Genomic DNA, 144,179 nt, shown 5'->3' on the forward strand with positions numbered 1-144,179 from the left:
CAAAATAGACTTCTGGATACTATGATTTAGGGGTGAAAACTCACCCCTAAAAGGTAGCAGATATTCTGTAATGCCGTTTTTTCGACGGCGACACACTGATTTGGTCGAGTTCACCTCCGCGCTTAAGGCACCGATGGCCGCGAGCACCGTCTTGTTTGAGGGTTCATCCTCACTTCTGTCATCATGGTCTCCGGAGGTTTCTGAGCCTGGCATGTCCGAGGCTTCTGGGCCTGATTCAGACATCTCGTTCTTTTTCCCCCTTTGTTTTTCCATTATGAAAATCAAGCTAAATCAGATGCCCCTGGGATTGCTGCTATGTTTAGATTCTTCAGGAAGTGGGTAGAGTGAAATTATTTCTAACCGAATTAGTGGCGAAGCTATCTGGAGGTGCCTCCTACTCTTCCATCGCTCCCTTAGTCGGGGGTTGTTTTCAAAACGTAGAAAATCATTTTACAGACTGTTACCGACTCCACATTTCTCAGAATGACTGCATATCGACGGTTGCTTTTGTGTTGTTGCATTAAAATGATAAACACAGAACAGCACTTTGCTCCGTTCTGAACCCATTTGGATCAGGGATGTGGGTCAGATAATAATGAAAGAACTAAGGAAAACGGGTTGGTTTTCTGAATATAAAGTCGTATTTGACTGTTTCTACCACAAGCTGGTTGTTTTTCTTAATTGCATGCCTGCACCTATTGGTCTTCTGTTGAAAATATTCTGCTGTGTGTGTGTGTGTGTGTGTGTGTGTGTGTGTGTGTGTGTGTGTGTGTGTGTGTGTGTGTGTGTGTGTGTGTGTGTGTGTGTGTGTGTGTGTGTGTGTGTGTGTGTGTGTGTGTGTGTGTGTGTGTGTGTGTGTGTGTGTGTGTGTGTGTATGCGTGTGTATGTGTGTGTGTGTGTATATGTTTGTGTGTGTGTGTGTGTGTGTGTGTGTGTGTGTGTGTGTGTGTGTGTATATGTTTGTGTGTGTGTGTGTATGTATGTGGTTAAGTAGTGTTAAGTTATGTGAGTGCAGTGGAAAGAGGTTCCCTTTGAGGGGGAAGCACTGATGAGAAAGAGGGGTGGAGGAGAGAAAGAGCCAGAGAGTGAGCGAATGAAAAGTGTGGGGAGGGAAGGGGAGGGGGGGGGGGTGTTCTGACCCATTTCACACCATGAGAGGCAGCCCAGAAGGGTTATTCACTGTCCATTCACCCTCAGGCCTTCTGCCAAACCCTCCTCCCCCTCGTGTCCGGGGGGTGTCTCGCCCCGCCCCTCGCCCCCCGTGGGCACCCCCAACGTCCCGTCCGACCCCGCCTCGTCCTCCTCTTCCTCCTGCTCCATGCCTTCACCCTCCGCGCCTTCCCCTGCGCCGGCCTCCGGTCCCGGGCTGCCCCCGCCCCCCAGCAGAGGGTGAGTCCTGACCGCGGACAGCCTCTGCTCCAGGGCCTTGAAGTCAGCCTCGAAGGGGTGAGCCACGCCGGGCTGGGGGGCCCCCAGGGCCAGGCCCATGGCGGCTCCCACGCCCATCCCCGCGCGGTACACGTCCATGCCGTCGGGCAGCATGGACTTGATCTTGGGCAGCCAGCGCTTGCGGACGCGCCTGGCGTTGGTGCACATGTCTGCCGCGATGACGTTCATCTCACTCTCCTTGAAGCTGGGGTTGAAGTTCTGACAGTACACTGGAGAAGAGGTACAAGGGAGAGAGAGAGAGAGAGAGAGAGAGAGAGAGAGAGAGAGAGAGAGAGAGAGAGAGACAGAGAGAGAGAGAGAGAGAGAGAGAGAGAGAGAGAGAGAGAGAGAGAGAGAGAGAGAGAGAGAGAGACATTTGAATGATGTTCCTCCCTCCGGTATAATATGTCAACGACAGACAGTATGAGCATACAATAAAGTAAAACTATGCAAAAAAACGTACAGTAAGTTATTAAAACAAGAACGGCTTCTGGAACTGATATGACATCCACATAACATTCTATTTTATTTCTCATTATGATTTTCATTCTCTATTCTATAGAGACGGGAGACTTTCCATCTTTAACCCTTTCACTACCACACTACAGAAGGTTAACATTTCACCACCACACTACAGACTTGTGAAAGGGTTAACACTGTGTCGTGTGTGGCAGTGAATGGGTTAACCTTCTGCATTGTCGCAGTGAAAGGGTTAACCCCTTTAGTTTTTTTTTTTCCCCCTATTGTTAGGTTTTAGTGAGTTTTTCCTTACCTTCGCGTGGGGTATGTCTGTGAGTGCTTGCATTCTTTCATTTATTTGCATTCATCTAAAAAATGTTTGGACCCTATGGTGTTCTTGTTCTGTTCTTGACTTATTGTTATGTTGTCTTCTTGACTTGTTTAAAGAAGACCTGTACGGCCCATGGGGACATTAACGTGTGTTGTCGGGCCCTATAAATAAATTTGATTTGATTTGATTTGATTTAGTACACTGTAAAAACTGGGATTGGGGTTAATTAATATTTATTAAATAATTATTAGTAACCTATACATAATAAAAAAGACTATGTGCCGTTTCAAATCGAATTGAGCTGAATTCAATTCATTTTAACCATTTATGAATTGCATTTTACACAGTTTTGGTTGAATAAAATGAGCTGATAGTAAAAAAATGACCAGATGACGCTCAGTTTTTACAGTGTAGTCGTGAAAGGGTTAATGCAGGCGGCAAACTCACGCTTGACGGCGTTGAGGACTCTGCTGTCCAGCGGCTTCCTGCTCGGGTCGCTGGTGGAGGAGCGGATGCCCGTCCCACAGCTGTTGGCCAAGGTGTTCCTGCAGGGACACAGAGTCGCCACCAGGGGGCAGAGTCAATGGCAGGCACACACACGGAATAACATGGGAAACACATACACATCATTAGACTGCATTGCACAACAACGTCCATGGATAGGGGTGTGAACGTTGGATGGAAGCTGGCAGCAGTGGTGTTGTTGCACCAACTGCAGGCCAGTGTGGCAGACACCGTGTCGTGATTGCACTGTAGAAAGGTACTGTGGATTAAATCACTCTTTTCACCTTTTGCGACACGTCCAAATACATTATGTGTACTTTATTCAGATGGGGTTGTCCATATCAAATTATATTAAAGTTAGTAAAAACTAGGTATGCTCGATATTGGCTTTTTTACCGATACCGATATATACCGTTATTGTCCAACTCTTAACACATCCACCGCCGTTCACGCTGTACAGCGTTATTGCCCGCCATGCCTTGTCTGCCACACCACGCTGTACAGCGATATTGAGATCAATATTTCACTTTTTTCGCCATGGCATTCATAATTCATATATACACCTCCGGCGCTGCAGCTGGACCCTACGGATCAATACAACGACGGCTCAATACCACCACCTGGTGGATGGTCGGGCGAGTTACACTCAAACAACAGGAAGTGAAAGGTGTGCGTCGATTAAATTCATCCGGCCATCAGACATTGTTGCATGACTCCCGACAGACACTATGTACATAATGGATCGCTTTATAAACTTAATAATCTATATGATTTCGGTGTTTATTGCGACATACAAACCGGAAATGGACCTAGGCGATCGGCGTCGTATACTTGGGACCTTTCACCGCCAGTCTCATTGACGCACGGTAAGAGGATGCTAACGTCATTTTTAGCCCAATTGTTCATTCATTTCACTGCAAACCGATCTGATCAATATATCACCCATACTACATAAAGCATTTACTGACGATCACGGAATTATAAACGACCCCCCCCCCCCCCTTATACAGTTGAATTTTTTAATATAGCGTGTATCGGGAATAAACGCCAATCGATCATCTATATATGCGTTTATGCCTATAACTCACGTTCTATGAATTACTGCAGAAAACGTTAAAAAAATACTTATATTCTAGAAGGTATTTTTGTATGAATGTTTGAATGAAAAAGTATAACGTTCCTACATCCTAAACGATAGATAATCGATGTTGAATGGGCCATAGTAATGTCAATTTAGCAATACAATTAAAAAAGTTATAGCCCTGCAAAGAAGGTGAACATCTCCATAGGCTTAGAGTGGTGGCAGACTGGCTATATTGATGGATATCATATAACCAATGGCAGGGAATGTGTTAATTTCCTATACCGATATCAACCGATACCCCCCAAAACGGAATAATTTCAGGTAATTAACATTACATATCTCTTGTTGTGGAATTAACACAACATTATGCATACTTTTTACACTAAATAAAATTCTTACTTGCTTGCCTGGGTAAATAAAGGTTATAGAAATGAAGAAAATAAGATTTTTTTTTTTTTTGTAAACCGATACCGATATTTTCCGATATCACATTTTAATGCCAATATCGGACATCCCTAGTAAAAACCAATCCGATGTTTGGCTATTGAATAGCTCTGCATTATGAAAGAAATCGCCCGCATCACAACATTCCCTAATAAAAACAACAAAAAACATGATTGGCCAAAAACAACAGCTCCCTGCATCAATAACCAATCAGCTGTTTTTGGCCTGCCGATCAGGGTTTGGGAAATACTTTTTATTATTCTTTTTTGAACAATTCAGCTTAAAGCTGCTGGTGCCTCTGGGAGTCTGTGGGAGACACCCTCAAGACCCCTACGCTCTGCATCTTCTGGCCACCTCAGACCCACTCCTATCTGAGCTCCTGGGGGGTCATCTAGAGCAGGGGTTCCCAAACTTTTCAGGCCGGGACCCAGAAAATAAGGCGTCAGAGAGCCGCGGCCCAATGCACATCGTCAGGCTTTTTTTTTTTATTTTTTTGTCAGGCGACCGATTTTTTAAGCCAAATATCACTTCAATCCTATTAAGTTAGTTCAAGTTAGTTATTCATTTATATGTGCTATTTATGAGAGGGCTAACTTGTTGCAAAATAATAATGATAATAATAATAGCCTCATTAAAATACTATTGTTGCTTCGGTTGTTTTCAGCGTTTTATGTGCATAATCTGTTATTTAGTTTGAAATGTTTGTTGAAATAAGTAGATTTTTCGTTTTTGTTTATTTATTAAGTTAATATAAAACCATATAGTCACATTTTAGAATACAATAGAATAGAATTTTAGAATACAACTAGAAACACTGTCCTGGCCTGCTTCTAAGTTCAGTGGCCTGACAAAAAAAAAAAAAAAAAAATCTTTTTATTTCTTTTTTTTGGAAATCATCTCGCGGCCCTCCCGTGGCTGCTCACGGCCCACCTTTGGGTCGCAACCCCGACTTTGGGAACCACTGATCTAGAGTAGACGAAGCAGGCTATTCTCAGTCCTCGCTCCACAATTGTGGAACGAACTCCCCACCACAGTCAGGACAGCTGAAACCCAGCCAACTTTCCGCCGTTTCTAAAAACCTCTTCAAACAATATCTGAAATAATATTTTTTTCTTTTTAAATGAATACTAACCCTCTAACCTTTTTATTATTATGTACCCTAATACTATGCCACTATTCTTATACTACTACCTATCTTGATAATATGTCTATACTACTATGCAAAATTATGGATTGCGCCCGCTAATAGCACCCTTAACTGCGTGTGATTTGCGCCCGCTATTTGCTCCGTCTTAACACATTCAGTGCCAACGACGAGATTAGTCGGCTTAACTCGCCATGCGTTGAGTGCCAAGGCCAGAGAAAAAACGAGAAAACTTGTTTTTTAATCGTTATTTATTTTATTAGCAATATCCATTCATTTTTCATCCATCCATCCAGCCTGACGTTATCATTGGGAATGGGTCTGAGCTTGAAAAGGGCAAATACCGCCGCCTATCGTCTCCCGGATGGTATTGCACATCATTGGATTGGATTGGGTGGGCATGTGCATCAGAAAAAAAGTCCGGTCCGGGGTTTTCCCTTCTCTGGCAAGCAGTATCTGTTACCACATTCACTGGGGAGGCTGGGAGCAGCTTTCGATTATGTGTTTTGGACTATAACGTTGGATCAATAAACGCGATCAATATTTGGAATGGCGATCAGGAATTGGATTAATCTTTTTGCAGAACATCTGATGTGAGGTAAGGACTCTATTTTACCAGTTTTGGGTTAATCAGATGTTTTTTTCACAGCGATCACAACATGTGTGTGTGTGTGTGCGCGTAACGTTAGCGCTAAGCACGGCATAGATAATAGATTTTTCAGCCCGCTTCTCTAGCGTGTATAAGTACACATATACTATCGATAATCTAGCGTTTATTTGAAAACTATTCATAAATCAGCCGGAAAATGACAACGTGTTGTGTGTATTCCAGTAAATGGCTATTACTGCAGAATCTTTTTTTCTTTCTAGAAATTTCCAAAACTATACTCGTATTCAAAACGGTATACAACGGAAATGTACTGATGAAAAAACAATCAGTTTCGTACATGTTGACTGCAAGCAAGTCATTGATAAGCGACGGGTGTATTAGAACCATAGCCATAGTTTAAGCGTTTGCAAATGTGCTCGTCCTCTCATTGATTAGAGTGGTGGCAACCAAGCGATAATTCGTCATTCATCGTTGGCAACCAATGTGTTGCCAAGACCTGTTGGGGAGGATTTCTTTGGTACCGGTATTATAGTGGACACCGTGAAGCAGGCAGGGACCACGGACTCAGCCAGGGATAGATTAAATATGGTGGTGAACACTGGGGCTAGCTGGTTAGCACAGGACTTAAGTAACCGCCGTCGGTGTGTGAATGAATGTGAGGCACTAGTGGATAAAAGCGCCATTTATTATTACAGTCCATTTATAAGATTGGAATTTGGGGGGGGGGGGGGGGGACTACAAAAAAAATCACATTTGAGAGGACATTTGTCACTCCATTTTAGAGACAATATTTTTTTAATAGGACTCCATTCTTACCTGTCAAAGAACGTGGCCAGCAGACGGCGCAGCAATACTTTGTGCTTGATACCAGCACACAGGTGGCAGTTCATCAGCTGCCCTCGAGTCATGAACACCTGGGTACCTGTGGGGGTGATGACGCACGACACACAACTAAAATTGTATCCACAGTATAAAAGGAAAATAGGGCACAGTACTACTGACTAAGTGCCTAGGAACTAATGAGGAACTAAACCATCGATTAACCATCAGCTACCTACGTCTCAGACCTGTTGTCTCAGTGTTAACATTGTAGGGGGAAACCTTCCAGAATGGCTTCTACGTACGTCGCTTCTCAAAGACACATTCAGACACATTGACTGGCAACATCACCTCCTGGTTTGGGAATAGCACTGCACAAGACCGTAGCAGACTACAAAGAGTGACACGTTCAGCCGAACGCACAATTGGAGGGGGGCTTCCCACCCTCCAGAACATTTACAACAAGCGGTGCAAGGGGAAGGCTAAGAGAATTATTAAGGACTCGAGCCACCCGAACAACTGCCTCTTTGAACTGCTGCGGTCAGGCAAGCGATACCGGAGTCTTAAGGCGAGCACAGAAAGACTCAGAAGAAGCTTCTATCCCCAGGCCATCAGGCTGCTAAACGAACAATAAACACTATGCAACAACCATCAAATGCACACAGCACACACACCCACACGCACACACTCACTTAAACAAACAACACACTGCAGCACCCACTCTCCACACTTCAGATCACACAAACACACTTTATATTTATTGATAAAGGATTTGCACTACAACTCGTACACCTACTGTAAATTGTACCTAAATTGCACCTCATCCTATTTCTGCCTTGCACTATATAGTATTGTATATTAGTACACTACACAGTATTGTATATTATATGGTAACTCAGTTACGTCTATTCTGCATCGAACATTGTACATATGTCTATACTGAACACTGTGACCTAATTTTTTTTTTACTTCTAATTTACATGCTATACTATGTTATTTTATTTCATACTTATCTTGTCTTGCACAGTCTCTGGAGCGTAACAGTAAGAAGCATTTTGTATAAAAGTATTCTGTACTTCTGTATGACAACTATTAAAGAAACTTGAACTTGAAACTTAAATAACTATCCATTTGACTCTCAAATCCCACCTCTTAGCAAGCGGGGGCCCTCTTGAGGACAATTTGCCCACCGGCACTTTGGCCTGACCTCTAGTGGCTCGGCTGTGCATATTTTTTAATACAATATATATATATATCGAATTAAAGGCCCATTTGTTGCCTGTCGATAGCCCTTCCAGGTGACAAAATCCGCTCAGCGGTTCTCGAGTACATGGAAGTACACGCAAAGTACACGGTATTGCGCAAATACTACTCCCAACTCTTGGGGCTCTAGTTCCGTTAATCATTTGGCGATCTCGAAAGTTATTGGACAGGGTTGTAGCCAATGAGTGTGGCTTTCCAATGATACCCCACCTGGGGATGTACGAATCAGGGATCTAGGTGAAAAGTCAGGAGCGAAAACAGGAAGAGAAAGACCGCTGAATGAGTCTATGAGAAAACTGAGCTTTTCTTGTGTACACAGTTTACCAAAATCACAACTAATCACTCATTTCTGAACGGATCTTTATGAAATTTGGACATCTACTACATAAGGATCTCTGGAGTGTTTTAAGCCATATGAATTTCTGGGGAAATACTACTTCTGGACTACTAACTACTACAGAAAAACGTGAGTAACAAGTTTTTCTACAACTCAAGTTCAGACATATTAGTACTAAAGGTGAGTTTTCCTTATTGTATCAGAACCTTCAGAATGTCATCTTTCAAAAGAGACCAGGCTCACGCATATGGTATAAGTATAAAGTATAGTATTTTGGTTTGCAAAAAAAGTATGCAGTCCTCAAAAACGAAAACTAAAATGGCCAATTTTGGGCGGCATCTGCATGCTTACCTCTAATCCAAAGAGTTATGGGGATAGTTTGGACTTTTGGACATTAAGTTGTATGAAATACCTGCCAGGATAGTGTAGTACATCCAAAGCTATTAGCTAACTTAACGAGTCCCGTGGGCAGAGTTCTGGACGGGTTCCGAGTGAACCGGGAAGCTTTAGACCGCCAGCCAAAATGTCAGAAACCAAAAAAGGTTTTACTACACGCCAAAACATGCAGGTAAAGGGTAACTTACCCATTTCCAATACAAATGCCTCCAGCCTTTTGAAACAGCTGATAAGCGTGAACTGGTTCCAGCATGTAATAAAACACTGGCTTTTTTTTTTCTCCAGGAACACAATAGTGCCAAGTGATAGCAGAATCTGGAATGCTGGAGGACCATAGTTTTTAGTTTTCATAGGAATTTAGCTGCATGTTGTGGTTTTGATACCCCGTTTGCTTTCCGGTTCATTTGGAACCCAGCCATAACTCCCACCACGGGACACTACACTACCATACTGTCTTTATACCTGTATCACTGTAAATATTACAACTCTGTCCATACATCTGATTAGCACTACACTCAGTAGTACTCATTTATATATTTTACACCCAGTTTAATCACCTGTACATTGTATACTATTGCACTTTACTGTTACATTTGCACTTTGGTTGGATGCCAAACTTATTTCCGTTGTATTGTACTTGTGCTTGTCAAATCTAATCTAATCTAATCTAATCTAATCTAATCTAATCTAATCTAATCTACTGGCAAGTATTTCATACAACTTCATGTCCAAAAATCTGAACTATCCCTTTAAAAGTTAAATACAGTAACATACTGTTCTTCATGATTTCCTTGCTACTTAATCATTATTACTGGAAAATGGAACCCGTCACAACAACCCATTTTAACATTCTAAATATCTTGTGTCAAACCCCAAGTCCCTGAGCTGTAGGTGATTTATTGCTGCACCAGTGCCCTTTGCCCTGATAATAACTTAATCATGTATCCTGCGACTAGACTGAGATTTACCTCCAAGTACAACATTACCCCGTACACACACACACACACACACACACACACACACACACACACACACACACACACACACACACACACACACACACACCTACACACACACACACACACACACACCTACACACACACACACACACACACACACACACACACACACACACACACACACACACACACACACACACACACACACACACACACACACACACACACACACACACACACACACACACACACACACGTCCAATCTCAAATCTTTCATGTCTTCCACTTTATCCATTCCCTTTTCCCACGCCACGGAGGAGACTGCCGCCAGGGGGCTTCACGTTACTTCAGCTAACCCTAATGTAACGGGATCTGAACCTGGCTGGGACCATAGGATCCACAGGCGGCTGAGCTATAAAGGTCAGACCCGTTAGCAGCTCGTAGTTTACACTAATAACAAGTTGGCGTTTCGCTTAATTTATTGACCTGGATGCTCTCCTGCACGCATGAGTAGGAGCTAAGGACACACGGCTACAACCACCGATACAGAGCAGCCGTCTGGCCACACGAAGGACAACAAAATATCCCTCTTACAACACGGCCATGGCCACTTTGCTTGAAAAAGAGCATCTGACCAGCAATGGCCACATGTATTTTTATATACGTTTTGCATTCAAAACTACAAAACTACTATATTGTGGCAGATCTCACCCCCCCCTCTCATGGATATGTGAAGGATGGGAGATATTATTGCCACGGAAGGAGTAGAGACAATTAGGTAGCTGATTAGTACTGATAGAACACACCTGCGCATCATTAGTCCACCCACATCTCACGTGCACACGCCCAAACCCACACACTACAAAGCCACTAGGTTAGTCAGGAGTAAGTTGAGCGGAGGTGAGGTTGGAGTTGTTGTTATTGAGAGAAAGAGATTGTGTTATTCGGAGTTGTGAAGGTGAGAGGTAGTGAGAGGAGAGGTGAAGGCGAGTAGGTGTTCATTGTGTACTGGACCCTGGACTGGCTGAGAAACCCGCTTGTGTACTGACCCTGGACCAGACGACTACCCTGAGTATTGAACAATCCCTTTTTCTGTCGGCAAGCCTGTTTTATGTTTTTGACCCTCGGACTGTATCACAACCATTCTTTTGCCTTTCCAACTGGATTCAGCCTTAATTCAATAAATACTCGTATTGATTGATATTGCTCTTGTGTGGACATTCTAATTTGTTTGTATTTGAACCGTGGCGAGTCTGAACCCCACCAGGCTCGTTACAATATGCTATTTGTACAATTTATACATTTGGGCTTTAACATAATATACATCTATATATATACAATATAAAAGAACATAAAAGCTAGCAAGAGAGTAAAAAGAACACTAAAACTAGTAAAAGAGTAAAGAACATAAAATAAGAAGGGCTAAAACTAGTAAAAGAACATAAAATGTGTGGAGCTAAAACTAGAATGTTACAATGGGTTAAAACGCAGATGACAATTACTGGGCATAGAGCCTTCCAACTCAAGGCCTACAGTATGTGGCATAGAAAGTATTTTTGTAACTCCCCCGTATGTCTGGGCAATTTCACGCTTGTTTAACCTCATTCAATCCCATTCAAGTCCATCACAACTTTGAGGAATGTAAAGTGACACGGTTTGGGGTTCGGTGACTGACCCCAGATCTGTGTGTGTGTGTGTGTGTGCATGCCTACCCGCCACCAGCTCCAGCTTCTCTCCGGGGTCACCCTCGGTGTAGAGTTTGGGGTGGCAGCGGTAGCCAATCTGGCTGATGAGGCTGGAGGGCAGCGCCACCAGGTCCCGTCGGATCAGCACACAGTTCCGGTTCTCCAGGGCCAGCGGCACGGCCGCCATCTCGGGCTTGTCCTGGACTGAACGGGGCGCGAAGCAGAGGGGGGAAGGTGAGAAGAGAAGAAGAGATGAAGAGGAGTACGTAACGGGAGTTCAAACACGTGTCCGTTTTTATGGACCCAGACGTGTTTTCTCAACGCTCAGCGTCAATGAAAGGGGCACTTCACAAAAAAAACAAAAACAATGCTGATTTATTTTGCACATAATCTCACACACATCCAAAAACTCGAAACCGTTTTGCACACATTCATTTAGTTTGACAAGTTATTGACAGTAAATGAGTTACTGTCTTTGAATATGGCCGCCAGTGATGTCACCGGGGACATGATGAATTGAAAATGGGGGACCCTGATGTAAACAAGACGAAAGTCTTTCTCTGGTCTGCATCCCCTTAACAATTGTGTGTATTGAGCTGTACTGTACCCGTTCTGCAATCTGTTAATAAAGTTTTCAATCAATCAATCAATCAATCAATTGAATCCTTGTGTTAAATACAGCTCAATGAAATGATAAGGTTGCAGGCCCTATGACATAAGGTATTACTATTTCTCCATCTATATCATTTAATTGAGCTGTAATTAACACAACACAATGATTTAATGTCCCCGATGACATCACCGGTGGCCACATTCAAAGTGATTTACTCTCAATAACGGTCAAACTAAATGAATGTGTGCAAAGCTGTTTGGAGTTTTTGGATGTGTGAGAGATTATGCGCAAAATAAATCAGCATAGTTTTTTCCTGATGTGCCCCATTTAACCCTGTGAGGCCCTTGGTTGCAAAATTACAACATCACTTTTAGCTTTTAGCTATTTAAAAAAAGACTGTAATTTGATATATTTTTTGCACATTTACATAGTCAATGGGTCCTGTTGTTCAGCCTCACAATGCTATTGGATGGTAAATGTGTTTATAGGTCTCACATTCTGGCCTCTGAAGTTGCTAATGTCAATTTTATTTGGACTTCACAGGGCCCAACACATTCATTTTGCCCTTAGTTGTACAGGCTAATAGTAGTTTTAACTCAAATCTTTCTTCCGTGGTTTAAATCAGCGGTCTCCTGGTTACAACAAGCATAAAGAGCTTGAGAAGAAATATATGCAAAAATCAATTTTTGCAAACTGCAACAATAGTTTGTGCCAACTGGAGGGGGTCGGCACGCTTGAGCTCAATCCCAGCACTGTGTGGGGGACACACGGCGTCTCCAAGAATTTCAGCCAATGGGAGTCATGCCAGAGAGTGACATCTCGGGACATAATGAGCAGCAGTAACCCGATTGTTCCTGTTATCTGTGTTAGAATAACGATATATGATAAGATAAGATAAAATGTTAGTTTAATAATCCCCTTTACTAAGGGAAAGAATGGGGGTCGTAGCAGCACAGGGGAGGGGGAAGGGAGGTACAGGCAAAAAACCCTGCCCACTTTGACAACCTAGGATGGCTTAGAGTAGACGACAGAGTACAGCAACTTGCAATGGGCTTGGTCTACAAGATACACTACACGACCAAGGTACCCATGTACATGTCAAAATACTTCCCAAAGGTCAGTGAATACCACGATCACAACACCAGAGGGAACTGAGAGGAAGTATAGAAAGTCACGCCTCACTGCTGACATCGACACATATCACAACCTCTTGTGAACATTCTCCAAAACCATTACTAATGCCAAAGCTACCTTCTTTCACCATAGGATCGAGGCCTCTGCCAAGAATCTTCGCAAACTGCATGCTACCATGTCCTCCCTTCTCACTCCCCCCCCCACCCCCTCCCCCCTCATCTTTCTCTGCCGAAGACTTCACGATCTTCTTTGAGGAAAAAGTGGAGAACATCCGCAGCTCCTTCTCCCAACCCCCACCCATTCCAAATGCTGAATCGAGAACCTCATCCTTCACTCTGTCATCTTTCTCTCCCATTACAGAAGCGGAGATCCCACTACATGCCAGCTGGACCGGCTACCCTCCCCACTCCTCCAGACCATAGCACCAGACATCCTCCCATTCCTAACTGCAACCATCAACTCCTCACTCAACTCAGGGGTGGTCCCCACCTCCCTAAAACAAGCCAGAGTCACGCCGCTCATAAAAAAACCAACCCTGAACCCCACCGTCATAGGGTGCTGCAACACTATCGTCCTGTCTCTCTTCTCTCCTTCCTTTCTAAAACACTTGAACGTGCTGTATCCAACCAACTTACTGCTTATCTCTTACAGAATGACCTCCGGACCTAGACCCTAATCAGTCTGGCTTCCGGACTGGCCAATCCACAGAAACGGCCCTCATTGCGGTCACAGAGGCACTGTGTCTGTTCTTATTCTCCTAGATCTATCTGCAGCCTTCGACAGTCAACCATCAGATCCTCCTCGCAGCCCTCGCAGGAATGGGAGTGGCTGGCTCTGCGCTGACATGGCTGACATCATACCTCAATGACCGCTCCTACCAAGTGTCATGGAGAGGGACCCTGTTGGCCACCCGCCCCCTGCGAACAGGTGTCCCCCAGGGCTCGGTCCTAGGACCCCTTCTCTTCTCCCTCTACACTAAATCACTGGGTAACATTATCACATCTCATGGCTTCTCGTATCATTGTTATGCCGACAATACTCAACTCTTCCTCTCCTTCCCTCCCTCAGATATCCACATCTCTGAGCGGATCTTGGCCTGTCTCTCTGACATCTCCGCCTGGATGACGACCAACCACCTCAAACTGAACCTAAGCAAAACAGAATTGCTCCACCTACCGGCCAAATCCTCCCCCCTGACCGACCTTTCCATCACAGTCAAGAATGCAGCAGTGACCACGTCCCCGACCGCCAAGAACCTTGGTGTAGTCCTCGACGACCAGCTGAACTTCTCTGCTCACATCGCAGCGACAACGAGAACCTGCAGATTCCTCCTGAGCAACGTGAGAAGGATCCGCCCCTTCCTGACAAAAGAAGCCACCCAACTCCTCGTCCAATCAACAGTCATCTCCCACCTCGACTACTGCAACGCACTGCTCGCTGGCCTCCCGGCCACTGCCACCAAGCATCGTCAACTCATTCAGAACGCAGCGGCCCGCCTGATCTCAAACCTACCGAAGTCGGCCCATGTCACCCCACTTCTTTTTTTTATCTACTTTTTCTCCCATTTTCTATTTTTCTCCCATCCCAATTTCGTATCGTCCAATTCTACCCTCCCCTGTCTCGAACGCTGTTAGGCCATGCCTCCCACAAGCCGGCTGCAATGTGGACTAAGCCTTACATCACGTGTCCCCTCCGGTACTCGAGGAAGCAGCAGTCGCATCTTTTCACCTGCACAGCGCGATCTCTCAGCGTCGGGGGTCTGCGTTTGGAGGGCACGCCGCCCCCGTCGCTTCCTGATTCTGCTGCGCAGGCGCACCAACCGACTTGTAGGAGTCGCTGTCCACAACGTCCGATCCCCACCCATCAGCTTTCCACCCCCTAATACTGCCAATTGTATTAGTATGAACGACCAGCCAAGCTGATAGCAATGCGGATAGCTGGGCTCGAATGTCACCCCACTTCTTAGGGACCTGCACTGGCTCCCCATTGATGCATGAATCCGCTTCAAGGCCCTAGACCTAGCATACCGTGCAGCAAAGGGAACCGCTCCCGCCTACCTCCGGTCAATGGTCTCCAACTACACACCCTCAAGACCCCTATGCTCTGCATCTTCTGGCCGCCTCATACCTACTCCTATCCAAGCTCCGGGAGGGTCATCAAAGAGAAGCCGCCTATTCTCAGTCCTTGCCTCACAATGGTGGAATGAACTACCCACTCCAGTTAGAACAGCCGAAAAAAAATTATAATAAAAAAAATAAGATATCTAACCCTAACTAACCTTACTGTCATGCACTTGTCCTAATAAACTAACCTACACTGTAGCACCCAACACTTTGATGAACATTGTTACTCAGCTGATAGAGTTGTGCCCTTCCTGATGACTTGTCGTACAGAACTTGTAAATCGCCTTGGATAAAAGCGTCAGCTAAATGACTAAATGTAAATGTAAACTCCACAAATCATGTTAAACCCAGATTCGGCTCAAACAAGGGACTAAACATGTTTCGAAATTACGCCACATCAATGTGGAACGCCCTACCCAAAGCTGTAAAGGAATGTGAATCACTACCCACTTTCAAAACCACTCTCAAAGAACACCTACGGGAAACTGCAATTCGAAACTGGACGCTGTAAATGTCCTAACCCAACCCCCTCCAATGTACAGTAAATTACCAAGTATGGTTTTGTCAATATTCCAATGTACAGTTTTGCTTGTACAGTTGTACAGTGTCCCCCACCCACCCACCCCTCCTACCCAATTCCCCCCCCCACCCCACCCACCCAACCACCTCCAATGTACAGTCCCCCCCCACCCCCCCAACCCCACTCCACCTACCCAACCTCCTCCAATGTACAGTTTCTACATCAAATGTATATACTCTCTTTTCTAGACTCTTTTTGTACCACAAACAGTACTGTATTTGCAAATCTGGAATGTCATAAATGTATAGATGTAGCAGTACTGTCTCTATCTGTATGTCGTGTATGTCATATATGTTATGATGAATTGAAAATGGGGGACCCTGATGTAAACAAGACGAAAGTCTTTCTCTGGTCTGCATCCCTTTAACAATTGTATGTATTGAGCTGTACTGTACTGTACCCATTCTGCAATCTGTTAATAAAGTTTTCAATCAATCAATCATAGAAATGACAATAAAAATATAGGAGTAACAGAGCATGAGGTGAGACGGATCTTTAAAAAAGTGAATATCAGGAAGGCAGCAGGACCGGACGGCATCCCCGGCCGCGTCCTAAAAGTCTGTGCCGACCAACTGGCCCCGGTATTCACTGACATCTTCAACCTGTCCTTGGAACAGGCTGTCATCCCCACCTGTCTGAAGAAGTCCACCATCATCCCTGTACCCAAAAAATCTACGCCCGCTTGCCTCAACGACTACCGCCCTGTAGCCCTCACCTCCATAGCCATGAAGTGCTTTGAGAAGCTAGTGAAGGGCTACATCTGTTCCTCCCTCCCCATCAACCTGGACCCTCTGCAATTTGCATATCGCCCCAACAGGTCCACGGAGGACGCCATAGCCCATGTGCTGCACACAGCAGCATCACACCTGGACAAGAGGCAGGGGAACTATGTGAGAATGCTGTTCATCGACTACAGCTCAGCATTCAATACCATAGTCCCCTCCAAACTCATAGCCAAGCTCAGGGACCTGGGCTTGAACTATGACCTCTGCCAGTGGGTCTTGGACTTCCTGACGGGCAGACCCCAGGTGGTAAGAGCAGGCAACTGCACCTCCTCATCCATCACGCTCAACATAGGGGCCCCCCAGGGCTGTGTTCTGAGCCCCCTCCTCTACTCCCTGTACACACATGACTGCGTAGCACAGCGGAACAACAACACCATCATCAAATTTGCTGATGACACAGTAGTGGTGGGCCTGATCTCTGCCAACGACGAAAGGGCCTACCTGGAAGAGGTAGAGAACCTGTCACAGTGGTGTCAGGAGAACTGCCTCTCCCTGAACGTCAGCAAAACAAAAGAGATGATTGTGGACTTCAGGACGTCGGGGGTCAAGGACTACAGCCCCCTCAGCATCGACGGGGCACCGGTTGAGAGAGTGAACAGTTTCAAGTACCTCGGAGCCCACATATCCGAGGATTTGACATGGACCACACACATTGACAGTGTTGTGAAGAAGGCACGACAACGCCTCTACTTCCTCAGGCGCCTAAGGAAGTTCCAAGTCAGTCAGAAGATCCTTAGGAACTTCTACTCATGTACAATAGAGAGCATCCTGACTGGCAACATCACCTCCTGGTTTGGGAATAGCACTGCACAAGACCGTAGCAGACTACAAAGAGTGACACGTTCAGCCGAACGCACAATTGGAGGGGGGCTTCCCACCCTCCAGAACATTTACAACAAGCGGTGCAAGGGGAAGGCTAAGAGAATTATTAAGGACCCGAGCCACCCGAACAACTGCCTCTTTGAACTGCTGCGGTCAGGCAAGCGATACCGGAGTCTTAAGGCGAGCACAGAAAGACTCAGAAGAAGCTTCTATCCCCAGGCCATCAGGCTGCTAAACGAACAATAAACACTATGCAACAACCATCAAATGCACACAGCACACACACCCACACGCACACACTCACTTAAACAAACAACACACTGCAGCACCCACTCTCCACACTTTAGATCACACAAACACACTTTATATTTATTGATAAAGGATTTGCACTACAACTCGTACACCTACTGTAAATTGTACCTAAATTGCACCTCATCCTATTTCTGCCTTGCACTATATAGTATTGTATATTAGTACACTACACAGTATTGTATATTATATGGTAACTCAGTTACGTCTACTCTGCATCGAACATTGTACATATGTCTATACTGAACACTGTGACCTCATTTTTTATTTTTTTTTATATACTTCTAATTTACATGCTATACTATGTTATTTTATTTCATACTTATCTTGTCTTGCACAGTCTCTGGAGCGTAACAGTAAGAAGCATTTTGTATAAAAGTATTCTGTACTTCTGTATGACAACTATTAAAGAAACTTGAAACTTGAACTTGAGAATAAAAAATATGTCAGGTCAGCCGGGCAGGTGAGACATATAAGCTCTGCGAAGCAAGCAAGTGCGCCTGGTTGTTCACACCAGCAGTAATTCCCCCACACACCACCAGTCTGCTCTGCTGTCACAGGTAGAGCTGATATCATGGGTTAAATTAAAAGATCAAGAGCTTTGATATAGTGCTTACCGTAATTCCTCTAATAGTAACCCCGGCTTGTATTTGTTTCAACTGTAGCGGGTACCAGGCTTGTATTAGGAGGAGGCCTGTATAAGAGGGAGGCCTATATTTCAAATTTTCAAACGGATCATAATGAATAAATCAACATTTTGTGTCAGTTTGAACCCAGTAAAATGTACTGGGTTCATTTATTGAAACCAAGTACTGTATGAAATAGTAAACAGTGCAATTACAGGTGGTCACTGGTCATTTCAACGTTTTCAAAGTGAAATCAAGTAACTAGCTCAGTATGCAGCTCAGTATATTAGTAACCCGGCTTGTATTCGGAGGCCGGCTTATAATTGCTTAGCTCAAGAGCGCACCCGGCCATTAATAGAGACCCGGCTTGTATTTGAGACCCGGTTACTATTAGAGGAATTACGGTATATCCTCAGATAAGGTGCATAGTGCTTTTATCCTTGATAACTCTTGAACATTTTAAATCCATGATTTTAAACCATTCCATCTCTGTACCTCTCTTGGACCCGAGAGAGAAAGTGTCCCTCTCCGTTGTATCTCTCTCTCTATCACCTGTGCTGTTCTTTCTCTACTCGCTGTCCCATTACTCCTTCCCTCTGTGTGTGTGTGTGTGTCTTTCTCTGCTTTCACATCTCCTCTCACCCATATTAACTGCATTTATATCATTGACAAAGCACATCTTCATCTGTACATTCACTGATATAGAGGTATACAATTAACATATTAAAACCGTAATAACATGTTTGTTTTTCTAATCTAGTATATGTCCAATTCGTTTGTGGCTCACACTGAAAATACTGTAGACCAGACACCGAAAACCATCACTGCAATTAGTGTGTCCAGTGTAATCGCTTAACAAGGGCGCCGAAAGGAAACTGGCTGGCAATCTCGACGCTTGATGGCGCATCGGGCCGTTCGTGGCACCTCCGCGCCCAGTGTGCCAGCCTTGTAAGTCAACCCCATGTGCAAACATATATACGGTAGCTAACTATATAATATATACGTCTACTCTGTACAATGTGAAATACTCCATACTGAGTCTTGGTCTACCCTGGTATAAATAAACAGATTAAGGGGATTATTATCATATAAATGTTTCATAGCGCTGCAGATGGATCCTAGAGTAGTATGTTGTTTCATAAATGTTTCAGAGCGCTGCAGATGGATCCTAGATTAGTGGTGCTGCTGCCTCAGCATCTTGAGATTTGGAGTGGTACTGGTTTTCAAACTGGGTATTAGGTTCTTACACCCTTCCCCTACGACCTCTAAGATGACTTGCACCAAACCGCATGCACATGCACACGCACACACACACGCACGCAAGATGAGACCACTTTTCCAGACACACAAATGCACACTTATGCTGAAGTGTGATTGCACACACACTCACACACCTGCATGCAAGCGAGTGTGCACGCATGTATGTACACACACACACACACACGCACGCACGCACGCACGCACGCACACACACACACACACACACACACACACACACACACACACACACACACACACACGCACACGCACACGCACACACACACACACACACACACAATCCCACAATGTCACCCTGGGGTATTCTGACTGATTGCAGATAGAATGGGTTTCATAAATATCCAAAACTCGAGACTCTGACAAAACCTGTCTGGTGCCTTTGGGCTGCAGGGATTTGAAATCACTGCAGTATAGATCATGTGCATGTGTGTATGTGTGTGTATGTGTGTGTATGTGTTTATGTATGTGTATGTGTTTGTGTACTGTATGTGTGTGTATGTTTATGTGTATGTGTATGTGTATGTGTTTGTGTATGTGTATGTGTATCATGTGTATGTGTATGTGTTTGTGTATGTGTATGTACATGTGTTTGTGTATGTTGTGTATGTGTTTGTGTATGTGTTTGTGTATGTGTATCATGTGTATGTGTTTGTGTATGTGTATGTACATGTGTTTGTGTATGTGTTTGTGTATGTGTTTTTGTATGTGTATGTGTATGTGTATCATGTGTATGTGTAAGTGTTTGTGTATGTGTATCATGTGTATGTGTAAGTGTTTGTGTATGTGTATGTGTATTTGTATGTGTATGTGTATGTGTATGTGTATTTGTATGTGTATGTGTATGTGTATGTGTTTGTGTAAGTGTTTGTGTATGTGTATGTGTATTTGTATGTGTATGTGTATGTGTATGTGTATGTGTTTGTGTATTGTATGTATGTGTATGTGTATGTGCATGGCCGCCTAGTTATAGTTGAAAGTGGGGGTGCAAGTATTTTTTTTATTCTTTTTTTTTAATTTTTTTTAAAAAAAATTTTTTTGCAAGGGGTGGTTTGGAGGGGGTCCGGCACGACCCCCTCCACGGCAGATTTTTTTACATCTAATGAACACCTGTATGTGCAATTTCCTGCAATATAGAGCCTTCAATCTTGACCAAAATAAAGCTGCTCTTTTCACTATAAAACTCAGTTTATATTGCAGTATGATAGCTATAATAACTTCACTGCGAGGGCTCTTTTAGCTAACGCTAGCTAGGCACGTATGATAGCCAATTACTATTATAATAATAATAATAATAATAACTTTCCCATCCTCCCAAAGCCCCTCCAGCCCCGTTCACATCCGCCGCACCAACAACAAGTAACAACAACAACTAATTGACGCTATCAATAGCCCCAGTGAGCGCGGCGGCTGAATGAATGAAAACTTTATTTAACAGATTGCAGAATGGGTAAAATACAGTACGGCTCAATACACACAATTGTTAAGGGGATGCAGACCAGAGAAAGACGTTTGTCTTGTTTACATCAGGGTCTGTGCTGCACCGAGTGAATCCACAGTCACTTGCTCCTCAATGGGAAACCAACCTAGATTTACCATGAAGGACTGGTTCTGGCCGAACCGTTCGTTATACAAGTATCACAGAGACATTACAAAGGTGCTCACAGTTGCACGAGGGGTTCGCACAGAGATACGGGATGGTTTGAAAGCTCGGCGTTGCTAATAAATATTTTTTATATTTTTTTTATAAACTGCTCAAAGCGGCATTATTTCCGTCGTTGGGTGATCACAGCGCCTGCGCAGTGCGCACCATCCCGTATCTCTGGATTCACTCGGTTCAGCGCAGAGGCTCACCATACGAGAAATATTCAGTTTCAATCTGTTTGCGCATTTAGTATACAGTCACAGTGTTCGACTTACGTGATGATTTGCTCCATTTTAATGTAAACGCCGAAGAATAATCCTCACGAGTCACAATGTTATCCAATATCCAGCCTGAATTTCGAAAAAGGTTCGAAAAAGCCGCCTCCCCCAACATGTCGTATACGTCATGCCGACAAACGCCCGTGGGCACTGGATCAAACCATTAAAGTGGGGGGTCACACAATCTTTGGAAACTTAAAAACTTGCTATTAAGTGTCATTGCGTATTATTAATTTGATTGAAATTACGTAGTTATGGTTCGATAAGATTTATAAATTGGGGGGGGATATTTATATCATATGATATGATCAAAAAGTGAGGGAGCAAAAAGACAAGCTTGCTCCCCCAAGTTCAATAGTCCTAGAGCACCCGCATCTTCTGCTCCATTAAGTGGGCGCCTATGTGTATGTGTATGTGTTTGTGTATGTGCACACATGTGCTTGCACATAATATATGCGCCCGTGTTTGTATATCTTTATCTTCGTGTGTGCAGGAGAGGGAGCAAATGCGCACGGCTTGCGCGTACACATTCGTATGTGCACGTGCCTGTGTGCACAAATGAGAGAACACGGCAGAGACAGAGCCATGATAAAGAGGCAGTACAGGCCAACTGGTGTAGCTGTGATAAGGAGTCTGTTGTTGGTCACAATGTGCTCCAATCATAACCTCATGAAGCCGTCCTTATGCTTACGATGAGCACACACACACACGCACACACACACACGCACACACACACACACACACACACACACACACACACACACACACACACACACACACACACACACACACACACACACACACACACACACACACACACACACACACACACACACACACACACACACACACACACACACACACACACACACACACACACACACACACACACACACACACACTATAGAGAAACGCAACATCCTGCTTTACCAACATGTGCACCATCCACGATTCATAACATAATTGATCATATAAACGGAATGAAATCGATAATGGATCCATTTCATCAACATCTGCGCTGGGAGAAGAGACTTTTGCAACGTTGCCCATGGTTACGGTGGTATCTTTTTGCAAGTCACGGAAAAGTGTGACTTTACAAGCCTGTTTGGACATCAAAGACCCTCCTTCCATGACAAGGGCGACGGATGAAATGTTGAACAGCACACAGGTTGTATAGTCCTGGGCAACAGGACTGCGTGCAGGATTGGCAGTATGATTTCATGGTTAAAGTGTTCCTGTTTTCATTCAGCAAGATTTGATTCACTGGAGTCCTTGACTCGGGGCAAACGCTAAGCATTGATGTCAGCTCATTGTCAGCCTGATAATTAAATCAAATAATACAATACAGTACCAAGAATTCCACAGATGCCTGCAATTGTTCAGCTAAAAAGCGTAACCAAGACATTACAAAGGAATCAGTGCTCACTGAATACACATGTAATACTCACTCCCGTAGGGGTTCGCTGTGCGTCCGTACAGTTGGCTGTAGGCCTCCTCTGTGAGCCCGTCGTAGGGCTCTTCCTCAAACTCCTCGTCCTCATTCTGGTAGGACGTGGGGCTATCGGTGGTGGGCAGACTCGAGGCACCGGGACTAGACCTCTCTGCACCCCCTCCTCCAGCGCCTGGGAGGTGATAGGGGGGTAATCCAGGAAAGATGGTGGTCCCTCCAGCCGTTGTGTAGAACAACGAGCTGACCCTGGACAGACGATTTCCTATCTCTGCCGACAACATACCCGCTTTCTTGTTCTGCGTCGCCGTGGGTACCGGCAGGGGTGTCGGTTCGCCCCCCTCCAGTTTGATCTTGCGTTGTGGCATGACTAGCGACGGCGACCAACCCGGAGGACCCAAAATGGCCGCGGCTAAGCTGTTTCCATTATTACTGGGGCTCTGAGGCTCAGACCCCGTCTCCTCCAATGAGCCGGCTGTCTGCGAGTCACAGTGGGGCGAGTTTGCCTTAAACATTAGGTCCATGCCTCTCTCAACTATATGCTGAATCTGGAGGTAGCCAGCCGTGTACATGACCACTAGCTGTTCGCTAGCCGCCATGGTTAGCTTCCCGGTGTAGCAGAAAGTGAGGATCTGCTCGAAGCAGGCGGGGGTGACTGAGGAAGGCAGCTCAAACTGGGTTTTAGAAGAGCTGCTGAAGAGGTCGCGGAAGTAGAGGCTGCTTGCCGCCAGGACCGCCCGGTGGGCCTTGAAGGCCTGGCCTGAAAGACAGAGATAAGACAGGAAAGTGGATATCAACAGTTTGAGCTTCAAGAGTCCACTCTAAGTGACTTTGCTGTTTTCCATTAACACATTGGTCGCCAAAAACTACTTATGCCGTTTTTGCCCGCCATGCGTTGAACGCCAACAACGGCGTAAATCGTTTTTTGGGATCAATATTTCATTTTTTTCACCATGGTATTCATAATTCATCCAGTCTCCCTCCGGACTGCAGCGGCACCCTGTATGAGATTGCAACGCCTCAATACCGCCGCCTGGTGGATGGTCGGGCGAGTTACACTCTCGCCAAAACCGGAAGTGGCGCTGGTGCATCGAGGAAATCCCTCCGGCAGTCATATCTTGTTACGTGGATCCAGACAAACACTATAGTGCATTTGGATCGCTTTCTAAACTCAATAATCGATATGATTTCAGCGTTTATTGCGCCATACAAACCGGAAATGGATCTAGGAGATCGGCGTCAAATAATTGGGATCTTTTTCTTCCAGTCTCATCGGCGAACGGTAAGAGGACACTAACGTTATTTTCAGCCCGATTGTTTATTCATTTCACTGCAAACCATCTGCTCAACATATCAACCCATACTAAATAAAGCCGTTACTGACGATCAAGGAATTATAAATGACCCCCCCCCCCTTTCCTTCACGCATGATGAAGCATAATGTATACCGATCATATACATTTGAATTTTGTGATATAGCGTGTATAGGAAAGAAACGCCAATCGATAATCTATCATATGCGTCAGGGCCTATAACTCTCGTTTTTGGAATTACATCAGAAAACCTTAAAAACATTATATTCTAGACGGTATTAACACAACAATGTATGAATGAAAAAATATAACGTTCCCACATCCTGAATGATAGATAATCAATGTTGAATACTGGTTTACTGGTCTTCCAAAAAAATCAATAGACAAGCTACAGCAGTACAGCTAATTCAGAACTCTGCTGCTAGACTTTTAACGAAAACAAGGAAGAGAGAGCATATTACTCCAGTTTTAGCAGCGTTGCATTGGCTCCCTGTATCTTTTAGAATTGATTTTAAAGTCCTTCTACTTGTTTTTAAAGCTCTTAACAATTTAGCACCATCGTACATTTCCGATCTCCTGTCCTTTTATGTCCCCTCACGAGCCCTAAGGTCCTCCACAGCTGATCTTTTAATTGTTCCTGGGGTGCCCCAAAGGAAAATTGGGACATCTGCTTTTAAATTCTATGCACCACAGCTGTGGAACACAATCCCAAAAAATATTAGAGAGGCTGGCTCAGTAGACATTTTTAAACGACAGTTGAAAACATACCTTTTTAACACTTTGACTGCCGGGAGCCGTCTTTAGACGTCTTTGCTGGCCATGCTAAAGTTGCCGGGGGACGCTGTACGTCGTCTTTATATCAATATTTCAAAAATCTGCGATCGGATTCATAATGTCCCTCCGCTGGCCTGAGATACACCAGCAGGACCCACTGAGCTCTCTGGCGGTTCAGGAGCGCCATCTGGTGGCCGATCGCGCAACCGCTTAACAGGAAGCGCAGTAGAGGTTGTGCTAGATGTCCGTATTGCTTCCGGCCACTCGGGATAGGTTCCGGCACTCTAGCTCGTCACACTACATAGCGATCGATTGCCAATAACTCGATAAACAACATGATTTGGACGTATATACCATTATACAAGCTGGAGATGGACCGGGTAATAATATATCCCATAATGATAAAAATTTCTACTCGACGATGATCGCCCAACGGCGCGCGGAGACTGGGGTGAGTTTCAGCGTGTAACGTTACCGTCTTCGATAATAACTGATATTATCAACATTTGACCCACATTAGATGATTGGTATAACGCTGCCCACGGAATTATAAACGCCCCCTCGCCCATCCGGTCAACATCAGATGACGTGTAGTAACTTCTAGAAGTACGTCTAGTTGGAATTTTTTATATCGCGCTGATTGCCATCAAACTGTATTTCATCATCAATATAATGCATTTGGGGCTATATATCACGTTCTGGAGAAAGCTGCAGAAAGAGATGAAAACATACTTATACATTAGACCATACTTTACTATGAATATGTGAATGAAAAAGTTTAACGTTGCTACACAATGAACAATACATATAGGACTTTGAATGGGCCCTAATAATGGCAATGTAGCAATAGAATTTAAAAAGTTATAGCCCTGCAAAGAAGGGGACTTTCTCCATAGACAAATAGCGCTGGCAATCTATGGTATATCATTAATTTAACCTTAGGCAACCAAAGTGTTAATATTGCTTTTAATTAGCAACTATTTTTTATAATTTTTCTTTAAATACTCGATTTTAACCATTTTCTTTACTTGTGATTTTGACTGTGTGGTTTACTTTATGTTCTTTTGTTATTATTCATTGTTTTATCCTTCTTTTATCATATAATGTGAAGCACTTTGGGCTACATCTTGCATGAAAAGTGCTATATAAATAAAGTTATTATTATTATTATTATTATTATTATTATTATTATTATTATTATTATTATTATTATTATTATTATTATTATTATTATTATTATTATTATAGTAATGTCAATATAGCAATACAATTTTAAAAGTTATAGCCCTGCAAAGAAGGTAAACATCTCCATAGGCTTTCAACGGTGGCAGACGGTGGCAGATGGGCACAACCCCCGGCGCCAAATGTGTTAAGGGAAATGAAGGACATTAATTTGTTCGGAAATTAACAACAACAAAATCTTGTCTTCTGTCTTTTTGAGAAAGAATAACTCTGACCGTGTCCAATTTCCAAGTCCTCCCTCCCTGCGCCTACTGAACTGCCACCACAACCCTTTGATCCCCCCCCCCCCCCCCCCCGCACCAACGACTTCCTGTAATACTGACCTTTCACTAAAATAGAGACATCACAGTAGTGTCCCAGCAGGCGCTGCTCATTGAGGGAGCCCAGGACTGTGGCGCCGAAGTTGGGGATCTCCACGTGGAGCAGCTGGGACATGGCGGAGGAAGGAGTAGGAGGGGGATGTTGAGGTGGAGGAACAAGGACAGGGCTTCAGACGCTCACCGCAGACTCTGCCCGAGACAAATACATCTGTGGAGGAAGGAGAAGGAGAGAGTGTGAGAGAGAGAGAGAGAGAGAGAGAGAGTTAGGTGGAAAACAGGAAGGAAGGAGAGAAAGTGAGAAAATAGGGGACGGGGAGAATAGGAAATGCGCGAAAGAAAGAAAGAGATGTCGGAGGGAGGGAAAGGGAGAGAGAGCGAGAGAGAGAGAGGTGGGAAAGAATGGAGAGGATCATCATAAAGGAAGCGTAGAGAGAACATGAAAATAGAGTTGAGACGAGGTGAGAAATAATTAACAAGAGGAGGGGAAAGTGAGAGGTGAGAGAAAGAAAGAGAGAGGGAGAGAGAGAGAGGAGATGGATATGCAGAAATAGTGGGTGAGAGAGAGAACAGAGAGAGAGAGAGGGGGAGGAGGGAGAAGGGAGAGTTAGTCAAAGTCACTGCACACAAAAGATTTTCTGTACCTACTGTAAATGAGAACATTGTGAAATCTCTGACATTGCTTTAACACACAACTCAAATTCCAAGAACTTCCCCCAAGCCTTCCTTATAAGGCTCCATAGAAAGCACATGAACATCATTAAAGCAGAAAAGCGTGAGCTTTTCCAAATGGCACACGTAAATAAAGGGATCGGATCAAATCTAAAAAAAAATATTTTTAATGTATTTATTTAATTTATTTTCTTCTCAAGCATTTGGAGCGGCTTGGCCAGAGATGACAGAACACTCCTCTGAACCAGTCCCTCGTGGCACATTAAAAACCTTGACACCTTGAGCTTCCAGTGCGGTATACCTTCTGTCATCATCAACACAGTGCTCTCTCTCTCTCTCTCTCTCTCTCTCTCTCTCTCTCTCTCTCTCTCTCTCTCTAACCAGGAAACAGCAAAGACAAACTAAACAGGATAACTCATTTTTCAAACTCACAATGTAATGTAATGTTAAGGTTGATGGCTCACTTTTACAATGGCACTACATCAGAGTGATGTTGGCTCCTAGAGCATAATTGCATACGTTACTTCCTTCCTTCCCTGAAGCTTATCTTCTTTGTTATTCATCCCCCCTTACTCCCAACACACATACACATACGCACAGAGAGAGACACACACTCATTTCATTATTGAGCAATGCTGCAGAAGAGTTTCCAGGAATACAAACTGCCTAAAGAAAAGTGTCTCTCCTACATTATGCACACACACAAACACACGCACTCATACATAAAAGTGCATGGCATGCATACAGATTGCAATACAGAGTTGCAGACAAGCAGAAATAGATTATACTGTAGTGCACACATGCTCAAACTAACACACACTACACTTTGAAATTGCTCTTCGTTATTTGACACACACACACGCACGCACGCACGCACACACACACCTACACCTACACACACCTACACCTACCTACACCTACACACACACACACACACACACACACACACACACACACACACACACACACACACACACACACACACACACACACACACACACACACACACACACACACACACACACACACACACACACACACACACACACACACACACACACACACACACACACACACACACACACACACACACACACACACACACACACACACACACACACACACACACACACACACACACACACACACAGCGATATCCCAGACAGTTCTGACCTGTGCTAGCCAATCTTCTGGTGGTTAGGGGAGCCGGCAGGGAGGACACAACACACACACACACACACACACACGCGCGCTCGTGCTTTTCTTTATCCTCTCTTCTCTCACTCTCTTATATCTTTTTTCTCTCTCCCTCTCTCTGTGATCGCGTCTCTATCTCTTTAAGTGTCAGTCCCTCTTACTGTAAAGCCTCCACTGCTCTCTCTCTTCTCTCACTCTCTTCTATCTTTTCTCTCTTTCTCGTCTCTCTCTGTGGTCACGTCTCTCTATCTCTTAAAGTGTCATTCTCTCTCCTCCACTGCTCTCTCTTGTCTTATAAAAAATACTCTCTGCTCTCTGTCCCCCTCCCTCCATCCCTCTCTATCTCTCTCCCTTTCTCTTTCTCTCAGCCTATCAAGCTACGTATGCCCCAAAGTTCCATTCTCTCTACTCTCTGTCTATTTCATCTCTCTGTGGTTCAAAAGCTCCCTCTGTCTCTCTGTCATTGTCTCTCTCTCTCACTTTTTCTATCATTCTATATCTTTCTTTCCCCTCTCTCTATTTTCCAAGGGTTGTATGCAACAAGTGCAAGGAACAAGGAAAGAGGGAGAGAGAAAGAGAGGAAGAGAGAGCAGATCGAATCAATGAAGAAAGGAGTAGGAGGCTCAGTGTGTGTGTGTTTGTGTGTGCAGATGTGTGCCCTTGTGTGTGTGTGTGTGTGTGTGTGTGTGTGTGTGTGTGTGTGTGTGTGTGTGTGTGTCTATGCAGATGTGTGCCCTTGTGTGTGTGTGTGTGTGTGTGTGTGTGTGTGTGTGTGTGTGTGTGTGTGTGTGTGTGTGTGTGTGTGTGTGTCTGATCAATGCAGCATCTATACGTCGCAGGGCGAGAGAGGGAGGGAGGGTGAGGGAGAGAGAGAAAAACACACGGCTACAGTTACAGACAGAAACAGAGGAGAGAGAAAGAGAGAGGGAGGGAGGGAGGGAGAGGAGAGACAGAGAAAGTCATCTGAGGACAGTAGAGAAAGATGGCAACTTCAGCCGCTCTCGCCTCCAGACACAGAGGCCTATAGGGTGTTGAACAACCATATTAAATCCATATGATATCACACAAAGGGGTCGTGTCTTCAACGTGACTTGTTTTTCCTAATGTCTAAGGGTTAAGAGCAACATGTGTGGCCAAATATCGTTCTGCTAAAAGGGGCACGCCACCCAAAAACAATGCAGATTTACTAAAGCTCTAAACAGTGTTGCACACATTAATTTAATTGAATGTCGAATGAGTTTGAATAAGTCCTCCAATGATGTCATCGGAGGACACTGCAGAGACCAAAGTCTTCCACGGATCGGTCAGTTTGTGAGATCAATGTAAATCCTAATTTCAACCGTGGAGGCGGACAGTTGATTCAAAACACTGTAACTTAAATCGATCAAAAGGACAGCTGTTGGAAAGCTAAAGAAATGAACAACAATGTGAAAAATGTATTCCACCGGAAATGGATGCCTTTGAAAAAGAATCGCTCTGAGGTCCAGATATCAACAACAACACCCCTGAGCCTGCCCTGTGGAAGAAAGCCGACTGAGTAACGTAACGTAACGTTAACTAGCTAAGTGTTGTGTGACGTTAACGTTAGCTTTCCTAGATACTTTGTCACCACTCAGTGCTCCTAGTCTACTCTTCGGTGCAACGCAGCTCACGTTTGGCTAATGCTCGGTAGAATGCGGTGTTTGTTTAGCTGTAATGTTAACATCAGTGTTTTGTAGCCGGGGACTTAACAGTCCGATTACACTTTGCACTGTGGGGTCACATGAGATTAGGAGGACTGAATGGGATCTTTAGCAGGAGGGGCTGCTGTTGCATCGGTCAGCTGAGCTGAATTGTAGGCTCATGGCAGGTGTCTGAGAAAAAAGGAGAGCGTACTAAAATGACTGGAGAATAGAGAAATACTGTATGTCAGCAGAGCAAAGATGAAGATGCTTATCAGTCAATCAGACCGGAAGGCTAAACCCATTCTATCAGTCAGTGCCCACCCCCTTCACTCTCTGAGTTTCAGATCCTACCTTCTGGCTCCAGGTTCAGATTTATCCATGTAACCAATAGATACAGGCACTCAGTCAGTCCCACTGTCATTTCCATTCTGACCACAGGCCAGGAGGGTAGATAGATAGTAGCGATGCTATTGTTCTTTGATTATGTTGATGATAATGGTGACAATCATGGTGATAATGATGAGGGTTGTGACAATGTTTCACAATGCTGCCGACCTAGGCTAACTATGTCCATTTTGTTTATGACATTGTCGGCTATGTTGTTTACATAAGGTTGTTGAATTGTACTTGCATATCCATGTTGTATTTATATTGGTGATTTATGTTGGTTTTGTAATTGATGTCCCAGAAATTCAGCACTTTATTCTTGTATGTAATTGGGAAGGTCAACGAGTCTGCAACATTTACAAAATCTTCTATATTGAATCACAATTTGTATAAATATGGTGTTTCCACTCAATTGTTCAATAAACTACTCAAAATGGTTTAGCAGCAATGGGCTGAACGATTAATCGATTTTAATTATAATTTTTCTTTTTCTTTTTAGATATATATTTTTTAATTTATTTAACCAGGAAGTCCCATTGAGATACAAGAGATCTCCTTTGCAAGTTGTTGTTATTGTTGTAGGAACGGTTTGGGAGAGGGAGGTAAGGGGTTTTAGATTGTGTGTTGTGAAGTTTAGACTTCAGAGAGGGAGAGTAAAGTACAGAAAAAAAGGTACCGTTGGGTACCGGTATCGATTCCCAGGTAAAAAGAAACATTTTCAGGCTCGGTGTCCCGAACAGACCCATCGCGTAGGCCAGATGCAAGCCGCATTTTGCAATAAACCTCTGTGGGACTGGTTAAAAAAAAATATTATAATCACGCAATATCTGTCAGAAGAATCGCAATTAGATTATTTCCCAAAATCGTGTAGCCCTAAGCAGCATCTCTACACCTTTACCCTCATTGAGAAGGCAAGGATCTATGATTCTATGGATATGTAAGGTCGCAACAATCACCCATTGATATTTACCAGGAAGTTGTTCGCTTATATTCTTTCAAAACAGTGTCCATACCTACTCAGCTTTCTGTGTTTGCTGAAGCTAAAGGTGTGAAGTTACCATATTGGATCATGAGAGGTTCAACCTATTAGTGACATACAACTCAGATTTCAGGGAAGTACAGAGAATATCTCCCTCTCGATGGGAAGGATGTGAAAAAAGAGCTCTGGTGACAAGTTCTGCACAAATAACAATCAGTATTGTAAGTATGTCATGATATCTTATTATATCATTATAAGTATGTAATGCCTTCAAGAGGACTTAACCACAAAGAAAACATGTTTTTGAGTGGAGGGGGATCTTTTTTTGCCCTTTTCATACATTTACTCCCATCCCCCAATTATGGTGTTATGCCAATTCCCTCCTGGTCTTTGCGCTACCCTACTGTTGGTCTGGGAAGGGTGTAGACTACCACACCACATGCTACCCTACTGTTGGTCTGCGGAGGGTGTATACTACCACATGCTACCCTATTGTTGGTCTGGGGAGGGTATAGACTACCACATGCTACCCTATTGTTGGTCTGGGGAGGGTGTAGACTACCACATGCTACCCTATTGTTGGTCTGGGGAGGGTGTGGGGCACAATGGTTTTTCAACACAAGTTCCCTTTTATACGTTTCAGCTGGGACAACGGCACTGTGGCTTGCTTGGCGCTGCCCACAGTGCTGAACTAAACAGCAGAGAGGCAATTGAAAAATCTAATTTCTCTCTATCTTAAGAACATTCACTTTTACAAAAACAGACTGAACGGATATATATAACAGACCTGCTGGGGCAGTGGACTGAGAGCAGGGGACATAAACAGGCTGGATAAGATGGTCAGGAAGGCCAGTAGCGTGGTTGGGGTGGAGCTGGACTCTAGCGAGGGTGGCGGAGAGGAGGAACCTTGCTAAGCTCCAGGCCATCAGGGAAAACCCCTCCCACCCACTATACACAGACTTGGCTGACAGGAGGAGCATGTTATAGGCTCACACTACCTAAATGCAGCACTGAACGGCACAGGAAGTCCTTCATTCCGACAGCCATCAGACTATACAATGCATCACTGTGCCTCACTGCATCACTGAGCACAGAGTGACAGTTACCATCTCCCTGGACTCTTACTGTTTTTTTTTACACTGTGCAATATTACACCTACTGTAGACTTCAGTATATTTTTACTGTATTTATTTACTGTATCTTTTATTCTATTTTTATTCTATTTAATTTTATTCTATTCTTAGGCCATTTGTTTTGTTATTCTTATTCGTGACTTGTTCTGTCTAAATGTTTAATGTTGAGTGATTTGCAGTGTAAAATTTCCCTCAGGATAATACATTTCTATTCTATTCTATTCTATATCTTTGAAAAGTCTCCATTTATTCAACACTTCTGAATTCACTGACAAACTGAACTGACAAAAATAAGGTGCATAAAAAAGCAAACAAAATTCCTCCACAGGCTACTCACCATCATTAGTAGAGCGGCAAGCGGCGTTTGGGGACAGAGTGAAATCTTCTTAAAACACTGTCCCTCCACTCATTCCTGAACTTTTTTGTTAAGTCCTTCTCAAATGCCAACTGAATTAAATTGGCCTTGCGTCGATGAAGCATACTAAGGCGATGTTCTGTAAAGACGTTCTTGAGGGTAATTCTCACAGAGTGCCGTGCTAGCTTCAGTAGTGTTGTTCTTGACATCAGTGCCCACTAGGGCTGTCCCCGACTAAGGATTTGGATAGTCGACTTTGATTGAAAAAAAAAAAAAAAAAAAAAAAGATTACCAGGTTTTTTTTACACCCTAATGCCCGCCCATGGCGCCGGGTCTGGTGTAGACTACCACATGCTACCCTATTGTTGGTCTGGGGAGGGTGTGTAGTCTACCACATGCTACCCTACTGTTGGTCTGGGGAGGGTGTAGTGTAGTCTACCACATGCTACCCTACTGTTGGTCGGCCACATGCCTTTTCCGATACATATTCTTTACACCTGACAGCTAGGAGTTTCACTGGGAGAGTGTAACGCTCGCGGAGGTTCGCGCTATCTCCCCCTGATCCCCTCCCTGCTGAACAGGCAAACCGACCAACGAGTAGGAGTCGCTATTGCAGCGGCCAGGATGCATACCCCACCGGCTTCCCACCCACAAACACTGCCAATTGTGTTACACTATCCAGCCGCACCGAGTGGAGCAGAGCTTTAAAAGCTATTGAACAGCAACAAAAGTTTTCATTCTTACAATAAGAACTCATTTAGCTTATGGGCATTTTTATCTTATTAGTGAGTGAGGTCTGGTTCTGTTTAGAAAAGCAGATGGTATACTGTATAAATGTAAAAAAATATGTACTTTTTTTGCATTATGAAATGTGTTTTTGTTCAACAAAGAAAGGAATTGAAGTAAGTATTGATTTATAACTGGTATTGATTCTGAAGTATCAAAACCCAGTATTGATTCGGAAGTATCGGAACCGGTATTGGTGTCAAAATAATTTCAACAATACCCAAACTTTTGAAAGTAGGGATGCAGATACTGGTATTGGATAGTTATCGGATATCAGGATGATATCAAATGCACCAATACCACTGTTTCACTGCCGTATGGCCACCTGCTATCAGAAGGTCTCTTTAGCTCTGCTTATTTTATAAACATATGCATTTAAAATGACAATCAATATTGTGCTGTCAGAACAGTATTATGTTTGTAGCTGAAGTATTTCATGCTCTCTGTTGTTAATTTCCACCTTGTTTAACAACCAGGAGATGTCCAAGAGAAAGAATGTATTGTATGACATCCATGCTAGGTTTCCTTCCATTGCCCTTGACCTAGGTTCTGGCATTACAACTGGAGTTGGTCCCCGGGGGGCGCCGCACTATGTGAGACTGCCCACTGCTCCTAAATAGTTAGGATGGGTCAAATGCAGAGGGCGAATTTCCCCAAGGGGATTAATAAAAGTTCAACTTAACTTAAGTTAATCAGTTTGGTTTCCTTCATTACAGAGTTCTAACATGCTTTGGTGTCAGATATGCAGCAAATCAAGTCCCTTTCCTTTGATGTCTGGCATTTTATACATTCTTGGTACTGGATTTTTATTATTGGGGAAATTACAAGATACCGATGATACCCTATTTTAGCCTGGTATCGGACCAATATCCAATACCAGTATCGATATCGGTGCATCCCCCATGCCAGGAGCCATGTGTGAAATGTCAGGAATCAAAGCAAAGTAGTCAGAGTGTACACAGGCACATCCTCAGAGTACACACACTCAACTCGACTAGAAAATCAAGTTAACGTACTAAAAATAGAGATCAATGCCATATACAGACAACAATCGGAAATACAAATACGCAGCACAAGACAACAGCAGTAAGTGGTAAGGCTCCTGGAAGAGACGGTTTCCCATCAGAAATGTACCTTTCTTGTTGGGACATAATTGGCCCCTTATTACTAAATATGATCTTATACTCAGTCAAGGAGGGGAACTTCCATAAGAATGACAATATTGCACTCATAACAGTCCTCCTTAAAAAAGACAAAGACCCCAACGAGTGCGGTAGTTATAGACCTTTAAGCCTCCTCGGAACAGATATCAAACTGTACTCTAAGGTATTAGCCATCAGATTACAAAAGCATATGACGTCTTTAGTTCACCCGGACCAAACTGGCTTCATAGGAGGCCGCCTGATCACTGAGAACATAAGACGAATACTGCACGTACTCGATGCCGACAAGGAGGACACCATACCTAAGGCGATGCTGTCCCTGGATGCTATGAAGGCCTTTGACAGGCTGGAATGGTCGTATCTGTGGGCAGTGCTAGAAAGGATGGGGATAGGAAAAGGATTCATCGATATGATTAAAGTATTATACAAAGACCCATCGGCCATGATTACAACAGGCACAATCATCTCCCAAATATTTCCGGTATCACGCTCTGCCAGACAGGGTTGTCCTCTTAGTCCCGGACTGTTCAATCTATCATTAGAGCCTTTAGCACAATATATAAGACAATCCCAATCCATAGAACCAATCGTAATCAAGGGCACACAACAAAAAATGTGTTTATATGCGGACGATGTAATATTGTTCATGCAAAACCCCAACACCACATTGCCTCATCTGCTCAAGTTGATTGAGGACTTTGGTGATTTATCGGGATTTAAGATAAATTGGCAGAAGTCGGCTTTCCTTCCACTTAACACCCCTGCAAAAAAAGACACAACCCTCCCAGGACAGATACCGATGGTAAAACATTTCAGATGCTTGGGAGTGGAAATATTCCCTACCATAAGACAAACGGTGAAGCACAACTACACAAAAATCCAAAACAAAATCAAAGACGACCTTGATAGATGGGCAAAACTTAAAAACACAGTACAAGCACGGATATCAATAGTTAAGATGGATGTACTACCTAAAATCAACTTCTTCAGTTCAATGCTACCGTTACCCCCTCCAGAGGGTTACTGGAAAAGATTACACTCCTCCACATACAAATTTATTTGGAATAACAAACCACCACGTATAAAAAGATCCACCGCACAGAGAAATAAAGCAGATGGTGGCATGGCATTTCCAGATTTTTTCCTATATTTTAAGGCGTACACATTAAGTCCATTGACAACATGGTTTGACTCCCAAGCATTAGCATCCTGGAGAAAAATAGAAGAAAACATAGTAGCCCCACATAGACTGAAGGACATAGCATACACTAAACTACCAATCAAGCACTGTGAACGAAAATTTGGCCCCATAATAACTCATGCGATCCGGATATGGCGTGAATCACAAAAAAAAAATCCTAACCCACAAAAATGGCACAATCATACTCCCTTATTCAATAACAATGCACTCTTAATTGGAAAACGACCTATAAGATTCCCTATATGGGAAGAGCAAGGCATACACTCATTAGGGGATGTTTTTAACAAACAGGGTTTTTGTAGTGATAAAGAAATACGCAAATTTTTTTATCTCACCAAGTCCACATGGCTTTTTCACAAACAGTTAGAGCTTTGTTTGAAATCTCACAGTGTTCCATTAGACAGACCAATTGAACACCACAGATACCACAAATTCTTCTACGCAAGAGAGACATCGAGAGGTTTTGTTTCAGAATTTTATCATCAATTACTAACGTCCTCGTATGAAACCCTCCAACTTGACTCTGTCTGGAGGAGGGATATACCAGACCTGGAAAATGACTTTGATTGGCAAGGAGCCTGGGCAAATGTCCGACTTACATCAAGGAACCCGGATCATCAACAAATCAATCTTAACTATATTCACAGGACATACTTGACTCCTATAAGACTGTGCCGAATGGGGCTTAAACAAGATTCGAAATGCACCCAATGTGCAAATGGGGACGAAGGGACATTTATGCACATGTATTGGGACTGCTCACCAGTTAAGGCATTCTGGAAAGATGTGACCCAACAAATATCAAAACTTGTATCTTGGAATATACCTGTACACCCCTCGGTATTACTATTGAATGATGTTTTTGAGTTTGCAGTGAATCCACAGCTAAAGAGATTGGTTTTATCGGGTATCACAGTAGCCAAAAAGCTGATCGCATCATGCTGGTTTCAACCGGAAAAAATGTGCCGTAAAGTTTGGTTTCTTACATATCTCGATGTAATTTACCATGAAATATCTACAGCAAGAATTCTGGGTCTCAATGAATCCAAAATGTCAATGTGGTTAGAAGTGGTGGAGAGAATAAAAGCTAGCTTATAATGGTAGTGTCTGGTTAGGTGCGAGGGATAGTGGAGGTACTTCTCAAGGTGGGGTCCGGGAGGGGGGGGTTCGAGCTGAGCATATGTGTAGGGTTTTTTAGATAACAGGTATTAGGGGTATATCTTATATAAGACAACTAACTAAAATGTGATCTCATTGGATGTGCCCTGACAATTAATGCTTGTATATCTTATCGTGTGTTGTCATGTTTGTTTATATGTTTGTTTAAAAAATAATAAAAAAATAAAATACAAAAAAAGAGTACACACACACACATCCTCAGAGTACACACACATCCTCAGAGTACACACACACATCCTCAGAGTGTACACACACATCCTCAGAGTACACACACACATCCTCAGAGTACACACACACATCCTCAGAGTACACACACACATCCTCAGAGTACACACACATCCTCAGAGTATACACACACACATCCTCAGAGTGTACACACACACATCCTCAGAGTATACACACACACATCCTCAGAGTGTACACACACATCCTCAGAGTGTACACACACATCCTCAGAGTGTACACACACACATCCTCAGAGTATACACACACACATCCTCAGTGTACACACACATCCTCAGAGTATACACACATCCTCAGAGTACACACACATCCTCAGAGTACACACACATCCTCAGAGTGTACACACATCCTCAGAGTATACACACACATCCTCAGAGTACACACACATCCTCAGAGTGTACACACATCCTCAGAGTACACACACACATCCTCAGAGTACACACACATCCTCAGAGTACACACACATCATCAGAGTACACACACACATCCTCAGAGTGTACACACACATCATCAGAGTACACACACACATCCTCAGAGTACACACACATCCTCAGAGTACACACACACACATCCTCAGAGTACACACACACATCCTCAGAGTACACACACATCATCAGAGTACACACACACATCCTCAGAGTACACACTAGGGGTGGGAATCACCAGTTTCATCATGATACGATACGATATCGATTCTTTGGACAACGATACGATATTTGCCGATATCACAAAGTCTCTCACGATACAATACGATACGATTAGATTCAGGTGCCTGCGATCGATATGAGATGATATCATATGCCCATTTAACACAATCAGTAACATTTAGATCAACAAAAAAAAGGTAATGAAAATATCATTTGACATTTGTATTTTTGAGCTCTTCCAGACATTTAAAGGAAAATCAATCTATTGTTTTTAATACAAATAGACCTCCTGTTCACTGTAAAGTGCCACGTTTTTATATATTGAGCTTTAAACTTTAAGCTACATTTTTTGGAACTCAAAACTCACAACCTCCCTCTCCCAAACCGTTCCTACAACAATTTGTTGATGTTGCATGATCATGTATAGGCCTACATTTATTATGTATTATATTGTTTATGTTTAAATAACATTTAAACATCAAACTCCTCTGACCTCATCTGGTCTTTCCAAAGACGCGCGCACACACACACACAGAAAGGGAGAATGCTATGCTGTAACGTCTACACACACGGAGCTACTGCTGTTGTTCTTGGGCGGATATGAGACTCGCCACAGGATTTTCAAAATAAGAGTATCGATATGAATCGATCTTATTATATCGCATCGATCCGATTCGATTGTTGATAATTACATCGATGTATCGATCTGGATCGATGTATCGTCCCACCCCTAGTACACACACACATCCTCAGAGTACACACACACATCCTCAGAGTACACACACATCATCAGAGTACACACACACATCCTCAGAGTACACACACACATCCTCAGAGTACACACACACATCCTCAGAGTACACACACACATCCTCAGAGTACACACACACATCCTCAGAGTACACACACACATCCTCAGAGTACACACACACATCCTCAGAGTGTACACACACATCCTCAGAGTATACACACACACATCCTCAGAGTACACACACACATCCTCAGAGTACACACACATCCTCAGAGTACACACACACATCCTCAGAGTATATACACACATCCTCAGAGTATATACACACATCCTCAGAGTACACACACACATCCTCAGAGTACACACACACATCCTCAGAGTACACACACATCCTCAGAGTACACACACACATCCTCAGAGTATACACACACATCCTCAGAGTACACACACACATCCTCAGAGTACACACACACATCCTCAGAGTATATACACACATCCTCAGAGTATATACACACATCCTCAGAGTACACACACACATCCTCAGAGTATACACACATCCTCAGAGTACACACACACATCCTCAGAGTATACACACACACATCCTCAGAGTATACACACATCCTCAGAGTACACACACACATCCTCAGAGTATACACACACACATCCTCAGAGTATACACAAACATTCCTGCATGTTTGACACATTAAAAGCAAGTAAGATGTCTCTTTAGTGACTGGTGACAAAGTCTATACCGACCAGTAGGGCTGACCCCTATTAGTCGATTAGTCGACTAATCGGTCGAAAGGAGCCGTAGTCGACTAACCAAAAAAAAATTATAATCTTTTTTTTTTGTATCATTCTTTCCAAAAGAAAAGAGGCCTAGAAGCGTGGCTAACGCTAATGGCACGCATACCAGCGGCTAACTGCCTACGAAAACAGGCACAGAGGCACTGAAAGAGGATTTCACCCATCTAATGAACACACTAGACTAGACAAATATCAAGATGTATCCATCAGTGGACCAATTGCATGCTTTTGCAGAGGACAAGAAGCCTTCAGTCGACTCCTTCAGACATTAAGCACCCCCCACAGCCCAAATGGAATGATTTCTTTTGTCTACCAATAGTCGACTAACGGCAAATTTTGGCCAATCATAGTCGACCATCCAAATCCTTAGTCGGGGACAGCCCTACCGACCAATAAAAGCAATAGATCGTCATAACTCTGTATCTAGCTACAACTATAGCACTCACACTACTGGTAGTAAGAAAAGAAAGAGGCGCCATATAGGGTTGGCTACCGTTCACATTTGAACCAATACCGGTACCAGTACCAGTTCCTGGAATCCGTTATCGGTACCCAGCGGTACCTTTTTCCGGTACTTAACTCTCTCTGTAATAACAAACATTTTTATTTCAGTTGTAAAAAAATAAGTCCAAGTCTCAATTTCAACATTGTTATTGTTATTTAGTACATTTTGTTATTTATTGTTGTAACAAGCTAAATCGCATGATCATTATGTTTTTAAATGTTTAATTATCAACGTTATCGTCCTCAGTAAATGTGATCAAACTCCTCTGACCTCGTCTGGTCTTTCCAAAGACCCAAGAGACGGGACAGTAATATATATTTGTGGAGAAGGCTCCCTCTCTTACACTCTTATACTAAACATGTAAAGGTACCCAAATTTGGTACCGATTGATCTAGTGTGAATCAGTACTCGGTAGTACCGATGTAATTCGGTCTGTACCCTTAAAAGTATATACAGAGTTCGGTACCCAACCCTAGTGCCATGTGAATAGTGCATCCCTGTCTAAAAGAAAGAGAGAAAGGGGAGTGAATGGGGAAAAAAGAGGAAGGAGGGGACTGTGATCTCATGCAGCCGAGCAGAACTATTCTCGAAGTCAACTTCCTGTCTGTAGTTGCTACGCAACTACGGCGTGGGTGAAACATGCCGTCCGGGTACATTGTGAACGCTTCATTTAGTGCAGAAACGGATCGGAAAAGCGGCAAATTAAACACAATCAAGGGTCATTTTCTTTAGTGCATCACAGTGCCAAAGAGCTGCTGTGTTACGTTGTGTACTAATAACAAAAACAAAAATCCAAATCGCAAGTTTTATATAATACCAGAGTCAAGGCATCACGGAGGAAAAAGTGGCTGGCGGCTATCAAGAGGGCACACGTATATGCAGACGGGAGAGTCGACCAAAGCAGACCCTGGTCCCCCAAGTCAAGTCATACGTATGTCTGCTCTACCCATTTCATAACAGGTGAGAATAAGGAACAAATATTTATATAGTAAATTAAGTTGTATTGGCTGTGAGGCTGTAAACAGCAGATACATGTTATTGTTAGCTGCTAGCTACTTTGCCATATAGTCCATTCTCAGTGTATGTGGCTGTGCACTGGAGGCTTCAAGTAGCCTACATGCCTTTTTCATTTTTATATGTTACTAGTATACTATTTATTATTCGAGAGATGGCCATGTGAAAGACCCCAGGCGGTCAGGGTGGGGGGTCAGACCTCCAACACCATCACCCTGAGCATCGGGTCCCCCCAGGGCTGTGTTCTAAGCCCCCTGCTGTACTCACTCTACACACACGACTGTGTGGCCAAGTTCAGCTCCAACTCCATTGTGAAGTTCGCCGACGACACGGTGGTGGTGGGGCTGATCTCGGACAACGACGAGAAGGCCTACCGGGAGGAGGTTGAGGTACTGGAACGTTGGTGCCAGGACAACAGCCTGCTCCTGAACATTGGTAAAACCAAGGAGCTGATCGTGGATTATAGGAGAGGACAGCGGGAGACACACACACCACTGAGGATTAACGGGGCTACCGTGGACAGGGTGAGCAGCTTCAAGTACCTGGGGGTCCACATCTCAGAGGACCTGACATGGTCAACACACATAGGCACAGTAGTAAAGAAAGCGAAGCAGCGCCTCTACCACCTGAGACAGTTAAGGAAGTTCAGAGTATCGGGGAAGATACTTCAGTCCTTCTACTCAGGAGCTGTAGAGAGCATCTTGACCGGAAACATCACTGCCTGGTATGGGAACAGCACGGCACAGGACAAGAAGGCCCTACAGAGTGTGGTGCGCTCAGCCGAGCGTACCACGGGTATTGCGCTACCTCCCCTGCAGGCTCTATACAACAAGAGGTGCAAATCCAGAGCCTGCAGGATAATGAAAGACCCCCACCACCCCAATAACAGCCTGTTCCAGCTGCTGAGGTCAGGCAGACGCCTGCGAATTCTAGAGACTAAGACGGAGAGGCTTAGGCTAAGCTTCTTCCCCCAGGCCATCAGAGCCTTGAACAATGAACATCGAGAGACACAGAAACTGAACTATCCACACACAAGTACATACACGACACGCACGCTGAGCACGCTCACACACTAGCAGCCACTTTAACACTCATGCCGCACACACGCACACTTATGGCCAGAGGAAAGGCCACTTAAAATAGTATAACATCAGGAACAGTGTATTGCACTACTAAAGCTAACTAGCATGTCCTATATGCTCTGTAAATACTAATGTACAGATACCGAGATGGCACACCATGTACCTGTTTATTGCACTGTTTTATTGGATTCTATTAATATGTTGTACCACTGTATTTTATTGGATTCTATTATATGTTGTACCACTGTATTGCACATCGTCGCGGGCAAGACCAGCCGCATTTCATTGTATACCTGTATGCCGTGACAATTAAAACTCTTGAATCTTGAATCTTGAATCATGTCTTTGGGTTGTTCTCCCAATGGTCTGCAGGTGTCTTGTATGGACATGATTTCAAGTCAATCAGGGTGAGCTTTGACTCATATCTCGCCTTAGAATCACCAGAAAGGTTTTCGAAATAGTGAAATGCCATGTTTCCCCAATACCAAGATGGCGGCGGTCTCGTGACGTCAGCATGTCTTCGAGAATACGTCAAACTCTGAAACTTGTGAAATCCCCATGTGATGCAAGTCAGCGCTGAATGAGTCACACACCGGTAACAACAACACAAACCATCCAAGTAATTGGATGCTAAAGCCGGCCGACTGTAGAGTGACAGGACCCCCTGCTTCGACCCACGTATTCGTCCCGTATTCTGAAGTTCCCATTGTCAGAAGTGCTCTTGAACAGTACACCAGACCAGACACAAAAGAAAAAGAGAAACGGGAAGGAAAAAAACAAGACATGTCGAGTGTGTTATGGAAAGTGTTACATTTCCTTTCAACAACCTTTCTGGCGACAGCACCCAAACTCTTTTGAATTTCAACGCTGAATAAATAAATAAATAAATGCTGTTCCAATGGGGGGGAAAAGGTACAGCCCCATTTCTATTGGACAGGTGCGGCGCAGGGCGGGGCATCCCTGAATGTTGTTGGGTGTGGGTGGGTACAGCGTGGAGCCGGCTGTCCTACTAGCTGTGTGGCGTGAGAAATCCCAGGGAAACAGCAGGGACCCTGCAGTGACAGCGAGGACCACGATGGAAATCCGTCCTGGACTTCATCATGTGATCCTTGACACATGAGCGCAAGTTGTTTTTTTGAATGACTCATGCTTTTGTCAAACAAACTAAACTAAAGAAAGGTTAGTCGACTCGACAGTCACCAGAGAGAGAGAGAGGCTTCCAGAAGGAAGTGCGAGGGAGGCGCTTAACGCAAAATCACCGTGACGCAGAGCGCTTACCCATGTGTGAGTTTCAGTTGATTATTGCATTCTTTCTTCGTTTTTTTCTTTTGCTCGAATAAAGAACTGAAAAGTCACACTGAATAGAAATGACCCTGCCTGCCACAACATCTTCCCTCACCAATAATCGTCATGGCAACACACACACACACACACACACACACATACACACACACACATACACACATGCGCACACACAAACACACACACAGACACTTTCCAACCTCCTTCAACTTACACAACCATGCCAGTGCTGTGATGCCTGCAAAGCATAGTATACAGTAGACACACACATACAAATGAGCATGTATGCACAAAAACCAACACGCAAACACACACACAAGTACTGACACGCAAATACTCAGACAGACTACACACACTCAGGTGATCATCTCACACACTCAGTGTCGTGTGTGTCATATATGTTATGATGAATTGAAAATGGGGGACCCTGATGTAAACAAGACGAAAGTCTTTCTCTGGTCTGAATCCCCTTAACAATTGTATGTATTGAGCTGTACTGTACTGTACCCATTCTGCAATCTGTTAATAAAGTTTTCAATCAATCAATCAATCAATCAATAGACATCCTCGTCCGCCTGTGTTTGTCTGTCAGCATGCCAGACGGTGTCCGTCAGTTGGCTCCACGTATCCTCATTCTACCTCTCTCCCTCCACCCTCCTCTCTCCCTCCACCCCTCCCCTCTCTTCATCTACATCTCTCCCTCCACCCTCCCCTCTCTTCATCTCCCTCTCTCCCTCCACCCTCCCCTCTCTTCATCTACCTCTCTCCCTCCACCCTCCCCTCTCTTCATCTCCCTCTCTCCCTCCACCCTCCCCTCCACCCTCCCCTCTCTTCATCTCCCTCTCTCCCTCCACCCTCCCCTCTCTTCATCTACCTCTCTCCCTCCACCCCTCCCCTCTCTTCATCTACCTCTCTCCCTCCACCCTCCCCTCCACCCTCCCCTCTCTTCATCTACCTCTCTCCCTCCACCCTCCCCTCTCTTCATCTACCTCTCTCCCTCCACCCCTCCCATCTCTTCATCTCCCTCTCTCCCTCCACCCTCCCCTCCACCCTCCCCTCTCTCCCTCCTAGGGCTGGGCGATATGGCCAAAAATGATATCGCGATAACGATATCGATAACAATATCATATCACTCGATATTCGATATTATCGATATTGTTATAAGTATAATTTTTTTTGTTTTGTTTTTTAAACAACAGATGTATGTTTATTTTGCAGCAATTCTTTGTCGTTGCCGCCACACTCCAGTTCTCAGGCTGCAGCTGGTTTGAAAGCGAAAGTAAACCGGCTTCTCTGCTGGCTGTGGCTCCAGGGGAGTTGAACAGTTCTGGCTCTGCTCGTTTCTTTTCTATCTTTTGGCGCTTTTTTTGGTGGACAAACCACTGCACATGTGCACCGTGACTCGTGACTGGAGACGAGCTCTGCTAGCACACATAGCCTACTGTGTACAGACGGTTTCAAACTGTATTTTAAATTAGAAAGCAAACAAAATAAATGGACAAGAGAAAAATAAATCTCAATTCGGTCAGTATTGTCATTTGGACAAGCAAAGCCATTACTTTAAGTTGCAGGCAAGAAAGACAAGTCTGTCCACTGTCTCTGGTTTTAAAACTGCCCTGTTGCAGGTAAAAAAATAAATAAAAAAATTGATATATCGTGATAATTATCGTTATCGTTATATCGCCCAGCCCTACACCCTCCCCTCTCTTCATCTACCATCCCCTCTCTCCCTCCACCCCTCCCCTCTCTTCATCTACCTCTCTCCCTCCACCCCTCCCCTCTCTTCATCTACCTCTCTCTCCCTCCACCCCTCCCCTCTCTTCATCTACCTCTCTCCCTCCACCCTCCCCTCTCTTCATCTCCCTCTCTCCCTCCACCCTCCCCTCTCTTCATCTCCCTCCACCCCTCCCCTCTCTTCATCTCCCTCTCTCCCTCCACCCCTCCCCTCTCTTCATCTACCTCTCTCTCCCTCCACCCCTCCCCTCTCTTCATCTACCTCTCTCCCTCCACCCTCCCCTCTCTTCATCTCCCTCTCTCCCTCCACCCTCCCCTCTCTTCATCTCCCTCCACCCCTCCCCTCTCTTCATCTCCCTCTCTCCCTCCACCCCTCCCCTCTCTTCATCTCCCTCTCTCCCTCCACCCCTCCCCTCTCTTCATCTACCTCTCTCCCTCCACCCCTCCCCTCTCTTCATCTACCTCTCTCCCTCCACCCCTCCCCTCTCTTCATCTACCTCTCTCCCTCCACCCTCCCCTCTCTTCATCTCCCTCCACCCCTCCCCTCTCTTCATCTCCCTCTCTCCCTCCACCCCTCCCCTCTCTTCATCTCCCTCTCTCCCTCCACCCCTCCCCTCTCTTCATCTACCTCTCTCCCTCCACCCCTCCCCTCTCTTCATCTCCCTCTCTCCCTCCACCCTCCCCTCTCTTCATCTACCTCTCTCCCTCCACCCCTCCCCTCTTCATCTACCTCTCTCCCTCCACCCTCCCCTCTCTTCATCTACCCTCCCCTCCACCCTCCCCTCTCTTCATCTACCTCTCTCTCCCTCCACCCCTCCCCTCTCTTCATCTACCTCTCTCTCCCTCCACCCCTCCCCTCTCTTCATCTACCTCTCTCTCCCTCCACCCTCCCCTCTCTTCATCTACCTCTCTCCCTCCACCCTCCCCTCTCTTCATCTACCTCTCTCTCCCTCTACCCCTCCCCTCTCTTCATCTACCTCTCTCCCTCTACCCCTCCCCTCTCTTCATCTACCTCTCTCTCCCTCTACCCCTCCCCTCTCTTTATATCACGTACCCACTGTCTCTCTGCCAATTAATGCACACAGGGCTGCATTGCAGTGAGTCTGGCGCTCGTCACGACAGGCAGGCAGGGGCAGAGACTCCTGACATGCATGTACGTGCCAGCCGGGGTGGAGAGAGAGAGGGAGAGAGAGAGAGAGAGAGAGAGAGAGAGAGAGAGAGAGAGAGAGAGAGAGAGAGAGAGAGAGAGAGAGAGAGAGAAGGAGAGAGAGAGAGAGAGAGAGAGAGAGAGAGAGAGAGAGAGAGAGAGAGAGAGAGAGAGAGAGAGAGAGAGAAGGAGAGAGCGAGCTGAGAATAATGTTGAGTCAGGCGGATGGGACAGTGGTGCCTCAGACACAGATCAGGTGACCGGAGATTCGACTGATTCAAATGGACCGACGTGTTCTTCCCACCAGCTAGACATCAACCCTGACAGCATTCATATATCCTATCTCACCTCGTAAACCACACACACGCACGCACGCACGCACACACACACACACACACACACACACACGCACACACACACACACACACACACACACACACACACACACACACACACACACACACACATACACACGTGTAAGTCTGAGCACACACACTCCTCTCCTTCCTGCCCTAAATATAGACTTTGCACATCTCTGATAACAAATCAAATCCATGAACTCTATCAACTATGGTAGTTTGCCAAGTGAGTAACTGACTGCGTGTGCGTGTGTGTGTGTGTGTGTGTGTGTGTGTGTGTGCGTGCGTGTGTGTGTGTTTGTGTGTGTGTGTGTGTGTGTGTGCACACGGGGCAAGTAGCATTGTATATGCATGTGTGGGTGTGTGTCTCGTACTCCTGTGTACAGTATGTTCTCCAGCTGTGTGTGTGTGTGTGTTTATATTTCAGAGAGAGGGAGAAAGAGAGAGAGAGAGAGAGAGAGAGAGAGAGAGAGAGAGAGAGAGAGAGACAGACAGGATGTGTGTACATGTGTGTGTGTGTGTCTGCTCATGAGAATTAGTTTTGTTTATCATAACATGCTGCTGATGATCCGTGGAATATGGAGGGAATGCATACACTGTATGTTGTTAAGTGGGCATCTATGACAATGTGTGTGTGTGTGTGTGCCTTACTCCTGTGTACAGTATGTTCTCCAGCTGTGTGTGTTTATATGAGAGAGAGAGAGAGAGAGAGAGAGAGAGAGAGAGAGAGAGGAGAGAGAGAGAGAGAGAGAGAGAGAGAGAGAGAGAGAGGATGTGTGTGTACGTGTGCATACATTGTGTCTGCTCATGAGAACGAGTTTTGTTTATCGTAGCACGCTAGTGATGATCCATGGAATATGCGTGTGTGTGTGTGTGTACATGCGGTTATTCCACATCACTACAATAGGCAGCGTGACCTCTGCGTCATTCCTGACCATGATTTGGGGAATCAGTCCCTGCAGTTGTGGCTGTGACGTCAGAACACAACTGTCTTGTTGTGACTCATCTTTTTCATCATTTACAGGCATTAAACACAACACTGCTAAAATGTGACCCTTCTTCTTTTTGTGTGTGTTTTTAGTGTTTTTTAGCAAGTGTTAGTTAGTTTTTGGTAACTGTAATCAAGTTATTATGGTCACAATCATTATCTTGTGTGTATGTTTGTGTGTGTAGTAGTGTTGTCAAAAATATCGAAGTATCGATACATATCGATACTGAATATTTAAAACGGCTTCAATACTCATTTCCCGAAGTACCGATACTTTCTGCAGTATCTGTACCAGCTGGCTTGCTCTCGCAAGTTGTTGACAGACAGACGCGCTGCCAGAGCCTTGTCCTTCCGCCTCCTCCTCCTCCTCGCTCAGAGCAACAGACACAAGCTGCTGCAGCCTCCTCGTTGGAAACGGGGTAGTTGTGTCGAGTTCATGCGTGTACTGGTGTAGTGGGCTCGGCTTGACGTTACTCCGTTTCCATGAAGTAATAGGTGGCCAGCTAGCTAGCATTAAGCTAACGGAGGAACGACAGCTAACTAATAATAGCGTTGTTTACAAACTGAAGACAGGGCTGCGCTGCCCGGCTGTGAGGGGGAGGAGGAAGAGAGAGAGAGAGAGAGAGAGATTTCTCCGGAGCTATGCTATGCTATGTAACGTTAATAAATGCTCCGAGCATAGCTCCGGAGAAATCTCTCTCTCTCTCTCTCTCTCTCTTCCTCCTCCCCCTCACAGCCGGGCAGGCAGCCGTGTTTTCAGTTTGTAAACAACGCTATTATTAGCTAACGTTAGCTGTCGTTCCTCCGTTAGCTTAATGCTAGCTAGCTGGCCACCTATTACTTCATGGAAACGGAGTAACGTCAAGCCGAGCCCACTACACCAGTACACGCATGAACTCGACACAACTACCCCGTTGCCAACGTTCGGTCGAGCGGAGCCGGAGCCCATCCTACACCAGTACACGCGTAACGTTAATAAATGCTCCGAGCATAGCTCCGGAGAACTCTCTCTCTCTCTCTCTCTCTCTCTCTCTCTCTCTCTCTCTCGTCATAACTAGGAAGGTGCGCTCAGTAGACCTAAAATCTCCAGCAGCCTCTTTCTCTCTCTCTCTCTGATCTAAAGATAAACAAAGGGTTTTAAAAGTGTATTTATCTTCTCGTATAGTACCAGAGAGAAGCTGAGGAGAATCAACCAGCAACAAAAGCAAAATTTGTTAAAAAAAAAAAAAAAAAAAAATTATAATAAAAAAAAATTATTATATATTTTTTTTTTTTTGGTATTGAAAGTATCGAAAGTATCGATACTTTTCAAGGTATCGTATCGAAGTCGAAATTCCAGTATCGTGACAACACTAGTGTGTATGTACTGTATGTGTGTATGTGTGTAAAGTCCTTGTTAGGGTTATTCTGTTGTTCATTTGGCACTTGGCACTAAAACAACACACTGTAAGTAAAATAACAAGACTAGGCAAGCCTAGCTGGACCCGGATACATACCAGTGGGAATATATGTTTGTTATTATGATACATGTAAACAACTGTGTGTTGCAAGAGTTTATTTCGTGCCGGATCCTGTGGAACACGATCATCGCTAATATTCTGTCACTGTAATATAATAATATTGTGTCAATATATGTTGTGTAAGATTTCATGTTATCTGGTCAGTCATTATTTGATCGTAGGCGTATATATTCCCATAAAAAGATAGTCGTAAATCGCTTGTTGTCGCCTAGCTGTTGGCCAAAAACGCCTCTCCCGGAGATTTAAGTTAGGCTAGTGGTCCTTATCCGCTTCCATTCATTTTGTGCTAAGCTAGGCCAACTTGCAGCCGGATAGCTTTTTACTGAATGCACAGAGAGGAAATTGATATCTATCTTCTGGTCCGACTCTGGAGAAGACGGTAAGTGCATTTTCCATAATGTTGGCATGATCCTTTAAGTAGGCGTTGAAGAAAATGTTGGGTACATTTGGCGTATATAATTCAGATGAAAAAAACAAAACGTCAATGAAGCCAGGCAAGAAGACAATTTTATTTGTTGAGCTTTGTCAAACCAGTGTAAGCAGGACAAAGTCATTTCAGAGAATCCAGGCTGGTCATGGATTATCAAAGGACATACAGCAGGACTGCCAAAAATAGACCAGACCCTTGGAGTATGGTCGTTGTTACGAAGTAGGGAGAAGGAGGCAGACGACTACATTGCATACTTTTTTCTCCCATCCCCAAATTTAGTCATTATGCCAATTCCCCCACCTGGTCGTTGCGCTGCCCTACTGTCGGTCTGTAGTGAGGATAGAAGCCAGGGTGTAGACTACCACACGCTGCCCTACTGTCGGTCTGGGGAGGGTGTAGACTACCACACGCTGCCCTACTGTCGGTCTGGGGAGGGTGTAGACTACCACACGCTGCCCTACTGTCGGTCTGGGGAGGGTGTAGACTACCACACGCTGCCCTACTGTCGGTCTGGGGAGGGTGTAGACTACCACACGCTGCCCTACTGTCGGTCTGGGGAGGGTGTAGACTACCACACGCTGCCCTACTGTCGGTCTGGGGAGGGTGTAGACTACCACATGCTGCCCTACTGTCGGTCTGGGGAGGGTGACTGTAGACTACCACACGCTGCCCTACTGTCGGTCTGGGGAGGGTGTAGACCACCACATGCTGCCCTACTGTCGGTCTGGGGAGGGTGTAGACTAACACATGCTGCCCTACTGTCGGTCTGGGGAGGGTGTAGACCACCACATGCTGCCCTACTGTCGGTCTGGGGAGGGTGTAGACTACCACACGCTGCCCTACTGCCGGTCTGGGGAGGGTGTAGACCACCACATGCTGCCCTACTGTCGGTCTGGGGAGGGTGTAGACCACCACATGCTGCCCTACTGTCGGTCTGGGGAGGGTGTAGACTACCACACGCTGCCCTACTGTCGGTCTGGGGAGGGTGTAGACTACCACACGCTGCCCTACTGCCGGTCTGGGGAGGGTGTAGACTAACACATGCTGCCCTACTGTCGGTCTGGGGAGGGTGTAGACCACCACATGCTGCCCTACTGTCGGTCTGGGGAGGGTGTAGACTACCACACGCTGCCCTACTGTCGGTCTGGGGAGGGTGTAGACCACCACATGCTGCCCTACTGTCGGTCTGGGGAGGGTGTAGACTACCACATACTGCCCTACTGTCGGTCTGGGGAGGGTGTAGACTACCACACGCTGCCCTACTGTCGGTCTGGGGAGGGTGTAGACTACCACATACTGCCCTACTGTCGGTCTGGGGAGGGTGTAGACTACCACATACTGCCCTACTGTCGGTCTGGGGAGGGTGTAGACTACCACACGCTGCCCTACTGTCGGTCTGGGGAGGGTGTAGACTACCACACGCTGCCCTACTGTCGGTCTGGGGAGGGTGTAGACTACCACACGCTGCCCTACTGTCGGTCTGGGGAGGGTGTAGACTACCACACGCTGCCCTACTGTCGGTCTGGGGAGGGTGTAGACTACCACACGCTGCCCTACTGTCGGTCTGGGGAGGGTGTAGACTACCACATGCTGCCCTACTGTCGGTCTGGGGAGGGTGACTGTAGACTACCACACGCTGCCCTACTGTCGGTCTGGGGAGGGTGTAGACCACCACATGCTGCCCTACTGTCGGTCTGGGGAGGGTGTAGACTAACACATGCTGCCCTACTGTCGGTCTGGGGAGGGTGTAGACCACCACATGCTGCCCTACTGTCGGTCTGGGGAGGGTGTAGACTACCACACGCTGCCCTACTGCCGGTCTGGGGAGGGTGTAGACCACCACATGCTGCCCTACTGTCGGTCTGGGGAGGGTGTAGACCACCACATGCTGCCCTACTGTCGGTCTGGGGAGGGTGTAGACTACCACACGCTGCCCTACTGTCGGTCTGGGGAGGGTGTAGACCACCACATGCTGCCCTACTGTCGGTCTGGGGAGGGTATAGACTAACACATGCTGCCCTACTGCCAGTCTGGGGAGGGTGTAGACCACCACATGCTGCCCTACTGTCGGTCTGGGGAGGGTATAGACTACCACATACTGCCCTACTGTCGGTCTGGGGAGGGTGTAGACTACCACATACTGCCCTACTGTCGGTCTGGGGAGGGTGTAGACTACCACACGCTGCCCGTACTGTCGGTCTGGGGAGGGTGTAGACTACCACACGCTGCCCTACTGTCGGTCTGGGGAGGGTGTAGACTACCACACGCTGCCCTACTGTCGGTCTGGGGAGGGTGTAGACTACCACACGCTGCCCTACTGTCGGTCTGGGGAGGGTGTAGACCACCACATGCTGCCCTACTGTCGGTCTGGGGAGGGTGTAGACTACCACATACTGCCCTACTGTCGGTCTGGGGAGGGTGTAGACTACCACACGCTGCCCTACTGTCGGTCTGGGGAGGGTGTAGACTACCACATACTGCCCTACTGTCGGTCTGGGGAGGGTGTAGACTACCACATACTGCCCTACTGTCGGTCTGGGGAGGGTGTAGACTACCACACGCTGCCCTACTGTCGGTCTGGGGAGGGTGTAGACTACCACAATACCACACGCTGCCCTACTGTCGGTCTGGGGAGGGTGTAGACTACCACACGCTGCCCTACTGTCGGTCTGGGGAGGGTGTAGACTACCACACGCTGCCCGTACTGTCGGTCTGGGGAGGGTGTAGACTACCACTCGCTGCCCTACTGTCGGTCTGGGGAGGGTGTAGACTACCACATGCTGCCCTACTGTCGGTCTGGGGAGGGTGTAGACTACCACACGCTGCCCTACTGTCGGTCTGGGGAGGGTGTAGACTACCACACGCTGCCCTACTGTCGGTCTGGGGAGGGTGTAGACTACCACACGCTGCCCTACTGTCGGTCTGGGGAGGGTGTAGACTACCACACGCTGCCCTACTGTCGGTCTGGGGAGGGTGTAGACTACCACACGCTGCCCTACTGTCGGTCTGGGGAGGGTGTAGACTACCACACGCTGCCCTACTGTCGGTCTGGGGAGGGTGTAGACTACCACATGCTGCCCTACTGTCGGTCTGGGGAGGGTGACTGTAGACTACCACACGCTGCCCTACTGTCGGTCTGGGGAGGGTGTAGACCACCACATGCTGCCCTACTGTCGGTCTGGGGAGGGTGTAGACTAACACATGCTGCCCTACTGTCGGTCTGGGGAGGGTGTAGACCACCACATGCTGCCCTACTGTCGGTCTGGGGAGGGTGTAGACTACCACACGCTGCCCTACTGCCGGTCTGGGGAGGGTGTAGACCACCACATGCTGCCCTACTGTCGGTCTGGGGAGGGTGTAGACCACCACATGCTGCCCTACTGTCGGTCTGGGGAGGGTGTAGACTACCACACGCTGCCCTACTGTCGGTCTGGGGAGGGTGTAGACCACCACATGCTGCCCTACTGTCGGTCTGGGGAGGGTATAGACTAACACATGCTGCCCTACTGCCAGTCTGGGGAGGGTGTAGACCACCACATGCTGCCCTACTGTCGGTCTGGGGAGGGTATAGACTACCACATACTGCCCTACTGTCGGTCTGGGGAGGGTGTAGACTACCACATACTGCCCTACTGTCGGTCTGGGGAGGGTGTAGACTACCACACGCTGCCCGTACTGTCGGTCTGGGGAGGGTGTAGACTACCACACGCTGCCCTACTGTCGGTCTGGGGAGGGTGTAGACTACCACACGCTGCCCTACTGTCGGTCTGGGGAGGGTGTAGACCACCACACGCTGCCCTACTGTCGGTCTGGGGAGGGTGTAGACTACCACACGCTGCCCTACTGTCGGTCTGGGGAGGGTGTAGACTACCACACGCTGCCCTACTGTCGGTCTGGGGAGGGTGTAGACTACCACACGCTGCCCTACTGTCGGTCTGGGGAGGGTGTAGACTACCACACGCTGCCCTACTGTCGGTCTGGGGAGGGTGTAGACTACCACACGCTGCTCTACTGTCGGTCTGGGGAGGCACACGCCTCCTCTAATATGTGGAGTCGCCAGCCGCGACAGCTTCATCTTTTCACTGGGAGAGCGTAACTTGTATTTTGAAGAGCAGACTCACTCTCACACGCTAGAAATAATCATATTGACATACTTAATATACGGCCGAGGATAACAGTGAGCAAATTGTTTTTACAAGAATATATTGCTATATTCCTAACCACCACACACAGCTGGAGACCATCATGACAGACTGTATCTACGTTGCACAGCGCCTATGGATTAATAATTGGTGATGGGCCAGGGACTGAAAACCTGTAACGTTAAGTCCCATCGTTGTGGGCATGATGTGCAGCCTCCTAGCTAGGCTCCATTGACATATCAGAAGATGCTACAGTATTGTATGTACATCAGTATGCAGAACATATCAGAAGATGCTACAGTATTGTATGTACATCAGTATGCAGAACAGGCTGGTTTAGTTTCAGCAGGAGGTCTGTGCTCCCGGCACGACCTGCCGGATCAGCGGCCTCATAAGGGAGAGCAAACAGTGTTAAACACACAAGTTAACTAAGCAAAGATGCAAAAGAAAACAAAGCACTGAAATCAACAAGGAATTGATAGATACCTAATGCAAGCAAGTGAGTAAGTTACTCCCTCCGGGTCCTTGAGCTTCCAGTGCTGTATACCTTCTGTCATCATCAACAGCTCTCTCTCTCTCTCTCTCTCTCTCTCTCTCTCTCTCTCTCTCTCTCTCTCTCTCTCTCTCTCTCTCTCTCTAAACTCCAACCAGGAAACAGCTACGTAAAACAAACTAAACAGGATAACTCATTTTACAAACATGTTACAGTAAGTTTGATGGCTCACTTTTACAATGGCACTACATCAGAGTGATGTTGGTTCCTAGGGCATACCGGTATTTGCATACGTCCCTTCCTTCCCTGAAGCTTATCTTCTTTGTTATTCATCCCCCCTTACTCCAAACACACATACACATACGCACACACACACACACACACACACACGCACGCACGCACAGACAGACAGACAGACAGACAGACAGACAGACAGACAGACAGACAGACAGACAGACAGACAGACAGACAGACAGACAGACAGACAGACAGACAGACAGACAGACACACACAGACACACACACAGTCATACATACTTAAATGTATGCATACAGATTGCAATACAGAGTAGCAGACAAGCAGAAATTGACTATACTGTAGCGCACACATGCTCAAACTAACACAACACAACACTTTCCAATTGCTCCTCTTTCTTTGACACATGCCCATCACACAAACTAGGGATGCACGATAATTATCGGGCCGATATCAGCAATTATGACGTCATCCCGATAAACTCGATAACGTTATTAATAGCTCTGATAATTTTATATATTTTTTGGTAAAAAAAAATGCCGTGTGGGTGAATTGGAATGAAGTGCGTTTGTTTTGACTAAAGGCTCCTCCCGTTTTGTCAGTACTGTGCTACGACTGACAGCGTGTGGTTTAGGAACAGGGCGTTTTACACAAATCCAGCGATCCCTTACTTGGCTGTGACGTAGCCACGCAAGTTAACAACAAAGATGGCCGCGTCGGTACTCGGAGTTTCAGAGTAAAAAGATCGCTTGCTATTTGTAATAAATGCAATGCAGATGTTCCAGAAGGAGGGAAAAGGGCAACAACTTGCAATACATCCAGCCCGACGGGTCATCTGCGGCATCACCACCGCCACGACGGACAGACAGACCGGCGCATGCAGTTCAGCGTCGCGGAGATCCAGCAGCTTGTCGATGTGCTAATAGCCTCAGCAAGCTAACGTTAGCTGGCTCCAGCAGCTTGTCGATCTGCTGGAGCCAGCTAACGTTAGGTTGCTGAGGCTATTAGCACATCGACAAGCTGCTGGATCTCCCGAATGCTAACGTTAGCTTGACTGGTTGCTGGCTAACTAATGAAGCTACTCGTCCCGGGAGATAACGGCGTTGCCTGGCTGGTTGTTGGCTAACTAATGTAGCTACTCGTCCCGTGAGATAACGGCGCTGCCTGGCTGGTTGCCCTTCTGTCAAACTTCTTTAATTTAGCAAACTATGCTAATGATGGTGATGCCGCAGGTGACCCGTTGTTGTGGTGGTGATGTGTCCACTCAAAGCCTCTTTATCAAGGCTCCGCTTTGAAAAAAGAAGAACAAAAAGCTTCGAGCGTCTTAGGTTGGATGCACCACAAGCTGTTGACGGATTGTGAATTTTCATTTGGAAAAATAAATATGGTCACTTTATTAGTCAAAACTGTTGTCTTGGCTTTTGTTTCTGTTGTCTGGTTAGGTCACATTTAAGTTGGTGTTAAGTTATTGTCCTGGGAAGTCTTTTTATGTATTATTATTGTATTGTGATATGTTTTGTTTCATGTTAAATAATTTTTTTTTGATCAAAAAAAATATATACATTAAAAATGTTTTATAATACAATAAATATCGGTTATCGATATCGGTTATCGGCTTGAGGAGCATAAATTTATCGGTATCGGTATCGGTGTCAAAAAAGCAATATCGTGCATCCCTAACACAAACACACACACACACACACACACACACACACACACACACATACACACACGCACACACACACACACACACACACACACACACACACACACACACACACAGCGATATCCCAGACAGTTCTGACATGTGCTAGCCAATCTTCTGGGAGCCGACAGGAAGGACACAACACACAGACATACACACAGACATACACACAGACACACACGCACGCACGCACGCACGCACGCACGCACGCACGCACGCACGCACGCACACACACACACACACACACACACACACACACACACACACACACACACACACGCACACACGCACACACGCACACACACGCACACACACACACACACACACGCATAGACACCAGCCAGCACCAGGACAGAGGAGAGGAGAGAAAACACTGATGAACTCTCTCTCTTCTCTCACTCTCTCCTCTCTCTCTCTCTCTCTCTCTCTCTCTCTGTGGTCACGTCTCTATCTCTTAAAGTATAACTCCCTCTCAAAGTCCCCACTGCTCTCTCTCTTCTATCTTTTTCTCTCTCTTTCTCGTCTCTCACCGTCTTCTATCTTCTCTCTCTTTCTCGTCTCTCTCTTTCTCTGTGGTCGCGTCTCTCTATCTCTTAAAGTGTCATTCTCTCTCCTCCACTGCTCTCTCTCCCTTCCTCCCTCTCTCTCTATCTCTCTCCCTTTCTCTTTCGCTCAGTCTATCAAGCTACGTATGCCCCAAAGTTCCATTCTCTCTACTCTCTGTCTATTCCATCTGTTTGTGGTTCAAAGGCTCCCTCTGCCTCTCTGTCATTGTCTCTCTCTCTCTCTCTCTCTCTCTCTCTCTCTCTCTCTCTCTCTCTCTCTCTCTCTCTCTCTCTCTCTCTCTCTCTCTCTCTCTCTCTCTATTTTTCTATCCTTCTATCTCTTTCTCTCCCCTCCCTCTATTCTCCAAGGGTTGTATGCAACAAGTGCGGCTGCAGAGAGAGCGAGAGACAGAGAGAGGAGGAAAGGGGGAGAGAGGGAGAGAGAAAGAGAGGAAGAGAGGAAGAGAGAGCAAGGCGAATCAATGAAGAAAGGAGTAGGAGGCACAGTGTGTGTGTGTGTGTGTGTGTGTGTGTGTGTGTGTGTGTGTGTGTGTGTGTGTGTGTGTGTGCAGATGTGTGCCCTTGTGTGTGTATGTGTGTGTGTCTGTGTGTGCAGATGTGTTCCCTTGTGTGTGTGTGTGTGTGTGTGTGTGTGTGTGTGTGTGTGTGTGTGTGTGTGTGTGTGTGTGTGTGTGTGTGTGTGTGTGTGTGTGTGTGTGTGTGTGTGTGTGCAGATGTGTGCCTTGTGTGTGTGTGTGTGTGTGTGTGTGTGTGTCTGATCAATGCAGCATCTATACGTCGCAGGGCGAGAGAGGGAGGGAGGGAGAGGGAGAGAGAGAAAAACACACGGCTACAGTTACAGACAGAAACGGAGAGGAGAGAGAAAGAGAGAGGGAGGGAGGGAGGGAGAGGAGAGACAGAGAAAGTCATCTGAGGACAGTAGAGAAAGATGGCAACTTCAGCCGCTCTCGCCTCCAGACACAGAGGCCTATAGGGTCTAGTGCTGGGTGTTGAACAACCATATTAAGTCCATATGTCTTCAACGTGACTTGTTTGTCCTAATGTCTAAGGGTTAAGAGCAACATGTGTGGCCAAATATCGTTCTGCTAAAGGGGCACAGCACCCAAAAACAATGCAGATTTATTTTGCACATAATCTCACACATATCCCGAAGCTCTAAACAGTGTTGCACACATTCATTTAGTTTGACAGCTAGTGACAGCTGAATGAGTTTGAGAATATGTCCTCCAGTGATGACAATGACACACAATGACACACAATGACATCACTGGAGTATAGCACTGTTTAGAGCTTTAGGGACACATTTGAAATGATGGGCAATATATATATATATATTATTTATTATTATTATTATTTAAAAAATAATAATAATTAAAAAAGAAAAGCATCAATTTACAATACAGGTGTAGTGTGTGCAAATCAGTCGTGTGATTTCACTGATCACTTTGGTATTGAGAAACTTAGCACTGTGCTGCATCCTCTCACCAGGCTCCAATACACTCCAATGGGGCAAGTGTTTTAGCCTTCAAAAGCCATGATATAATATAGTATGTCCTTTTCCAAAATAGGAAAAGGACAGTATAATCAGATGTGTCTTCATAGTATGTTCTATTGAGGAAATCGTTGTAAACTGTACATCATCTCATTGTTTCACAGGTCAGGTTTAAGATAGCACCAAGCCTATAATAAAAAATTATAATATTTGATATAATGTATCGTTTGCAAGAATTTCCATTTCCCCATGTTTAAATTATGTTTAAATTCAACATACATTAAAAGATCCCCTCTAGATGCAATTAAAAAAATCTTACAAAATCTTCTATATTGAATAATAATTTGTATTAATATGGTTTTTCCACTAAATTATACTCAAACTTGTTTAGCAGCATCTCTACACCTTTACCCTCATTGAGAATGCACATCTATGAATGTGAATTGGCAACTGATATTTACCAAGAATTCCAAGTCTGCAGCTTATTATTCTTTCAAGACAGTGTCCATACCTACTCAGCTCTCTGTGTTTGCTGAAGCTAAAGGTGTGAAGTTACCACAATATTGGATCATGAGAGGTTCAAGCTATTAGTGACATCACATATGCAAATTCCAAAAAGATTTAAGTACAGAGAAGCTCTCCCGCTCCAGGAGAAGAATGCGAAGAGGAGCTCTCGTGACAAATTCTGCACAAATAACAATCTGTATAGTCAAAGTCATGCCTCCGTGAGGAGTTAACCATTAAAAAAAAGCACATAGACATGACAAGTTTGAGCTAAAAACATTTGAAGGAGACACATGATATTTTTTAGAAATAGATGAGAAAATATTAGCATAAATAGAATGCTTTTACAACTTGGATAACTTGGATTACACTACAGGGCTTTTTTCCACCCCTGTAGTGGGGCTGAAGGCCCCCCTTCTTTTTTGTTTTGTTTTAATGGAATATATTAAAGATACATGTGTTTACCTATGTATACCCACTATGCACATACTGTATGTACCCCCCTCCCTTTACACTTATTTAATCTTGAACCTTAAAATCAACATTAATCAAACAATTATTTTCCTTTTAGTGTGAATGTGCATATGAATATGAATATGTTGGAAGTGATTATATCATGCAAAGCAAACAGCCCTTCATTACGGATGAATCACTGATACAAATAATAATAATAATAATAACTTTCATACTGACTTTTACTATTATGTACTATGCTACTATGTCTTTACTACTATCTACGATGTAAGTCAAGTCAAGTGTTCCTTAATTAATCCCCTTGGGGAATTTCAGGTGTCATAGCAGCATGGAGGGGGTACAGGTAGAATAGATAATAATAATAATAATAATAATAATAATAATAATAATAATAATAATAATAATAATAATAATAATAATAATAATAATAATAATAATAATAATAATAATAGAGCATAGAACATACTGTAGAACATAGAACAAATATCAAAGTAATAATGGTGATAGTGACAATAGTGATAACAGTAGTGAACAGTAGTGAATGGCAGGATTCAATCAGACAGTGGTAATAGTGATGATAGTATACATGATCCAAACCGTAGTAACACACTGAACGCAGTGTTTATAATTAAGATTCAGATAGTCCTAACAGTTCTCAAGTTCACCAGCCGTTAGCTCTCCAGCAATTGGCAGCAGTCCATGCCCACAGTTGTGGAGCCTGATGGCTACCGGCACGAAGGACTGGCCTGAGGCCGTTGGTGGTACTATGCTACTATGCCTGCCTATACTACTACTTACTATGCTAATATGTCTATATTACTATGTAACACTCAAGTTCTGCCCTGCTACATGTATGTAGATGAAGAACACCACTTACCCTTAGCCTCCTGCTGACTTGTTGTACACAATGTTAAAAAAAACTCTGAAAAAGTTCAAATTATGGACATTTTAAAGAATGAGATGGGAGAATGTCGATGCTTCACTGTATGATGTGGTGTTATATTTATATTCCTAAACTCGATCTTCTCTCCCCAGCAACCTCCTGCAAAGCCTCACCTTCCCTCCTCTTTCTACCCTACCTTTTTTACCCTACCCTCCAATATCCCCCCAATCCCATTCAATATTGTTTGCTGCAGCTCAAATGTATCCCCTTCCCCCACTTTGCCTTTTATGGTTTTGTCTGTGTTTGTGTCTTGTATGTTTGTTTTAGTTTTGCTGCCATTTTGGCCAGGTCTTGCTCGAAAAAGAGATCATTGATCTCAAGTGACTACCTGGTAAAATAAAGGTTAAAAAAATAAATAAAGTGTAAGTCGCATTCGATAAAAGCATCAGCTAAATGTAAATGCGATAAAGTTATACGAAAAAAATACAATTACATACAACATCACAACAGAGCAATTATGAATCGAACTGAACACGCAAAATGTGCTCATAATTTGCCCAACCCCCCTTTTTTTAATCATCATCGATGAAGTTGATGAATATTACACCAATTAGCACATATGAATTACAGCAATCTACTGTACAGTCTGGAGTGCAAATTCAAGAGAAGTTTTGGAAACTAGCTGAATTCATACAGGGCTCCTTCCTCTCTCTCCCTGCCGGCCCGCTCTGCCTCTTGCTATACAATCTAATTTTTGAACAATCCCCTTTATAAATATTCAGATCTTGCAGTTGTTCTCATGTCTAAAGTGTACCAGACAACAGATTCTATCCACGTTGAGACGGCAACGCTCCCTGGCAACAGCTCTGCCAATCGGGACGGAGCGGGCGTCTGCCTGACTCTGTCTGAGGCATCATTATGGGATGTTGAGAGAGAGAGAGAGGGAGAAGAAGGGAGGGAGAGAGAGAGAGAAAGAGAGAGAGAACAGAGAGGGTGCTTATCACGGATTCTCTGTCTAGACCCCGCTGGGAGAGGTTATCTGCACGAACTCAGGATCAGAATCTCTTATTTTTTTGTTCCTCTTCTCATTATCCTCATGTCTGTCTCTCTGCGTGAATCATGCCGTTATGTAACAGTCAGACAACTACCGTTACTAAATTATCTGTTGTAGGCAGAACATCATCTGGATTCTTTCCAACTGTTTTCGCACAATATGCACTCGTATAATGCAACTCGGGCCATTGATGGAGAGGGAGAGAAAAGTGCCCAAAACTCAAGGCTACAGGCTTTTCTCTCTCTCTCTCTCCGACGGCACAATGGGGGGGGGGGAGAGGTGAGGAGGAAGACAGGAAGGAAGACAAGAGGAGAGAAAAAGAGGGGGTAAAGTGATATAGACACAAGAAACAGTATAGGAAAAGAACAGGAAACAGGAGGAAAAGAAGAAGAGAGACACAGGGAAACAAGGGAGAGGAGAAGAGAGAGCTGATGGAGGGTATGTTGAGTGACAGACAAAAGATAAGACCCAGAGAAGAAAACAAGACTATATGATGAAAGACAGATAGAGAGAGAGAGAGAGAGAGAGAGATAGCGAGAGATGGAGATAGAGAAAGAAAGCAGGAAGGTACAGTGTAAAAAAAGAAAATGGAGACATTGACAAAGCGAAGAAGAGAAATTGGGGAAGATGGATGGGGAGCCGAATAAAGAAAAAAGAAATGTAGAAAGAAAGCAAACTAGAATGGCACCTCCTCCCCCAGCAGCCAGTGGCCCACCACTAAGCTCAGATAACCACAGACAGTCACTTTGAAAAACACATTGGCCCTTTTTCAACTGAACAGCATAGCCTCTGGCATGCATCCTGTTTGTTACTGTGAGTCATGTGTACTATACCAGAAAACAACCAAAATCTATGTTTTTCTCTCTCTCTATTTCAATGCACTGTCCGAGGATGGACTTGTATATACGTCAGTGATGATGGAACACTCACGCAAATCAATTCTTATAGTCTGGCGGTAGCGCTCTCCCGCCTGTCTGCCTGTGGAGTGAGTAGGATTGTCAGGGTTTCTGTTGTAATGTATTTATAATTTTTTTTACCAGCCAATGGCCGTCTGCAATTTCAATTGAACAGCAAATACCGTAATTCCTCTAATAGTAACCGGTATTCAATTAAAAACCGGGTCTCTATTAATGACCGGGTGCGCTGTTGAGCTAAGCAATTATAAGCCGGCCTCCTAATACAAGCCGGGTTTCATGTATATGCTGTCCTGGCTGTGCAGTAAATACCATATAATGGTATGGTGTTAATGTTTACCAAGAGAGTAAGCCTACCTCAGAATTGTATAAAACGAAGTTATTATTATTATTATTATACTAGTATTGTGATTGCACTATTTTCCTATTTTACTTTTTTTTACCACCTGTAATTGCACTGTTTACTACCGTATTTCATACAGTACTTGGTTTCAATAAATGAACCCAGTACATTTTACTGGGTTCAAACTGACACAAAATGTTGATTTATTCATTATGATCTGTTTGAAAATTTTAAATATAGGCCTCTCTCTTATACCTGTACATGCCTCCTCCTAATACAAGCCTGGTATCCGCTACAGTTGAAACAAATACAAGCCGGGGTTACTATTAGAGGAATTACGGTATTAATTTTGACGCCCATCGCGGCAGGTTAAATATGACATTACAACAACACCATTGACTGTGGTGAGTGAATGTATACGTTAGTGTGTGGCAGCTGTGGCTTACTGAATGCATAGTAGACTGCTGCCCTGCCCTGCGACGAGAGAGAGCATTTTCTGGCAGTGATATCACCTTCTGGCGACACGCAACACACACATTTACAAAATCAACAAACTGACGTCCCGTTATATGAAATTCCCCCACTGCTAACGTTCACAATGAAGAGGAACAGGCAGAAAAGGTTGAGGCAGTACCAGTGAAAATATATAAAACAAAGCGCCCTTTCAACAAACAAGGCAACAAGTATGAAGTACACTGGACGAGCTACACTATGCTTGCTAATTATGTTAACATTAGCTAATGTAACGGTAGCAGTATTAACGTGCGATTGGCCGAAGCCAAGGAGTCATTTGCCAACAAAGTTACATCAGAGAACTAATGTATTCACAAAATGGATCACCATTCCACGTTATTGAAGACGCCTGTGACTGTTAAGTATTTATGATTAGCTACTAGCGGAATTGCTAGCGGAAACCCTGCTTTCTGCCCAGATCAGTCCTGTGATGGCCAAATAGCAAACATTGTAAGTACTATAATAGCACCTATAAACACAACACTGCTTAAGTTACACAATCCTGTTGTAAGTCATCTCTAAGTAAAGCAAGTAAAATTAAGTAAAACATTTCTTGCATAGATAACTAGATTTGTATGTGGTGTTTGGGTCAAATTGACCGGTTTAAAATATTTACTAAAAGAGAAATGATACAAGGGTAAAAAAAAATGTCAACCTGAAACTCCATGGCCATTAGGGGAGTTCTAGCATCAAGAATGTAAGTAGCCTACTTTTCAGTTTTTAGCAGTTTATTGTAAATCATCCCTCGGGGTAAAACTTTATTGAATAGAGAAAGAAGCGTCATGCAGGTCCCTAATGGTTTAATTACTATTTCCTGTTTCTTGCCAAGGAAATGGGATATCGCTTCATGTTTATCACACCTTGTTCGGAGGCGCGTTGCTGTGTATGAATGTCCGGTCTATATGCCGTTCTATAAACTATCATTAATTTGATCTGCGAGAGACAGCCCCTTCTCAATCTAACACCATTTCCTGCTCACGCACTGAGAGAGAGAGAGGGTGCCACTGAGAGAGAGAGGGTGCCACTGAGAGAGAGAGGGTGCCACTGAGAGAGAGAGGGTGCCACTGAGAGAGAGAGGGTGCGCGTGAGTGTGGGGGTAGGTCTTCTAGCTCTGGCTTGTCGTTTGCGTTCGACCATAGCTGTCAACATTGGCATGTGAAAAAACGTGACATTTCGCCCCGCCCCCTGCCCCGCCCCGTCGGCCCCGCCCCCTCCCACCCGGCCCCGCCCCCTCCCAATGGAGCTGCCTCGTCGCTGCCATCTGCTGGTCAAAACATGTATGTACCCAGCCATTCTACAATCTGTTAAAGTTTTCAAGGGTACAGTCAGTGAATCCTAAATCTCCACTAGGCAACCACTTATCAGTCCTACAAGGACTGGGTGAACTACTAGTTGCTACATTAAATTAAAAAAAAAGTGAAAGTGAAATGCTGTGAACATCCCTGCATTAAATGAATGGAAATGTAAGACAAATTCAGTATAAATTCACTTTATGTAGTAGTAGTATAGCATTAACATGTTCATATTTATTGAAATCTTACAATTCATACATAAATTAATTGAAAATGGGGGAAGAAGTCCTTCTCTGGTCTGCATCCCCATAACAATTGTGTATTGCGCCATACTGTATTGTACCCATTCTGCAATCTGTTAAAGTTAGCAATCATCAATGTATTACCATAGTGTCTTTATACCTTCATCACTGTAGGCTACATATTAATACTACAACTCAAGAAGAATCAAGATGTTTATTTGTCACATACATAGTGAAATGCAGGTGGTCACGCCCGCATTGATTGTGCAAAATACAAAAAAAATCGGCATAGAAAAAATAGGTAACACAAGATATGTGTTGGCTTTTGCAAGAAGCATGGACATTTTAACTTCAGCTTTGGTGACTTGATCAGCCTCTGATGTGTTTCTCGTCACGAACGTAGTCATAACACGGGCATTTTTCATAGCCTCTACTATGAGACTATGCTAAATTACAGGTAATCTCTCAGTGGTGTGCGTGGGCTGAACGAACAACACCCGGCCCTTTGCGCAAGTAATATTTTGGGAAGGGGTAAACTTGAAGTTTTGAATTTAGTTCCGTTAGTGGTTAAAATAACGTTGTTCGTGTATTCGTTTGGTACACAGCGCGCACTGAACCGAAGGTCCCGACCCGTACAGAAACGCTTCAGTACGAATACGTGTACCGTTACACCGCTAATGTGGCCATGGGTTATTAATAATGTGAAAAAGAAAGAAAGGCTATTGAGTACACATGCTACAATGTCCACCAGGCCATGTCCTTCATGTCCCGCATACACAGACACACAGACACACACACAACTCACTCACTTACTGTACACATACACACACACACACACACACACACACACACACACACACACACACACACACACACACACAACTCACTCACTTACTGTGCACACACACACACAACTCACTCACTTACTGTGCACACACACACACACACACACACACACACACACACACACACACACACACACACACACACACACACACACACACACACACACGCACACACACACACTCACTCACTTACTTACTCCCTCACACTCACAAACACACAGATAGAGAGAGACACATACAACTGCCACATTGTTACAATCCAAGCACAGAGAAGCCATCTGCTCTGGATTCCCTGCTGCACTCCTTACCCTCTGTAGTTTGGGAACCTGCCCAAAACATTATTTTTTTTTATCCACTTTTTCTCCCATTTTTCTATATTTTCTCCCATCCCAATTTCGTATCATCCAATTCAACCCTCCCCTGTCACGAACGCTGTTTCTTGCCTCCCACAAGCCGGCTGCAATGTGGACTAAGTCATACATAGCACAAGTCCCCTCCGGTACTTGAGGTAACAGCAGTCGCATCTTTTCACCTGCGCAGCTCGATCTCTCAGTGGCGAGGAGTAACGCGTGGGAGGCTCACGCTGCCCCCGACACTTCCTGATTCTACTGCGCAGGCGCACCAACCGACCTGTAGGAGTCGCTGTCCACAACGCCCGATCCCCACCCATCAGTTTCCCACCCCCTAATACGGCCAATGTGTATTAGTACGGACGACCAGCTAAACTGAAAGCAAATGTGGAGCGCTGGGCTCGAACAGGCGAGCCCAGCGTCTCCAGATTTCGTGGCGAGCGCCTTGCCCACTACGCCACGTAGCCGCCCCCTGCCCAAAACATTCTAAACATTTAACATGTTCCCGCACTGTACCCCTCACACCTGCACAGATCAATAACTCCCTCACACCTGCACAGATCAATAACTCTAGATCACAGTGTATAGGTCACTTCAACTACAATCCTCCACCAGCAATAAGAGACCAATAACTCTAGATCAGAGTGTATAGCTCACAATCCTCCACCAGCAATAAGAGATCAATAACTCTAGATCACAGTGTATAGCTCACTTCAACTACAATCCTCCACCAGCAATAAGAGACCAATAACTCTAGATCAGAGTGTATAGGAGGAGCCCCACTACCAGCCCCTGGAGGAGCCCCACTACCAGCCCCTGGAGGAGCCCCACTACCAGCCCCTGGAGGAGCCCCACTACCAGCCCCTGGAGGAGCCCCACTACCTGCCCCTGGAGGAGCCCCACTACCAGCCCCTGGAGGAGCCCCACTACCAGCCCCTGGAGGAGCCCCACTACCTGCCCCTGGAAGAGCCCCACTACCAGCCCCTGGAGGAGCCCCACTACCAGCCCCTGGAAGAGCCCCACTACCTGCCCCTGGAGGAGCCCCACTACCAGCCCCTGGAGGAGCCCCACTACCTGCCCCTGGAGCCTGGAGGAGCCCCACTACCAGCCCCTGGAGGAGCCCCACTACCTGCCCCTGGAGCCTGGAGGAGCCCCACTACCTGCCCCTGGAGGAGCCCCACTACCAGCCCCTGGAGGAGCCCCACTACCTGCCCCTGGAGGAGCCCCACTACCTGCCCCTGGAGCCTGGAGGAGCCCCACTACCAGCCCCTGGAGGAGCCCCACTACCAGCCCCTGGAGGAGCCCCACTACCAGCCCCTGGAGGAGCCCCACTACCACTATAATAAACTACCAGCCTTTATTATAGTGGATTTTCTAAATAAATAATACATTTGTATGTAAAAATAAAAAGAATTTAAGTACATTTTCATTTCTGAATTGCTTTTAAAACTTCAATCATGTCTTGGGTCAGTTTGACCCAAACAGTATCAAAGGGTCCAAAGAGTGAACATAAAGGGTTACATGAACGACATACTGTATGACCCCCCTTTAGTGTTTATTTTTCAGTTGACATAGTGCCTAAAAAACATTTTGTGTTAAAACGCAGACTTGAGCAGTTTTTTTTAATTTTATTTCTGCCAATTTCATTAGCGCTATATTTCACACAAAGGGCGTTTAATCGCCGCCCACCAACTGGTGACGGCTCTGAAAGTCATTGCTCATCTGAACAACCCTAGTGGGAGGTGACACACCCTAAAACAAAATCAACAAGAATGACAGCCGGCTGCTGAAGCCATATGCTCCAGTCAGAGAAAAAACATCTTCATATCACTGACTAAAGCCAAATGTATGGTCTAGTACTAGTGCATGCACGTGTGTCTGTTGTGTGCGCCACCTCGCATGTGCCTGAATCATTCATAGTAGTGCGCTGGGCTCACTGATTAATCGCCTTGTTTCTAGTTAACAAGGAAGCTAGCTTGCCGATTTAAAAAATAGCCTTCATAGTTTGTAGATTTTGAAGGAAAAACCCCTTGTTCAATTTCTTTGTTACAAGGATAATGACCTAGCTAAGCAGTCTTTTGCATATAGGTGCATGGCGATCTTTTAAAAAAAAAAAATAAGTGTGGGAGAGAGCCACTCGTCTCACCACTTGGCAGTCAGCTAATTGGTCAAGTTAAGTGGCTGCCAATACAGAGAGTAATGAGGTGTCTCTGTGTGCTCTATTGTGTCATTGACCAGGCCATGAATAAAATGTAACCGAAACCAAACTCTTTTTAAGGATGAACAATAGAGCACACCTAGGACACGTCCTCTTCGACAAGGTGACCCAGGTGTGGCCGATTTACTTTGGGCATTGGCACCCTCTTGACTCAACAATTAGCCAATCGACGAGACACGTGGCTCTCTCCCACATAAAGAATGACATTCCTCCCCTTAGAATCTTTCAAGAGTGGCTAATACGAGTGGTGGTTAAGTTAAATTGCCTTGGCAGCCTCCACCAAAACAGATTCCCCTTTGTTATGGTTGATTCTAGGTTGTGTGATTACACAGGAAATCCCGCCTCATTGTTCTCAAGCCTGATCATTACCTCCTCATTAACTACCTCCGTAAAGTTAAGCGAGTGAGTCAAAGTCACTCCTAAAGAGTGAGTAGACATACAAAGTAGGGAGAGTAGTAAGTAGGAATCTAAACGAAGTCCAGTTTATTTTGGAGAATGATGTCAATATTGAATACACCAACACGGTCACTGCATTCTCGACTGTGATGGAAATGTCGGTCAGGGGGGAGGATTTGGCCAGCAGGTGAAGCAATTCTGTTTTGCTTAGGTTCAGTTTGAGGTGGTTGGTCGTCATCCAGGCGGAGATGTCGGACAGACAGGCCGAGATCCGCTCAGAGACGTGGATATCCGAGGGAGGGAAGGAGAGGAAGAGTTGAGTATCATCGGCATAGCAATGATACGAGAAGGCATGAGACGTGATAATGTTACCCAGAGATTTAGTGTAGAGGGAGAAGGGAAGGGGTTGGGTGTCCCCCAGGGTCCCTCTCCATGACACTTGGTAGGAGCGGTCCTTGAGGTATGATGTCAGCCATGTCAGCGCAGAGTCAGCCACTCCCATTTCTGCGAGGGACGCGAGGAGGATCTGATGGTTGACTGTGTCGAAGGCTGCAGACAGGTCTAGGAGAATCAGGACAGAGGAGAGGCCTTTCGCTTTTGCTAAGTGAAGTGCCTCTGTGACCGCAATGAGGGCCGTCTCTGTGGAGTGACCAGTCCTGAAGCCTGACTGATTAGGGTCTAGGAGGTCATTCTGTAAGAGATAAGCAGTAAGTTGTTTGGATACAGCACGTTCAAGTGTTTTAGACAGGAAGGAGAGAAGAGAGACCGGACAATAGTTATCTATGATGGTGGGGTTCATAGTTTTTTTTTTATGAGCGGTGTGACTCTGGCTTGTTTTAGGGAGGTGGGGACCACCCCCGAGTTGAGGGAGGAGTTGATGGTTGCAGTTAGAAATGGGAGAATGTCTGGTGCTATGGTCTGGAGGAGTGGGGAGGGTAACTGGTCTAGCTGGCATGTAGTGGGACGGTTCGACGGTACGGGACGCCTAAATATTAAAGGCAACCAACTTGTGTCTAACCACGCCCAACTTGCGTCTAGCCACGCCCCCGCGGCGACGCGGCAGCAGCAGAGCCGCGGAGCGTAGCGGCAGAGCGGAGCTCATTATATGCCAGTAACCGCCCCTTATTCAGTATCCAGAAATAGCTCAATTGGCAAAGCTGCATGGCTGTGGATCCTACGGCTCGTTGCTGGCTAGTTCGATTCCCTTCATTTTTTTTTTTTTTTTTTTTTTTAACGTGCATTCGCATTCTTTCGCCGTTAAGTTTAGGCATAACTTTAAGCATTGTTTCGGAGTTGGTTAAGGTTAGGCATTGTTTCGGAGTTGCTTAAGGTTAGAAGGGTTAAGTTTAGGCGCTGTTAAGGAGCTGGTTAAGGTTAGAGTTTGACTTAGAGAATGGCAATATTTTTTAACGTGCATTCATTTCGCCGGTTAAGTTTAGGCATTGTTTCGGAGTTGGTTAAGGTTAGGCATTGTTTCGGAGTTGCTTAAGGTTAGAAGGGTTAAGTTTAGGCGCTGTTAAGGAGCTGGTTAAGGTTAGAGTTTGACTTAGAGAATGGCAATAGACAGCCTATTTCCGCGCTGCAGCGCGAGGCAATAGACAGCCTATTTCCGCGCTGCCGCTCTCTCACGCTGCCGTGGTCACATGGGCGTATTGGCCAATCAGAGAAACGCTAAACACAAAATATTCACGCGTACGGGACGGTAATAACAATGAAAATAAAGGTTATATTACACAGAGTTGTCATACTACATGTCTCTTGCGGGTCACAAACTTATAATGTTATTATCGGCACGTCAGGACTAGAAGCATAGATTGAAGCCAAGTGGCAGTCTAGCTAGCCACTAGCATGCTTGACTGTTGTTAGCAAGCACACTACATTAACTGTGTTAGCTGGACAATGCTAAGCTGATTTAATTTTATGTTCCATTTGAACAGAGCGACATCAGATTATTATTATTTAATTTAACAAAATACATTATTAGACAATTAAATGAGAAGATAATTGCTACATTTTGGGGTAATATTTAGCACATTTCCTGGTAAGCTAGCATGACTTGGTTGTTATCTACAGATTCGTTGTGGTCTCTGGTGGTTTCATATAATACCATATTTTCAGCAAGCAGTTCAAATATCAACCAAATATCACACCAATCGGCCTGCGAGTGGTGCTATAATCCAATGTCAAACACCTTTGAAAAACCATAACTCTTGGACACCAAAAGTCCAATTTGACACAAGATTCTTCATACTGTATTACTATCCTTGTTATACAACTTTGCCACCTGCCAAGCCCTCATACCCCTCTCTCCTTCTCTCTGCTCTCACTGTCTCAGCCTCTCTCTTGCTAGCTCCCACTTGCCCTCGTTATCTCTCTCTCTCTGATCTCACTGTCTCAGTTTCTCTCTCACTCTAGCTTTCTCTCTCTCTACTATTGCTCTCTTCACTCATGCCAAGCCCTCAGAGCCCTCAGTCGCCCCTCTCTCTCCTTCTCTCTGCTGTCTCAGCCTCTTTCTCTCTAACTCCCTCTCTTGCCCTCATTCTCTCTATCTGCTCTCACTGTCTCAGTCTCTCTCTCTAACGTTCTCTCTCTACTCTGGCACTCTCACTCATTGTCTCAGTCTTTCTCTAGCTTTCTCTCTCTCTCTGTTCTCCCTCTCTCTCTGATGGCAGGAGCAGAGTCACATGTGCAATCAGCTGCCACTCGTTGTCTCATCATCAGCCTTGCCATAAAGACCCAGTCCTGACTCCAGCTGGTCGCCAGATCCTAGACTCAGTTTGTAAGTCACGTTTCCAGCCTTTACTCTAGTTACTGTTCCGTCGGTTTCTGAATATTCTTGCAGCTGTTCCGTCTGCGCTTTTGCATCGTCTTATTCCTGTGGTTTTCTCCTGTGCCTCCAGAATATTCTGCCCCGCCTCCTGCCATCTCTCTGGATACCTGCCCCGGTCTGCTCAGCCCCCCACTCTCACCCTGGAGCCCACTCTGCTCACCTCGCCCCAAAGCCCCCTCAGCCCTGCTACAATAGATATTGTAAATATTACCAATAAATGGGTTTTTACCTGCCTCCTGTCTCTCTGGTGTTCTGCACGTGAGTTCACTAGCCAGTTAGCCGTGACAGTATGCTCTGGCCAAAAAAGGTATGGCAGACACAGAGATGTTCCGTCAAGCCCTGGTTGAGTAGGGATGTCCAGATCAAGATTTTATGCGCCCAGATTTTATGTAATTTAATATTGGGTATCTGCCGATAGAGAGCCCTGATCTGATGTAGGTATTTTCTTAATACAGCTGCACAGTGCACACGTATACTGTATTAAAGTGAGTAAAAACCAATCCAATGTGCAGTAAGATATGTTTGGGAATTGAATAGCTCCATCAAGAAGGAAGCATCACAGCTTTCCCTTAATGGTTGTCATTTATTTCTTTAACAAAAAGGGATTGGAATTTGACCAGGCTTAATAATAGCCGATACCAGTCAATCCAACGCCTCTTCAGCCTCTACTCCTCCACCTGTCTTCCAGCGTCGCCCACAGCAGTCTGCGGTGCTACAGTAGCCCCGGGGGTGGCAAGTGGAAACCACTGCAGCTGTTATATCCCTTGTGCTCCACTATCTCTCCTCGAAAAGCTTGCTGTCCATCGCCCCTTCGGTTGGCTCCTTCTGCCGCAGTCGGCCAGAAAGATCCATCCCTGACTATAGCCCAGAGGTTCATTGTCCCTCCCTCCCTGTCTGTCTGTCTGTCTGCTGGACTGTCCCCGCCCTGTCCTGACTCCTGACTGGCTCAGGTTTTTTGGGGGTGTCAGGAGGAGCCAGAACTCCACCTCGTCACTTTCCCTCCCTTCTGTGGCTCTAGTTACCGTACTTTCCTTGTTCCTAAGTCTGGCAGTCCTATGTGTCTTATTTCACCATCTAAGTGTAGTAGTGTAGTTGTTCAACGGTAGTTTGCTTCTCACCAGCGGTCCGTCGTCAGTAAGCACCCCGGCTGTTTTCTGTTAGCCATTACTCCCCTGTGTATTTCATTTCCCTTCCCTTTGTAGTCATTGTTTCTGTTGTATGGTACCCTCGTGTTTAGTGCTCTGTTGTTACCAGCTGAGTTAGTTCATCTTCCTTGTTTTCTGTCATTGCCTATCCTGCCGACGTTCATCATCAAATACACTTTTTGGTTTTACTTCGTCATCTGCCTCCTGCCTCATCGTTGTCCTGCACATGGGTTCTTGACTACAACCCTTCACAGCCAATAGGACCACCCATGTCTGCCATATTGCATTTTCAACCATTTATTTATTTTCAAATAACTTCTTTCCCCTAGCAACTCCTAGGTTGTCCACCTGATTGTCAACGAAACCTGCTGTGTGGCAGCTGGACAAATGTCTTCCACCGTGTGGCTCTGAAGGTTTCTAGGCTAAAACCATGTGACCACCACATCCAATCAAATTTGAGAAACATTGTAAACAGGAAGTGTAGTGTTACTCATGAACGCTTTGTCTGATTTGCACTAAACATCTCACATGTGTTTCCACTAGAGATGGGAATCACGTTACGATATTATCACAATACTTAAGTCATAGCATTGCGATATATAGCAATATATTGTGATTTATTACCTTTTTTCAACTGCAAAACTGCAATGTATGTCCCCAATAGAAAACACCTGCAATAAATATATTGTGACGAGCCTTGTGGTGTTCAGGCTCGACACGGACCAAAACAAACAATTCCAATGTCCACACAAGCACAATTTCAATAAACAAATGATATTTATTGATCAACAGTACAATCCGATGGGCAATAGAGTAGTCAAATACACTCCAGGGCCAAAACACGTTCCAGGCTCTCGTACAAAAGGGAATGTTCAATACTCAGGGTTTGTCGTCCGGTCCAGGGTCAGTTTCACAAGGGGGTATCTTAGCCAGTCCAGGGTCCAGTAACACGAACACCTTCTCGCTCTAACCTCTCCTTCAAACTACCTCTCACCTCACAAACTCTGTGTCTCACACTCTCTCCACGATCTCTGCTCCTTCCTCACCTCCACTCAACTCTTCTCTGTCTCTCCTAGGGCTTCATGCTGTGTGTGTCTGTGTGTGTGTGTGTGTGTGTGTGTGTGTGTGTGTGTGTGTGTGTGTGTGTGTGTGTGTGTGTGTGTGTGTGTGTGTGTGTGTGTGTGTGTGTGCGTGTGTGTGTGTGTGTGTGGGATGTGGGCGATCACGTGGTTGCACAGGTGTATTCCATCAGTCCCAATCAACTCCTCAATTAACCCTAGCTCTGCCCGTGACAATAGTATCTCCCTTCCTCCACGTAACCAAGTGACGAGGGATGATATCTGCCACAATATATATACACAAGAATTATCAATGTATCTAATAAGACGAAGTTAAACCTGCTCTATAAGTGAAACTTAAAAAGCATACTCTGAACACAGAGTAACACTGGTATCACAGACTACCACGGCAAACCTAGGTGGAACTAAGTATAACTTGTACTACTGTCTGTTCAAAGTAAATGAAAATAAACCGTATACATTTGGGATTTGTATTGCTTTTTGTTGTTGTACCTAACCATGTCTTCTGTGTACCATTACACCCCTACTTTGTACACATATCCAGCTATCCTTTGTCTACAACAGTGGTCTTTGCCATTAGATAATTGTATCAAATAAACTGACACACTGTTTAAACCACATATGTGCACACATTAAGAAGCAGTATGAATAAGGGGGTTCCTGCAGCCACATGTGTTGTAGCTCATCACAAATGTCACACTTGTTAATAAAAAGATATCAACCCAGTATGTCGGCCTTCCCCTAACATATGCTTGTACTGTAGCGTTCTCCATTTTGCCCCTCATATTGGCCAACTCAAATAACCTAAGTCTTAATTTCCATGGTTTGTATTGTGACCTTGGGGGGTGGGGGGGCTAGTGGATGGCCTGGTGAGTGAGATATCTATGTCCATGTGTCTGCGTGAAGGAGTGGGGGGCTGGAACGGGCTGGACTTGATTTCATCTTCAGTTTACTGTAAGACGAGTCCTCTGAGGAAATTAGGTGAATCAGTGCATATAAGTGTGCATGCCTGCACTTGCATGTGCACCAAACAGAGTGTGTTATTATGTGTGTGTGTGTGTGTGTGTGTGTGTGTGTGTGTGTGTGTGTGTGTGTGTGTGTGTGTGTGTGTGTGTGTGTGTGTGTGTGTGTGTGTGTGTGTGTGTGTGTGTGTGTGTGTGATTGTATGGATAATGCATCTCTTCATATGTATGGCGGGTGAAGGACAACAGGCACATGTCCCTCTGTTTGTGTGTGTGTATGTGTGTGCCTGCATCTTTGTGTGTGTGTGTGTTGGTATGTGTGTGGAGGACACAATGGAGTACACCATGCCATCCTCTGCAGGGTAAGAGAGAGAGAGAGAGAGAGAGAGAGAGAGAGAGAGAGAGAGAGAGAGAGAGAGAGAGAGAGAGAGAGAGGACTCAATAACTCAGCCCACTGAAAAACTCTGCAGTGTTCCAGTGTGCTACTGTCTGAGTCACCTGGTTTTAAGGACGGCCCGCCCTGATTCTATATGACTCAGCAAAAGGGTGGTGGTGGTGGTGGTTGGGGGGCGGGCTTGTGTGGAGCAGATTTGGGAAAAAAGCGAGAGAGAGAGAGAGAGAGAGAGAGAGAGAGAGATTAAAGCAGATAGATATAGAACAGAACAAGATAAAGAGTCTGTCCACTGTGTGTGTGTGTGTGTGTGTGTGTATGTCTGTGTGTCAGAGAGAGAGAGAGAGAGAGAGAGAGAGAGAGAGAGAGAGAGAGAGAGAGAGAGAGAGAGAGAGATAAGATGACAGCAATCCGAGAATAGATATAAAAAAAGGAAAGATGGAGAGGATGGAAAGTGTGAAACATCACGATGAAAGGTGAGAGATGTCAGTGAGAAAGAGAGAGAGAGAAGTTAAGAGTCAGCAAAGGAGTAGTGGCCCTTCTGAAAGAGGGAGGGAGAGAGGGAGGGAGGTAAGAGAGAGAGATATGAGTGATGACCCGAATACTTTAAAGCTTCAGTTGCTACTTGATGCCAACATCAAGATTCAAATGCTTTGTTTGCACCACTCCAAAGAATATCCTACGTCAACATAAGAAATAGCTTAGAATAGCGATAGAAATAGCAATCTAATGTTCATTTTGAAAACCTGAACGTTCTTCTCAGATGATGACATTAGAACTTTCAGAAAGCCTATAGCTGGCATTTACACACCGCCTGAAACGTTTGCGTGTGGATAGATAGATAGATAGATAGATAGATAGATAGATAGATAGATAGATAGATAGATAGATAGATAGATAGATAGATAGATAGATAGATAGATAGATAGATAGATAGATAGATAGATAGATAGATAGATAGATAGATAGATAGATAGATAGATAGATAGATAGATAGATAGGAAGGAGAGAGAGACAGATAGGGGGGTAACAATAAAAACATGCTAGCTGGTTCTCTCTCTCTCTCAGCTTAACATTCAAACATGCGACGCATGCGTGACATCAGACTGGTCCAACATGGCCACCGGAGGAGCCCAGCATGGGGAAAAAAAGAGAGAAAAAAAGAAGAAAGGAGGACACATCATTCAGCATCAGTGCCCCACTGTCTCTAGCTAGCGACAAACACACACACACACACACAGACATACACATGCACTCACACACAGGATTGACTGAGCAGCCCCTGTATATTTCTGAACTGGAGCAGACAGAATGGTTTAATTCATCTGATTGCTTGGAAACTTTTGGGGGAGGGAACAAAACACAGTAAAAAAAAAAAAAAAAAAAAAAAACACAGTTGTTTGTCGCATAACATGCAGCAAATGTCTGTCCGCGATAAAGACGATGTGTCGTTATTGTGGGGGGTTAGGGTTTACTGAGAAAATACTTCTTGCTCCCAATTACACACGAACGTGCTCACAATCACTACAAGGGGCATAGGCATATAGACACACACACAGACACACACACACACACACACACACACACACACACACACACACTGTGACCCGAGGATCTCCCCGGTTGGCACCGGATTCGTCCGGCTCTTAGCACTGCGGCAGCGACACCATCCCCCACACATGTACTGTATGTGTACTCAAATAACATGTCACCCCAGATAACCCCCCCCCCCCTCAGCACACACACAAACACACACAGTCTGTCGGGCGGCGGGCGGGCGGAAAAAAAGTATCTTGCGCCGCGCCTAAGTGAAGCCAGAGTCTGTTTGTTTTGTTTTCCTCTGTCCCTGGTCAGAGTTGAGTAAACAGTATGGAAATGGGAGCCGTGCAGACTAGTACAGATGATGGGTCAGGAGGAGAACTCTGCCATAGATGATGCAAATAAGCTTTGTGAAGCGAGTTCAGGCGGTCGTGGACTCGAGCGGAGGCGTGGCGGCCCCCCGGGTGGCGATGTGTCACGTGGTCGTCCGCACGTGCGACGTCCTCCAATAGGGCGGGTCTTGTTTAGACCGCGAGCTCCACATGTGTCAATTCTCTGCCGCGTTGCTTACCTGCTGCTGCTGTCTGTCCACCCTGCTGCTGCTACTTGCTCATGTCTTTCTTTGCTCCCACCACCACCACCCCCAGCATCCACCTGTGGGCTCTGTTTCTCTGTGGTCCACGCACATGGCTTTATATGGCTCCCCCTGAGGGGGGCGAGGGGGGGGGGGTGTAAATGATCACTCCCTGCTCTTAATGTTTGCCTGGCTTTAGACTATGCTTAGCAGGTCTGACTGAAATGTACATTTATATATATATATATATACACACATGTATATATGGCTATATATAGGTCGGTTGACCTCAAAAGAACTCCATGAAAGAGAGAATTGTGATCCACATGATGAGATTTTTCTTATCTGAGAGTTACATTTGAGTTGATAGCATGTGTGGATTAGATATGGCAAGAATAGCCTACATTGAGAAATCTATGGGGGGGGGGAAGCTGTTGAAAGTTGAGTTTTGAGCATTTGTCACAGTGAATCTTTAGCCTGTGTAGTAATGAGGGGGCTTGGCCTGAATAATGTAGGAAGAAGTAAGTCCAGAAATACCAAGTAAACTATTGGATTGTGAAATGAATTACTGCCATGTGTTCACAATAACCACAAAACATGTGAGCCTTTCACCAATGAGAGACGTGCCACCTCGTAACCGAACTTGGTATTTTTACCACTGATCATTTATGTGTCCACTGACCTATTGATTCCCCAACTGGTCTGATCAACGGACACTCTCCTGTAACTTTTTTATAAAAATTATTCTTGCAGGGCAGTTAAGATTTGAATTGCCCCTAAACTGAATTGAACTGAACCTGACTGAAATTAATTGAATTGAACTGACAGGAACCTTCCATGGGACAGGAAAAACAACTTCAGAGAGACCGTCGGGTACAGTAGTAGTAACATGCTAATCGCTGATGCATGTTAGCTGTGGAAGTAGAGAGATGTCAGCCTCAGATTCCTGTTTTTTTCCACTGGCCTTCTGCTGGCATCCTGCCAGGCCCTCTGGCACAGAAGATGCAGAGTTCATACAGGACAGGTCAGTGCCTCCCTTAGGCTATAGCCTGTATAACTACAGCTAATACTGTACACCTACTAGAGCTGTCATTTTTCAACAGAAGTTTGAACCTCTGATAAATTGGAGCACTGCAGATAAAGCTAGCAATTTAGTCATCTGCTTTCTAGGGTTCCAGAATCACATTTTAACTTGTGTTCCAACAGATGGTGTTCTTACGATTCCTGGCTGCTACTCTCTCTCTCTGCTATGTGAGAGAGATGGATGAAACTAAGCCAAGCATTTTGGATTTGAAGATAAAATAAGGCTGTTCGCCAACTTTGTAAGAAGTCGATCTGTCGATCCCCATTGCTCTTTCGAACGACAACTAGTGGCCATAAACCACTTTTGGAGTAACTACAGAAGCAGGCCGCAGACAAAGCCTTTGACTTTCCTGACCCAACTAACACTATCCAGCGATTGGGAGATGCAGACAATAATTAACCCTCATGACCACACTCTGAGGGTTTTTTTTGGCTCATGGAGGAAGCTCATGCCATATTCCCCTCCAAAATGAGAAAGAAGTGAATAATTTGTTAAACAAAGAAATGAGTGCAAGACTGTAAAAACAAGAGTGTTCCTAATTCCTAAGTGGCTAACATTAGCGCTCTCTCTTTCTCTCCATCTCTCGGGTGCCTGTCCAGAGGCAATATGCAACTAGAAAGGTGTGCTCTACTTATTAGCATCAGCATACTAACGCTAACAAACACATTGACCGACAGACACACTGACCGCTCTCCAATTATAGTTATTAGTAGGGATGCTCGATATTGGCTTTTTTACCGATACCGATATTCCGATATTGTCCAACTCTTAATTTCCGATACCGATATCAACCGATATCAACCGATACCGATATATGCAGGGTTCCCCCCCCCCCCCCCCCCCAAAAAACTGAATAATTTCAGGTAACTAATAATTTCACTGGATATATATATAACAAATATTGTTATTGTTTTTTTCTTTTTTTAAACCGATACCGATATTTTACGATATCACATTTTACTGCCGATATCGGCCGATAATATCGGTCGGCCGATAATATCGGACATCCCTAGTTATTAGCATTAGTATTAGCATTAGCATTCTAACAATAAAATGTGGTAATGGAGAGCATAGGAAGTGTGGTATGAAGCATAGAAAGTATGTTAGGAAGCATAGGAGGGATGTTAAGAAGCTTAGGAAGACTGATAGAAAGCATAGGAAGCATGTTAGGAAGCATAATAAGGATGTTAGAAAGCATAGGAAGGGTTATGATAATAGTAATACTAAAAATAGAGGATTCTGATTACATAAAAGTTTTATATAATTAGAAAAAATTCCATTGCATCTTGAATATGTTCAAACTTCATTTTGTGAAAAAGTGAGAGCCCTAATACCTACTTCACAAATAGACAAGTTTCTACTCAGACTTGTCTACTCTTGCCTACGTCAGATTCAGTGTGCGTCCTGTGGTCAGAACAATGGAGCAGACTACATACAATATTTGCATTTGTTAGCCATGCTAGCGATCTAAACAATCAATCCATGCCAAAGCTAGCCATGCCTATTGTACTTTTGAACTTTTTTAGCTGGGCTGTGTCCTAACTATTCCCAAGCAAGTTTAGCTCAAAACCGCGTTTACTGCTGTGGCCTCCGATATCACGCTGTGATTGGCTGAGACTCCATGCTGGCCTCCCTCACTCTACTGATTATTAGGCTCCTCAAATATCGTCATTCATAAAACAAACATTATATTTTACAACATTGAGTAATAACCAACCCCAACAGGGGATGCTGCTGCATATTTATGCTCTGTCATCTTTGAGTTCCAAGCAAGCTAATCTCTAGGTTTCTCTCATCCACCAGGCAGTGCAGAGAGAAAAAATCCCCCTCTCCCTCCATTCTCTCCTTGCTCTTAATTATAAATAGTTGGACAATGATGAAAGTGGCACATGAACTCAAGCGCCTACTTACTGGTGAACCAAACTTAGTTTAGTACCCTGACAAAAAAAAGCGAGTTTAGTACCCTGATACATAAACAGTAGTATTATTACACTGAATTGTCTTTAATGGACATGCATGAATTACGATGTCATTCTGAGTAAATAGGACAAGGAGATTAATATGTAATAATAAACACACATACACACGTCTCACACACACTTGAAAGATTTCTGTCCATATACACTACAAAAAGGCAAGCAATACAGAAATAAATTCAGCCAGATATTTAGAGACATTTTCATTACACATGCACTCAATTTAGATTCAAGCTTGTACATCAAGCTTGATTTCCAATCATAGAAGTCTTTAGAGACAATAATGGATAAATGGATCGACTGCATTCATACAGCGCTCTTATCCAAAGTGCTTTACAATTCATGCCTCACATTCACACATTCACTCACACATTCACACACCGATGGCAGAGGCAACCATGCAAGGTACCATCCTGCTCATCAGGAGCAGTTAGGGCTTAAGTGTCTTAAGTGTAAGGAGTCGGACGCTTCGACACACTGCCGGGAGGAGCTGGAATTGAACCGAGAACCTTCCGATTACCAGACGGCCGCTTTACCTCCTGAGCCACTATCGTATGCTAGCTAGGTGTCATGCCGAAGAGAAAGTCTGTCTTTTCTAAAGAGCACCAGGAGGCCGATAGTTATCCAGCACTTCAAACTAACCGAGGGGGTGAGCGTCAAGATCCTCAACGTCACATCAATCCCAGGTGAGCGCATATACAAGTGTAACGGATGGTATCGTGAAGCGCAGTCAAGAAGGGCTGGGGTGAGTAGCGGTGCTATGGGTTAAACTCACTCTCACATCCTCAAAGACAGATAGACACGGTACAAAGAAGTGAATTCACCTCTTGGTATAGCGGTCTGTGTTGCTGCCCACGGTGTGGGAGACCGGGGTTCAACTCCCACTCGGGGCATCGAAGTCTGAGGTGACGTTGTCACAACCGTTACACATGTGCACGTGCATGAACCTTCTATTTTATTGTGTCCCAGGTTTTTTTGTATGGTCACCCTAGAGTAGACAATAAGGCTGGCATGTTTGACCAGAGTGACCAGAGTAGAGAGCGTCTCAGCTAATCACAGCACAACATCGGAGGCCATGGCACTTCGTCACGACAGATCAAATTAGTACAGGACGTAGTGAAGGCAAAACATTCCGTCGCCATCCTAGGGGGGGGGGGGGGGGGGGGGGAGCTGCGGGGACAGGCGACTACATGCCCTACTGGGGCCTGCATACCCAGTGTGCCTTGCGGTCCGATGGCGACGAGCACCCCGTTGGGGATGCTTTTAACAAATGCTATAAGACCACATGGGGGAGCTCATAGCACAAGGCCTAAGAGAAGCATTTGAATGTTGGTGACTGAAAGAGGAGAACATGACCTGCATGACCACAGTGACAGCTCAACAGCTGGACCCGTCTGCAGGCAGTGCTTTGGGCACAGACTTCGCCTAGCCATCGGTGAGTGAAACTAAAGTAAAATAATAACAATACTGATTTATTAAAATAAATAATAATAAATAAGATTGTATGTAATTAATAATGATAATACAATTATGAGATTAGTCTACAATACAATTTACATTCAAATGGTTTGTATAATGAGAAGATCCACTTCAATAAAAAAAAAATATATATATATATATATATATATATATTATAACAGTTGTGAATAAAAATGTACAATGTGATTTGGGTTAAATCTGGTTGTTAAATCGGACGAATGCATCGTATTCTTATTTCTATTAAGAAAAAAGTGCCAAGGACCCTCGTGTTGATTACGTGGTCAGTGGTCAAGTGCATTCTCCTTCAGTTCAGCTGGAAGGAAAAGAGGGACTTGAGAGTGAGGCTCAAACAGAAATAAAACCACCTCAGCAGCAGAAACGCATCACTGAGTCACCAACACAACAGGGTTCCAGACTTGACATGATTGAGGGGGTGTTGGACCGGGAAAAGACCATTTCTCATGTCCGGAAGGCAGACGAGGAGACGAGGAATTTGGTGCCATCGTGTGACAGGAGATTTATGGGATGGAGTCTGTGAAGAAGCCAGTGCTTCACCTGTTGAAAGTCAACATCTTGATCCTGAATGACGACGACGCTGAACTAACAGAAACAATGAAGACAAACGTTCTCGATTACCTCGCTGCCAAATATCAGGATCCCACCACTGATGACCTGCGCTTGTTGATCCATCGTTCAAATCCCAATGCATTGACAGTGACAAGACGGAGGGAATACAAGCCAGACAGAGCTTGTGTCTGAGCTGGAGTCCCTGCTTGACTGTACAAGCAGCGTCGGCTCAGCCTACGTCATTTTACAATTGTTTTTAGTCTGTTCACATCTACCTCCACATCACATCTACCTCCACATCACATCTACCTGCACATCACATCTACCTCCACATCACATCTACCTGCACATCACATCTACCTCCACATCACATCTACCTCCACATCACATCTACCTCCACATCAGAGCCCTGAGGCAGAACAAACATCACATCTACCTCCACATCACATCTACCTCCACATCACATCTACCTCCACATCACATCTACCTCCACATCACATCTACCTGCACATCACATCTACCTCCACATCACTTCTACCTCCACATCACATCTACCTCCACATCACATCTACCTGCACATCACATCTACCTCCACATCACATCTACCTCCACATCACATCTACCTCCACATCACATCTATCTGCACATCACATCTACCTGCACATCACATCTACCTCCACATCAGAGCCCTGAGGCAGAACAAACATCACATCTACCTCCACATCTCATCTACCTCCACATCTCATCTACCTCCACATCTCATCTACCTCCACATCTCATCTACCTCCACATCACATCTACCTCCACATCACATCTACCTCCACATCACAGAGCCCTGAGGCAGAACAAACATCACATCAAGAAAGTGAAGCAAACACTTGGACAGCTTTTTTAAAACCCCAGGTGCTGTAACCGCAGCCGCCACATCTCTAAAAGAGGCCTACCTGTCCACACTACATGCAGACAGTCTACCTGTACACACTACATGCAGACAGTCTACCTGTCCACACTACATGCAGACAGTCTACCTGTACACACCACATGCAGACAGTCTACCTGTACACACTACATGCAGACAGTCTACCTGTACACACCACATGCAGACAGTCTACCTATCAACACCACATGCAGACAGTCTACCTGTACCCACCACTTGCAGACAGTATACCTGTACACACCACATGCAGACAGTGAGATGTATCCTCTGAAATGGTGTCCAAAAGGTCAACTTTCCCAGGGTTAGCCAACTAGCTAGAAAGTATTTGTTTTTATTCCAGCAACAAGTGCTCCCTCAGAAAGAGTCTTCAGAACTGGTGGCAATATTGTCACATGCCAAAAGGGCAACCCTCAAGCCAGATAAAGCTGATGAACTGGTTTTCCTGGCAAAAAAATCTGTGACTGTGATCCGTCATTGTTTGTCTTCTTTTAGAAGGATATTATAAGTTGACAAAGTTGACAGGATCCACATTGACAACACATAAGTCTCACCATCAGCTTAGTTTACTCAGTTTATTTGATTAGGGACAGTGCATATCAATCAACAGTTATACATTTGATTTGATTTGATTTGACATTTAAAAGAATACAAGATTCCAGAAAAATGTCAAGGATGCTACACAGAAAAGTCAAGACTTATTTCCATTGTGGTCCTTGGTCTCAGACAGACAAGCAATACAAAACATGACATGATGACCACAAATAACAATTTGACAAACTACATAGACATGAACATTTTAAATGCAGTACAAACGTAGCCACAGACAACAATGTATCAGACAACATTTTCATGCATTTTAAAAATCTAGTTTTTGACATTGTCGAGGAGCCATGATTTGATTTATAAATTAATACAAATTTAAAAACTGGAAAAATGCCAACATTAGTTTTCAGTTGTAGCCCAGTCCCTGTGCTAGATGTTTAAGCCAGAAAAGAAACAGAAAAATAGACGGACATTAAAGATAATATAAAAACTGTTTAAAACATATTCTGTACATTCACTCACTATGCATTCGTGCATCTATAAAAAACAGTGTACAGGGACAAATCAAAGCCCAAGTTCACAGCTTTAGACCATCTCTCCCCCGGGCTATGATGTCCCTAAGCAAGCTAAGTTTTGCTCAAGAAAATAACTACAGAAAATAAAAGTATGCAGTCAATTGTGAAAGCCTGAGCTTCATATCCTGTTATTATGATAGTGTCACATCCACGCACACCCCTACTCCCCTCACAGTGTATACTCACATAAAATACTCCAGAGAGCAAAATATCAGGTGGTGAAAGTAGCAATTGGAGCCTAAAGTGCACCAATCCAATACACTGTATATTCAGCCCTATTAAATGCTAATGGTAATGTTACCTTGTCGGCTCCACACTCTGTGCACTGGATGTCAGGCTAGTTCTGTTTTTACAGTCGTTCTGTTTCAGCTTGAAATGATCCCAAACTTTAGGCTCTTTCAGTCGGTTCTCTTTGCCCCTCGATAGTAACATTATCACTGTCTTCCTCCGTTCTGCAAGCCACGCCATCAAATCACGTCTTTTTCGCGTATCCTACAGTAGGACCAAACGACGAAAATCTGATGATTGTCGCAACACAACCACTCCACAACCGACAACGCAACGAGATTGAAAAACAGGATGTTCCTTGTACTGGTCCTTTAAGTGGGGTCAAAAAGCTATACATCATAGCTTTTTCCAGTGAAAACTATAGTGTTAGTTAGTGTCACACTAATAAAATGTTCCGTACGGTTGGCGAGTGCGATCTCATGAGACCATAAAGCGATGGGCACGTGCTCTTGTTCATGTTGAAATACTTGAAACAATCAAATGTTACAGTACATGCTCGGCATACCTTTGCTCCCCACACTCTTTCCTTTTTCACACACGCAGAGAGGAGCACACAAACAGTGTATACACCAAACACACACACACACACACACACACACACACACACACACACACACACACACACACACACACACACACACACACACACACACACTGGCATGACATCCATGCCATGTGATCTTGCCAGGCATTATGCCAAAGACCAACCATGTCACTTTCTGAGCAACATGCCATGTTTACTGTTCATTGTCTCTCTTCTTGGAAAACTTCCTGAAAAAGACACACACATCCCCAAATCAGTTACACTTAAGAAGACTCGTAGTAGCTCTTCCCTCTCTCTCTCTCTCTCTCTCTCTCTCTCTCTCTCTCTCTCTCTCTCTCTCTCACTCTTTCCATATTTCTTTGTACATGAACGACGTGTAGACGTGTACTGTATCCGTGCAATGCGCCTATGTACAGTATGTCAGGAAAGGCAACAGCGTGAATACTTCAGAAAAGGCGTTTCTTTTTAATCCTATACTGTCCTCTCTCAACCTTCCTCAGCCAACCAACCAACCAACGGAATGGCTTCTGACTGTTCTGAGGGGAAAGGAAAGAGGGGGGGGGGAAGAAAAGAGGAGAGAGAAAGAGAGAAAGAGAGAGGAGGAGAGAGAGAGAAAGAAAGAGACAGAGAGAAGGAGAGAAAGAGAGAAGGCGAGAAAGAGAGAGAGGGGGGGAGAGAGAGATGGGGGGGAGAGCTAGAGGGTGAGAGAAAGAGAGGGAGAGAGAGGGAGATAAAGGGAGAAAGAGAGAGACAGAAGGAGAGAAAGAGAGAAGGAGAGAAAGAGAGAAAGAGAGAGGGGGGGGGAGAGAGAGAGAGATAGAGGGTGAGAGAAAGAGAGGGAGAGAGGGAGATAAAGGGAGAAAGAGAGAGAGAGAGAGAGAGATAGAGATAGAGAGAGAGAAAAGCCCCAAGAGGAAAGACTATAATGACAAACAATTCCTGTGTTGACCAAAAAAAGCGAGAGCCAACATATTATTGAAGTACAGACGGTTTGACGTTGTCTGCCAGTCAAATGCCATACACATCACCACGCAAAAGCCTATGGTTACCGCTCTAGACTACTGTAGACCACTCTGCAGCACCTACCCATCTATTTGGCAAGAATGGGGCACAGAGGAATTACCCCTCAAGATTGATTGATTGATTGATTGATTGATTGAAAACTTTAATTAACAGATTGCAGAATGGGTACAGTCAGGGGAGGAAACAAACTTTTTGGCTTACCAGCCAACTGGCGAGTATATGATTTTTTTTACCAGCCAAACAGATTTTTTACCAGCCATAAATAAATAGCTAATTGTGATAATTACTTCTTTGTATGTCTTCGTCTAAATTGATTTTCAATCATAGTAATAATCACACCGTGACCGTGTCTCTACTCTTTAAAATATGTATTACCATAAAACATTAATAAGTGTCTCTACTCTTCACAATATTAGCATAAAACATATATTAATCAAACCGTCTCTACTCTTCAAAATATTAGGATATCACATATTAACATGAAAGAGGGGACTATTCTGGACTGGGTTGGGCTGAACTGGGCAGTGAAAGATGCTGGGCTGGACTGGGTTGGGCAGGGAAAGTTGGGCTGGTCTAGGTTGGACTGGGTTGGGCTGGACTGGGCTGGGCAGTGAAAGAACCAAGCATTTCACTGTAATGTAATAGCTAAATAAAACAAAACTTGAACTTGACTTGTTACATTTGCACTCTGGTTGGATGCCAAACGTATTCTGGTTGTACTGTATGATGACAATACATTGGAATCGAATCTCATGTCAACGCTAGGGGTTCAGCAGGTGTATTCTGAATGACAAGTATGACAACATCACCGTTGTGAAGGGCATATGGGCGAGTGGTGATATGGGGGGAAACCTGGTAATAATTCCGTAATAATAAAATGTCACTCGGCTGCATTTAAGCAAAGCCGCTCAGTATAGTCGTCCACTATCAGGGTTTCCCATTAATTACCTAGACTGTGGTGGCCCGCCACAGTCTAATTAGTCCCGCCACAGTTGTATAATGAACCAATTTTTTATTTGTTTTGAAATACAAAATTACATTATTATTATTATATTTTTTTTTTACAATTTCTTTAAATATAAAGTTTTCCAATAGGGATGTATCAGTAGTATTGGCAGTGGTAGTAGACGTAATAGTAATCCACTATATTTTTTTATTTTCTAAAAAATAAACCAGTTCAACACAGGTAACCACTTTTGCTTAATTTCTTTGATGGCTCAAATGTATGCTCTAGTCCAGTGGTTCCCAAACCTCTCCTCGAGACACCCCAGCCGTTCCATGTATTTGTTAAATTCCACCACCAGCACACCTTGATTCAACTAATAAAGGGCTAGTTAAGTTGAATCAGGTGTGCTGGTGGTGGAGTTTAACAAATACATTGAACGGCTGGGGTGCTTCGAGGAGAGGATTGGGAAGCACTAGTCTAGTCGATTTTGTGTTTTGAACACAAAGTTCATCATAGATCTAGCCTCTTTATTTTGCTCTCAAAGTGCACCAGATTGATGCATTTAACTTTAAAATGTACAAAAAAAATGCCCCCGGACACCCCTAGAGGGTCGGAGGTTCACCCCCCATAGTCTCTGAAAATCCTGTGGTAAACACTGACTATGTTGAATGCGCGTTATGGTATCTTATTACATGCTAGGTAGCTAGCCGGCTAATGCTGGTTGACTTGAGTGAGTGGAATCGTTAGCCTCACGCCCACTTGTCATTCTCATCCGACTCGAAGGAGACGTGTCGCGTGCTGTTGTTCGCCCCCATGTCAGACCGCACTGATATCCGAAAGCGACGACTCTACATGCAATTATTTTCATCCACTGATGTGTTTTTGTCTAAGTCTGTCTACGTTGTCAAGCCGGTGACAGGAGTCTGTAGGGCCGCACGCAGTGGTCTGTCCACTTCCCCTAGATGGGCGGCATCTTCTAGAAAACGAGTGTTCATTGGAGGAGCTTAGAGCGCAACGATGATGTTCATTGGTTATGGATTATTATGAGGCGCAAATGGGAGGAATCATAAGGGGGGAGTCAGAGTTCGGCTTGTGCCAGTGAGCAAATCAGCAGATTGCAAAATGATTTTTTTGTTTTGTTTTGTTTACTACTCGCCAGTGTGGCGAGTGCTCTTCATGAATCACTCGCCAAACATAAAGAATACTCACATTTGGCGAGTAAAATGGCCTAATTTCCTCCCCTGGGTACAGTACAGTACAGCTCAATACACACAATTGTTAAGGGGATGCAGACCAGAGAAATACTTTCGTCTTGTTTACATCAGGGTCCCCCCATTTTCAATTCATAATGACATTTATGACAACATACAGAGACATACACAACATACAGTGACATACACAACATACAGAGACATACACAACATACAGTGACATACACAACATACAGTGACATACACAACATACAAACATACAAGCACCATCGTCTTTTGCTATTCCAATTAGCGTTGGTACCGTTTAAAATTTGTTTTAAACTGATACCTTAAAGGGGACAGATTATGTATCTTTTCAGCAATTGTGACTTCCTTGAATCAGTGGAACATGTTTGATAAAGGAACATGCCAACAGTGTGTCATTAATTTGTGCTAAGCTAGGCTAGTTTGCAGCCGGTTAGCTTTCTACTCAACGCACAGAGAGGAAATTGGTATCGAGCTTCTTGTCTGACTCTGGGGAAGACGGTAAGCACATTTCCTGTAATGGTGGTGTGTTCCTTTAAGTTACTTGCAAAGAGACTAGTCTAAATCAAATTAGAATAATTTATGGGTTAGGGTTACAGCTCTCACTCTGTCCCTCTGACCTGCCCCTGAAAGCCAGGGGGCTAGGCTCTCGGGGGGCCAGGCTTTCAGGGGACCAGCCTCTCAGGGGACCAGCCTCTCAGGGGACCAGCCTCTCAGGGGACCAGCCTCTCAGGGGACCAGCCTCTCAGGGGACCAGCCTCTCAGGGGACCAGCCTCTCAGGGGACCAGCCTCTCAGGGGACCAGACTCTCAGGCGTCGGTTACACCTTTCGTATCATTTTCGTATCGTCGTCATATGCGTATCGCCGCGACGTCGTGCGCCTTGAGTCACACTTTTTTTTTTTTTTCGTTTTTGTCACCCGAGCACACTGATGTAGTACACTGCCAAAGCAGTAGGTGGCAGTAGGTGGCAAACATGAAGGCAATTTCAACCAATCAGAACGAATGTGCCAATACACTTCCTGGAAGCTCCAGCAAAGAAAATGTCAATAAGTTACTTGCAAAGAGACTAGTCTAAATCAAATTAGAATAATTTATGGGTTAGGGTTACAGCTCTCACTCTGTCCCTCTGACCTGCCCCTGAAAGCCAGGGGGCTAGGCTCTCGGGGGGCCAGGCTTTCAGGGGACCAGCCTCTCAGGGGACCAGCCTCTCAGGGGACCAGCCTCTCAGGGGACCAGCCTCTCAGGGGACCAGCCTCTCAGGGGACCAGCCTCTCAGGGGACCAGACTCTCAGGCGTCGGTTACACCTTTCGTATCATTTTCGTATCGTCGTCATATGCGTATCGCCGCGACGTCGTGCGCCTTGAGTCACACTTTTTTTTTTTTTTTCGTTTTTGTCACCCGAGCACACTGATGTAGTACACTGCCAAAGCAGTAGGTGGCAGTAGGTGGCAAACATGAAGGCAATTTCAACCAATCAGAACGAATGTGCCAATACACTTCCTGGAAGCTCCAGCAAAGAAAATGTCAATAAGTTACTTGCAAAGAGACTAGTCTAAATCAAATTAGAATAATTTATGGGTTAGGGTTACAGCTCTCACTCTGTCCCTCTGACCTGCCCCTGAAAGCCAGGGGACCAGCCTCTCAGGGGGCCAGGCTTTCAGGGGACCAGCCTCTCAGGGGACCAGCCTCTCAGGGGACCAGCCTCTCAGGGGACCAGCCTCTCAGGGGACCAGCCTCTCAGGGGGCTAGGCTCTCAGGGGACCAGCCTCTCAGGGGACCAGCCTCTCAGGGGACCAGACTCTCAGGGGGCTAGGCTCTCAGGGGACCAGCCTCTCAGGGGACCAGCCTCTCAGGGGGCTAGGCTCTCAGGGGACCAGCCTCTCAGGGGACCAGCCTCTCAGGGGACCAGCCTCTCAGGGGACCAGCCTCTCAGGGGACCAGCCTCTCAGGGGACCAGCCTCTCAGGGGGCCAGACTCTCAGGGGGCCAGACTCTCAGGGGACCAGCCTCTCAGGGGACCAGCCTCTCAGGGGGCCAGACTCTCAGGGGGCCAGACTCTCAGGGGGCCAGACTCTCAGGGGGCCAGACTCTCAGGGGACCAGCCTCTCAGGGGGCCAGCCTCTCAGGGGACCAGCCTCTCAGGGGACCAGCCTCTCAGGGGGCCAGACTCTCAGGGGGCCAGACTCTCAGGGGACCCACATATCAGATAGCTACACCACACAGTGCTCACAGATAAGTGCATAAAGTAGCCATGGACACTTCAAACAAAAAACCTCGCTGTATCCCAACTCTATTTCCAACACATGTACAATTACAATACATTTGGTGGCAAATATCAGTGACAGATCTCCGTCAGCAAACAAGTTTGACTGGCTCGACATGGAACGGCAATCGCTTGTCATCCGTCAGTCATGCGACCTAAACTATTTAAACGGTTCCCATGAAAAACTATAGGCTACCTATCACGAAGGATACACACTAGGGCTGGGCGATTAATTGAAATAAAATCGCAATCTCGATTTATAGACCTATGCAATCTCATTTCTAAATTATGACGATTTCTTTTATTAAAAAAATACAACGAGCAACGTTCAATACAGGGGAGGGAAGAATTGGCACATGGGAATTGGGATGGGAGAAAAATAGAAAAAGAGGAGAAAAAGTCGATAAAAAAAAAGAAAGAAAGACTGCAATAAATGATTTTATTGAAAAAATAAGAATTGTGTGAGAGAATCGTGATCTCAAATCTTAGAGATAAAAATCGTGATTCACATTTGAGCAAGAATCGCCCAGCCCTAATACACACAGTGTCATCTGTTCTTCGAACATGAGTCAAAGTGCCCTGCCTGTGAGTCACCACTAGGGGCAGAGTGGCTAACCATGAGTAAGTGAGTGAGTGAGCGAGCGAGCAAGCGAGTGGGTGGCTATGTCTGAAATCCCTCAGTACTTACACAATCAGACATAAGCTACTAACCCTACTACCCACACTCTATGCTTTTAGAACCTACTGTTCAGTTATGTCCTGCCCCTTGTCATGGATATTAAAATCACAGTTGCATATTATTAGTGTCAACAGTGGCAACATGGCATTTGGTTGGGACAAATGTAAACAGTTCATCTACAGTTCATCTACTAACACATGGCACATTGTCCACATGGGGGTTTAAATTAGCTGCTTCCATGATTGTTTTGGGCTATAGAGTATGTCAGTGAAGTCATTTGGGGAGTAAAGTACAAATCCACTATCTGAAAGTAACCATGCTAAGCATCCTCAAAAAAAATAAACAGGAGACAGTAGACATCGAGCCATTATAAAGGGGCACTTCACCAAAAAACAATGCTGATTTATTTTACACAGTATCACACACATCCAAAAACTCTAAACAGTTTTGCACACATTAATTTAGTTTATTAATTTAGTTATTGAGGGTAAATTAGTTTGAATATGGCCACCATTGATGTCATCGGGGACATTGAATCCTTGTGTTGTGTAAATTACAGCTCAATGAAATGATAAGGTTGCAGTCCCTATAAGAAAAGGTATTGCAATTTTTCATCTACATCTTTTCACACAACACAAGGATTCAGTCACCGATGACATCACTGGTGGCCATATTCAAACGAATTTACTCTCAATAACGGTCAAACTAAATGAACGTTTAGAGTTTTTGGATGTATGTGAGATCATGTGAAAAATACCTTTGGTGAAGTGCCCCTTTAGGATTACTGAAGGGGTACCAAAAAAATACCTACTCAACCATCATACTGAACCTCTGTACTGAAAAGACCATACTGCAAGGGACCATTATGGCGAGTGAGTGAGTGATCTATGAGGCGATTCACATCTAAGAACAAACAAGAAATAATAGGCTAATAATGAATCACAGCGTGGAGATCATACTGTAGATGAAAGGATGTACCGACAGTTCACCACAGCTCAGTTTCAGTTTACCAGACAGCAGCTGTGTTTCTGTGCACTGGAATGACCAGGATCTCACCCTGAGCTAAATACAACATGTATGGGTGATGTATGAGGATATGGTCTGTGTTGTGTCACGTACCAATGCACCTAGTCACTACATTGACTCATCATCTTCCTGGGAAAGGGTACACACACACACACACGCACGCACGCACGCACGCACGCACTCACGCACGCACGCACGCACACACACACACACACACACACACACACACACACACACACACACACACACACACACACACACACACACACACACACACACACACACACACACACACACACACACACACACACACACACACACACACACACACACACACACACACACACACACACACACACACACACACACACACACACACAAGGACTACACAGGCAATGCTTTCCCAGGTTTGATGACTAGTGCAGGGTATAAATGTCTCTCAGTGGAGCATCTCTCCCGAAGATTTTTGTATGTGTTACAACAGGATTATATAGGCCTATTTATTCTGGATATGTGAAAATGTGATCCTAAAATCGTTTCAATAAAATACAAAATAAAGAATATTAACATTTCAGACTACACGATTAACCCCTTAAGCCCGAGCGGTCCGGTACCGGGCCGACAATAATTTCCCGCCATAAATAGATCAATACAGTCTGTATTAATTCATGTAGCGGTTTTGTGTTTTTGCCGAGAGTAAAGACCCTAACCCTATAAAAAAAAGTGTATATTTTCAGCACTACGTTTGTTTACCAATGATTTTAAGTGTTATTAGCAAAATATGAGTTAATAGAAATCTCAGCGCATTGAGTCGGAAACCAGAGGATAATAGAGACGAGGAAATTATGCCGCCATTCGTGTTTGTAGTCCTATGAAAGAAGACACCCAGGGCTTTCAATGGGCTTTCAAATTTCATAAAACTACACTACCCAGCTCACGCCAGCCCCTGTCAAACTTGGAGCTGTCTGGCGTGACATTTTCTTTTTACGTTATTTTTGTGATTATGTCTCACAGGTCGAACAAACCTGAACGTTATTGCCATAAAATAGAACATAGTTTGTTTGTTTACCTTTCTGTGAACATCTAGAAAAAAACTTCTCAATCTGTACTTAACTGTACTTACAGTAGATTTCATTCACGGCCTTTGCTGCCCTGCGCCTGGTGGTACTAAATCCAGATTGAACTCTGCCATTGGAAAGAGGAGATTTGGCCCGATCCATAGATGTATGACTTGGCCATGATAAGGCCATTTATAGGCCTGATATTCTATATTCTATATTCATATTTAAAATTGCATGTGTCCGGATGGCAAAATTCAGTACTATATCTACGAAAACCCCTGTAAATCATCTGCCCTTTATTCATTTACTTATTCACGTCTGGTCAATGTTATCATGGTGTTATTCACCGTCAAAGATGAAAAACTAAAAAAATAATTATATTCCCCTTTTGTTCATTACAATTTACTCAAGCATAGTAACAGACACAATATTTCAGAATTTTCTGAAAATATGGCTAGGGGTTAAGAGGTTAATAAACATCTCTCCATCAAATGTTTGGTCGTCCGAGAAATAACATCGACCGTACTTCCACGAAAAGTCAACACCTTTTTTTCCCCCTTCCTGTAAATAAATATAAAAGTGTGGGAAAATACTTCTATAGGAGAAAAAACAACAACAACAGCTCTTGGAAAACACTGAGGAAGAAAGACACTGTCGCCTGACAATGCCTCAGATCAGGCATGCGGGAGTAGGGTTACAGGGTTTGTGACCCACACACACACAATAAATGCCTCTTTACACTAGATCCATCCTCCTGATAAGAGAGTACCAACTGCTGCTGTACTTTCAGACGTCAAACGCGAGGTGAAGCAAGTTGAGCGAACCTCCCAACCTTGCTCCTAAACCCGCCCTCTCTCCCTCCCTCCTCGCTCTTCTCTTTCTCTCTCTCTCTCTGTATGTCGGTCATGTGTGAGTGGTGTGCGTGCCTTTCTCTCTCTCTCTCTCTCTCTCTCTCGCTCTCTCTCTCTCTCTCTCTCTCCTCAACGCTCCCTACCCACCCCAACCCAGTTGGCCCCCTTGCAGAATGCTGTGTAGTGTGTGAGGCCTATGGAGAAAGGGCATTCCGGGACACGGCACTCACACACATACACACGCTCAAAACACACACATACATGAACACACACACACACAGAGACAAATACAGCTGTTGAACGCCATCACAAACCTTTGGCAGGCGTCCAAGTCAAAGACGGGTGGCGTTGAAGGCCTCCGTTTAGAGAGAGGGGGATAGAGAGAGGGAGAGAGAAAGAGGGAGAGAGAGAGATAGAGAGAGATAAAGAGAGAGGGGGAGAGAGAAAGAGAGAGGGGGAGAGAGAGGGAGAAAAAGAGAGAGGGAGGGAGAGATAAAGAGAGAGATAAAGAGAGAGGGGGAGAGAGAAATGGAGAGAGAAAGAGGGAGATAGAGATAGAGATAAAGAGAGAGGGGGAGAGAGAAAGAGAGAGGGGGAGAGAGAGGGAGAAAAAGAGAGAGAGGGAGAGATAAAGAGAGAGTGGAAGAGAGAGAGAGGAGAGAGAAAGAGAGAGAGAGAAAAAAACAAGAGGGAGAGAGAAAGAGAGAGAGACAGAGAGAGAGGGAGAGAGAGGAAGAGAGAGGGGAAGAGAGAGGGAGGAAGAGAGGGAGAGAGAAAGAGAGAGGGAGAGGGAGAGGGAGAAAGAGAGAGAGGGAGAGGGAGAAAGAGAGAGAGGGAGAGACCGAGAGGAGAGAGGGAGAGAAGAAAAAAAAGAGAGAGAGAGAGGAAAGAAAGCGCCACACATTTTCCATGTATGTTGTGTTAATTGAAGATAGGAACTTGGCAGTACACACTAGCATTGCATTACTCTGAAACAACTTCCCAGCAATGAGTGGGGGGGGGGGGGGGGGGGGGGGTTAAACAAAAATGTCATAAACACACGATAAGAGCTGTCCTTGTGTGACCTATAGAGGCTGACATGCACGCCTATATGGAATCAGAGCTTTGTGTATTCAAAGAGAGAGTGGATTATTTAGTGAACAAACCCCCTCCCTTCTTTTTTCCACACTTTTTACCAAGGGGGGGGGGGGGGGGGGGGGGCAAATATAGAAACTACATGCAGCACTAATTAAAGATCCTCTCCACATGTATTTTAAATCCTTAAAAACAAATTATATTTAACACTTTGAGCGCCAGAGGTCGCTGTGTACCGTGTGGTAATTAGACCACCGCTTTAAAGTATACGGATACATGGCAGTGTTTGCAGGGCTCAAACTCTATTAAATATCATAGCTATGGATATAATAATATTGCCCATTTGACATCGAGTATCTATCGTTAAATTTGTGAAAAAGAAATAATTTTTATAATCCATACATTCCCGTTTTATACCGTGGTGAATATGAGTATAGTTTTAGAGTAATCCTGCCCAATCCCAGAAAACGGCGTTTAGTGCATTTCACTCAAAACCGTGCTGTTTCTCGCCTGTATCAACAATCAATCTGAAATCAACGCTATATTATCGGTATTATGTTTCATCATGAATGCATGAAAGGGTGGGGGGGGGGGGGCGTAGTTTTTCCATGCTTTGATCGCCACCAATGGGATACGTTACACACACACATTACACACATATGAATGGATTATTGGATCAATGCAAGATTGATACCATATAGCCCTTACCTTGACTAGGATGTACTCCAAAAAGAATATTCCAATTATCTGATCGCCATTCCAAGTATTGATGTCGATCGTGTTGCCAACATAATCCACCAAAGAACATGAACCGGGGGAGTGCTTGATTCTCCTCAATCCATGCATTATAAACACTTGTCCTGCCCGACGAGGAAAACCCGGACCGGACTTTTTAGACCGACGCACAGACCAAGCCAGAGAGTTTCCAAGGATGTGCAATACCGGCCGCAAGACGGCAGGCGGTGGTATTGGACGTTTGCGATCTCAGACCCATTCCCAATGATAAAATCAGGCTCCCTCGATGGATTATGAATGGAAATAGCGAATAAAAGAAATAACTACCAAAACCCGACTATACTCGGATCTGGCGCCGAACGTTCGGCGAGTTAACCCGACTATACTCGGGTCCGGCGCTCAAAGTGTTAAGGACAATTTGTATAAATGTGTTTATTTAAATTGTATTATTGTTCAATAAACTACTTAAATGGTTTAGCATGCTACAGCATCTCTACACCTTTACCCTCATTGAAAATACACGGATCTATGAATATGCAAAATGGCAACAAGCACCCGTTGATATTTACCAGGAATTCCAAGTCGGCAGCTTATATTCTTTCAAAACATGCCAATCCCTACTTAGTTTCCTGTGTTTGCTGAAGCTAAAGGTGTCAAGTTACCACATATTGGACCATGATAGGTTCAACCTATTGGTGACATCACACATGCAACTCAGATTTCAGGGAAGTACAGAGAAGCTCTCCCTCTCCAGGGGAAGAATGTGAAAAAGGTGCTCTGGTCTGGTGTTCTGCACAAATAAAAACTGTATCGTCAAAGTGCTTCAAGTAGGACCATGACTTAGTTGTAACCATTAGAAAAACTAGTTTTTGAGTCTTTAAGAAGAACAAAAAACAACACAAGTTTGAACTTTATGGAAGAGCCACATGATTGCTCATGATTGGAATTTTTCATGGGGTCAGAGGTTTATTATCACATGTGACTATCACAATACGTGCACATGAGCTGTATGTGGTTACATGTACTGTACGTGCAAAGTATCACATGGATGGGGGGTGGGTTACCATGAAAATCATATTAAATTGCGCGTGAAGTGTTCCAAAGACACCATTGGAAACGCATGTGATGCGGCAAACATGGGATTACTTTTATTTTTTCTCTCGTTTTTCCACAAGTGAAATTCACAAGGCTTTTCTGTAACATCATGGGTTGTGTTGCCCCCAAACACAAGTGCGCAAATGTGACAATCCCCAAAAAGGGTTTTTAATCACACAGCATGTATGTTGCCGTTAATAAATCGTTAACACACATTGTTACGGTTACAGACTTTTGGGGACAGAGCCTTCAGCGTGGCGTCCCCTACCCTCGGGAACTCTCTCCCCCCCGAAATCCGCAACGCCCCAACCCTGGACACCTTCAAATCTGCTCTAAAAACACACCTCTTCACCAAGGCTTTTCCCCATCAATTAGTTTAGATTAGATTAGGTCCATTATCCCTTACCTTCCCTCATCCCCCTTTTTCCCCCCTATTTCCCTAGCCCTATTTTTTGTCCTGATTGTGAACTGACCTTGGGTTCTATGAAAGGCGCTATATAAATTTGATCTATTATTATTATTATTATTATTATTTTATTATTATTATTATTATTATTATTATTATTATTATTATTATTATTATTATTATTATTATTATTATTATTATTATTATTATTATTATTATTATTATTATTATTGTGTCTTATCCAACATTTGTGTATGTGTGTCCTTGTTTCCCCTACTGTTCTGGGACCAAATGTCTCCACAAGGCATGAAAACAAGATTTATTTTTTATTGAATCGACCCCACAAGGGGTTAGGGTTAAGGTTAAGATAAGGATTAGTGTTGTTAAGCATATTAGTCGTTATGGTTAAGGTTAAGTTAAGTATTAGGGCTAAGCATACTAGTAGTTATGATTAAGGTTCAAATAAGGATTAGGGTTAAGCATACTAGTAGTTGTTATGGTTAAGATGAAGGGTTAGGGTTAAGCATACTGTACTATTGGATACTGTATCTATATCTGTACGCATTCCTGTACATATCCCTTACCTACTCTTACTAGTTACACTGCTGGCCAGTAGGACTTACTACCATAGTATCTTTATACCTGTATCACTGTACATATTAATACTACAACTATGTACATACATCTGATTAGCAATATTACTCAGTAGTACTAATTTATATATTTTATATCCAGTTTAATCACCTGTACATTGTCTATTAATATTGCACTTTACTGTTACATTTGCACTCTGGTTGGATGCCACACCTCTTTTCATTGTACTGTACTTGTGCTGTATAATGACAATACATTTTAATCAAATCTAATTTGTTATGCTTAAGGTTAAAATGAGGGTTAGGGTTAAGCATACTATTCGTTATGATTAAGGTTAAGATAAGGATTAGAGTTAAGCATACTAGTTGTTATGGTTAAGGTTAAGATAAGGATTAGGGTTAACTCATTCAGCGCCAGGGATTAGCCTGGTCCCGTTCTAGCTATGCCACACTTTAAAGAGAGGAGTGCGTCACCTTGTTTGTAGAGCTATATCTATATTCTATATTATAGCTATGGAGACAATATTATAGTCATTTGACAGTGACTTTCTTCCGTCAAACATGCAAAAAAGAGATAATTTTTTCATGCATACAAGTATAGTAAGTATAGTTTAGGAGTGATCCGGGATAATTCATGAAACGCTGAGTTATAGGGAGCTACGTGTATTCTACTATAAGCGTTGGCGTTTCTTACTATAAGCTACAGTATAAGTGTTGGTGTTTCTTGCCTGGACACACTACTATTTCCAAATCAAATGTATATAATAGGTATTATGTTTCATCATGAATGCATGAAAGGGGGGAGGGGGGTCGTTTTTTTATGCTTTGATGGCCAGTAACGGCATTCGTGTTGAACACTACAGACGCTGATCAGCTGGATGGATATGAAAACATTGTTGGATCAAGCTAAAATGTATGTCAGATAGTCCTTACCTTTGGTCGGGGGTATTCCAAAAAGAATATTCCAATTGTCTGATCGCGATTTCCAGTATTGGTGTCCATCTGGTCCCGGACATAATTTGGCACAATTTATGGATCGAGTGTGCCAGATGCGTTTCGAAGTGGTCGGATGAAGCGATTTACTCGGCTCCGTCTAAATTTTGTGCCCGGAGGGATTAAAAGTAACACACGGTCTGGAACAGGGTTTACTGCACTCTCGATACTGCCACCTAACCGGATCTGGCCGGTACTGCACCCTCGGGGTCCCAGTGTGCCTTTTAACGGCAAGATACAGGTCGTGACATTGAATAGAATATTAAAATAAAATAAAAATGTAAACTGACCAAATAACGAGATTACTCGTTGTTGGCGCTCAACCGCTGGCGGCCAATAATGAGTAAACTCGTTGTTGGCACAGAAAGTGTTAAGCATACTAGTCGTTATGGTTCAAGTTAAAATAAGGATTAGGGTTAAGCATACTAGTCGTTATGATTAAGGTTAAGCTAAGAATTAGGGTTAAGCGTACTAGTCATTGTGGTTATGGTTAAGTTTGTGGACCCTGTTTTATCTCAGAATTTCACTTTTCTGAGTGCATACAGGCTACACAAGGACTTTAGGTTCATGTGAGGGATTTGAACTGCAATTTACATCCAACTCACTTAATTTGACAGCTGTTTACAGGGGAGAGGAGGTGGTGGGGGGGTGTAGGGGGGGTGTTCATGCAGTGCTGTGAGGACTGGATGTGAGCCATATTAAGCTACACACACACACAAACTCTCTCTCTCTCTCTCTCTCTCTCTCTCTCTCTCTCTCTCTCTCTCATGGGAGTTACTGTAAATAGGAGCAGCTAACACTATAGAAGATGGCCGTTACACCGCATGACAAAGACACAAACATAGACCAGAACAACACACACAAAAATCTTGTAATGGTATGGGGACCTTTTGGTAGCTATTTTGAAAATGAATACATGACTGATGACTCGAGTGATGAGATAAATTATCATTAAACAAGGTCAGAAGGTAAGAGAAAGAGAGAGGGAGGGGGGCAGAGAGAGAGAGAGAGAGAGAGAGAGAGAGAGAGAGAGAGAGAGAGAGAGAGAGAGAGAGAGAAAGAAAGAAAGAAAGGGAGGGAGGGGGAAGTAAAGTGACAGGATATGAAGAAATTGTCTAAAGTTGCATGCTAGCGAAACGCATACTGCACATACAACACAATAGGAAAGTAGGCATTGTGTGTGTGTGTGTGTGTGTGTGTGTGTGTGTGTGTGTATGTGTGTAGTAAAATGTCAAACTCATAGGGCGAGATACCTTTATAAACCTCTAACCTCAACTGTACAATCTTGTTTAACCCCTTTCACTAACACACTACAGGTTAACCTTCTGTAGTGTGGTAGTGAAAGCGTTAACCCTTTGTAGTGTGGTAGTTAAAGGGTTCATTTGTTGCATTGTTCTTTCTTTGTCATCTCACGGTAGTTCTAAGACCTGCCTGGTTAAAATATTTACCTTTATTGGTTGTAACAGTAAAATAGTTAAATAATCTATACCGCCATCAACGATTATGCACCTACACAATGCAGTTTGGCTGTAATGCTTATAGCTTTGATCTTCAATGGGACGGGGGGTCACAGTGGAGCCATAACAAACAGGTTTATATTAAAAGAACCATGGAGAGCAACAACAGAAACAATACCAACATTGGCCCAATATCAGGCCCTGGGTAGCGGATGTCGGGAGAATTCTGCCAATACTAATATTTGATACCAAGAGTATATAACATGTCAGGAATCAAAGCAAACATACCAGTACAGGTCAGATCTATCCCATCTCCAGTACATAGACACATGGTACATCTCTCCCATGTCCAGTACATAGACGCATGGTACATCTCTCCCATGTCCAGTACATAGACGCATGGTACATCTCTCCCATGTCCAGTACATAGATGCATGGTACATCTCTCCCATGTCAAGTACATAGACGCATGGTACATCTCTCCCATGTCCAGTACATAGACGCATGGTACATCTCTCCCATGTCCAGTACATCAACGCATGGTACATCTCTCCCATGTCCAGTACATAGACGCATGGTACATCTCTCCCATGTCCAGTACATAGACGCATGGTACATCTCTCCCATGTCCAGTACATAGACGCATGGTACATCTCTCCCATGTCCAGTACATAGATGCATGGTACATCTCTCCCATGTCCAGTACATAGACGCATGGTACATCTCTCCCATGTCCAGTACATAGACGCATGGTACATCTCTCCCATGTCCAGTACATAGACGCATGGTACATCTCTCCCATGTCCAGTAACCTCAGACAAATAGGCTGGTGATACACTGGTCAACGTTGGACCAGTAGACGTCTCTCTGCACACATTTCCCAAAACATTGCACCCTTACACTGGGAAACGTTCTGGGCGACATGATAGGGCAATGTGCCAACAGAGGGGTAAATATCCAATAGAATTTATCTGGGCACAATAGATTGCCATGCAATGTGTTGAGACATCTACTTGGCCAACGTTGCCCAACAATATTGCCCCAAAAGTTGCCCAGTGTAACGCCACCCTAAGAGTCTATACCATAGGTCAATAATAGGTGGACTGCGGTCTGGGTCCAGACCCAGAGGCCATCCTATCCAAATTCGGACCTATGACCAATCATTGAGAATGAAGACATTTCGACGGAACATTTCTATTCACACACAGCTTCTCTAGTCTCTATGGCACTGGTTTTGGCGGCCCAGGAAACTCACGGACCAGTTACATGCGTTGTAAATCATCTCACGTGATGCTACTCAGCTAATCAAATCTGTGCATTCCGATAAACATTGGAGTCAGTGTGAGAGTGAGATACAGTAACACACCCACAGGAAGAGAGACGAGACAGTGGAGAGAAATAGTCAGAGAAAGGTAATACTAATTCCACATGAAAACAGAGCTTTTAATCAAGAATGGACACTCTTACATGGACAGACTCTTCCCACAGGCAGTTCAAACCCAGTATGTCTCCTAATGTTCCGAGATCGTGGCGATTATTAAAAGCGGCAATGTGAAGCGCCACTACGAGACAAACCTTTTGAGCAAACTCACTCGAACTGAGGGCACAGAAAATAAACACAAGAGCCGCAATCCACTCAAACACATTCATTCACTGACCAACAACGTGCTAACGAATGTCCCTGTTGTTTGTCCACATACAGCTGTGAGGCAGCTTTCTCAACTATGAACACATCGCTCAAGGCTCACCAATGAGTTCACTTCTCTCACTCAACAAGAGAAAGTTGGGGAGTTGGATATAAGAGGGAATGAGAAAAGGAGGCGTTAAAGCTGTTAAGATGTGTTGAGATAGTGTATTATGAAATTGGTTGACACGTTAAAATGTGGAATTGACTTTATGCACATTTTTCAAAAGCTCAATGTATTTTATATCTAAATGCGGCCCTTATTTAACTTGAAATGAGAAAAGTATTATTTATTATTTATTAGAGTACTTCAGTCCCTCCAGTTCAATGTGAAAACCGACAATAAATATTGTTGAAATATTATTGAATTATTTATTTGATTTGACAGTCAGTTGTTGACTACATATACACACGTTGATACAACTACTAGGCTACTTTGATATACTATATGGCACTGAATCATAACACAAGTCAGACAATGCCACAATTATGCCACATCAATGTGGAACGCCCTACCCACAGCCGTAAAATAAATGTGAATCCCTACCCACCTTCAAAACCACTCTCAAAGAGCACCTACGGGAGGCTGCAATTCAAAACTGGCCCCTGTAAATGTCCAAACCCCCCCTCCCACCCCCTCCTAATGTACAGTTTCCTCCCCCTCATATGTATATATTATCTGTTAGGATCTCTGTTTAACAGTACTGTATATTTGCATATCTTGTATGTCACAAATGTAACAGTACGTACTGTATACCTGTATGTCATGTATTGTCATAAATGTCATGATATATATCTGTATATCTGTATGGCCCCCCGTAAATGTACAAACCCCCCCTCCCACCCACCCACTCCCTCCTAATGTACAGTTTCCTCCCCCTCGTATGTATATATTTTCTATTAGGATTTTGTTAGGATAACAGTACTGTATATTTGCATATCTTGTATGTCACAAATGTAACAGTACTGTATACCTGTATGTCAGAAATGTCAGAAATGTCAAGATATATATCTGTATGTTGCGTATGTCATTAATGTCATTATGAATTGAAAATGGGGGAAGTCTTTCTCTGGTCTGCATCCCCTTAACAATTGTGTGTATTGAGCTGTACTGTATTGTACCCATTCTGCAATCTGTTAATACAATTTTCAATCAATAAATCAGGTATGGATAGATATATATGTGGTGAGAATAAATAAATAAATAAATAAATAAATAAATAAATAAATAAATAAATAAATAAATAAATAAATAAATAAATAAATAAATAAATAAATAAATAAATAAATAAATAAATAAATAAATAAATGTGTGCTGTCAGGAGATTAAAAAAACTGACAGCCCTAAAATAAATATATATATATAAATGGTAGATTTGTACATGCTATCATACAGAGCTACGGGTTATTTGCAGGTGTATAAGTAAGTATATAGAGGGGTTATATGCAGGTATATTCAGACAATATGGATATATATACTGTATATATATGCCGTAAATATAAGAATATAAATGTAAATATGGTATTGGGTTACGTATACTAATGCCGCACACTCCCACACTTATTGCCAAAAGGAAAGGCCACTTTAAATCAGTATTAGCAACAGTAACAGTGTATTGCACTACCAAAGCTACCTAGCATGTCCTATATGCTCTGTAAATAACTATGTACAGATACCAAGATGTCACACCATGTTACCTGTTACCTGTTATTGCACAATGTTTTTTGTATTGGATTCTATTATATGTTGTACCCACTGTATTGCACATCGTTGCGGGCAAGACCACCCGCATTTCATTGTATACTCGTATGCCGTGACAAATAAAACTCTTGACTTGACTTGACTGTACAGCACTGTCGTACATGCTATCATACAGAGTATGGGTAGACTATAGTATGAATGACAATTAATGGTAATGTGGGTCAGATTGAAAGGGAAGGTTTAAGATTTAATGATTACTTACTAAGCCCCCTCAAATGACATTCAAATGGTCTTTTTGTTTTTGAGAAATTGGCATCAGCCTCCTGGCAGTATTTGTTAGCAATGCTAGTGTAAGTCAATGGGTACGGTGTAAACAAAAAAAAGAAAAAGTCTCTCAAGATCACATGCAAAGCATTTCATTCATAAGGTCAATTCATGGTAAGTAGACTAGACTAAGGCCTAATGGAAATGTATGAAAGGAACTTGTACAGATAATCTCGAGAGAAATACTTTCATAACCCACTGACTTGGACAAGCAGTGTTAACTAATTTTAACTGGAGACTGATGCTATAGTTTCTCAGTAATCAAAACATGGGTGAGAAGAATGATGCTGTTTGGGACCAGAATATTGTTCCAATATGGAATTCATGGAATCTTAGTAATATTTGGTAATTGTAGATTATTGGCAACTTGCTGTACAGTGGTGTGTTTGTATTAAAATACCATGTATGAATAAATGGACAATAAGGTTATATTTGTTATGGTTATTATATCCCCGAGCCATGGTGTTGGGGATATTATGGATTTACCCTGAACACCGCCGCCACCACAGACTTTTCCTGTGATAACTCGAATAGCTTTCATTTCAAGCCTTTCATATTCGTGGTGCATATTCATGACCCCTAGAGGATGAACCCTATTGGTTTTCCACCAGCACCACCATCAGGACAAACTTTCAATTTTAGAATGAGTCTATCTCAAATACCTTTTGTTAAAATATTTTCAAATGTAGTGTGCACATTCAGGACCCCTAGAAGAAGACGCCTGTTAATTTTGGAGACCCCGTGACCTTTCCTCTAGTGCCACCATTGGGCCAAACTTTCAATTATCAAATGAGTGTATTTCCAATAGCGTTCATTCAAATAATTGTTTATTTGCCGGGCACATTAATTTACATTTTGTCATTTAGCTGACGCTTTTATCCAAAGCGACTTACAAGTTTTGTACAACAAGTCAGCAGGAAGGGTACAACTATTATCAGCTGAGTAACAATGTTCATCAAAGTGTTGAGTGCTACAGTGTAGGTTATATATAACATTGTTCATCCTAACCTTACTGTCATGCACTTGTCCTAATATTATTAGGACAAGTGCATGACAGTAAGGTTAGAGGATTAACTCTATTGATTGTAATGACCCCATGACATTTCCTCTCTAGTGCCACCATCAGGCCAAACTTTACATTTTAGAATTAGTGTATCTCGATTGGCCTACCTTTCGTTCTAATCTTTTCTAATTTGCTGTGCACATTTAAGATCCCTAGAGGAAGAAGCCATTGATTTTGATGACCCCATGACCTTTCCTCTGGTGCCACCATCAGGCTTTTTCTAATTAGTGTATCCCCTGATCTGTTAGTCATACAGTAATTAAACTGGTACTCATGCTGTCATGCACAACAACTTTGCCATAAGGACCAATGAAGTCCTCCATATTGGAATATCCACAATGTTGAATTATTCCCTACTCCCCCTAATCTGTTCACCTGATTCTCACCACACTTGCTGTGTGGAATCTGAGGACTAACATCTTCAAATGTGTCAATTAGATAATTGATAGGACAAACCATATGACTGCCAGATCCAACCACATTTTGGAAAAACACATGGTAAACAGGAAATGATTCTTTCCTTGTGAATGCACTGTCCGATTTCCACCAAACTTGACAAATAATGTTTGCATGCAAGGAGGCCTGTGAAATTCGGAGTAATCTTGCCTCGTGGTGGCATTATTCTCATAAAAGCTCAAAACTACTCCTCAACAACTCGGATTAGGGGCATGGTAGGTGCGGCTGGGTGGCGCAGCGGACATTGCACTCGTCACCAACGCAAGAGACACCGGGTTCGAATCCGGCTACTAACTCAATTGGCAGAGTTAGCGGGTGGAAGTCGATGGGTGGTAATCTGGACGTTGTGGACAGCGACTCCTACAGGTTCTGCACAACAGAGACAGGAAATGGCGGGGGTAGTGTGAGCCTCCCACACGTTACACCTCGCCAATGAGAGTCCGCGCTGGCAGGTGAAAAGATGTGACAGGCTGCCTCCTCATGTATCAGAGGGGACATGTGATGCAAGGCTTCTATCCTCCCTACAACCGGCCAGTGGGGGGCATATGCGAGCAACGTTCAAGACAGGGGAGGCGAGAATTGGCACAGCGAAATTGGGATGGGAGAAAAATAGAAAGAGGAGAAAAAGTGGATACAAAAAAATTGTTAACAAGGATTAGGGGCATGGTCAAAAGGTGATTGAGAATTTGGCCTTCCGGCTGACAGCACATGTCTAGTGTATAAACAGGAAACAGTCATGATGCAAAACTACAACTGTACGCTTAACTCACTAGCATTGAACCTGGACAAAATAAGAGACACATTGCAAAGAAACAGCTTTGTGACAACGTACAGTAAAGAGGAGCAACTCTTGTAGCTTTGATAAGCACACACGTTCATATTATAACTATAGATACATGAGAACTGCATTAGAAATATCTACGTCCTATATTACATGAACCAGGCTCATATAAAATCAAAGACACCACATTGATGTAGCCTATAGCCTAAGTCTGATGATGTTCCTATTTCATCCATGTTTCGGGGGGATTGGCTATAGCTGTAATTAATACAGTACATAATACAGACGGTAATTATGTAAAACATTATTAAATGCATTCATGTTATAGCTGGGGAGAAGGGGTGTGTTTTATTTTGTATTTTTTTCATATTTTTTTAGTTGAGCGTGACGCAACGACCGATAATTTCGTGCCACTTTATCTACTCTGATCCCCGTTGATGAAGGTATAGAGTAATAGGCGAAATGTTTTTATCTGGTTGACTATAATAAAAGTGATGATGCCCCGTCGCCGTCAGACGGCGCTCGTAGAGTTTTGGCTGCAAGCAACCCCTCCATCTACAATAATCAAAATATGATCTCTATCGATCAGCTTAAATTCCTCTAGTGGCGGCGCGTTACAGTTTTGGGGGGAGATGTCATCGTGGATGAAAAATATTTCATAAATCACTCCGTAAAAGTTATTAAACAGCCTAGTTTGTAGCAGGTTTACGAAAGGATCACGTCGGTATGCCCGCAGCACATTGTTGGAGCTGCTGCCTACTGTAGTGGGCTACCGATTAAAAAAAGATGCGAGGGAATGAAACATGGTCAAATAATCTATGCGTCATACAAACACAAGCGCTGTAGATATCAAGACACGGGCGGATAATATTTACCCGATCTGTCGCTCCTCCATGAAAGGGTGCAGGCTGTCAGATGCACGGATGAGGTGCCGCTATGACCCTATAATAAAGTTTTTAGGGTCCGTCCGTCTATCGCAGCCAGGCCCCGCGGATTCACCTCGTTTGCTCGCTCGGCTCTCACTCTCTATCTTGGCCGCTCGTCCCCCATCACTCTCTCTCTCTCTCCACTCTCTCTCACTCTCTCTCTCTCTCCACTCTCTCTCTCTCTCCACTCTCTCTCTCTCTCTCTCTCTCTCTCTCCCTCCACTCTCTGTCTCTCTCTCCACTCTCTCTCTCTCTCCACTCTCTCTCTCTCTCTACTCTCTCTCTCTCTCTCTCTCTCTCTCTCTCTCTCTCTCTCTCTCTCTCTGTCTCTCTCTCTCTCCCTCCACTCTCTCTTTGCGTGCTTTCTATCCCTATGCAGGAAGTGAATGCCGCTCACATGCACAGCACAGTATATGAACTGCGTGCAGTCTGACATCATTCTCACCGTTCGGCAAAGAGTTTTCTTTAAAGACACAAGACATTTGGGAGTGTATATATATGCCAGGGTACTGTAACTGTAGGCTATACTATTCTATAGACTACTATTCTACCGTATAGACTGCTATTCTACCGTCCAGACTGCCCCCGCAAGTCGACGCGGCGGGCGATACAGTCTACAGTACGTGCAGAATTAATGTGCAGCCTTTATGGACACATGAACTCAGTGCACTCCGGTCGATCTTAAAGGTGTACTGTATTTCCAAAGCACGCACGGCGATTATACTTTTTTTTTATATATTTTTTTATATGACACTCGAAGTAGCATGTTGTGAAAACGAAAACGGCAAGATGGGAGCGAGGCTCTTCCCCCCCTGGACACTAAAAATAGGACAAGGGCTCCTTCTGATCTAAAGCAAATCTGCATGGTGTGGTTACCTCACGTGACCCCTGTGTGATGACAGTTGAGGCTACATGGTGTGGTTACAGTACCTCACGTGACCCCTATGTGATGACAGTTTAGGCTACATGGTGTACTGTGGTTACAGTACCTCACGTGACCCCTATATGATGATGATGATGATGATGATGATGATGACAGTTTAGGCTACATGGTGTGGTTACCTCACGTGACCCCTATGTGATGACAGTTTAGGCTACATGGTGTGGTTACCTCACGTGGCCCCTATGTGATGACAGTTTAGGCTACATGGTGTGGTTACAGTACCTCACGTGGCCCCTATATGATGATGATGATGATGACAGTTTAGGCTACATGGTGTGGTTACCTCACGTGACCCCTATGTGATGACAGTTTAGGCTACATGGTGTGGTTACCTCACGTGGCCCCTGTGTGATGACAGTTTAGGCTACATGGTGTGGTTACCTCACGTGGCCCCTGTGTGATGACAGTTTAGGCTACATGGTGTGGTTACAGTACCTCACGTGGCCCCTGTGTGATGACAGTTTAGGCTACATGGTGTGGTTACAGTACCTCACATGGCCCCTGTGTGATGATGATGACAGTTTAGGCTACACTGTAAAAAAAGAAATGCTTTTTCACGGGAAATTCACTGTATTATTTTACAGATTACTTTTGTTTTTTTTACTTTAAGTGTAAATGCCATAAAAATACAGTAAATTACCATTTATCAAAATATTAACCATTAAATAAAGGTTGTAATCTGTAAATGTATTTGATTTTACTGTAATTTGACAGTAAGTATTTGGAAACCATTGATGGCCAGACATTCACCGTTTTCTTGCAGCTTTTTTTTTCTTACAGTGTACATGGTGTGGTTACCTCAGGTGGCCCCTATGTGATGATGACAGTTTAGGCTACACGATACGCATGTGTGCTGCTCTTGTAAATTGTTAGGCAACTGCTGCAGGCGGTGTCCTGAAGTCAACTTACCCCTTACCATAAAACCTACATAACCCCACAGAGCATCAGCCTATACTGCACGTCTGCACGCCACCCAGCTCAATACACACAGCCCTCTTTAATGTTCTGGAGTAATTTAATCTAAGCTGCCTGCAGTGCCAAGTATTCTCACATTACCATTAGAATGTATAGGCCTACATATTTTATAATGTATATATTTGACTGTGTATTCTTATTATTATTTTTTTACTACCTAAATGTTTATTGTGATGTGAGCGATCTGTGGTGCTGAATTTCCCTCGGGATTAAATTAATAAAGTACTTCTATTCTATTTATTATACGTGTCATTTTAGATAAATGGACAGGGTAGCAGCATGTTCCCTCCGTTAGTGTAGCCTAGCGAATGTGCCTTTTACAACTCTGATCACTCTCAAATAAATCGGGTAACGCGCCGAAGAAGATAATAGACGGGTTTTTTGCCCATTGTTTTAGCAGGCTAGTGCTTCAAGACGCCCCCACACACAGGCTGCCATGTCGTCTACATGCACAGAGGTCATGTAGGCTACGGATTGGGAGAGCGCTCACCCTTGTAGTGCAGTGCCCCCCTGGGACAGTTTGGAGTTCAGTGCTGAAAGGTTCCTCGGTGATGGTATGCTGTATAGTGGGCTAGTACCAGTAACTACCCCCACTATGAATTGAAAATGGGGGACCCTGATGTAAACAAGACAAACGTCTTTCTCTGGTCTGCATATCCTTAACAATTGTGTGTATATTGAGCCGTACTGTATTGTACCCATTCTGCAATCTGTTAAATAAAGTTTCCATTCATTCATTCATTCATTCATTCATTCATTCATTCATTCATTCATTCATTCATTCATTCATTCATTCACTCAAACCATCCCGTTGGTACAGCGAGGTGCTTCGAATCTGCTACTTGCTGGTTTAACTCTCAAACATCGAAGCCAGTGCTGCAACATCCGTGGTGGGTTTGTGTTTTTGAAAACACTTAGGTAATATCATCATTGGTGGTAATATCATCATTGGTATTCCAAACAGTAGATTAAATAAGAAACGGATGCTTTCATTGCAAGAAGTAAAGGGAAAGCGAAATCGACAGTGAAACACAAACAGTAGGTATTTAAACACAAATAAGCTACATAAAAAAAGGAAATATATAAATAAACAGAATATTCACACGGTTTATAATTCCTAAGTGGTAATTGTCAGATGAAACATACAGTAGGCCTAGGCCTACTACTACTGTACATGTCCAAAACAAAATGTCAGCTGTTTAAACAGAATCTAAATAGTTTGTTTACCAATTTACACTAAAAATAAGTATTATATACTGGGATACTCAGAAATGGTTGGAATAGGCATGCTAGTCTAATAATAATGCAGATTTCTGAATAATAATTAGTCAAAAGAATCCACTCCGTGATTATAATTAGTCTACATGCGTTTAGGCATTGGTATCTATGCCTGAAGATTTTTTTTTTTAGTTTTACAAGCTTTCCTCAGATGAGCATTATGATATGATGAATTGAAAATGGGGGACCCTGATGTAAACAAGACGAAAGTCTTTCTCTGGTCTGCATCCCCTTAACAATTGTGTGTATTGAGCTGTACTGTATTGTACCCATTCTGCAATCTGTTAATACAATTTTCAATCAATTTCAATCAATCAGCAGGGAGCAGGACAGGGGTGTAAAAAGTACCCAGAAATTATACTTAAGTGAAAGTATGGGTACTGTCTCAAAATCTGACTCAAGTAAAAGTCAGAGTATCTGGCTAAAAACACACTTGAGTAAAAGTAAAAAAGTCCTACTTTTAAATGTACTTGAGTACTAAAAAGTAAAAGTAATTTTAATTTTTTTTAAAGGATTCCATCATCGGCCAAGTTTTCATTTTAACTATACATTGCACCAGGTGAGTTAGTTGAAGAGGTGAGCCAATTAGTGAAATCATCAGCTGGTGTTTAGGCAAGGCTGGAATGAAACCAAGCATACACTCTGCCCACAATGGAATGTGTTCTGCGATAGACAATGCTGAAATGAAAGAACAGAGGACATTTAATTTAATAATGTCATTTATCAGCTATCTGTGATAGGAGTGCACTCCCTGCAAGAAGAATCACATATTAGTTGTTTCTCATGAGTGGGATTCATCCAAAAACTGAGATAAGAGTGTTCTTCATTACTGGAAAAGATTCACTCGGAGGCGCTTTAACAATGGATCACTAGAAGGCTTGCCAGGGGCAAGGTCATCTCTTTAGACTGAGGAATTTAACAGTCAGTTTTTGAAACACCCCACCCCACACATCAATCCCCACCACGTCCCCATCCAAGACACACACCCAGACGTGTCACTGACTCTATTCTTCTGATAGCAGGTGTTTAATCAAAGATCCCCGCTTTCTAGTCTTGCACAAGGACCAATCAGCATGGGTATGGGCGGGTTCATTTTCCATTGATGGGGATTTGATTGGCTGTTTACCTGCGGTCGCAGGATTAATAACGTTAGTTTGACCAGATAAACAATTAAAAAATACTCATTAAAATTGTTGGACCTGCAAGATTTGTACTTTGTACTTTGTAGGTCTGCATTTTAAATGTAAGGAGTAAAAAGTATGTTTTTATTCTCTGAAATGTAATGGAGTAAAAGTACAAAGTATACAAACCTAATAATACTCGAGTAAAGTACAATTACTCAAGTACTTTACACCCCTGGAGCAGGACCTGATGGAATTCCTCTTCACAAGAGGACGCTGTGTTGTCATCCTACCAGGAAGTACATCTGTGCCATCCCTGGTGAGATAAGTCTGTTGATTTATGTTTCCAGGTCTGATGTAGAGTGTTTGCCCAAGGGGTTCTGCTGTAACTTGTATCATGTTCTGACAACTCAGCGAATAAAAACAAAAACTCAGTGGAAATGATCTTCTTCAAGTGACCAAGATATGGACTTTAGGCTCAGGTGAGATGTTGCTGGAGTCATGGGGTCCTGGTTGCAAGTGTGATTTTTTATTTGATGAAACCCTAAACTTATTAAGAGATTCAAGTTTTATAAAAATGTCTATTTCTCTGCAGAGAACCCTCGTGTCTATTTTGACGGAAGGTCATTGAAATCCCAGAGTACACAAGAGCCACTAAGCAGTGGGAAAGATTTTCCAATTGTTTATTTCACCAGGCAAGTCATTAAGAACAAATTATTATTTATTTTACTCTGTGAAAACTTTCCAGTCCTATTTATTCAATTGTGCAAGACCAAGTGGGAACCAGACAACCTTTGGAACATTCAGAATGACACTGCTGCCATAATCACCAATTAAGAGGGCAAAAAAGGTCCTTGAAAATATGTTTTATTCTGGGCATGTATGCATATTTCTGTTCAATAAAATTTTACTTACAGTATACATACTTTTTACAGAAATCAGGCTTATTGTAATTTGTTGAGTTTTACTATTTGCAATATTTATGTGAGAACATGAATAGTATGCTTTAGCATAAACATCAAATTTACATTTACATTGAAAACTCATGAAGACATGTTGAAACATTGATATTCCTAAGACATCTTAAGACTGCATTTACAGTATAGACACCCCAGACATGTCTTAATTTGACCAAGACAACCCTTAAGATGTCTCTTGACAAAACATGTCTTTTAAGACATCTTAAGGCATGAATATGTGGCGCTATCTCCATGTCGTCCCCAAGACCTCTTGAGTTCAGCTCAGCTGAGGCTCTGGCTGTCAGATCTGACTGGCATATGATGTGTTGATCCCTGGAACAATGGGGCATTGTTGCCTTGCTCAATACCAATTACCAGCCTCATGCCACGCTAGTCTCAAACATGTCTCACTCAGGTCACCATGCAAAGGCAGCAAGTTCATGTGACCTCATAATACTCCATTTCTTTACTAGAGTTTAATAGCATGGACTATGGATTACTACCATTGGCTAGATTAAAATGACAGAGGTGGATAATTTCGTAAAAATTATACCTCCCCCCTTCTAAGACAAAGTTTGTTGTTGACTTAAAGGGATAGTTGACCCAACATTTAATCCCCTTAGCTGTAATGCTTTCTATCCATCCAGAAAGGTTCAATGTTATCTGCCTAATTTCGGAGATATCTGCCGAGCAGTTTCATGTAGGAAGTCTTTTTAATTTTTTTTATTAACTACACACGCCATAATGAATAATGGGTTTTCATGTAGGAACTATATATTTTTTTTACCAAAGTACACCCCCGTACTTTGGTAGAAAATATAGTTCCTACATGAAAACGCTCACAAGGTCTGTGGAATATATTGAGTAACCAGGTCATGACTGCTGGAAAGAGACAATACCTTTTGAGTTTTTCAAATGTATTTCTTTTGGTGCTTTGAGTGCCATTCAGCTCCAGTGTAGTGAGGGCAGACATCTCCACGGGCAGATATCTCAAACTATAGGCAAAAGAACTGCCCCTTTAAGACAAGATTAGTAGATTTTTCTGTCCAAAGTCTTAGCCAACTAATGACTATTAGTTGGCTAAGAATTCCTTTAGTCGAGGACAATCTTACCCCATTCTGCAATAAATGTTGCAGACGCTTAAAAGGTGACACTTTTTAAAGAGCCAGTAAATAATGGAGACACAGTCCGAGTCTAAACTCACCATAGCCTCCCTCTCCCTCTCAACTGATACCCAACAGGTCTAGACGGGATTGTTAAAAGAGTGCTTCAACCTGTCCCGTCCTTCTTAAAACCATGAAAGCCTGCTTTGGGCAACGTGAAAAGGAGGCTATATAAGGTGATTGGGACACAGCCACAGCTATTGTTATGGTTGGCAGACACAGGGCCGTCTCTGTTGTGGTCGGCCATTGTGTGCTGCTCAGGCAGCTCGAACAGAGCGTTCTGTCAGAGAGACGCTGGAAGGGCAATTAATGGAGCACTTGACCCAAAGCCACTCTCACTGTCACACAACTCTATGACACTGACTGTGTCATGCTATCGCAGCGGGGGGGGGGGGGGGGGGGGGGAACAGGAAATGTACACTAACACACGTTCATTTATCCATGTATTTTAAAGCATATTTTTTTGTCAACAGAAGCTTTATCAAATAATGTTACAAAAATAATACCGGTATGTCACTTTTAAGGACCCCCCCCCCCCCCCCAAAAAGAAAAAAAACATTATACCCAATTACCCACACCACCATCGTTGATAATTTAACATTGAGCTTCACTCGTTTGGTCACTTCGTCCAACATACATTACAATATCCCCATGTGGTGTACTCGGTTGAATATACAAACTAGTCTATATAAACATAAGGCTTGTATCAACACACCAACTGTCGTATCGTTTATTTTGGCACTAATGACTCGACTGTCTTGCGTCACAAGCCAGAGTGAGATTGGTCATACGTCGGGTCAGTTTCCAGTGTAATATAGACTTTCACATTCAATGTATGGTACTATTGTGTTATTGTACTGTATGCAGATCCAGTGTCCCAAAAAAGCTCTTCAGGAATTCAATAGGAAAGTCCTATAGGACTGGTTCCAAAATGGTTCTGTGCAAACCATCCTTTAACGTCCTGTTGGAACAGCTAGAAGTCGGATACAGAAATCCTACCCAATTTGGACAGTATAAAATCCCTATGGGACCTATACCTGTAAAACAGGACTCTTAAAAGAACAGTCCAACTTTTGGGGAAATTAGCTTATAGTCTTCTCCAGAGAGAGACGCAAGAAGATGGATACCAGTTTCCTCTCTGTGCGTTCAGTAGAAAGCCATCTGGCTGCACGTTAGCCTAGCTTAGCACAATGAATGGAAGCGGACATGACCGGTTAGCCTTCCGGGAGAGGTGTTAGTTAGACAATGCCTAGGCTAACTGGTCATGTCCGCTTCCATTAATTTCCCAAAATGTTGGCGTGTTCCTTTAACAATCCTATAGGACTTTCTAAGAGATCCTAAAGGTCCAGATTCAACCTGATTTTGGAACCAATCCTCTTAAGGGTTTCCTAATTGTTTCCTGAACGCCTTTTCTTTGACTGGGGGTTCTTCATCAGACAGTGCTTAAACGGTGGACGAAGTAGTGTATGGTAAATAGAACATCCACATATTAACACACCGTCACATTATATTCACACTGCGCGCCCCCTGTCCCTCACGGGGGCAGCGCTACATGTCCACGAACACCATGAAGCACCAGCCCAACCCGCCCACCAGGAACATGGTGACCTGCATGCTGTAGATGAAGAGGTCGTTGAGCAGCCCGAAGTCGAGGCGCCGGTGGCCCAGCAGCAGCATGACAACGGACAGCTTGTACTGCAGGCGCAGGAAGACGCGCACGCTCACGTACTGTACGCAGAAGAGGGCGGACAGCGCCACCCACAGCAGGGAGGTCAGCAGGCTGCAGCCGAAGTAGAGCAGGAAGCGGAGGAAGCCGTACATGCAGCGCGAGCGCAGGTACAGGTCGAAGTTGTTGTACTTGGTGCGCACCATCTGGGTGGTGCGCGCCGGCCCGCAGGCCGAGTGCATGCAGGTGGTGTGGGGCCCATGGAAGCTGCGCACCCGCCGAGGGATGGGGATCACAGGCATATTGAGTGGGCTACTCGAGAGTCGAGCCCCAGGCAGAACGCAGGAGTCCCGGCTGCAGGCCCTATACAGTAGTTCTCTGCAAGTGCTGCTTCCAGGCTGGCAGTTAGCATTGTTAGCTAGTTCCACTGCGTTTCTCTTTTGTACTCTTTAGAAGACTCCGGGCGTGTAGCAGGAATGTGGCTGGGCAGTTTTGTGTCGAGACACAGAGTTCCAGTTAGCAGTGTCCTGTTGTTTTGAGCCGGACTGGGCAACACGGTTCTGTGAAGACGAAGACACATTTAGTTAAGTCTCAGACTGGGAGGTAGCCTAAGTAAGAACACAATGAGCACTTTGCACAAGTGCATGCATGCTACAGACACATACAAATGCATGGACACACACACACAGGCTATACTCCATATCCTATATGTGAGCAATAATGAAACAATAAGTCGTTTTTGATATGCAAAGCAATCGAATATGAAAGTCCCATATAATGGCCACCCAGTTTATAAACAATAAGAACCATACAAGGCCCCTGGACATCAGGTATAGGCAACACTACTATATAGGCTACCAATAAACAAATATCATTCAAGCCATCATACATTTCCCAGTTTTTCCTTCCTCAACAGGGAAGTTATAGACCATTATTATTAGCCTACATTTAATAGCCACATCAAGCCGTTCTATTAGCCTATACAGTACCTATGTTTGACCAGATGAAAGCTCACCAGAAGAACCTCTGAAACGAAGAGCATGTATTTCCTACTAAAGAAATATTAATATTTCATTCGTTTTCGCAGAAGAATCAGATATCTCGCAGCATGCTAGATGTCCCAGGCGTCTTCCTCCTCCTCCTCCTCCTCCTCCTCCTCCTCACCACCACACAGCTGCGTTCTGGTGCAACTGTAGAACGGCGTCACCTTCAAACAGTTCATTTGTAAAACACACGGTAGGCATAATGAGTGTTTTTCTCAGATGCAGTAGTTTAGTTTTAACTGTTACACTGATGTAAATCGCTGCACTGCTGCAACCACAAGACTGTAACGCAATGGAGGCCAAGGAAACGACAGCAAGCCGGCGCTGCTTACGTCCTGTCGTAAAAAAAATCTAGTCGTGCTGCGTTGCCACGACAACACCTGAGTTAAAGGAGAAGCGCTCCTCGTAATGTTGCGCAAAGCTCTGTGTTGGTCAATAAAAACAGCTCCTGTCTCCGTAACCAGCACAGGGCAAAAAAATAAATAAAAAAACAAGAGAAAGGAAACGCGTATCATTTTTGTTATTTCCTTTTTTTAAAGACACAATTTTCATATCACCCTGATACTCTATACTAGCTAATCTACACCTACTACAGGCTACAGTACTATGATGACACAGCTATTGGTAAACTATTTCACAAATAAAAAGTTGGGCAAGCTGCAAGTGGGTTTACCCTCTAGCCTAAATCCCCATAACAGCCCATATAAACAATGAGGCTGACAATTACCGCACAGAAGCTATAGAGATACTGTGCTGTTTTCATCCAATGAAATGAAATATATTAAAACAGGTTTTCCAAAGTCACCCCATGGAATAGCTATATGTGAAATGTGATTTCTTGCTCCCTGATGTGTCAGTGTAATGACGCGTGACAGTAGGTGGATAGAGTTCCCCCACATGGGTTACCCAGGGGTCAAACCTAGCATTCATTTGGCCGTCCGCAGTCTGGCACAGAAAGTGTTGGCTGCAGAGAAAAGCAAAGGCTGCCGGGATGTTATTAATATCCATCTACTTTGTATATCCGATTGCTGTTGTGTGTATGATCACCCCCCGATCAGTATGTCAGGCAGCTCCTCTCCGGCGGCATAGCTGAGAACTGATAACCATGCACACTGCTGACCCAGCTCCTCTGACACACTGTGATTGACAGGTCTACAGGGTTGTGTCAGTTCGATCTCTATTTTACCCCCCCCCTCCCCCCACCCACCTCCCCTCTTGTGGAAACATGGGGCGACAGTGGCTTGGTAGGTAGAGCAGTCGTCTGGTTATCTGGAGATTCCCGCTCCTCCCGGGCAGCGTGTTGAAGTGTCCTTGAGCAAGACACTTAACCCCTAATTGCTCCGCCTCCCGGTGAGCAGGTTGGCACCTTGCATGGTTGCCTCTGCCATCGGTGTGTGAATGTGTGAGTGAATGTGTAAAAATGTGAGGAACAAATTGTAAAGCGCTTTGGATAAAACCAGCCATTTACCATATTGAAGTGTACAGCCTGAATGAATGCCATCCTTATCTCAAAGTTACCTCACTTTGTATTTTCATTGGACAGTGTCATCTGACGATAGCCCTTTAATCGCTACGTACAGACCATTGTTGACTGTACCTACTGTAGAGCTTTGGCAGTTGTGCTGCCAGCTGCTCCTTGGCAGCTGGTTTTGGTGTGATTAACCCACGGCCACCTTTGTCCCAGAACTCTGGCTCATCTGTCTGTCTGTCTGTCTGTCATCGTTGCCTGGGAAATACTGCTGTTTACCGGAGTCTATTTTTCACAGCCGTACAGTAGGTCATATGTACCTGTTGTGTCTGGTGTTGCATCAACCATTTGCTTACGTTTGGATCACTGATTGGGCCTTTATGAAAGAAAGAAAAAAGCGTACTTTTGATCCGGCTGGTGTTTGTTGAGCTATAAAAATATAGATCTCTTAAAGGAACACGCCAACATTATGGGAAATGTGCTTTCTGTCTTCACCAGAGTCAGACAAGAAGATAGATAAAAATGTCCTCTCTGTGTGTTCAGTAGAAAGCTATCCGGCTGTAAGCTAGCCTAGCTCAACACAAATTAATGGAAGTATATGGACCAGCTAGCCTAGCTGTTGGCCAAACTCTCCTATATTTAAGCTATAGGCTAGTGCTAGTGGTCCGTATCCGCTTACATTCATTTGTGCTAAGTGAGGCTAGCTTGCAGCTGGATAGTTTTCTACTGAACGCACAGAGGAAATGTATCTATCTTATTGTCTGACTCTGGAGAAGACGGTAAGCGCATTTCCCATTATGTTGGCATGTTCCTTTAACACTCACAGTCTAAAAGACCTGCTTCGACCGTGCTGCTCCTTACACCAGATTTGACAACCACAGGTTTATCGAGTAGGCCTACTTAGCTAACCATAAACCAACAAGTTGATATCTGCTGTGCCTGTTGCAATCTGACATTTTTGTTGGCGTTTTGCCATGACATACAGTATGCTACATGTGGAACATGGCATATCATAGCAGAGTCAAGGCAGCAATACAATGTTTCCTGAATCAAAACTGATGCCTCGTCTTGGACTGGAGCCAGAGCAGCTAGCGTTAGCTGCCTCTCAGCACAGTGAAACTTGTATACCTCCTACAGTTCTGTTGTTTACTTTCTACTTTCATATTGATGACTCTGACTGGCAGCATCAATTCATGCTTGTTCCTATGTCTTGCTGTAACACAGGTCCCATAGGCTAAATGTTTGTTGAGTGAGGAACATACTGTATTGTTAAGAGACAGAGAGAGAGAGAGAGAGAGAGAGAGAGAGAGAGAGAGAGAGAGAGAGAGAGAGAGAGAGAGAGAGAGAGAGAGAGAGAGAGAGAGAGAGACAGAGACAGAGACAGAGAGAGAGAGAGAGAATACAGAGCAGGCTTTCTCAACCATTATTATATCATCCAAGATTTTGAAAAGCCCACTTTTCTTTTGTGTATACTGTAGTATTCTTTGGAGGGGGGAACTGTACAGCAGCCACTCATTAGCAAGTAAATCAAATCAAATTGATCAAATCAAATTTATTTGTAAGGCCAGACAACACACGTTAATGTTCCCATGGGCCGGACACGTCTTCTTTAAACAAGTCAAGAAGAAACATCACAATAAGTCAAGAACAAAACAAAAACACCATAAAGTCCAATTTAAAAAATAAATAAATGCAACACTCCCAGACATACCCCACGCGAAGGAAAAACTCACTAAAACCTAGCAATAGGAAAAAATGCACCACAGGCAATGTGGAGAAGAGAAACCTTAGAAGGGCCATTCAAGGGGGGATCTCCCTTCTTAGATGTCGGTGATAGTAGTGTTGCAATAAAACAGGCGAACAGTTGGTAAGCATGCACTCATATGTGTAGTGAAACACAGATAAGTGCATGCGATAGCAACTGAACATTTTGAAAGATTAAAGATAGAGCTGATAGCGGATCTATTTGAGGCAAATGGGGTGGCGCAGAGAGGGTTGCATCCTCCCGGTCATCATCATCACGGGACGTCCAACACTCCGGTCATCACTCCGAGACAGCCACTCACAGGGAGATGGGACAGGCGTTAGACAGTTCACGTGATTGTGATGGGCGGACATAGCAATAGATACAAGTGGTAAGCATATATGTGAATAGAATAGATATATGTAGTAAGCATATTATGTGAATAGAATAGAAGTACTTAACCCAGCAATGAACTCCACGTCTAAACCACGTTGACAGACCACAGACAGAACAGGGGTTAGAGAGTTCCCATGTTTGTAGTGGGCGGAGATGGAGCAATAAATACATGTAGTGAGCATATTCATGCATGGTGACAGTAGAATCATAGTATATAAGAAAATTGTGAAATTGAGTAATAGATAGAACTACTGCAAGCGTATGGATACAGGATGAGATACAAGACAATAGCTCAGGGCCGTATGCCCCGGGGGGCAGGAGAAGCCACTCAGAATTGGTCAGGGCGGGACGGCTAAGTGGCGCAGTGGGCAAGGCGCTCGCCACTAATGCAGGAGATGCTGGGTTTGAGCCCAGCTCTCGGCGTTGCTACCAGCTTGGCTGGTTGTTCATACTAACACAGATTAATCTAAGGGTCAGTCCCCGACCAGGTGAGATCAGGATAGGTTGAAGGAGAGAGAGAAAAGATGGGTCTTAAGCAGGGATTTAAAAGCTTCGACAGAGCAGGCGCCCCTGACGATGGCAGGTAATTGTTATAATCACGGCGAGAGCTTCCCTCACTCCTCATCCTCTCACACCCTTATATGGGCAGCATCCGTTCCCCGGATCCCCATGCTGCCAGCACATCAATCAACGCGGCTGTGACGGATTCCCTCATCAGCGAGAGGATACTTCAGCCCGCAGATCCTGCTCTACCCTCGTCGGAGTGTTAAACTAGCTTCCTAGGTACGACGACGAACCCAAGCCTTGCAACCCAGTCCTTATTGTTATACCTTGTCCTAACCCTTGTTCTCTATATGCCCAGGACCTCCGCTCCAGTACACCTCCTACCTGGACGTCCCGCGTCCCGTGCTGCACAAGGAGTGCTCCTGCTCTCGCCCACTACACATTCCTGTGTCTACTGCCCCGTGCTGCACAAGGAGTGCACCTGCTCTCATCCACGGCACACTCCTGTACCTGTTGCCCCGTGCTACACAAGGAGTGCCCCTGCTCCCATTCTCGTACCTGTCGCACATTTCTGTATTCGCTGCCTGTAACCTGTCTACTTGGGGGAATAATATTAAAACACCCTAAAACGCTCCATTCTCTCTCCTCCTGTGTTCTGCTATTGGGCTCCGCCAAACCCCATCCTAACAGTAATTTGTTCCACAGGTAGGGTGCGAGGTAGACAAAGGCTCTGTGGCCGGCGGATTTCTTTTTAACCCTAGGAATCGATAGAAGCCCCGCATTGTGTGAGCGCAGAGCACGAGCGGGCGAGTATCGAGAGATGAGATCGGATAGATAGAGCGGTGCAAGCCCATTTAAAATTTTGTAGGTGAGGAGTAGCACTTTAAAGTCAGATCTGGCTTGAATAGGAAGTCAGTGTAAGGTGGACAAAACTGATGTGATGTGATACAATTTTCTAGTTTTAGTTAGTATCCGTGCAGCTGCCTTTTGCACAAGTTGAAGATTTTTGATGCTTGAATTAGGTAGGCCTGAAAAAAGTGCATTACAGTAGTCTAGACGTGATGAGACAAAAGCATGAATTAGGGTTTCAGCATCAGCCAGAGTTAAAATGGGGCGAATTCTTTCGATGTTACGAAGATGGAAGAAGGCAATTTTGGTGAAATTTGTGCATTAAATGAGAGGGAGGAATAAAAAATGACTCCAAGGTTTTTTATGGTGGAGCTCTGGGATACATGACAAGTATCAAAGTTGAGGGAGATGTCCTCAAACAGGCCTCTGTGGTTTGGGGGGCCAACAATTAACATCTCAGTTTTATCTGCATTAAGGAGTAGAACGTTTTGCGACATCCACTTTTTAAGCAGGCAAGCCTCAAGATTTTGTAATTGGGAGGAATCATTTGGCTTAATATAATTGGGTGTCATCAGCGTAAAAATGAAGGTTTATGCCAAATTTGCATATGATATTGCCGAGGGGTAGCATGTAAATAGAAAATAGCAAAGGGCCCAGAACAGAGCCTTGTGGGACACCGCATTGCACTGGGAGGGTCTCAGATGTTAAATCATATAGACCACGCAGTGTGTTCTATCAGTTAAATAAGATTTAAACCAAGCAAGTGCGTGACCCCGAATGCCAACATGTGTAGTAGTGGGTAAATAACTACATTTCTCATTTGAAATCAGTTCTCATCAATTCTGTGAGGTTTCTGTCCTTGCTTTCTCACTCGTTCTGTTCCTTTAACCACCCTCGCTTTGTTTTCATTCATTTTTTCTGTCAAGTATTTCAATTCCCTCGTTCACACGTTTCTCCCCGTTGACGTCATCTGAGACGTCGCTGATTGGTTCTCTCACTTCCCCACGCTTGTCAATCACATTCCCCAGCTGTCACTGCTTTTCAATCAATCGATCCCTCATTATTTATACCCCGTTTTCCCCACCCTAAGTTGTTGGATCGTCTTGATTTGTCGCTGGATGTTTTTCCCCGTTGCTGCTGTTTCACTGTGCTGTTCTCCAGGAATTCCTAGAAGCCTTCGCTTGGATACCTGCTCCGTGGCGCGCGCTCGCCTCCTCTGTTGTTCCTGTTCCTTTTACGCAGCTCGTCTGGGTGAGTTTTCTAGGTTGACTGTCTTGACCTATTTCCGATTTTCGTGTGTAACCTTTACACTGAAGTCTACCACCTTTTTGTCAAACAGTCACTCACCCAGCCATTATCGATTTTGCTCTTTCCTTTATGGAATAATATTTTTTGGGATCTTCCACCTCCCTCTGTGTGTTTGCTCACGCCGAAGATATTATTTCACATTTGGACAGTGTTTGGATTTTTGCTCACTGTGTGTTTACACGAAGATATTATTTCACATTTGGACAGTGTTTGGATTTTTGCTCACTGTGTGTTTACATGAAGATATTCACTTGGGCTGTTTTGGAATATTGCACATCACTGTGTTGTTAACACGAAGAATATTACACCCTGTCCTCCTGCTCGTTCCAAGTCTGCTCTGTCACTGACTCGTTCCCTCTCTCCCTCTCTCGGTCTTGCACAACATCTGAGAGATCCGCCGTGAGAATTCTGCAGAGCGGTACAGAGGTCTGCTCCTGCTTCCCAAGACTACCCTTCCGGGAGAAGCTGCAGAGCAGCAGAACTTTGCCCCTTGTTCATTGTACCTGTTCTTTTTGACCTGCTTTCCCTGTTTCACTTATTTCTTATTACCAAATAAACAAGCCCTCGTATTTGGCAACTCTGAATCCTACTCTCTTGTGTCGTTAGCGTTTGGGGTCGGTGTCAAACCATAACAAATTCTCTCCATGTCTCCAAGGCTCAGCTGGATACTAGCTAATTAGTCTTAGATATGTTGGCACAGCTTGATGCCTACAGTGTGCACTTAGTGTATTTTGCTCTCTCTATGAACATGTTCATATTCGAAACCTCTGTGTGTGGGTGTATGTTTGTGAGTGAGTGTGTGCATGCGTGTGTTGTGTGTGTTTGACACACATTATTTATTTTATTAATACATTTTCTTTATCCTTTATTTAACCAGGGTCATCACTTTGAGATTGTCATCTCTTTGTGGGCCCTGGGGTGTTTCAGCCCATTTCAGCAACGCCCTGCTTCACACAGTTACACAGTTACAACCACAGTCTGACACTGTTGGCCACTGAGCAGCTCCACTGGGACCGGTTTGGGGCTTAAGTGCCTTGCTCAATGGCACTTCAGCGGTTTGTATTGAGAGACTGGAGAGCGTTATTCATTCTCTTCCCCACCCTGTTTTTTTCCCTGCCGGTCCCGAGGATCCAAACGGCGACTTTCCGGTCACAAAACCGCCTATGAAAAGATTTACTTTACTTGGTATTCCATACTGCTTTGCTATCAGCTGCCCCTCAAAGTTTGCTCAGATGCGGTGGACAGGGCTTATATTACAAGACATTTCATATCCTGAACGCCTTCTCGACCACATTTGGTGGTACATGTGTACATTTACATTTAGTCATTTAGCTGACACTTTCATCCATCATTCAGTACGACAAGTCAACATAAAGGGTACAACTCTTTCAGCTGAGTAACAATGTTCATCAAACAGTGCTGAAACTTGGGTGCTGCAGTATTGAGTGCATAGACATAAGACATATTAGTATAGTAGGAGGAGTGCATGCATGGTAGTATAGGACAGTAAGAAGGTTAGTGTTTTTTCATTTCAGATGTGTAGATGAGTGACCATGACAATACCAATTGGTGGCGCTCTAGCAGGATCAAACGGCGACCTTCCGGTCACAAGACCGCCTATAAGCACCACCCATCACCCACCCACCCACACATAATAATAATCGTGATGGTTAGTGTGTGTGTGTGTGTGTGTGTGTGTGTGTGTGTCTCTGTGTTTGTGAGCTACATAAAACTTGCTCTAACCTCTCCCCAACTTTCTCCGTAGATTATTAGTAACCTTCAGTGGTCAGATTTATGAACTGGCCGGATGATTACATCCCTGCTATTTGTCAGCGGGCCAGACGGCTGCGGGTGAGACACGACTCGTGAAGATAAATCATAAACAGAGGCGTTTTTAAAAAGAGTTTATTACAGTCGTTAATGGCGCGCCAGATCACTTTGTGCAGGATTTAAAGGTATATTATGCAAAATCTGAAAAACAAACCTTATAATACTTAATCAAACAAGCATAAAGCTGTCATGGCCGGCGGAATAAATTCTTCCAATTAACTTGCTTCCAGATTGTGATTGCTTTTACTAATTAAATCAACAGCATAATAATTTGAGTGGCGGCCAAGGTTTGATGTCAGAGTTTTGAGCACAGAGATAGAAGGACTGAGTACTGGTGGGGATGGTGATTAAAATGGGAGGGAATCGTTTCCCATTCATAACAGAGGAGCTTGCTGCAAGGCTGTCTTGCCCACTAGACAGACCAAGCATGGCCCCACCTGTCCCTTAATAAGGCCCCCAACCAAACAGAATTTTATTTGAAAGATTTTCTGTTTTGTTTTTAAAATCTCGGTATGACTGCTGACTTAGTAGTGGCATTAATACCCCCATACTTATTTAATTGGTCGTAGGGAGGTCAGTCAGCCAATCAGAGGGCCCCTCTCAATCATCATGTCAAACATAAATTCAACCGACCAATCAGACGGCCCCCTTGGAATGTCAAGCATGTCAAACGTAATTTCAACAGAACAGCAAAATGTTGAAACAACTTTACCCCGCTGGTGCCGGGGTCTCATTTAAGGTCAAAGGGAAGGGCTCCCAAGTAATTCTTAGCTGTGACCATCTTTGTTGATTGGTTGGTTGGTTCACAAAAGTGTCCCCACCCTCTAGCAGCCACAGTTCAAGTGTTTGGTTTGTGTGTGCATGCGTGCGTGCGTGTGTGTATGTGTGTGTGTGTGTGTGTGTGTGTGTGTGTGTGCGAGTGTGTTTCTGTCCTTCGCATATCTCTAGAACCATTCATCCGATCACCTTCATGCTCGGTGGATGTATTGCTGAGGACCCAGGGTAGTCACATGGTGGTGCTATAACAACAAACCTTACGTTTTGGCTGCAACTCTTAGAAGCAAAATGTACTTTTACCTGGATTCTGTGGGTCCAGACAAATCTATCCACAAAAGCCGCACCTATTTGCATCTAGATAGATTTTCTGCCATTTTATAAATTGTCCAAATCATTTTTTTTGCTACTCCTCCTACACATTTTTAGCAATCGTCACCAATCTTGAGCATCTCAGATTCAGATTCAGATTCAGTTTTATTGTTGCATCTTGTCACATTCACATATAAAAAGAGCAAAATTCTTGGGTCTTGCCCCCTCGTCAATAAAATACACAATAGAATACATACGAAAGAAACACAATAAAAACCAGCATAATAATGATTTAAGAAAAGTTACAGTGCTGAGAGTGGTGATATAAAAAGTGCAACAGTAGAATAAAATGTACATACAGTACTTAAAAATACTTAAAATACTAAATACATAAAAACGCAGGGTAAAATCATAATTGTTAGGTATTGTTCATGAGTCTGATGGCTTGATGGTAGAATGAGTCTTTGAGCCTGCTGGACCTGGCCTCCCGGAGGGCAGCAGTTGAAACAGACTGTTGTTGGGATGTCTGGGGTCTTATATAATCCTCTGGGCCTTGCTGATGCACCCGTTGTTGTAAATGTCCTGTATACAGGGGAGCTCACAGCCGCATCTCTGGACCAAAAGGAAAAAAGTTACGTTACTTGGTATTCCATACTGCTTTTAACCTTTCACCTTTGTAATGTTAACCTTCTGTAGTGTGGTAGTGAAAGGTTAACCTTCTATAGTGTGGTAGTGAAAGGTTAACCTTCTATAGTGTGGTAGTGAAAGGTTAACCTTCTGTAGTGTGGTAGTGAAAGGTTAACCTTCTGTAGTGTGGTAGTGAAAGGTTAACCTTCTGTAGTGTGGTAGTGAAAGGTTAACCTTCTGTAGTGTGGTAGTGAAAGGTTAACCTTCTGTAGTGTGGTAGTGAAAGGCTAACCTTAGTGAAAGGGTTAACGATAGGTTATGACTATAACCAAGTTCTGTTAGTTAGGGGCGATGCTTGGCATCACACTGCACTATCTCGCGTACGTGCACGCGTACTGAATAAACCACAAATGTACCTCTAATACCAGTATTAGTCTGACCACACCCCTCATCAGCTTACCTTCATAAGCAGGTGTGTGGTCACCTGCTCTCCTCCTTCCCAAGCTTTCACCACAAGGTGAGGTCAAGGGCTGCAGCGGCCGTCTGATGCCAAGCATCGCCCCTAACTAACAGAACTTGGTTATAGTCATAACCTATCGTTCTGTATCGTTAGTGGCTTAGCTTGGCATCACACTGCACAAGGGAGGCCAAGCGGAGCCACTGGCTGACAAATACACCCCGCTGACAGCCCCCCAAAACCATCAGAACAGGGAGGGCCGAGCCCCCCCGACCCCCCCTAATGGAGGGTATCCCCCCTATTAGAGGCTTCACGGGAAGGCGACGGACCCGACCGTGCGAAGAGGCACTCAAGCAACTTAACGCACAGGGTGAGCAGACCGTGGCTTGACCCCACGACTACACACACGCACAACCCGCATGCCACCCGGGAACGAACGGAGGAACAACCTCGTTACTGCCCCCAGAATCACGGGGTCAAGGGCAAACCCAACCCCGTGGCAAGGCCGTAGCAGCGGAGCGCGAAGGAAGACCCAGACCCACCAAAAGGACTGGACTCCCTGGAATGGGGGCCCGGAGAAGTCCATGATGCCAGCATCAAGACCCCACCAGGTGGGCACGTAGTGCCCCGCCCCCCACATCGCCAGCGTATTCGGACAAAGGCCCCCCAGTTACTGCACCTGGTAATCCCAGGCGGTATCCCAACCAAGTACTAACCAGGCCAGAACCTGCTTAGCTTCCGAGATCGGACGAGATCGGGCGTGTTCAGGTCGGTATGGCCGTAAGCCGAGCGGGCCCCGTCCCCCCAACAGTACACCGCCTGGCACACTAACCCTGCAGAACAGACAGTCAGCACGGCCGTAAGCACACAAAAAAGGTTAACCAACGGAAGCAGGCAGCGCACTGGGGAAAAACCAGGCAACAGGCTGTTAACCCTAGCCTGGAGACTGCGGACGAGACAGGCGCCAGAGGGGACAGCTGAACACAGCCGCCCCGGCGGAAGGAGCGTAAGCTGGCGGTGTTGCATGACCAAGCCTCCATTTAAAAACCCCCACCCAGAGGGGTCGAGGCAGAGAAGGCTGACACGATTGGCAGACGTCATGAACGTGCAGGGGCACCCTCAAACGGTGAACCCGGGAGTTGACACTGCTCCAACACACCAGGGAATCAAACCACCTCGGTGTTACCCAATGCGGTGGTTGTTCCTATAACCCCTCAAGAAAAAACTCCAAAACACACCTGCGGGTATACACCGGCTATACCGCAGTACAAGTGTTTCAGTTTCCAAAAAGGGTTAACCCAGGCCTACGGGTCGCAAACATCACTTCGGACCGGGCCTGGCGGTACGGGAAGCACAGGGTCACCAGAGGAGGTCAAAAAACCACCCCCACAGGCCCCTCTTCGCCATGCGTGAGAGAGGAGCGAAAAATAATGGAGAACCAGCCCCTAAGCACACCGTACCTGGTATTCCCCGGCGGTCTCCCAACCAAGTACTAACCAGGACCAACCTGTGTAGCGGCCGAGATCCGACGAGATCGAGCGCGTACAGAATGGCATGGCTGTAAGCCATGACGACAGTGCTGAGTAAAAACATACCCAACCAGGGTCTCCATAGCGCTTAACCCTGTGACACCCAGACCGACCTGGCATTTTTCCCCCTGAAAAAAGCCCAAGTCCCTCAGGGTACCAGAACAGCAGATCTGCATCCCCGGCGGACAACGGGTTCAACTGATCTGGACCAGCGTGACCAGAACCAGTCCCGTGCCCTAACCACGCCGACATGCCTACTCCAGGAGAAGGGCAGATATGCGTGTTGATCTTAACATGAAAAGAAGGCGCCACCCAGACGTTCGGACGAACCGCGCCTGGTGGCCCACCCCAAGGGCGTGAGACCCCACTACATATGTTCAGATCCATCCCGTCATCATCCCCCAGACATGAACGAGAATCCGTCGACAACCCACCCAGGTCATGGGATGTGGTTGTCGGAAGAGGAAAAACCCCCATCTCAGTTGCTTTATAAAAACGCTGTTTCAACCACAAGCAACCAAGGCGTGCCAGTCAATCGCCTGTTTACAGCGAGCTAGCACTATACGTGCGTCGGGACACACCCCCATCAATGAACAGGCTATTTAGACCTGTCATTGAATCCCCAAGGCGCCCAGGGGAACGACAAGAGGGGTGTGACACTCCCTAACTCCAACACTTCTGGAATAGAAAGAAGGAAGCATCAACAGTATGTATCCCAGTCTACACAGCCGGGGTAAAATTTTTTCACATTTTTACATCCCACCACCCTCCCATAGGAAAGAGACGGGGATCCCCAGAGAGACTTCCCACGCGAGCTGTACAGATTGAAAAGAATATATTGCACCTTGAGCCATGTAAAAAACTGGTTTTAGGGCCTCCGGGGAAGAGGCACTGAACCCATACACACTCAATAAACGAATTGAATCGAATATACATACAATAGAAAAGGACCCTTCTAGAGGGTCCACTCACTTTGACAATCTGAGGAGGAAGGCTCTGTACTCTGATGGAGGCTTCCTCACATGGAAGAAGGAGTCCGAACTCACAGAAGGCCTGAATAGGCGCTTGGTGAGGAGGAGCCCTGACCACCCCCCCTGAAAACAGATCCATCACATGGACCTGAACAGCACACGGAAGTCCTACCAACAGAGACGCGCACGGTGACGTACTCTATGGCGGGGGAATTCCTGCGGTGCACACGCCCAATATACCAGGCCGTGGGACCAGGAACTCCCTCCCCCCCCCCCCCCCCCCGTAACGTGCCGAACCGCCACGTGACGGGAACCTTGAAGGACAGGGGGTGTACCCCTGACCGACAGAACAATGGGGAGAGGAAAGGTTACCAGTTCACCCCTTTACGACCCCACACCCATGATACGACGTAACGACAAAAAGAGAATATGACACAGTCATAGTCAGCTCTATGAAGCGTTTCACAGCTCCACACAGCGCATGAGCTAACCTGCTATCTGATTTTTACTAAGGAAAAACACAGAATAGAGAGGGCTCTAAGAACCCCGGTCCAACATACACATGTGCTTCTGTGGCCAGTACAACCCAGTTGTAGGTCACATGACACACACAACCCATCATCACCTACAAAAAATGGCAAAAACACTCAACAGAGGAACGCCGTTTTTTTCACAATGAGAGAATACATCATTCTTGATTAGTATCGACCACAGGCCTTGCTAAGCACACATGACAGCAACCAAACCAATTTCCCTTTAGGAAATAAGTTTCTCCAGCAGATTTAGCACAACCTCAGCAATCAAGCTAAGAGTTACATCGTATCCCTACCACACAAAAGACACAATTAATGCACAACATGTCTGATAGGAGGTGATAAAGTCCCCAGGGAACCGGGGGGGAAAACACAATCCTCCTATTTTACCCTCAATACGGCCAGTTAAAACAGGAAAACCTGTTAATGTGTGAACACACTGTTCATTGTCATTACAGTCTGAGAAAGAACATTCTTTTACTCACTTGTCACCAAGCATAGCTTCATAGGTTAGTTACCTTAGTTGTGAGTACACGGCCGTGTTACCCACACAACAACCAGATCATTACATCCCGTTTGCACAGAGAAGCTAACTGCCAGTGACAAAAACAGCTCACACATAACCCGCAACGTATCCTAAATGCATTGTAGCAACACACGTTTTGGGAAAAACACCGTTATTCACAATACATTTAGCAAAGTAAAACCAGAAGACGTGTTATGAGGTCTGGTCAACCCCGTTCCTACCCGGAACGCAGATCAGCGAAGTGCAGTCACAAGACACCGTAGAACACAGCCGTCCTGTGTTGTTCGATCCGGGCAGCGTCGCCGCTCCAACCAGTCGCTACAGTCCTCTTTGTTGACGCAATCCCCGTCCAGGCTCAGGGCAGGGTCGACGAACATCCCCTGTCAAGGATGACGTCGTGGTCAAGAGTGTAAAACATGTTAAAATCAAAGCACGTTCAACAGAATAGCATCAAGCTAACGGCTGCTCCAACCGTTCGGGTGCTATTGCTTCTGCTCGCGAGACGCCGATCTAACGACGCACGCGATCAGAAGCGAGCTCCCGGCGGCGCGCGAGAAGATAAGCTACCCCGCGCCAGGCCATGGCCATAGCAGCAAGCTAACGTTACCTAGCGACCACGACATGCTAGCCCCGCAGCTAACAGCTGACTGGCTAATAGTAGGCCTTAAGCAGGCCATGCAGCGATCCAGCAGGCTAACGCAGCAGTTAACAGCTGACTGGCTAACCGTAAGCAATGAACATGTAACAATGACATAACACTCACCCAGACAGGCCGCCGTTCTGAACCTCTCCTCACTTTTTAAGAGAAAAGAGAAAACAAGATGTCAACACCGCTTCACAACGGTGACTTTACCACATCCGACGGAAATCAGCACAGTACCAACTGGCCTGTGTAGCTGACTTTGAACATGAATCTGCCGCTATCGCACATTACATGCACATATCCCCTCGTGAAGGAATACTCTCATTTGGATATGAAAGATGGGGCCTTAACACGGTGACAGAGAGAATCCACTCGTCCAGAACACACAGGGATCACCAGTGTCAATGGTCGCGGCCCACTAGTTAAAACTATAATGGTCTCCAGACCAAGGCCTTCTGTCGCCTAGGTGGCTGAACAAAGGACCCTAGCCTGGGGCCGGTTTCCATAAACTTTGTCAAGTAGCCCCCATAGCACTAACAGACAAGTGGAGCCCGCCAGCAAACACTACTCACCCAACCTGGAACGCACCGCTTCTCACAACAGCGGCATGTCCGACAGTTCAGCTGTGGCCTGACAGGTTTCACCCCAACAAACACAGCAAGGAACTGCAGTTGAGAAGCATGCAGCGGCGTGCTCCCAATACGAAAACCGGTGGAGGGTTTTTAGAATGATCATCATCTTCTAGACACTCCAGTACGAAGACAATATCGCCGTATTTTCTCGAAAAATAGTGAGAGAGAAAATAAAGATATGATGTCAACGTATCCTTGTTTCCCAAAGCTGTTCCTAATCCAATTTCTTCCATCATGGTGTCAAGTGTGGGAATCTACCGAGGCACTTCTTCCTTGTGGTGAAAGCGAGAAGGAGGAGAGCAGGTGACCACACACCTGCTTATGAAGGTAAGCTGATGAGGGGTGTGGTCAGACTAATACTGGTATTAGAGGTACATTTGTGGTTTATTCAGTACGCGTGCACGTACGCGAGATAGTGCAGTGTGATGCCAAGCTAAGCCACTAACGATACAGAACCGTCTGTAGTGTGGTAGTGAAAGGTTAACCTTCTGTAGTGTGGTAGTGAAAGGTTAACCTTCTGTAGTGTGGTAGTGAAAGGTTAACCATCTGTAGTGTGGTAGTGAAAGGTTAACCTTCTGTAGTGTGGCAGTGAAAGGTTAACCATCTGCAGTGTGGTAGTGAAAGGTTAACCTTCTGTAGTGTGATAGTGAAAGGTTAACCATCTGTAGTGTGGTAGTGAAAGGTTAACCATCTGCAGTGTGGTAGTGAAAGGTTAACCTTCTGTAGTGTGGTAGTGAAAGGTTAACCTTCTGTAGTGTGGTAGTGAAAGGCTAACCTTCTGTAGTCTGGTAGTGAAAGGGTTAACCGTCTGTAGTGTGGTAGTGAAAGGTTAACCTTCTGTAGTGTGGTAGTGAAATGTTAACCTTCTGTAGTGTGGTAGTGAAAGGTTAACCTTCTGTAGTGTGGTAGTGAAAGCGTAACCTTCTGTAGTGTAGTAGTGAAAGGTTAACCTTCTGTGGTGTGGTAGTGAAAGGGTTAACCTTCTGTAGTGTAGTAGTGAAAGGTTAACCTTCTGCAGTGTGGTAGTGAAAGGTTAACCTTCTGTAGTGTGGTAGTGAAAGGTTAACCTTCTGTAGTGTGGTAGTGAAAGGTTAACCTTCTGTGGTGTGGTAGTGAAAGGTTAACCCTCTGTGGTGTGGTGAAAATGTCATGCTGCCTGGCCTGGTATCCTGGTAGCTTTTGGACGTATCCTTTTTGCATCTATTTTCCAAATCAAAGTTTGTCCGTTTTCAAAAACCTCAAGCTTTCAGGGAAGCCGCCGGGTCATAAAAAGCTATTCCTGTAAATGACATCCATTGACAGGAGCAATATCCTTTTTGGCAAAACTACGGCGGAGGACAGCAAAATAACTCTGAAGTCGGTCCGGACATTAATCATAATTCGCCATCATCTCTCACTGGAAAATGAAAAACCTGGTTTGTCATCTACTCTAACGGCGACTGAATCTGAATGCGAGCACAGTAGCTGTGAAGAATACTGAGTGCAGGGCAGAGTGAAATGAGTCCAGCTTTCACCATCAACGTGTTGTAGACAGTATTATCACACGTCTCACAATCCTCAATATCTTCCTTTCAAGTACTGTATTTTCCAGGAGGCTTTGTATAATTGCTTTCTGGGATCACGGTCGTACCCGAATGTCTGTCTGCGTATTGATAGAGAATATTTTTTTGCCACAACTGTTGTGCTTATTTTCATAAATACTTACTCATGTAATGTTGTTCGGTCTGTGATTCACAAGGCCACACCGGACATTGAAGCCTCTGCATGGTCAAAAGAAGCACGTATTCTTTTGTAAGTTGTCATTCACTAAGAAATATCTCATCATAACGAAAGGTTATCCTATAACCTAGTTATATGAATACTGGCTGAGCGTCTCGCTCTGCCCTATTGAGATAACTCTTATCTCCTAGCACTTAATGTGCTCACGAAACAAACAAATGCACTCACATGCACGTGACCAGGCCACGCCCCTGCGTCCCCCTATATGACGCCGGACATGGTCACACTCCACCTTCCTCAGAATGATTTCCATACACGGAAAAACCATCCAAGGGACCTCAGGGCGCTAAGAGCGAGACGCTCAGCCAGTATTCATTTAACTAGGTTATAGGATAACCTTTCGTTATATTTAGGGCTGTCTTAAATACTTCGAAGCTTCGTTCGATGGCACAAGCTTCGAACATAAAAAAATTAAATCGAAGTTTAAAAAATAAAAAATATTTAAAAAAAATTTTTGCCTCCAAAATCTTGCGCCTTCATTCCAATGAAACGAAAGTAAGCGGCGCCTCGACTCCACCTCTCTACAACAAGCACGTGGAGATTATCTGTGTTGAAAACAACACAGACATGTCGACGAAGAAGTCATCAGACGTGTGGTTACACTTTAAAATATGCAAAGACAATGCCCAAAAAGCCGAGTGCCAGATATGCCAGAAGAAAATGGCATATCACAACTCTACAACAACTTTGTCAAATCACCTAAAAAACGTAAGTATTGTTGTACACGACGGCGACGCCACACAAAACATTAATAAGGCTATGCCTATGCTGCTATGACTAATGTGTTACCAAGTTGGCTAATTTAATTGTAATCATCTGCTTTTGTAGGTGCATTGTCTGATATCATTATAAATTATAAATGATAAATTAAATATAATATAATTGTTTGCTTGATAGACGAAGGTTGCAACATAATTATGTAATGTCATGTCGTTGGCTGTGAGAGCAGCCCCACTGCACCCAGGCGGCGCAGCCGAGTGAAACCTTGTTGGCTGCGTCACAGTCACGAAAGGGGCTACTTAATTAATTAATCCAACCACTTTATTTATAGAGCACATTTAAAAACAACAAAGTTTACCAAAGTGCTGTACAAGTCCGACAACATAAGATACAAAAAAAAAAAATCTTTTAAAGAAATATTATAATACAATAATTTTTTCTTTTTTTTTTAGCTTCGAATTAAAATCGAAGCTCGGCCCCGAAGCTTCGATTACCAAAAAAAGCTTCGAAGGTCAGCCCTAGTTATATTATCATACTGGCAATCGCGTCTCACTCTGCCCTATTGAGATAAGGGGCAGAGCGGACGCGTGGCCCGACAAGTGTACCCCCTGAGGGCCCGTTAGCCCCAGCCAGGGAGGAGGGGAGTTCCGTCCCCCCGCCCGTCCTAACGAAGGGGGGAAGGCAGTCAACTCCACCAAAGTGCGAAAAAAAGGGGGAACCAGGCACCCCTGAAAACGCACAGCACAGACGGGACCACATGTGACACAGCACTCTGTGGCACACACCCACACACCCCTGCTAGCCCACCAAATGGTGGGACGCAGGAGAGGTCCCAGACCTCAGAACCGCCTGGGAGACAGAACCCCCAGTCATGTCCACGAGGTAAAACTTAACGAAGGGACCCGGGGAGGACAAGGAGGCCGCAGCACAGATGTCCTCCACCGAGGCCCCCCCTAACAGGGCAGCAGCCCGAGGGGGGACCTGTCCAGCCAACGTGTAGCAAAGGGCAACGCCCTCGCACAACCAATGTGACAGGTGCTGCTTGGACAGCGCCTCACCCGCGCGAGTGCCACCGTAACAAACAAACAGTTGAACGGAAGCCCTGAGAGCCCGGATCCGACTGAGGTAAACCCCCAGTGCACGGACAGGACACGACAGGTGAAGGCCCGCCTCCAACTCACTAGTGTGAGGAGGCGGACGAAGGCCTGAACCACAAACAGGTATTCATCGACTACAGCTCAGCATTCAATACCATAGTCCCCTCCAAACTCATAGCCAAGCTCAGGGACCTGGGTTTGAACTATGACCTCTGCCAGTGGGTCATGGACTTCCTGACGGGCAGACCCCAGGTGGTGAGAGCAGGCAACTGCACCTCCTCATCCATCACTCTCAACATAGGGGCCCCCCAGGGCTGTGTCCTGAGTCCCCTCCGCTACTCCCTGTACACACATGACTGCGTGGCACAGCGGAACAACAAAACAATCATCAAATTAGCTGACGACACAGTAGTGGTGGGCCTGATCTCTGCAAACGACGAGAGGGCCTACCTGGAGGAGGTTAAGGTTCTAGCGGGATGGTGTCAAGAGAACTGCCTCTCCCTGAACGTCAGCAAAACAAAGGAGATGATTGTGGACTTTAGGAGGTCGGGGTCAGGGACTACAGCCCCCTCAGCATCGATGGGGCACCGGTTGAGAGAGTGAACAGTTTTAAGTACCTCGGAGTCCACATATCCGAGGACTTGACATGGACCACACACATTGACAGTGTTATCAAGAAGGCACGACAACGCCTCTACTTCCTTAGGTGCTTAAGGAAGTTCAACGTGAGTCAGAAGATACTCAAGAACTTCTACTCATGCACAATAGAGAGCATCCTGACTGGCAATATCACCGCCAGGTTTGGGAATAGCACTGCACAAGACCGCAGCAGACTACAGAGAGTGGCCCGTTGAGCCGAACGCACAATTGGAGGGGGGCTTCCCACTCTCCAAGGCATTTACAACAAGCGGTGCATGGGCAAGGCTAAGAGAATAATCAAAGACTCCAGCCACCCAAACAACTGCCTCTTTGAACTGCTGCGGTCAGGCAAGCGATACCGGAGTCTCATGGCAAGCACAGAGAGACTCAGTAGGAGCTTCTATCCCCAGGCCATCAGGATGCTCAATGATCAATGAACAATGATTGAACAATGAACAATCGTAACAACCATCAAATGCACTCACAGCACACACATCCACACGCACACACTCACTTTAAACAGACAACTCACTGCAGCACCCACTTTAGAACACCTAAACACACTTTATATTTATTGGCAAAGAATTTGCACTACAACCCATACCTCATTACACCGTACTGTAAATTGTACCTAAATTGTACCTCATCCCATTTCTGCATTGTACTGTATAGTATATAGTATATTGTATTGTAACTCAGTTACTTTTCTACTCTGCATTGTACATTGTATATATGTATATATTGAACACTTTTGTCTACGTACTTGACTTCTATTTTATACTTACTATACTTTGTATACTTATCTATTTTTATCTAGCACAATCTCTGGAGCAAAACAGAAAGAAACATTTTATATAAAAGTATTCTGTACTTCTGTATGACAACTAATAAAGAAACTTGAACTTGAAACTTGAACAATATCCCTGGAGCAAAAAGAGCTCCAGATATTCTTTGGCACGAAGACTGGATTAGGCCTCAGAGTCGCACCGCTATCGGCCGAATAGACAGGCACTCAGGCTGCACAGAGAGAGCACACAGCTCACCCACACGCTTAGCGGAGGTGATGGCCAAAAAGAATGCGGTCTTAAAGACAGCTGATCCAGGGAGCTCCAGTAGCTCACCACGTACCGCGAGCGCTATTTCGGCGCCGTGGACAACCGTGCTCGTCACGGATCTGGGGTTTAGCGAGTTCGAATCCCGGACTGCAGCCGTGCCTTTCCCAGAGTGTCTTCCCCCCCATCTGAACCCTTTCAGCCTGTTTCTGTCGGTCATCCTTGACCAGAATAAATGTGATAAACACATAAAAGAGCCAGGGGAATGGCCAAAGTTTAAAAAAAAAAAAAGACAGCTGATCCAATGGCGCCTGCTCAAGAGGCTCAAACGGGGCCTCTGACAACCGGCCCAGGACCAGTTGGAGGTCCCACTCGGAGACAGAGAACGTTCCACAGGCTTGAGACGCCGAGCGCCAAGCAGGAAATGTTTTACGAGAGGGTGGCTGAACAATGTTCTGCCCCCACACTCGACCATACGCCACTCCCCAGCGTAAGCCGCGGTAGTGGACAGAGCGTGCGTGTTCCGGATAGCGTTAACCACAGAAGAGTCAAGACGCATCCCCACCAGATTCACACTTTCAGCAGCCAAGCCTAGAGGCTGCCCCAGAACAGGAGGCAGAACAGAGTTCCGCGTGCCTGAGAGAGGGCCCGCGGTGACCAAGGAACAGGCCACGGCGGGGCCACCAAGAGCTGAATCAGGGCCGGGGACCACACAGCTGAGCCCCGGCGCGACCAGGATCATGTCCCGCGCTTCCGACGTACCTGCCCCAACAGCTGAGCTATCAGGTGTAAGGGGGGAATGCGTACAGAATCCCGGGCGGCCACGGAATTGGTCCCAGACCTGTCCGACTATGTCTGGACGTAGTCCCCACTCGTCAGGGTGAGGACCGCCCCGCGACATCACATCAGCACCCACATTCTCCCTGCCGGGGATGTGGAGAGCCCTCAGGCTGCGCAGATGGAGAACGCCCATAGCCAGAGCCCGACCGCCGCCCGGTGCAGACGGGGGGAACGCACTCCTCCCTGTCTGTCAATATACAACGCTGACGTCGTGTTGTCCGTCCTGACGAAAATATGCTTGCCCACCACAAGGTGGCCGAGCCGTTTGAGGACCAGAGGGACTGCCTTCAATTCCAACACATTGAATGTAGCGCAGACCGGGCAGCATGGTCTTGCCAGCTGCCCCCTACTGTGTTGGTCTGACACATCCCGCCCCCATCCCATGAGGGAGGCGTCAGTGAAGACCGTGACGTGTGACAGCCTGCTGCCCATGGGGACCCCGCTGGTGAGGGCACCAGGCTCTCCCCAGAGGACGAGGTCCCCCAGTACTGACATGGGAACCATCAGCCGCTTCCACTTGTCTCACACCGGGTCCATTTCCATACTGGAAAAAAAACACCTCTGTATCCTCCTCCTGAAGAGGAGGCCAAGAGGGACCACAGAGTGAGCAGATGCCATGGGACAGGTCCAGTATGGGTCTGACACCTCCCCCCCCCTTCACCAGAGAATACCGGGAGGAAACTCCGCTCACGCGTCCTCTCACGGGACCACGACGATGGCCTGCTTCGCCAACAGAGATTGGATCTCGTCGGCCAGAGCTGTCACTGCTGCAGACCCTGACAATAGGGTCTGTACCAAACCCAAAAACGGAGGGTGGGGTTGTGCAAACTGCAACACAAGCCCCCGCCTCAGCGTTCTCCCCATCCACCTCGACATATGGCACTGCTGTAGCCATACGTAATGATAATCCCAAAGCGCACCCGCCGCCAACTGGCGCTGGTCCGCCAGGAACTGTAGATAGGAGGCCCGGTCCCACCCGCTGTGCGTTGCCAACCCTGGACTCGCCAACCGCGCGAGCAGGGTGTCTCGCGGAGCCGGATATCGCACCCTGACACTACCAACGAGCCTATCGCACCCAAGGGGGGACCCCGACAGAAAGGGCTGGTCTGATATGGGGAGAGCGGCCATCACACTTGGTGACATACGCTCCCCCACTGAACATCTTCCCGGCATGGACTGCTGAGGATAGCCTGCTCTGCAGCTGGACATGCAAGGCATGTGGTCCCCACACTGCCTGATAGGGTGGGTTCCTACACACCGTAGCCCTGCAGTGATATTACTACCACCCAACCCACGTGTGCCTGACTGACCACCGCTGGTCTTCCGGTCGGGGGAGGCACTAACGTGATACCCGGCCTGGCGAGGACGGGTCTGGGGGAACTCACGCTGCAACCTCCTGGGCCTCGAGTTCCTCCGCTGACAACCTTTTCCGTCGACAGACACAACACCAGGTTCACCAAACACAGATGCAGAACGTGTGGTGTGGGAGCCGCTTGACAGCACAGCATTCTCACAGGCAGACCCAGGCCTAGCTAGCAACTGGGTGTCAGCCCCTGTCCCCATAAGAAGCGAAACGTGGGGCCGTTTGCGCTTCACTGAAGGCACGCGGCCCGCAGCCAAAGGGAACAAATCAGAGCCCGTATCCCGCTGGTGTTGGGGGGGGGGGGAGTGACCGGAGAGCATGCTAGGCACAGCTAGACGGCGACGGTTTTTTAGGGCGTGCTCATCTAATGTAGCCGATCCCTTGGCCTTGTGATCACCTGTTGTCTTTGTGCCCAGGGTACCTCAGGCGGGGGAAACATGGCCGCTGGTCGGGGGCCTCGCCACAGCTGCGGTTAGCGGCTATAGCTTGCGGCTAGGTCAAAAGCTGAATAACCTCAAAACCTCATGCAATGTTTTGACGTCAGCTGGCCCTAAGGCCCCACCACCTACAACATTTTTGACAGAAAAAACAGCAAATTGAACATTGTTGCCAGTCGCTGCTAATTCTATACCGCGGCGGTATAGGCTTCATCAGCCCACCAGCCACCTGCCGGGCCGACTCGCCTCATGGCGTCCGCCGGGCGGGACACCGTTTCACCATGTCAGAGGCAAAGGACTGATGCCACCTGCTTCACTAAGCACGGAACACCAGAGGTGGCTGCAAACCAAAAGTCTACTACTAGTGAAGCACTACCTCACTAGTAGGCATGCAACAGCCTCCACTGTGGTGTGCACCCATGAAGGGATAATGAATAAATGAACGAAAACTCTATTAACATTTTGCAGAATGGGCTAGCCCATACACACAATTGTTAAGGGGATGCAGACCAGAGAAGAAACGCCAGTCTTGTTCACACCAGGGACCCCCATTTTCAATTAATAGATTCACAAAAAGCACACCTGCCCTGAGCCTCAGCCCATCCACCCATGTAAATGGTAAACAAGCCCCTGTTAAAACCCCCAACATTAGACACCGATTGACCGTCAGCATGAATGGTTAAGAGGAGGGAAGACCTTTTAGTAAGACAGCCCTCGGCGGGGAACAAGGGAACGGAGTCCCAGCATTGTAGCATTAGCATTATCTGCACGCTCTAGGATAGTTGGAAAAACACCCAAAAAAGAGTCATGACGACCATGTTTCCCCAAATATCCCGTCCCTTGCGCCAATACATCACTCGGTTGTCTCACGGGACAACAAGCAGTATTACTCATGCTAGTATCAATGGGTCTCATTCTCGAACGTAGTTACGACAAAATATTTCGTCTTAGCCAGATTTCGGCCTATTTAAGACATATTAGGGCTGGGAGTGGGAGTCCTCAAATTTTCCTGAGATCTTATTTGAGAGCAGATCCAAGAGTGCTGAGGAGCACTCTTAAATATGCTCTCAGCCCACGATCAAATCTCATGATTGATTGACTAATTTAAAACTTTATTACAACTTGACAGACTGTGTTCTCATAGTGATTCCTTCATGTTAACGCTACAGGCCTCCTTGGAATTAATTAAAATAAATATGACAATATTTGTACGATAAGAAATTACGCATTTGATGTCGGAAAAATAAATAATATGGATTCATCTGATCACAGGGCAGCTGGATTAACCATATCTGAACCAGCTATTTTGGACAAATGTATAATTACTTTAATTACTCAGATATTCAAACACAATTATGCAATTATTGTGAAATGATTGAAAATAATAATAATTTAATGCCTTCTGTGGAATTTGCATTTCTTATTTGTTACACATCTGTTTTAATGATTAATTATATACATTTGAAAGAATGCAGGTCAACATGCAATGTATCCCATTGATTGGTATTGATTGAAAACTTTATTAACAGATCGCAGAATGGGTACAGTACAGTACAGCTCAATTACATAAGGGGATGCAGACCAGAGAAAGAATTTCGTCTTGTTTACATCAGGGTCCCCCATTTTCAATTCATCATAACATATATGACACACACGACACAGATAGACAGTACTGCTACATTTTTTTTTTTTACCAAATCTTTTTATTTTCATATTTTCAAACAAGAAACAACACAGCACAATAATGACAATATTACATAACAGACATCCAAGAACACAAACTAACACAACAATGACTAGACAATAAATTAGACCTATTATATATCGGATACACAACCAGTCAATACAAGTTGTCACAAAGAAAAAGGATAACAAAATAAAATCTTTACTATAAAAAGTGCCACCTCCAGGTCCAGCAACCGCAAGCCACAGTCCCGGAGGACCCACAGCCCGGCCCCCCCGCGAGCCAAAGCACCACGCCTCTTTAGCGCCTCGACCCACAGAGACCCCGAACCGCGGCCCACCCCAGCCAGAGCCCACGATCACCAGACCCAGATCAGAAGGGGGTCAGAAAATATACATAGGACCAATATTGAATGAAAAATAATAAACAAAACAAAAATAAAAATACAAAAACACCATAACCATCAACATACATGAATATTCGCTCTATCCCCCCCCCCCCCTCTCTCGCCCCAGGACCCCAACGTGAGCCATCAATATAATACCTTATTCAGTACTCAATTTCCAGAGTCATATGTGTTCTTTTAGTTTTTCCACCACGGCCCACCAGACCGCAATATTGGCCTAATTTTTGATCAAATTTTTTACTTAACATGAAAACAAGACAACACAATACAATAACCATAATAACAATACACAGAACTTCACAGGGAGATAACAGAACAATAATAATAAAAGAAATAACAATTTATAAAAACAGAGTACAACATTTTAATTTAAAGGGGTACTATCTTACAATTGGCCTTTCCCAGTATTCAGTACCGTTTCCCGGCCGTGTGGCTCTATATCAATAAGACTTGTCTCTAATTCTCATATTGGCGCACTCTTCCAATTCCCCTCACATCCCTCACCAACTGAGTCATCTCAAAACGTGCATATCAGTGATGTCAGAAATTTCCAGCTGCATACAGTACTGCTACATCTATACATTTATGACATACCAGATTTGCAAATACAGTACTGTTTGTGATACAAAAAGAGTCCAGAAAAGAGAGTACATTTGACGTAGAAACTGTTGGAGGAGGTTGGAGGGGTGGTAGACTTACACTGTACAAGCAAAACTGTACATTGGAATATTGACAAAACCATACTTGGTCATTTACTGTACATTGGAGGGGGTTGATATAGCTATAAACCTGCATTCCTTCAAATATATCAATTAAACGTATATTGAAATACACTATATAGCCTATACACCAACACTGAAATGACAGTGGATAAATAAATAAGAACTAAAGCTAATCGGTGGAAATAGACTGCATTAATATTCCATAACAAGTCTTGTGTGCGCCTACGAATGAACAGTAGCCTATATGCTTATGGAATAATAAGCCATACTGCTTCATTCATTACGCCCGCCGGCCATCATTACGCCCGCCGGCCCGTAGGCTATATATATTATGTCATTCATTCATTCATATACAGTACTGCGCGCGCGTGTGTGTGCGCGCGCGCTGCGGCAGGTGTGTACCGCGAGCTGTATATGATGCCAATACATTAATCGAATCTAGTTTTGATGGGCGCAAGCGTGATTATGAAACCTAGCCGCATTTCTCGGAGACGCTCTCTGATTGGCACTGACTGACGCTAGGTTTCGTAATCACGCGGCTCTCAAAGCACTTCCGCCATTCCATTTCACACAGCTGCGTCAACAGTTGCTTTATAAGGACTGTCGGGGGCGTGGTTTGTATGCAAATGAGCTGAACGGGAACGCGCTTTGGAGTTTACGACATAATGCCATTCTCCAAGCAGATATCAGATCATATCATTTCTGCGACCGTTTCAGCCACTTAAGACATATCTCCAGCACGTTCAGGACTCAGAGTGTACTTGTCATAGATTATGTCTCAGTGATTCCAAGATAAGTCTTCCAGAATATATCTTTGAAAAATTTTCGGGAATGAGACCCAATGCCTGATAGCGCAGGCCTTACCTGTGCACGACTTAGCTCGACTGCTAACCGTCGCGCGACGTCCCTCGTTCTGCTGTCACGAGATGAGGAAAACCCAGGACAGGCCAGTTGCGCTGTTTAGGATGTGCTGAGAAGATTCCAGGCGCTGGTGAACTTCTGGCGAATACCCAACATTGTGTAATTTCTCCCTGCGTTTCATAACAACTAGTTCACAGAGTGCACTGCTACTTCCGTGTTGGAAACAAAAAGAGGAAGGTGGAGTGTGATCATGTCCGGCGTCATATAGGGGGATGCAGGGGCGTGGCCTGGTCACGTGCATGTGAGTGCATTTGTTTGTTTTGTGAGCACATTAAGTGCTAGGAGATAAGAGTTATCTCAATAGGGCAGAGCGAGACGCGATTGCCAGTATGATAATATAACCAGTCGATAATGTGTTGACACCTATACTATTCAGGCTTTATGATGAACCACGATATATTCAGTAATCACTTGACATAAACACGACAACATCACACAAGTAAGATTATGTAATAATGTTTTTATTTTGATACATTATTCAATAAAAAAAAATATTATGTCACTCATACGCACCTAAACAATACTCACAGCATCCATTTATTAAAAGAATTTGCACTACTTGCACTACATTCATTCCTCATTTGCATTTGCACCTTGCTTTAAAAGTTTTGTACCTCATTAAGTCTGCATTTGTACCTTATTGTCTTTCACTGTATTTAGATTGTACTTGGGTTGTACTTTGTACTTTGTACTAGTTTGTATATTGT

General features: G+C 44.8%; 2 protein-coding genes across 3 annotated transcripts; both read right to left on the reverse strand.

Moving 5' to 3' along the window:
* Positions 1-1,177: 1,177 nt before the first annotated feature.
* nacc2 (NACC family member 2) lies at positions 1,178-84,791 on the reverse strand (the record flags this gene model as incomplete). The annotated part of the gene is made up of 7 exons (XM_084324897.1): positions 84,656-84,791; positions 26,754-26,958; positions 23,103-23,861; positions 11,492-11,668; positions 6,822-6,927; positions 2,667-2,764; positions 1,178-1,659 (listed from the first exon to the last, which is right to left on the reverse strand). Exons 2-7 carry the CDS (start codon positions 26,863-26,865, stop codon positions 1,178-1,180), a joined length of 1,734 nt encoding a protein of 577 aa, XP_084181023.1. The 5' UTR covers positions 26,866-26,958; positions 84,656-84,791.
* A 29,639-nt stretch (positions 84,792-114,430) lies between these two features.
* Positions 114,431-116,996, reverse strand: tmem250 (transmembrane protein 250). Of its 2 annotated transcripts, none has more exons than XM_084324517.1 (2): positions 116,682-116,996; positions 114,431-116,226 (listed from the first exon to the last, which is right to left on the reverse strand). In XM_084324517.1, exon 2 carries the CDS (start codon positions 115,966-115,968, stop codon positions 115,549-115,551), a length of 420 nt encoding a protein of 139 aa, XP_084180643.1. In that variant the 5' UTR covers positions 115,969-116,226; positions 116,682-116,996; the 3' UTR covers positions 114,431-115,548. The 2 variants fall into 2 exon arrangements, with proteins under 2 accessions (XP_084180643.1, XP_084180642.1); XM_084324516.1 differs by having other exon boundaries at positions 116,656-116,996.
* Between the last annotated feature and the right edge of the window lie 27,183 nt (positions 116,997-144,179).

This window comes from Notolepis coatsorum, assembly GCF_963971535.1.
Source record: "Notolepis coatsorum genome assembly, chromosome: 11".
NCBI classification, from domain to species: Eukaryota; Metazoa; Chordata; class Actinopteri; order Aulopiformes; family Paralepididae; genus Notolepis; species Notolepis coatsorum.

Coding starts and splice junctions, on each gene's coding strand:
- tmem250 (XM_084324517.1), bottom strand. CDS start 115,968: ATGCCTGTGATCCCCATCCCTCGGCGGGTGCGCAGCTTCCATGGGCCC.